Genomic DNA, 133,874 nt, shown 5'->3' on the forward strand with positions numbered 1-133,874 from the left:
GTGCAGTGCTGTTCGGGAAGGGTAGGGGGTCTTGCTGGGGGTTGCATTTCAGGGTTTAGGGCAGGGCAGTGGTGTTCTGGCAGTGTAGGGGGTCATGCAGGGGGGTGGTGTTTCAGGGTTTAGGGACGAGCAGTGGTGTTGGGGCATTGTAGGGCGTCGTGCTTGGGGTGGTGTATCAGGGTTAAGGGCAGTGCAGTGGTGTTCGGGCAGTGTAGGGGGTCAAGCGGGGGTGGTGTTTCAGGGTTTAGGGTAGTGCAGTGGTGTTCGGTCAGTGTAGGGGGTCAAGCGGGGGTGGTGTTTCAGGGTTTAGGGTAGTGCAGTGGTGTTCTGGCAGTGAAGGGGGTCGTTGCGGGGGTGGTGTTTCAGGGTTTAGGGCAGTGCAGTGGTGTTTGGGCAGTGTAGGGGGTCTTGCTGGGGGCTGTGTTTCAGGGTTTAGGGCAGGTCAGTGGTTTTCAGGAAGTTTAGGGGTTTGTGCAGACGGGTGGTATTTCAGGGTTTAGGACAGTGCAGTGGTCTTCGGGTTTTGTAGGGAGTCGTGCTTAGGGTGGTGCTTTAGGGTTTAGGGCAGTGCAGTGGTGTTCGGGCAGTGTAGGGGGACATGCGGGGTGGTGTTTCAGGGTTTAGGGCAGTGCAGTGGTGTTCGAGCAGTGTAGGGGGTGGTGTAGGTGGTGGTTTTTCAGGGTTTAGGGCAGAGCAGTGGTATTCAAGCAGTGTAGGGGTTCGTGCGTGGGGTGGTGTTTCAGGGTTTAGGGCAGCCCAGTGGTGTTTGGGCAGTGTAGGGGGTCATGCAGGGGGTGGTGTTTCAGGGTTTAGGGCAGTGCAGTGGTGTTCGGGCAGTGTTGGGGGTCTTGCTGCGGGTGGTGTTTCAGGGCTTATGACAGTGGTGTTCGGGCAGTTTTGGGGGTTGTACAGGGGTGGAGTTTCAGGGTTTAGGGCAGTGCAGTGGTGTTCGTGCAATGTAGGGGGTCGTGTAGGGGGTGGTGTTTCAGGGTTTAGGGCAGTGCAGTGGTATTCGAGCAGTGTAGGGGGGTCATGTTGGGGCTGGTGTTTCAGGGATTATGGTAGACCAATGGTGTTTGGGCAGTGTAGAGTGTTGTGTAGGGGGAGGTGTTTCAGGGTTTAGGGCAGTGCAGTGGTGTTCGGACAGTGTAGGGGTTAGTGTTGGGGGTGATGTTTCAAAGTTTAGGGCGGTGCAGTGGTGTTCGGGCAATGTAGGGGTAGTGCGGGGGTGGTGTTTTAGGGTTTAGGGCAGTACAGTGGTGTTCGGGCAGTGTAGGGGTCGTGCGGGTGGTGTTTCAGGGTTTAGGGCAGTGCAGGGGTGTTCAGGCAATGTAGGGGGTAGTGCGGGGAGTGGTGTTTCAGGGTTTAGGGCAGTACAGTGGTGTTTGGGCAGTGTAGGGGTCGTGTGGGTGGTATTTCAGGGTTTAGGGCAGTACAGTGGTGTTCAGGCAGTGTTGGGGATCGTGCGGGGTGGTGTTTCAGGGTTTAGGGCAGTGCAGTGGTGTTCGGGCAGTGTAGGGGGTCATGCTGGGGCTGGTGTTTCAGGGTTTAGGGCAGTGGTGTTTGGGCAGTGTAGGGGGTCGTGCAGGGGGAGGTGTTTCAAGGTTTAGGGCAGTGCAGTGGAGTTCGGGCTGTGTAGGGGGTCGTGCAGAGGGTGGTGTTTCAAGGTTGAGGGCAGTGCAGTGGTGTTCGGGCAGTGTATGGGGTCATGCAGGGGGTGGTGTTTCAGGGATTAGGGCAGTGCCTTGGTGTTCGGGCAGTGTAGGGGGTCATGCAGGGGCTAGTGTTTCAGGGTTTAGAGTAGAACAGTGGTGTTTGTGCACTGTAGGGGGTCGTCCAGGGAGTGGTGTTTCAGGGTTTAATGCAGTGCAGTGGTGTTCGGGCAGTGTTGGGGGTCTTGCTGGGGGTGGTGTTTCAGGATTTAGGGTAGTGGTGATCGGGCAGTATAGGGGGTCTTGCTTCTGGTGGTGTTTCAGGGTTTAGGGCAGGGCAGTTGTGTTCGGGCAGTGTAGGGGGTCTTGCTTCAGGTTGTGTTTTAGGGTTTAGGGCAGTGCAGTGGTGCTTGGGCATTGTAGGGAGTAGTGCTTGGGGTGATGTATCAGGGTTTAGGGCAGTGCAGTGGTGTTCAGGCTTTGTAAGAGGTCGTGCGAGGAGTGGTGTTTCAGGGTTTAGGGAAGTGCAGTGGTGTTCGGGCAGTGTAGGGGTAGTGCTGGGGGTGGTGTTTCAGGGTTTAGGGCAGAGCAGTGATGTTTGGGCAGTGTAGGGGTTCGTGCTGGGGCTGGTGTTTCAGGGTTTAGGGCAGTGCAGTGGTGTTCGGGCAGTGTTGGGGGTCTTCCTGGGGGTGGTGTTTCAGGGTTTAGGGCAGTGGTGTTTGGGCAGTGTAGGGGGTCTTGCTTCGGGTGGTGTTTCAGGGTTTAGGGCAGTGCAATGGTGTTCGGGAAGGGTAGGGGGTCTTGCTGGGGGTTGCATTTCTGGGTTTAGGGCAGGGCAGTGGTGTTCGGGCAGTGTAGGGGGTCATGCATGGGGGTGGTGTTTCAGGGTTTAGGGACGAGCAGTGGTGTTGGGGCATTGTAGGGCATCGTGCTTGGGGTGGTGTATCAGGGTTAAGGGCAGTGCAGTGGTGTTCGGGCAGTGTAGGGGGTCAAGCGGGGGTGGTGTTTCAGGGTTTAGGGTAGTGCAGTGGTGTTTGGGCAGTGTAGGGGGTCGTTGCGGGGGGTGGTGTTTCAGGGTTTAGGGCAGTGCAGTGGTGTTTGGGCAGTGTAGGGGGTGTTGCTGGGGGCTGTGTTTCAGGGTTTAGGGCAGGTCAGTGGTTTTCAGGAAGTTTAGGGGTTTGTGCAGACGTGTGGTATTTCAGGGTTTAAGACAGTGCAGTGGTCTTCGGGTTTTGTAGGGAGTCGTGCTTGGGGTGGTGCTTTAGAGTTTAGGGCAGTGCAGTGGTGTTCGGGCAGTGTAGGGGGACATGCGGGGGTGGTGTTTCAGGGTTTAGGGCAGTGCAGTGGTGTTCGAGCAGTGTAGGGGGTGGTGTAGGTGGTGATTTTTCAGGGTTTAGGGCAGTGCAGTGGTATTCAAGCAGTGTAGGGGGTCGTGCGTGGGGTGGTGTTTCAGGGTTTAGGGCAGCCCAGTGGTGTTTGGGCAGTGTAGGGGGTCATGCAGGGGGTGGTGTTTCAGGGTTTAGGGCAGTGCAGTGGTGTTCGGGCAGTGTTGGGGGTCTTGCTGCGGGTGGTGTTTCAGGGCTTATGGCAGTGGTGTTCGGGCAGTTTTAGGGGTTGTACAGGGGGTGGAGTTTCAGGGTTTAGGGCAGTGCAGTGGTGTTCGTGCAGTGTAGGGGGTCGTGTAGGGGGTGGTGTTTCAGGGGTAAGGGCAGTGCAGTGGTGTTCGGGCATTGTAGGGGGTCATGCAGGGTCTGGTGTTTCAGGGTTTAGGGAAATGCAGTGGTGTTCGGGCAGTGTAGGGGGTCATGCTGGGACTGGTGTTTCCGGGACTAGGGCAGAGCAGTGGTGTTCGGGCAGTGTAGGGGGTCGTGCTGGGGCTGGTGTTTCAGGGTTTAGGGCAGAGCAGTGCTGTTCGGGCAGTGTAGGTGGGTCATGTTGGGGCTGGTGTTTCAGGGATTATGGTAGACCAATGGTGTTTGGGCAGTGTAGAGTGTCGTGTAGGGGGAGGTGTTTCAGGGTTTAGGGCAGTGCAGTTTGTTCGGACAGTGTAGGGGTTAGTGTTGGGGGTGATGTTTCAAAGTTTAGGGCGGTGCAGTGGTGTTTGGGCAATGTAGGGGGTAGTGCGGGGGTGGTGTTTTAGGGTTTAGGGCAGTACAGTGGTGTTCGGGCAGTGTAGGGGTCGTGCGGGTGGTGTTTCAGGGTTTAGGGCAGTGCAGTGGTGTTCGGGCATTGTAGGGGGTCATGCAGGGTCTGGTGTTTCAGGATTTAGGGCAGTGCAGTGGTGTTCGGGCAGTGTAGGGGGTCATGCTGGGACTGGTGTTTCCGGGTTTAGGGCAGAGCAGTGGTGTTCGGGCAGTGTAGCGGGTCGTGCTGGGGGAGGTGTTTCAGGGTTTAGGGCAGTGCAGTGGTGTTCGGACAGTGTAGGGGTTAGTGCTAGGGGTGGTGTTTCAAAGTTTAGGGCAGTGCAGTGGTGTTCGGGCAATGTAGGGGGCAGTGTGGGGAGTGGTGTTTCAGGGTTTAGGACAGTACAGTGGTGTTCAGGCAGTGTTGGGGATCGTGCGTGGGTGGTGTTTCAAAGTTTAGGGAAGTGCAGGGGTGTTCGGGCAATGTAGGGGGTAGTGCGGGGAGTGGTGTTTCAGGGTTTAGGGCAGTACAGTGGTGTTTGGGCAGTGTAGGGGTCGTGCGGGTGGTATTTCAGGGTTTAGGGCAGTACAGTGGTGTTCAGGCAGTGTTGGGGATCGTGCGGGGTGGTGCTTCAGGGTTTAGGGCAGTGCAGTGGTGTTCGGGCAGTGTAGGGGGTCGTGCTGGGGCTGGTGTTTCAGGGTTTAGGGCAGTGGTGTTTGGGCAGTGTAGGGGGTCGTGCAGGGGGAGGTGTTTCAAGGTTTAGGGCAGTGCAGTGGAGTTCCGGCTGTGTAGAGGGTCGTGCAGAGGGTGGTGTTTCAAGGTTGAGGGCAGTGCAGTGGTGTTCGGGCAGTGTATGGGGTCATGCAGGGGGTGGTGTTTCAGGGATTAGGGCAGTGCCTTGGTGTTCGGGCAGTGTAGGGGGTCATGCAGGGGCTAGTGTTTCAGGGTTTAGAGTAGAACAGTGGTGTTTGTGCACTGTAGGGGGTCGTCCAGGGAGTGGTGTTTCCGGGTTTAATGCAGTGCAGTTGTGTTCGGGCAGTGTAGGGGGTCTTGCTTCGGGTTGTTTTTTAGGGTTTACGGCAGTGCAGTGGTGCTTGGGCATTGTAGGGAGTAGTGCTTGGGGTGATGTTTCAGGGTTTAGGGAAGTGCAGTGGTGTTCGGGCAGTGTAGGGGTAGTGCTGGGGGTGGTGTTTCAGGATTTAGGGCAGTGCAGTGATGTTTGGGCAGTGTAGGGTGTCATGCTGGGGCTGGTGTTTCAGGGTTTAGGGCAGAGCAGTGGTGTTCTGGCAGTGTAGAGGTTCGTGCTGGGGCTGGTGTTTCAGGGTTTAGGGCAGTGCAGTGGTGTTCGGGCAGTGTTGGGGGTCTTCCTGGGGGTGGTGTTTCAGGGTTTAGGGCAGTGGTGTTCGGGCAGTGTAGGGGGTCTTGCTTCGGGTGGTGTTTCAGGGTTTAGGGCAGTGCAATGGTGTTCGGGAATTGTAGGGGGTCTTGCTGGGGATAGTGCTTATGGGTTAAGGGCAGTGGTGTTCGGGCAGTGTAGGGGGTCTTCCTGGGGGTGGTGTTTCAGGGTTTAGGGCAGTGGTGTTCGGGCAGTGTAGGGGGTCTTGCTGAGGGTGGTGTTTCAGGGTTTAGGGCAGTGCAGTGGTGTTCGGGAAGGGTAGGGGGTCTTGCTGGGGGTTGCATTTCAGGGTTTAGGGCAGGGCAGTGGTGTTCGGGCAGTGTAGGGGGTCATGCAGGGGGGTGGTGTTTCAGGGTTTAGGGGCGAGCAGTGGTGTTGGGGCATTGTAGGGCGTCGTGCTTGGGGTGGTGTATCAGGGTTAAGGGCAGTGCAGTGGTGTTCGGGCAGTGTAGGGGGTCAAGCGGGGGTGGTGTTTCAGGGTTTAGGGTAGTGCAGTGGTGTTCGGGCAGTGTAGGGGGTCGTTGCGGGGGTGGTGTTTCAGGGTTTAGGGCAGTGCAGTGGTGTTTTGGCAGTGTAGGGGGTCTTGCTGGGGGCTGTGTTTCAGGGTTTAGGGCAGGTCAGTGGTTTTCAGGAAGTTTAGGGGTTTGTGCAGACGGGTGGTATTTCAGGGTTTAGGACAGTGCAGTGGTCTTCGGGTTTTGTATGGAGACGTGCTTGGGGTGGTGCTTTAGGGTTTAGGGCAGGGCAGTGGTGTTCGGGCAGTGTAGGGGGACATGCGGGGGTGGTGTTTCAGGGTTTAGGGCAGTGCAGTGGCGTTCGAGCAGTGTAGGGGGTGGTGTAGGTGGTGGTTTTTCAGGGTTTAGGGCAGTGCAGTGGTATTCAAGCAGTGTAGGGGGTCGTGCATGGGGTGGTGTTTCAGGGTTTAGGGCAGCCCAGTGGTGTTTGGGCAGTGTAGGGGGTCATGCAGGGGGTGGTGTTTCAGGGTTTAGGGCAGTGCAGTGGTGTTCGGGCAGTGTTTTGGGTCTTGCTGCGGGTGGTGTTTCAGGGCTTAGGGCAGTGGTGTTCGGGCAGTTTTTGGGGTTGTACAGGGGGTGGAGTTTCAGGGTTTAGGGCAGTGCAGTGGTGTTCGTGCAATGTAGGGGGTCGTGTAGGGGGTGGTGTTTCAGGGTTTAGGGCAGTGCAGTGGTATTCGAGCAGTGTAGGGGGGTCATGTTGGGGCTGGTGTTTCAGGGATTATGGTAGACCAATGGTGTTTGGGCAGTGTAGAGTGTTGTGTAGGGGGAGGTGTTTCAGGGTTTAGGGCAGTGCAGTGGTGTTCGGACAGTGTAGGGGTTAGTGTTGGGGGTGATGTTTCAAAGTTTAGGGCGGTGCAGTGGTGTTCGGGCAATGTAGGGGTAGTGCGGGGGTGGTGTTTTAGGGTTTAGGGCAGTACAGTGGTGTTCGGGCAGTGTAGGGGTCGTGCGGGTGGTGTTTCAGGGTTTAGGGCAGTGCAGGGGTGTTCAGGCAATGTAGGGGGTAGTGCGGGGAGTGGTGTTTCAGGGTTTAGGGCAGTACAGTGGTGTTTGGGCAGTGTAGGGGTCGTGTGGGTGGTATTTCAGGGTTTAGGGCAGTACAGTGGTGTTCAGGCAGTGTTGGGGATCGTGCGGGGTGGTGTTTCAGGGTTTAGGGCAGTGCAGTGGTGTTCGGGCAGTGTAGGGGGTCATGCTGGGGCTGGTGTTTCAGGGTTTAGGGCAGTGGTGTTTGGGCAGTGTAGGGGGTCGTGCAGGGGGAGGTGTTTCAAGGTTTAGGGCAGTGCAGTGGAGTTCGGGCTGTGTAGGGGGTCGTGCAGAGGGTGGTGTTTCAAGGTTGAGGGCAGTGCAGTGGTGTTCGGGCAGTGTATGGGGTCATGCAGGGGGTGGTGTTTCAGGGATTAGGGCAGTGCCTTGGTGTTCGGGCAGTGTAGGGGGTCATGCAGGGGCTAGTGTTTCAGGGTTTAGAGTAGAACAGTGGTGTTTGTGCACTGTAGGGGGTCGTCCAGGGAGTGGTGTTTCAGGGTTTAATGCAGTGCAGTGGTGTTCGGGCAGTGTTGGGGGTCTTGCTGGGGGTGGTGTTTCAGGATTTAGGGTAGTGGTGATCGGGCAGTATAGGGGGTCTTGCTTCTGGTGGTGTTTCAGGGTTTAGGGCAGGGCAGTTGTGTTCGGGCAGTGTAGGGGGTCTTGCTTCAGGTTGTGTTTTAGGGTTTAGGGCAGTGCAGTGGTGCTTGGGCATTGTAGGGAGTAGTGCTTGGGGTGATGTATCAGGGTTTAGGGCAGTGCAGTGGTGTTCAGGCTTTGTAAGAGGTCGTGCGAGGAGTGGTGTTTCAGGGTTTAGGGAAGTGCAGTGGTGTTCGGGCAGTGTAGGGGTAGTGCTGGGGGTGGTGTTTCAGGGTTTAGGGCAGAGCAGTGATGTTTGGGCAGTGTAGGGGTTCGTGCTGGGGCTGGTGTTTCAGGGTTTAGGGCAGTGCAGTGGTGTTCGGGCAGTGTTGGGGGTCTTCCTGGGGGTGGTGTTTCAGGGTTTAGGGCAGTGGTGTTTGGGCAGTGTAGGGGGTCTTGCTTCGGGTGGTGTTTCAGGGTTTAGGGCAGTGCAATGGTGTTCGGGAAGGGTAGGGGGTCTTGCTGGGGGTTGCATTTCTGGGTTTAGGGCAGGGCAGTGGTGTTCGGGCAGTGTAGGGGGTCATGCATGGGGGTGGTGTTTCAGGGTTTAGGGACGAGCAGTGGTGTTGGGGCATTGTAGGGCATCGTGCTTGGGGTGGTGTATCAGGGTTAAGGGCAGTGCAGTGGTGTTCGGGCAGTGTAGGGGGTCAAGCGGGGGTGGTGTTTCAGGGTTTAGGGTAGTGCAGTGGTGTTTGGGCAGTGTAGGGGGTCGTTGCGGGGGGTGGTGTTTCAGGGTTTAGGGCAGTGCAGTGGTGTTTGGGCAGTGTAGGGGGTGTTGCTGGGGGCTGTGTTTCAGGGTTTAGGGCAGGTCAGTGGTTTTCAGGAAGTTTAGGGGTTTGTGCAGACGTGTGGTATTTCAGGGTTTAAGACAGTGCAGTGGTCTTCGGGTTTTGTAGGGAGTCGTGCTTGGGGTGGTGCTTTAGAGTTTAGGGCAGTGCAGTGGTGTTCGGGCAGTGTAGGGGGACATGCGGGGGTGGTGTTTCAGGGTTTAGGGCAGTGCAGTGGTGTTCGAGCAGTGTAGGGGGTGGTGTAGGTGGTGATTTTTCAGGGTTTAGGGCAGTGCAGTGGTATTCAAGCAGTGTAGGGGGTCGTGCGTGGGGTGGTGTTTCAGGGTTTAGGGCAGCCCAGTGGTGTTTGGGCAGTGTAGGGGGTCATGCAGGGGGTGGTGTTTCAGGGTTTAGGGCAGTGCAGTGGTGTTCGGGCAGTGTTGGGGGTCTTGCTGCGGGTGGTGTTTCAGGGCTTATGGCAGTGGTGTTCGGGCAGTTTTAGGGGTTGTACAGGGGGTGGAGTTTCAGGGTTTAGGGCAGTGCAGTGGTGTTCGTGCAGTGTAGGGGGTCGTGTAGGGGGTGGTGTTTCAGGGGTAAGGGCAGTGCAGTGGTGTTCGGGCATTGTAGGGGGTCATGCAGGGTCTGGTGTTTCAGGGTTTAGGGAAATGCAGTGGTGTTCGGGCAGTGTAGGGGGTCATGCTGGGACTGGTGTTTCCGGGACTAGGGCAGAGCAGTGGTGTTCGGGCAGTGTAGGGGGTCGTGCTGGGGCTGGTGTTTCAGGGTTTAGGGCAGAGCAGTGCTGTTCGGGCAGTGTAGGTGGGTCATGTTGGGGCTGGTGTTTCAGGGATTATGGTAGACCAATGGTGTTTGGGCAGTGTAGAGTGTCGTGTAGGGGGAGGTGTTTCAGGGTTTAGGGCAGTGCAGTTTGTTCGGACAGTGTAGGGGTTAGTGTTGGGGGTGATGTTTCAAAGTTTAGGGCGGTGCAGTGGTGTTTGGGCAATGTAGGGGGTAGTGCGGGGGTGGTGTTTTAGGGTTTAGGGCAGTACAGTGGTGTTCGGGCAGTGTAGGGGTCGTGCGGGTGGTGTTTCAGGGTTTAGGGCAGTGCAGTGGTGTTCGGGCATTGTAGGGGGTCATGCAGGGTCTGGTATTTCAGGATTTAGGGCAGTGCAGTGGTGTTCGGGCAGTGTAGGGGGTCATGCTGGGACTGGTGTTTCCGGGTTTAGGGCAGAGCAGTGGTGTTCGGGCAGTGTAGCGGGTCGTGCTGGGGGAGGTGTTTCAGGGTTTAGGGCAGTGCAGTGGTGTTCGGACAGTGTAGGGGTTAGTGCTAGGGGTGGTGTTTCAAAGTTTAGGGCAGTGCAGTGGTGTTCGGGCAATGTAGGGGGCAGTGTGGGGAGTGGTGTTTCAGGGTTTAGGACAGTACAGTGGTGTTCAGGCAGTGTTGGGGATCGTGCGTGGGTGGTGTTTCAAAGTTTAGGGAAGTGCAGGGGTGTTCGGGCAATGTAGGGGGTAGTGCGGGGAGTGGTGTTTCAGGGTTTAGGGCAGTACAGTGGTGTTTGGGCAGTGTAGGGGTCGTGCGGGTGGTATTTCAGGGTTTAGGGCAGTACAGTGGTGTTCAGGCAGTGTTGGGGATCGTGCGGGGTGGTGCTTCAGGGTTTAGGGCAGTGCAGTGGTGTTCGGGCAGTGTAGGGGGTCGTGCTGGGGCTGGTGTTTCAGGGTTTAGGGCAGTGGTGTTTGGGCAGTGTAGGGGGTCGTGCAGGGGGAGGTGTTTCAAGGTTTAGGGCAGTGCAGTGGAGTTCCGGCTGTGTAGAGGGTCGTGCAGAGGGTGGTGTTTCAAGGTTGAGGGCAGTGCAGTGGTGTTCGGGCAGTGTATGGGGTCATGCAGGGGGTGGTGTTTCAGGGATTAGGGCAGTGCCTTGGTGTTCGGGCAGTGTAGGGGGTCATGCAGGGGCTAGTGTTTCAGGGTTTAGAGTAGAACAGTGGTGTTTGTGCACTGTAGGGGGTCGTCCAGGGAGTGGTGTTTCCGGGTTTAATGCAGTGCAGTTGTGTTCGGGCAGTGTAGGGGGTCTTGCTTCGGGTTGTTTTTTAGGGTTTACGGCAGTGCAGTGGTGCTTGGGCATTGTAGGGAGTAGTGCTTGGGGTGATGTTTCAGGGTTTAGGGAAGTGCAGTGGTGTTCGGGCAGTGTAGGGGTAGTGCTGGGGGTGGTGTTTCAGGATTTAGGGCAGTGCAGTGATGTTTGGGCAGTGTAGGGGGTCATGCTGGGGCTGGTGTTTCAGGGTTTAGGGCAGAGCAGTGGTGTTCTGGCAGTGTAGAGGTTCGTGCTGGGGCTGGTGTTTCAGGGTTTAGGGCAGTGCAGTGGTGTTCGGGCAGTGTTGGGGGTCTTCCTGGGGGTGGTGTTTCAGGGTTTAGGGCAGTGGTGTTCGGGCAGTGTAGGGGGTCTTGCTTCGGGTGGTGTTTCAGGGTTTAGGGCAGTGCAATGGTGTTCGGGAATTGTAGGGGGTCTTGCTGGGGATAGTGCTTATGGGTTAAGGGCAGTGGTGTTCGGGCAGTGTAGGGGGTCTTCCTGGGGGTGGTGTTTCAGGGTTTAGGGCAGTGGTGTTCGGGCAGTGTAGGGGGTCTTGCTGAGGGTGGTGTTTCAGGGTTTAGGGCAGTGCAGTGGTGTTCGGGAAGGGTAGGGGGTCTTGCTGGGGGTTGCATTTCAGGGTTTAGGGCAGGGCAGTGGTGTTCGGGCAGTGTAGGGGGTCATGCAGGGGGGTGGTGTTTCAGGGTTTAGGGGCGAGCAGTGGTGTTGGGGCATTGTAGGGCGTCGTGCTTGGGGTGGTGTATCAGGGTTAAGGGCAGTGCAGTGGTGTTCGGGCAGTGTAGGGGGTCAAGCGGGGGTGGTGTTTCAGGGTTTAGGGTAGTGCAGTGGTGTTCGGGCAGTGTAGGGGGTCGTTGCGGGGGTGGTGTTTCAGGGTTTAGGGCAGTGCAGTGGTGTTTTGGCAGTGTAGGGGGTCTTGCTGGGGGCTGTGTTTCAGGGTTTAGGGCAGGTCAGTGGTTTTCAGGAAGTTTAGGGGTTTGTGCAGACGGGTGGTATTTCAGGGTTTAGGACAGTGCAGTGGTCTTCGGGTTTTGTATGGAGACGTGCTTGGGGTGGTGCTTTAGGGTTTAGGGCAGGGCAGTGGTGTTCGGGCAGTGTAGGGGGACATGCGGGGGTGGTGTTTCAGGGTTTAGGGCAGTGCAGTGGCGTTCGAGCAGTGTAGGGGGTGGTGTAGGTGGTGGTTTTTCAGGGTTTAGGGCAGTGCAGTGGTATTCAAGCAGTGTAGGGGGTCGTGCATGGGGTGGTGTTTCAGGGTTTAGGGCAGCCCAGTGGTGTTTGGGCAGTGTAGGGGGTCATGCAGGGGGTGGTGTTTCAGGGTTTAGGGCAGTGCAGTGGTGTTCGGGCAGTGTTTTGGGTCTTGCTGCGGGTGGTGTTTCAGGGCTTAGGGCAGTGGTGTTCGGGCAGTTTTTGGGGTTGTACAGGGGGTGGAGTTTCAGGGTTTAGGGCAGTGCAGTGGTGTTCGTGCAGTGTAGGGGGTCGTGTAGGGGGTGGTGTTTCAAGGTTTAGGGCAGTGCAGTGGTGTTCAGGCATTGTAGGGGGTTATGCAGGGTCTTGTGTTTCAGGGTTTAGAGAAGTGCAGTGGTGTTCAGGCAGTGTAGGGGGTCATGCTGGGACTGGTGATTCCGGGATTAGGGCAGAGCAGTGGTGTTCGGGCAGTGTAGGGGGTCGTGCTGGGGCTGGTGTTTCAGGGTTTAGGGCAGAGCAGTGCTGTTCGGGCAGTGTAGGGGGGTCATGTTGGGGCTGGTTTTGAAGGGATTATGGTAGACCAATGGTGTTTGGGCAGTGTAGAGTGTCGTGTAGGGGGAGGTGTTTCAGGGTTTAGGGCAGTGCAGTGGTGTTCGGACAGTGTAGGGGTTAGTGTTGGGGGTGATGTTTCAAAGTTTAGGGCGGTGCAGTGGTGTTCGGGCAATGTAGGGGGTAGTGCGGGGGTGGTGTTTTAGGGTTTAGGGCAGTACAGTGGTGTTCGGGCAGTGTAGGGGTCGTGCGGGTGGTGTTTCAGGGTTTAGGGCAGTACAGTGGTGTTCAGGCAGTGTTGGGGATCGTGCAGGGGTTGTGTTTCAGGGTTTAGGGCAGTGCAGTGGTGTTCGGGCAGTGTAGGGGGTCGTGCTGGGACTAGTGTTTCAGGGTTTAGGGCAGTGGTGTTCGGGCAGTGTAAGGGGTCGTGCAGGGGGAGGTGTTTCAATGTTTAGGGCCGTGCAGTGGAGTTCGGGCTGTGTAGGGTGTCGTGCAGAGGGTGGTGTTTCAAGGTTGAGGGCAGTGCAGTGGTGTTCGGGCAGTGTATGGGGTCGTGCAGGGTGTGGTGTTTCAGGGATTAGGGCAGTGCCTTGGTGTTCGGGCAGTGTAGGGGGTCAAGCGGGGGTGGTGTTTCAGGGTTTAGGGCAGTGCAGTGGTGTTTGGGCAGTGTAGGGGGTCTTGATGGGGGCTGTGTTTCAGGGTTTAGGGCAGGTCAGTGGTTTTCAGGAAGTTTAGGGGTTTGTGCAGACGGGTGGTATTTCAGGGTTTAGGACAGTGCAGTGGTCTTCGGGTTTTGTAGGGAGTCGTGCTTGGGGTGGTGCTTTAGGGTTTAGGGCAGTGCAGTGGTGTTCGAGCAGTGTAGGGGGTGGTGTAGGTGGTGGTTTTTCAGGGTTTAGGGCAGTGCAGTGGTATTCAAGCAGTGTAGGGTGTCGTGCATGGGGTGGTGTTTCAGGGTTTAGGGCAGCCCAGTGGTGTTTGGGCAGTGTAGGGGGTAATGCAGGGGTGGTATTTCAGGGTTTAGGGCAGTGCAGTGGTGTTCGGGCAATGTTGTGGGTCTTGCTGCGGGTGGTGTTTCAGGGCTTAGGGCAGTGGTGTTCGGGCAGTTTTGGGGGTTGTACAGGAGGTGGAGTTTCAGGGTTTAGGGCAGTGCAGTGGTGTTCGTGCAGTGTAGGGGGTCGTGTAGGGGGTGGTGTTTCAGGGTTTAGGGCAGTGCAGTGGTGTTCAGGCATTGTAGGGGGTCATGCAGGGTCTGGTGTTTCAGGGTTTAGGGAAGTGCAGTGGTGTTCGGGCAGTGTAGTGGGTCATGCTGTGACTGGTGTTTCCGGGATTAGCGCAGAGCAGTGGTGTTCGGGCAGTGTAGGGGGTCGTGCTGGGGCTGGTGTTTCAGGGTTTAGGGCAGACAAGTGCTGTTCGGGCAGTGTAGGGGGTCATGTTGGGGCTGGTGTTGAAGGGATTATGGTAGACCAATGGTGTTTGGGCAGTGAAGAGTGTCGTGTAGGGGGAGGTGTTTCAGGGTTTAGGGCAGTGCAGTGGTGTTCGGACAGTGTAGGGGTTAGTGTTGGGGGTGATGTTTCAAAGTTTAGGGCGGTGCAGTGGTGTTCGGGCAATGTAGGGGGTAGTGCGGGGGTGGTGTTTCAGGGTTTAGGGCAGTGCAGTGATGTTTGGGCAGTGTAGGGGGTCGTGCTGGGGCTCAGGGTTCAGGGTTTAGGGCAGAGCAGTGGTGTTCGGGCCGTGTAGGGGTTCGTGCTGGGGCTGGTGTTTCAGGGTTTAGGGCAGTGCAGTGGTGTTCGGGCAGTGTTGGGGGTCTTCCTGGGGGTGGTGTTTCAGGGTTTAGGGCAGTGGTGTTCGGGCAGTGTAGGGGGTCTTGCTTCGGGTGGTGTTTCAGGGTTTAGGGCAGTGCAATGGTGTTCGGGAATTGTAGGGGGTCTTGCTGGGGATAGTGTTTATGGGTTAAGGGCAGTGGTGTTCGGGCAGTGTAGGGGGTCTTGCTGAGGGTGGTGTTTCAGGGTTTAGGGCAGTGCAGTGGTGTTCGGGAAGGGTAGGGGGTCTTGCTGGGGGTTGCATTTCAGGGTTTAGGGCAGGGCAGTGGTGTTCGGGCAGTGTAGGGGGTCATGCAGGGGGGTGGTGTTTCAGGGTTTAAGGATGAGCAGTGGTGTTGGGGCATTGTAGGGCGTCGTGCTTGGGGTGGTGTATCAGGGTTAAGGGCAGTGCAGTGGTGTTCGGGCAGTGTAGGGGGTCAAGCGGGGGTGGTGTTTCAGGGTTTAGGGTAGTGCAGTGGTGTTCGGGCAGTGTAGGGGGTCGTTGCAGGGGTGGTGTTTCAGGGTTTAGGGCAGTGCAGTGGTGTTTTGGCAGTGTAGGGGGTCTTGCTGGGGGCTCTGTTTCAGGGTTTAGGGCAGGTCAGTGGTTTTCAGGAAGTTTAGGGGTTTGTGCAGACGGGTGGTATTTCAGGGTTTCGGACAGTGCAGTGGTCTTCGGGTTTTGTATGGAGTCGTGCTTGGGGTGGTGCTTTAGGGTTTAGGGCAGTGCAGTGGTGTTCGGGCAGTGTAGGGGGACATGCGGGGGTGGTGTTTCAGGGTTTAGGGCAGTGCAGTGGTGTTCGAGCAGTGTAGGGGGTGGTGTAGGTTGTGGTTTTTCAGGGTTTAGGGCAGTGCAGTGGTATTCAAGCAGTGTAGGGGGTCGTGCATGGGGTGGTGTTTCAGGGTTTAGGGCAGCCCAGTGGTGTTTGGGCAGTGTAGGGGGTCATGCAGGGGGTGGTGTTTCAGGGTTTAGGGCAGTGCAGTGGTGTTCGGGCAGTGTTGTGGGTCTTGCTGCGGGTGGTGTTTCAGGGCTTAGGGCAGTGGTGTTCGGGCAGTTTTGGGGGTTGTACAGGGGGTGGAGTTTCAGGGTTTAGGGCAGTGCAGTGGTGTTCAGGCATTGTAGGGGGTCATGCAGGGTCTGGTGTTTCAGGGTTTAGAGAAGTGCAGTGGTGTTCGGGCAGTGTAGGGAGTCATGCTGGGACTGGTGTTTCCGGGATTAGGGCAGAGCAGTGGTGTTCGGGCAGTGTAGGGGGTCGTGCTGGGGCTGGTGTTTCAGGGTTTAGGGCAGAGCAGTGCTGTTCGGGCAGTGTAGGGGGGTCATGTTGGGGCTGGTTTTGAAGGGATTATGGTAGACCAATGGTGTTTGGGCAGTGTAGAGTGTCGTGTAGGGGGAGGTGTTTCAGGGTTTAGGGCAGTGCAGTGGTGTTCGGACGGTGTAGGGGTTAGTGTTGGGGGTGATGTTTCAAAGTTTAGGGCGGTGCAGTGGTGTTCGGGCAATGTAGCGGTAGTGCGGGGGTGGTGTTTTAGGGTTTAGGGCAGTACAGTGGTGTTCGGGCAGTGTAGGGGTCGTGCGGGTGGTGTTTCAGGGTTTAGGGCAGTACAGTGGTGTTCAGGCAGTGTTGGGGATCGTGCAGGGGTTGTGTTTCAGGGTTTAGGGCAGTGCAGTGCAGTGGTGTTCGGGCAGTGTAGGGGGTCGTGCTGGGGGTGGTGTTTCAAGGTTTAGGGCAGTGCAGTGGTGTTCAGGCATTGTAGGGGGTCATGCAGGGTCTGGTGTTTCAGGGTTTAGAGAAGTGCAGTGGTGTTCGGGCAGTGTAGGGGGTCATGCTGGGACTGGTGTTTCCGGGATTAGGGCAGAGCAGTGGTGTTCGGGCAGTGTAGGGGGTCGTGCTGGGGCTGGTGTTTCAGGGTTTAGGGCAGAGCAGTGCTGTTCGGGCAGTGTAGGGGGGTCATGTTGGGGCTGGTTTTGAAGGGATTATGGTAGACCAATGGTGTTTGGGCAGTGTAGAGTGTCGTGTAGGGGGAGGTGTTTCAGGGTTTTGGGCAGTGCAGTGGTGTTCGGACAGTGTAGGGGTTAGTGTTGGGGGTGATGTTTCAAAGTTTAGGGCGGTGCAGTGGTGTTCGGGCAATGTAGGGGTAGTGCGGGGGTGGTGTTTTAGGGTTTAGGGCAGTACAGTGGTGTTCGGGCAGTGTAGGGGTCGTGCGGGTGGTGTTTCAGGGTTTAGGGCAGTACAGTGGTGTTCAGGCAGTGTTGGGGATCGTGCAGGGGTTGTGTTTCAGGGTTTAGGGCAGTGCAGTGCAGTGGTGTTCGGGCAGTGTAGGGGGTCGTGCTGGGGCTAGTGTTTCAGGGTTTAGGGCAGTGGTGTTCGGGCAGTGTAAGGGGTCGTGTAGGGGGAGGTGTTTCAATGTTTAGGGCCGTGCAGTGGAGTTCGGGCTGTGTAGGGTGTCGTGCAGAAGGTGGTGTTTCAAGGTTGAGGGCAGTGCAGTGGTGTTCGGGCAGTGTATGGGGTCATGCAGGGTGTGGTGTTTCAGGGATTAGGGCAGTGCCTTGGTGTTCGGGCAGTGTAGGGGGTCAAGCGGGGGTGGTGTTTCAGGGTTTAGAGTAGTGCAGTGGTGTTCGGGCAGTGTAGGGGGTCGTTGCGGGGGGTGGTGTTTCAGGGTTTAGGGCAGTGCAGTGGTGTTTGGGCAGTGTAGGGGGTCTTGCTGGGGGCTGTGTTTCAGGGTTTAGGGCAGGTCAGTGGTTTTCAGGAAGTTTAGGGGTTTGTGCAGACGGGTGGTATTTCAGGGTTTAGGACAGTGCAGTGGTCTTCGGGTTTTGTAGGGAGTCGTGCTTGGGGTGGTGCTTTAGGGTTTAGGGCAGTGCAGTGGTGTTCGAGCAGTGTAGGGGGTGGTGTAGGTGGTGGTTTTTCAGGGTTTAGGGCAGTGCAGTGGTATTCAAGCAGTGTAGGGGATCGTGCATGGGGTGGTATTTCAGGGTTTAGGGCAGCCCAGTGGTGTTTGGGCAGTGTAGGGGGTCATGCAGGGGTGGTGTTTCAGGGTTTAGGGCAGTGCAGTGGTGTTCAGGCAGTGTTGTGGGTCTTGCTGCGGGTGGTGTTTCAGGGATTAGGGCAGTGGTGTTCGGGCAGTTTTGGGGGTTGTACAGGAGGTGGAGTTTCAGGGTTTAGGGCAGTGCAGTGGTGTTCAGGCATTGTAGGGGGTCATGCAGGGTCTGGTGTTTCAGGGTTTAGGGAAGTGCAGTGGTGTTCGGGCAGTGTAGGGGGTCATGCTGGGACTGGTGTTTCCGGGATTAGCGCAGAGCAGTGGTGTTCGGGCAGTGTAGGGGGTCGTGCTGGGGCTGGTGATTCAGGGTTTAGGGCAGAGCAGTGCTGTTCAGGCAGTGTAGGGGGGTCATGTTGGGGCTGGTGTTGAAGGGATTATGGTAGACCAATGGTGTTTGGGCAGTGTAGAGTGTCGTGTAGGGGGAGGTGTTTCAGGGTTTAGGGCAGTGCAGTGGTGTTCGGACAGTGTAGGGGTTAGTGTTGGGGGTGATGTTTCAAAGTTTAGGGCGGTGCAGTGGTGTTCGGGCAATGTAGGGGGTAGTACGGGGGTGGTGTTTCAGGGTTTAGGGCAGTGCAGTGGTGTTCGGGCAGTGTTGTGGGTCTTGCTGCGGGTGGTGTTTCAGGGCTTAGGGCAGTGGTGTTCGGGCAGTTTTGGGGGTTGTACAGGGGGTGGAGTTTCAGGGTTTAGGGCAGTGCAGTGGTGTTCGTGCAGTGTAGGGGGTCGTGTAGGGGTGGTGTTTCAGGGTTTAGGGCAGTGCAGTGGTGTTCAGGCATTGTAGGGGGTCATGCCGGGTCTGGTGTTTCAGGGTTTAGAGAAGTGCAGTGGTGTTCGGGCAGTGTAGGGGGGTCATGTTGGGGCTGGTTTTGAAGGGATTATGGTAGACCAATGGTGTTTGGGCAGTGTAGAGTGTCGTGTAGGGGGAGGTGTTTCAGGGTTTAGGGCAGTGCAGTGGTGTTCGGACAGTGTAGGGGTTAGTGTTGGGGGTGATGTTTCAAAGTTTAGGGCGGTGCAGTGGTGTTCGGGCAATGTAGGGGGTAGTGCGGGGGTGGTGTTTTAGGGTTTAGGGCAGTACAGTGGTGTTCGGGCAGTGTAGGGGTCGTGCGGGTGGTGTTTCAGGGTTTAGGGCAGTACAGTGGTGTTCAGGCAGTGTTGGGGATCGTGCGGGGGTTGTGTTTCAGGGTTTAGGGCAGTGCAGTGGTGTTCGGGCAGTGTAGGGGGTCGTGCTGGGGCTAGTGTTTCAGGGTTTAGGGCAGTGGTGTTCGGGCAGTGTAAGGGGTCGTGCAGGGGGAGGTGTTTCAATGTTTAGGGCAGTGCAGTGGAGTTCGGGCTGTGTAGGGTGTCGTGCAGAGGATGGTGTTTCAAGGTTGAGGGCAGTGCAGTGGTGTTCGGGCAGTGTATGGGGTCATGCAGGGGGTGGTGTTTCAGGGATTAGGGCAGTGCCTTGGTGTTCGGGCAGTGTAGGGGGTCATGCAGGGGCTAGTGTTTCAGGGTTTAGAGTAGAACAGTGGTGTTTGTGCACTGTAGGGGGTTGTCCAGGGAGTGGTGTTTCAGGGTTTAATGCAGTGCAGTGGTGTTCGGGCAGTGTTGGGGGTCTTGCTGGGGGTGGTGTTTCAGGATTTAGGGGAGTGGTGTTCAGGCAGTATAGGGGGTCTTGCTTCGGGTGGTGTTTCAGGGTTTAGGGCAGGGCAGCTGTGTTCGGGCAGTGTAGGGGGTCTTGCTTCGGGTTGTGTTTTAGGGTTTAGGGCAGTACAGTGGTGCTTGGGCATTGTAGGGAGTAGTGCTTGGGGTGATGTATCAGGGTTTAGGGCAGTGCAGTGGTGTTCAGGCTTTGTAAGAGGTCGTGCGAGGAGTGGTGTTTCAGGGTTTAGGGAAGTGCAGTGGTGTTCGGGCAGTGTAGGGGGAGTGCTGGGGGTGGTGTTTCAGGGTTTAGGGCAGTGCAGTGATGTTTGGGCAGTGTAGGGGGTCGTGCTGGGGCTGGTGTTTCAGGGTTTAGGGCAGAGCAGTGGTGTTCGGGCAGTGTAGGGATTCGTGCTGGGGCTGGTGTTTCAGGGTTTAGGGCAGTGCAGTGGTGTTCGGGCAGTGTTGGGGGTCTTCCTGGGGGTGGTGTTTCAGGGTTTAGGGCAGTGGTGTTCGGGCAGTGTAGGGGGTCTTGCTTCGGGTTGTGTTTCAGGGTTTAGGGCAGTGCAGTGGTGTTCGGGCAGTGTAGGGGGTCGTGCTGGGGCTAGTGTTTCAGGGTTTAGGGCAGTGGTGTTCGGGCAGTGTAAGGGGTCGTGCAGGGGGAGGTGTTTCAATGTTTAGGGCAGTGCAGTGGAGTTCGGGCTGTGTAGGGTGTCGTGCAGAGGGTGGTGTTTCAAGGTTGAGGGCAGTGCAGTAGTGTTCGGGCAGTGTATGGGGTCATGCAGGGGGTGGTGTTTCAGGGATTAGGGCAGTGCCTTGGTGTTCGGGCAGTGTAGGGGGTCATGCAGGGGCTAGTGTTTCAGGGTTTAGAGTAGAACAGTGGTGTTTGTGCACTGTAGGGGGTTGTCCAGGGAGTGGTGTTTCAGGGTTTAATGCAGTGCAGTGGTGTTCGGGCAGTGTTGGGGGTCTTGCTGGGGGTGGTGTTTCAGGATTTAGGGGAGTGGTGTTCAGGCAGTATAGGGGGTCTTGCTTCGGGTGGTGTTTCAGGGTTTAGGGCAGGGCAGCTGTGTTCGGGCAGTGTAGGGGGTCTTGCTTCGGGTTGTGTTTTAGGGTTTAGGGCAGTGCAGTGGTGCTTGGGCATTGTAGGGAGTAGTGCTTGGGGTGATGTATCAGGGTTTAGGGCAGTGCAGTGTTGTTCAGGCTTTGTAAGAGGTCGTGCGAGGAGTGGTGTTTCAGGGTTTAGGGAAGTGCAGTGGTGTTCGGGCAGTGTAGGGGGAGTGCTGGGGGTGGTGTTTCAGGGTTTAGGGCAGTGCAGTGATGTTTGGGCAGTGTAGGGGGTCGTGCTGGGGCTGGTGTTTCAGGGTTTAGGGCAGAGCAGTGGTGTTCGGGCAGTGTAGGGATTCGTGCTGGGGCTGGTGTTTCAGGGTTTAGGGCAGTGCAGTGGTGTTTGGGCAGTGTTGGGGGTCTTCCTGGGGGTGGTGTTTCAGGGTTTAGGGCAGTGGTGTTCGGGCAGTGTAGGGGGTCTTGCTTCGGGTGGTGTTTCAGGGTTTAGGGCAGTGCAATGGTGTTCGGGAATTGTAGGGGGTCTTGCTGGGGATAGTGTTTATGGGTTAAGGGCAGTGGTGTTCGGGCAGTGTAGGGGGTCTTGCTGAGGGTGGTGTTTCAGGGTTTAGGGCAGTGCAGTGCTGTTCGGGAAGGGTAGGGGGTCTTGCTGGGGGTTGCATTTCAGGGATTAGGGCAGGGCAGTGGTGTTCGGGCAGTGTAGGGGGTCATGCAGGGGGGTGGTGTTTCAGGGTTTAGGGACGAGCAGTGGTGTTGGGGCATTGTAGGGCGTCGTGCTTGGGGTGGTGTATCAGGGTTAAGGGCAGTGCAGTGGTGTTCGGGCAGTGTAGGGGGTCAAGCGGGGGTGGTGTTTCAGGGTTTAGGGTAGTGCAGTGGTGTTCGGGCAGTGTAGGGGGTCGTTGCGGGGGGTGGTGTTTCAGGGTTTAGGGCAGTGCAGTGGTGTTTGGGCAGTGTAGGGGGTCTTGCTGGGGGCTGTGTTTCAGGGTTTAGGGCAGGTCAGTGGTTTTCAGGAAGTTTAGGGGTTTGTGCAGACGGGTGGTATTTCAGGGTTTAGGACAGTGCAGTGGTCTTCGGGTTTTGTATGGAGTCGTGCTTGGGGTGGTGCTTTAGGGTTTAGGGCAGTGCAGTGGTGTTCGGGCAGTGTAGGGGGACATGCGGGGGTGGTGTTTCAGGGTTTAGGGCAGTGCAGTGGTGTTCGGACAGTGTAGGGGTTAGTGTTGGGGGTGATGTTTCAAAGTTTAGGGCGGTGCAGTGGTGTTCGGGCAATGTAGGGGTAGTGCAGGGGTGGTGTTTTAGGGTTTAGGGCAGTACAGTGGTGTTCGGGCAGTGTAGGGGTCGTGCGGGTGGTGTTTCAGGGTTTAGGGCAGTACAGTGGTGTTCAGGCAGTGTTGGGGATCGTGCAGGGGTTGTGTTTCAGGGTTTAGGGCAGTGCAGTGCAGTGGTGTTCGGGCAGTGTAGGGGGTCGTGCTGGGGGTGGTGTTTCAAGGTTTAGGGCAGTGCAGTGGTGTTCAGGCATTGTAGGGGGTCATGCAGGGTCTGGTGTTTCAGGGTTTAGAGAAGTGCAGTGGTGTTCGGGCAGTGTAGGGGGTCATGCTGGGACTGGTGTTTCCGGGATTAGGGCAGAGCAGTGGTGTTCGGGCAGTGTAGGGGGTCGTGCTGGGGCTGGTGTTTCAGGGTTTAGGGCAGAGCAGTGCTGTTCGGGCAGTGTAGGGGGGTCATGTTGGGGCTGGTTTTGAAGGGATTATGGTAGACCAATGGTGTTTGGGCAGTGTAGAGTGTCGTGTAGGGGGAGGTGTTTCAGGGTTTAGGGCAGTGCAGTGGTGTTCGGACAGTGTAGGGGTTAGTGTTGGGGGTGATGTTTCAAAGTTTAGGGCGGTGCAGTGGTGTTCGGGCAATGTAGGGGTAGTGCGGGGGTGGTGTTTTAGGGTTTAGGGCAGTACAGTGGTGTTCGGGCAGTGTAGGGGTCGTGCGGGTGGTGTTTCAGGGTTTAGGGCAGTACAGTGGTGTTCAGGCAGTGTTGGGGATCGTGCAGGGGTTGTGTTTCAGGGTTTAGGGCAGTGCAGTGCAGTGGTGTTCGGGCAGTGTAGGGGGTCGTGCTGGGGCTAGTGTTTCAGGGTTTAGGGCAGTGGTGTTCGGGCAGTGTAAGGGGTCGTGTAGGGGGAGGTGTTTCAATGTTTAGGGCCATGATGTGGAGTTCGGGCTGTGTAGGGTGTCGTGCAGAAGGTGGTGTTTCAAGGTTGAGGGCAGTGCAGTGGTGTTCGGGCAGTGTATGGGGTCATGCAGGGTGTGGTGTTTCAGGGATTAGGGCAGTGCCTTGGTGTTCGGGCAGTGTAGGGGGTCAAGCGGGGGTGGTGTTTCAGGGTTTAGGGTAGTGCAGTGGTGTTCGGGCAGTGTAGGGGGTCGTTGCGGGGGGTGGTGTTTCAGGGTTTAGGGCAGTGCAGTGGTGTTTGAGCAGTGTAGGGGGTCTTGCTGGGGGCTGTGTTTCAGGGTTTAGGGCAGGTCAGTTGTTTTCAGGAAGTTTAGGGGTTTGTGCAGACGGGTGGTATTTCAGGGTTTAGGACAGTGCAGTGGTCTTCGGGTTTTGTAGGGAGTCGTGCTTGGGGTGGTGCTTTAGGGTTTAGGGCAGTGCAGTGGTGTTCGAGCAGTGTAGGGGGTGGTGTAGGTGGTGGTTTTTCAGGGTTTAGGCCAGTGCAGTGGTATTTAAGCAGTGTAGGGGGTCGTGCATTGGGTGGTGTTTCAGGGTTTAGGGCAGCCCAGTGGTGTTTGGGCAGTGTAGGGGGTCATGCAGGGGTGGTGTTTCAGGGTTTAGGGCAGTGCAGTGGTGTTCAGGCAGTGTTGTGGGTCTTGCTGCGGGTGGTGTTTCAGGGCTTAGGGCAGTGGTGTTCGGGCAGTTTTGGGGGTTGTACAGGGGGTGGAGTTTCAGGGTTTAGGGCAGTGCAGTGGTGTTCGTGCAGTGTAGGGGGTCGTGTAGGGGTGGTGTTTCAGGGTTTAGGGCAGTGCAGTGGTGTTCAGGCATTGTAGGGGGTCATGCAGGGTCTGGTGTTTCAGGGTTTAGAGAAGTGCAGTGGTGTTTGGGCAGTGTAGAGTGTCATGTAGGGGGAGGTGTTTCAGGGTTTAGGGCAGTGCAGTGGTGTTCGGACAGTGTAGGGGTTAGTGTTGGGGGTGATGTTTCAAAGTTTAGGGCGGTGCAGTGGTGTTCGGGCAATGTAGGGGGTAGTGCGGGGGTGGTGTTTTAGGGTTTAGGGCAGTACAGTGGTGTTCGGGCAGTGTAGGGGTCGTGCGGGTGGTGTTTCAGGGTTTAGGGCAGTACAGTGGTGTTCAGGCAGTGTTGGGGATCGTGCGGGGGTTGTGTTTCAGGGTTTAGGGCAGTGCAGTGGTGTTCGGGCAGTGTAGGGGGTCGTGCTGGGGCTAGTGTTTCAGGGTTTAGGGCAGTGGTGTTCGGGCAGTGTAAGGGGTCGTGCAGGGGGAGGTGTTTCAATGTTTAGGGCAGTGCAGTGGAGTTCGGGCTGTGTAGGGTGTCGTGCAGAGGGTGGTGTTTCAAGGTTGAGGGCAGTGCAGTGGTGTTCGGGCAGTGTATGGGGTCATGCAGGGGGTGGTGTTTCAGGGATTAGGGCAGTGCCTTGGTGTTCGGGCAGTGTAGGGGGTCATGCAGGGGCTAGTGTTTCAGGGTTTAGAGTAGAACAGTGGTGTTTGTGCACTGTAGGGGGTTGTCCAGGGAGTGGTGTTTCAGGGTTTAATGCAGTGCAGTGGTGTTCGGGCAGTGTTGGGGGTCTTGCTGGGGGTGGTGTTTCAGGATTTAGGGGAGTGGTGTTCAGGCAGTATAGGGGGTCTTGCTTCGGGTGGTGTTTCAGGGTTTAGGGCAGGGCAGCTGTGTTCGGGCAGTGTAGGGGGTCTTGCTTCGGGTTGTGTTTTAGGGTTTAGGGCAGTGCAGTGGTGCTTGGGCATTGTAGGGAGTAGTGCTTGGGATGATGTATCAGGGTTTAGGGCAGTGCAGTGGTGTTCAGGCTTTGTAAGAGGTCGTGCGAGGAGTGGTGTTTCAGGGTTTAGGGAAGTGCAGTGGTGTTCGGGCAGTGTAGGGGGAGTGCTGGGGGTGGTGTTTCAGGGTTTAGGGCAGTGCAGTGATGTTTGGGCAGTGTAGGGGGTCGTGCTGGGGCTGGTGTTTCAGGGTTTAGGGCAGAGCAGTGGTGTTCGGGCAGTGTAGGGATTCGTGCTGGGGCTGGTGTTTCAGGGTTTAGGGCAGTGCAGTGGTGTTCGGGCAGTGTTGGGGGTCTTCCTGGGGGTGGTGTTTCAGGGTTTAGGGCAGTGGTGTTCGGGCAGTGTAGGGGGTCTTGCTTCGGGTTGTGTTTCAGGGTTTAGGGCAGTGCAGTGGTGTTCGGGCAGTGTAGGGGGTCGTGCTGGGGCTAGTGTTTCAGGGTTTAGGGCAGTGGTGTTCGGGCAGTGTAAGGGGTCGTGCAGGGGGAGGTGTTTCAATGTTTAGGGCAGTGCAGTGGAGTTCGGGCTGTGTAGGGTGTCGTGCAGAGGGTGGTGTTTCAAGGTTGAGGGCAGTGCAGTGGTGTTCGGGCAGTGTATGGGGTCATGCAGGGGGTGGTGTTTCAGGGATTAGGGCAGTGCCTTGGTGTTCGGGCAGTGTAGGGGGTCATGCAGGGGCTAGTGTTTCAGGGTTTAGAGTAGAACAGTGGTGTTTGTGCACTGTAGGGGGTTGTCCAGGGAGTGGTGTTTCAGGGTTTAATGCAGTGCAGTGGTGTTCGGGCAGTGTTGGGGGTCTTGCTGGGGGTGGTGTTTCAGGATTTAGGGGAGTGGTGTTCAGGCAGTATAGGGGGTCTTGCTTCGGGTGGTGTTTCAGGGTTTAGGGCAGGGCAGCTGTGTTCGGGCAGTGTAGGGGGTCTTGCTTCGGGTTGTGTTTTAGGGTTTAGGGCAGTGCAGTGGTGCTTGGGCATTGTAGGGAGTAGTGCTTGGGGTGATGTATCAGGGTTTAGGGCAGTGCAGTGGTGTTCAGGCTTTGTAAGAGGTCGTGCGAGGAGTGGTGTTTCAGGGTTTAGGGAAGTGCAGTGGTGTTCGGGCAGTGTAGGGGGAGTGCTGGGGGTGGTGTTTCAGGGTTTAGGGCAGTGCAGTGATGTTTGGGCAGTGTAGGGGGTCGTGCTGGGGCTGGTGTTTCAGGGTTTAGGGCAGAGCAGTGGTGTTCGGGCAGTGTAGGGATTCGTGCTGGGGCTGGTGTTTCAGGGTTTAGGGCAGTGCAGTGGTGTTCGGGCAGTGTTGGGGGTCTTCCTGGGGGTGGTGTTTCAGGGTTTAGGGCAGTGGTGTTCGGGCAGTGTAGGGGGTCTTGCTTCGGGTGGTGTTTCAGGGTTTAGGGCAGTGCAATGGTGTTCGGGAATTGTAGGGGGTCTTGCTGGGGATAGTGTTTATGGGTTAAGGGCAGTGGTGTTCGGGCAGTGTAGGGGGTCTTGCTGAGGGTGGTGTTTCAGGGTTTAGGGCAGTGCAGTGCTGTTCGGGAAGGGTAGGGGGTCTTGCTGGGGGTTGCATTTCAGGGTTTAGGGCAGGGCAGTGGTGTTCGGGCAGTGTAGGGGGTCATGCAGGGGGGTGGTGTTTCAGGGTTTAGGGACGAGCAGTGGTGTTGGGGCATTGTAGGGCGTCGTGCTTGGGGTGGTGTATCAGGGTTAAGGGCAGTGCAGTGGTGTTCGGGCAGTGTAGGGGGTCAAGCGGGGGTGGTGTTTCAGGGTTTAGGGTAGTGCAGTGGTGTTCGGGCAGTGTAGGGGGTCGTTGCGGGGGGTGGTGTTTCAGGGTTTAGGGCAGTGCAGTGGTGTTTGGGCAGTGTAGGGGGTCTTGCTGGGGGCTGTGTTTCAGGGTTTAGGGCAGGTCAGTGGTTTTCAGGAAGTTTAGGGGTTTGTGCAGACGGGTGGTATTTCAGGGTTTAGGACAGTGCAGTGGTCTTCGGGTTTTGTAAGGAGTCGTGCTTGGGGTGGTGCTTTAGGGTTTAGGGCAGTGCAGTGGTGTTCGGGCAGTGTAGGGGGACATGCGGGGGTGGTGTTGCAGGGTTTAGGGCAGTGCAGTGGTGTTCAAGCAGTGTAGGGGTGGTGTAGGTGGTGGTTTTTCAGTGTTGGGGGTCTTGCTGGGAGTGGTGTTTCATGATTTAGAGCAGTGGTGTTCGGGCAGTGTAGGGGGTCTTGCTTCGGGTGGTGTTTCAGGGTTTAGGGCAGTGCAGTGGTGTTCGGGCAGTGTAGGGGGTTGAGGTTCCGTGGAAACTGAACCCATGTTTCTGAGCTAATGGTACCGTGACGATCCTGGCATTAGCGAATTGCAAATAATGAGTCTAATATAAAGCAAGCGTTTTCGCAACGCTGCACTGAAGGATTCGTCATGTATTACTGATTCTTGTGCTCGAACCTACGGGTTCCATTTCGTGCCTGACGTCCATTTTGTATCATTGCCCTCACATAGTCAGTGAATGAGCGATGTCGGAACAATGACCCTGATTAGGTAACCTCGAGGGCACGCAGTCCCTAGTGCGCGTTCTGCCGACTTCTGCATGACTTTGCAAAAGCTGACCCTGTCGCCTGAGGCGGACCCTGCCGTACTGGTTTTCTGTCCTGTCCTGCCTGAGCCAAGCTACTGACCCTGACACAATAGACCACGCTTCTTTTATTAGCCTACGAATATGTCTTATCTGACTCTTCTATTTTCTACATCTGTTCCTGCTTTTCCCTTTAGCCTTTTATGATGAGGAGGTGACCAATTTTATTATGGGGCGGTCCGGCCTTTCAATAGAGGGATATCAGAAACATGTGATTGAAGGCCAGCCACCTGGAGATGGGAATGTGATATTGTGTGATCTTATTGTTTGGAATACAGAAACGGGAATAATTGTAAACTTGCAGGAATGTTTGCCCGAAGCAGAATATTCAGTATTTAAGGAGCGACCTGCTTTGTACAAATCGAGCAGTCTCCTTAGAATCTATCTTGCATGATACTTCTGTGACTTCTGTTCCTGACTGCAGTCATTAAAGACGATCTTTTGACGCCAGAGGAAGAACCCCGTGTCTCTGTTTGTTAAGTACGCCAAAACAGGTGAACCCAGAAGGTTTCAGGTGTTTTCCCCTGGCACGGCTGGGTCTTAGAAATTGCCCAGTCCTTCAGTTGGCGCCCTAGCGTGTATCGAGATCGAGCGGTTCCGGTCCTAGCCTGAAGATTGTGAGGAGCTTTGTGTGAAATTTCCGAGGGAGGTGTACCCCACTTCATCGATCCATGTATGTCGCATAAGTGGTCCGAAGGTCTTTTTCCGCGAAGGTTCCCACTTCCAGACGGCTGCAAAGGACTGGCGCCCTGACTGTCGACCTGTTTTGGAGCCTGCCGTAGTCCTTAGTACGGCGAGACAATAGACGGGTCTTCCTGGTAACGTCATTGATCTTTCAGTTAAGTATACGTGGGTCGCTCCCAGTCCTTAGGTTTAACTCGAGTTCTTTGGTCCTTAGTTTTGGTTTGCATGGTTCCATTGCATTTGGTTTAGTTTGGTCCTTAGGATTATTTGGTAGCTGCAGTCCCCAAAAACCGAGGGTCTCGTATATTTACAAGTGTATCGATAGAGATAGCCCCTTGAAGTTTGAAACTCGGTTAGTGAGCGAAAATGCCTAACCGTAGTCTTGGTTACTTGTCTTGTCTTGGATGTTGCAACAAGGATTCCCGATTGGAGGACTCTTGTCCGATACCTCTGGTTGGAACTCCGACTTATGAGCTCTATTCGAAGCATGGTGTGGGCCCTATCACGTATAACGAGGTATGGGTCCGCTATACGAGGAAAGATGGTGTTCTCAGATGGCCATTACATGGTAGTTTTGAAACTGCAATTTTGGATAATTTGGAGGCGAAGTTATTTAAGAAGAAAGCCTGGCCGGCGATGTTTGACTCCTTTCGTCTATGGCGCAAAGAAGCCAAGCAGAAAGAAATCAAACAGGCTAAAAAGGATAAGCGAGAAAAAGGTGTCTCGATTATGCAAGCTGCTAGGCAGTTTAAGGAAGATGAAGAAGAGAAAGCGACCGAGATTTTCACTAGACAACATAGCATGGCAATTGATAAGTGCTACCCTGTTTTGCCATCATGTCCCGATAAGCCGAAAGAGGACCCCGAAAAGGATCCTCTGATGTCTTATTTACTGAAGTCACCACCTCCTTATGTACACAGCGCTACAGCCCTTTTTGTTCCCCCTGCTGTACAACCGGCTGCTGGTCAGCCCGTGGTAGTTCCTCTCCCACCTCCGGTTCCTCAGCAAGGTTATGTTCCTCCAGAACCCCCTCTTCCTGGGTTGCCTTTTTCGTCTTTAACTGCTACACCTCACCTTACTACGCCTGTCACTACTGTTTCTGTTACCCCTTTTGCTCCTTCGCTTTCGCTGAATGCTGTTTCTCCCGCCCTTGTGTCTACTTCACCTTCCGCTCGTCGGCGAATAACCGACACGTCCCTAGTTTTCTGTCTCCTCTTTTTGGGTCGCTAATTGCGCCCGTCGTTTCTGACTCCATGCAGAGACGTAGCCAGCTCCCTGAGTCTAGGGAACGAGCATTATTAGATTCGATGGCTCATAGATGGATTTTGAAACCCGATAGGTATAGTTGTCGTATAGTTTACGATACATTTTCCCAGTGAAATGAACCGACTCAGAGATATGTGTTTGAGGAGATGTGTAAGTTGTTGCGAGACGAATGGGACAACGACGAATTAGACTCAGCCCCTGCTGAAATGCTCGAACTCCAGAGTCAATTTGCGAAAGGTATGATTGTGGGCTCTGATGCTAGACATGCGTTGGAACGGCTTCTTGCCTATAAGTCTGTATTACCGTCTAGAGTTTTGTTTGCGAATGATTCCTCAGCAAAGAAGACGTTAGGACAGTATCCTATGAGAGAGGTTCCGCCAGTATGGCGTGATGCAGTACAGGCTGATGCAGGTAGAGGTATTGCGGCCGCTCCGGCACATTTTCAGAGAGTTTGGATACATGTCCCATGGAAAAGGTCTGAAGTACTAGCATTAAAACAGACTTTGCCAGACCCACGTAAGAATCCCGCTGGTTACTATAAAGAATTGTCCCAGACAGTAGACACCTGTATTATGAACATTGCAGATATTGAGATGTTGTTTGGCAATGTAGTGCCACAACCGGTATGGGCGAAAATCCGCCATGAGGATCATCCGAACGAGTTAGGTGGTATCTGGACTGCTATTTTAGCAGCGGATGCTCTCCAAGTAGGAGGTGCAAAACCTGAACCCCTAGTAGCGGAGTTACCAGGTAGGATAGTTAATCTAATGAAGACGCTGATGCCAGCGTTGAGAGTAAACTGGGATAAATTGTCGGCCTGTAAGCAGAAGAAGGATGAAAGTGTGTCCGACTTTTTCACGCGATTTGAGGAGACTTTTGTGGACCACAGCGGCCAAGATATGAGTTCAGAGGGAGGCCAGAGACTATTTGTTGATAAGTTCGTGTTTAACTTGCTGCCTGACTTGTGCAACAAGTTGAAAGACTCAGAAAGTGCTTGGGCTGTCTCTTCAACGGCTCAGATTCTAGCCAATATTACGAGAATAGAGATAAGGAAGAAAAAGAACGTGTAGAGAGGAAAACGAAGGACCTGAAGACTAAGGTGTTGTTGCAGCAGGTGTATCCGCCTCGCTCGAATCAGAACGATTCACAGCAACGTACGCAATTTCAGCAACAGATACCGTTTCCGAGAGTACAACTGAGACCGGAGTACCTCGTTTCTAGGCCATTGTTAGGATTGAATCAATGTGCATACTGCAAGGAAGAGGGTCATTATAAGAACGAGTGCCCTGCTCTGCGACAGCGTATGAATGGTGTGCCAGTTCAGACAGGTCGCGGTTTCCAACAAATCTCTAGAGGTAGAGGACGTGGTGTCACGCCTTCCCAGAATGAGCGTTCTCTTCCATCACGAAGTTCTCTTAATTGTTTTGACCAATCGAAGGTGCAATCTGATAGATCTCCGCAGTACCATGTAGATGACTACTATGTCGAGGGCGAGAGTACTGCGTATAATGACTGCTAGGATAGCCATGGACAAAGAGAGGGAGTAGTGTCAGTTCCAGTTGATCAGAGTGGGTCTTACGTTTCAGTAGCTTTATCAAGTGTGGTTGAGCCTTTTCTGTTGGATACTGGTGCGGCAAAAAGTTCAATCAAACATTCTAAACTCCCTGGCGCACCCTTGTCTGGCTAAACTAATGTCTCAGTGGGATTCTCTGGCGCCCCTGTTCGTAATCCAGTCTCTAGTCCTTTGTCCCTTTCAATTGGACCATGTAAGTTAGAAGCACCATTGATTTTGACTACTGGTTGTGGTGAGAACTTGCTGGGTTTGAACCTGTTGAAACGATTGTATGCGACATTGCATTGTTCCCCATCGGGAGTACAACTTACATTGGGCAGGAAAGTGATCTCTCCTATGTATGTGGCGACAGATAGGCTTCCACAAGAATTGCGTTCGCTCCCCGAATCTCTTTGGGATACGGGCCCTAATGATGTGGGTCTTCTGGAAATTCCCCCATATGTTGTTCAGCTCAGACCGAATGTCAGGTTACCACGAATTCCGCAGTATCGAATTTCGAGCGATGGTGAACGAGCACTCTTAGCGATTATCCACGATTTGATCCAAAAGGGTGTGATCGAAGAAACACGAGGTAACGTGTGTAATAGTCCTGTTTTGCCGATTTTGAACCGTACCGATTCTTCCCAACCTCCTGTGTATTGTTTCGTAATTGACCTTAAAGAAGTAAACAAGATTGTGGTTCCGCAGGTTCCTGTGGTTCCCGATATCACAGCTTTATTGACATTGATTCCTGCTTCAGCTACCTGGTTTTCGGTGATTGACTTGAAGAATGCCTTCTTTAGCATCCCAATAGCAGAAGAGAGTAGGGAAATTTTTGGTTTCTCCTTGGGTGGTCGTAGCTTCAGATTCAAGCGCGCACCTCAAGGTTATTGTGAAAGTCCTTCGATATATAGTCAGGCTCTGAAAAGCCAGCTTGATACCTTTGCATTGCCTGTCGGGGCTGCTTTGATCCAGTACGTAGATGATCTTTTAGTGGCTGCTGATGACAAGAAAACTTGCAAAGCAGCTACGATATCTTTGCTACAGCATTTGTCCAATTTACATCACAAGGTGTCACCTTCTAAGCTGCAATATTGTCGCCAAGAGGTAACCTATTTAGGTCATCTCTTGTCAAAGGAGGGAAGAAGGTTGACCCCAGAACGAATTAGAGCAATTGCTCAAATGACTGTGCCTTTTTGGGTATCACATCATACTGCAGACAATGGATCCCAAATTTTTCGTTGTTAGCAAAGCCTTTGTTAGCTCTCACGTGCAAAGATGTTTAGAATCCTCTGCCATGGTCTGATGACTGCCAGAAGAATTTTTCTGAGCTACGCGATGCGTTGTGTTCAGCTCCTGTGTTGGGTACCCCCGACTACAGTAAACCATTTACACTATACGTTCATGAACGAGAGGGTTGCGCGTTGAGCGTGTTGACACAACAATTTGGTGATAAACAGCGTCCGTGTGCGTATTTTTCTTCGACCTTAGATCCAGTAGCAAGAGCATTGCCGATTTGCCTTAGAGCGACAGCGGCAGCTGCTGTGTCTATTCGACAGTCTGCTGGTCTGGTCATGAATAATATGTTAGTGGTAATGGTTCCACATGCAGTAGGTACTTTATTGAACAGAACAAAAACTCAACATCTCACGAGTGCTAGGTTGTCAGGCTATGAGCTGACACTCTTGGCAAGTCATATTCAGATTAAGAGATGTAATGTGTTGAACCCAGCCACATTGTTGCCGACTACTGTAGAATCGAGCGATTCAGAACCACATGATTGTTGTTTGCGAACTGAAGAAGAAACGAAGGGTCGGATCGATTTGAAAGATACCCCGTTGTCAGATCCGGATGGTACTTTGTATGTGGATGGTTCGTGCTTTAAGTTGTCGAACGGTGATGTGACTGCCGCGTATGCTGTGACGACATTGAGTACGGTTGTTGAGACTGCGAGAGTAAGTCAGATTCTGCACAAGCTGCAGAGTTAATTGCGCTGACAAGAGCGTGCGTTTTGGCCGAGGGAAAAAGAGTGAACGTCTTTACCGATAGCCAGTATGCGTTTGGTGTTGCACATAGTTTTGGACGATTATGGAGAGAGAGAGGATTTTTGACGTCCCACGGGACAAAAATACAGCATGGACAATTGGTGAATGAGCTTCTGGAATCACTTACTTTGCCAAAGCAAGTTGCGATTGTGAAGTGTAGTGCTCATCGGAAGGTCACGGATGATGTTGGTCGTGGTAATGCATTTGCAGATGAGATTGCGAAAAAGACGGCAAAGAACATGACGAGTCGAATGTATGTTGCAAGTTCTGCAAGATGGGTTACGGATGCTGGAATGTGTGAAGACACGATTGAGAGTGTGAAGTCAATTCAGAATGAGGCTACTGAGAGTGAGAAGAATGTGTGGAAAGACAGTACGGGTAAATTGGATTCGACTGGTTGTTGGATCGATCTGTCAGAACATCAAAGATGGATGTTACCTGATGCGTATGTGCTTGCAGTAGTTACAATGGCACATGGAATGGCACACATTAGTGCGAAAGGAATTTGCAAGTTGTTGGCCCCGGTATGGAAGAATGATGGAATTTCTAAGTGTGCGGAGAGGGTGGTTAAGAATTGCATGGTGTGCCTGATGCATAATCCTGGCAAGGGAACTCCAACTCCAGATGGTCATTTTGCTCCCCCAACTTGTCCCTCTGAGGTTATCCAATTAGACTTCATTCATATGGAAAGGTGTAACAACCTTAAGTATGTCCTTGTTGTAGTTTGTGCATTTTCACGATGGATTGAAGCCTACCCCTTGAAGATTAATACAGCCCTGTCCACAGCCAAAGTCCTTCTCAAAGAGTTTTTCCCTAGGTTTGGCATGCCACGGATTGTATGGTCGGATAACGGAAGTGAGTTTGTGGGAAAGGTCATGAAGAGCGTGTGTGTGGGTTTGGGGATTAGACAGAAGTTCCATAGTGCAAATCACCCACAGTCCGCAGGTCTTGTTGAGGGTTATAACGGGACTCTGAAATTGAAGTTAGCCAAGATCCAAACGACCACTGGGTTGTCATGGCCAGATGCATTGCCTCTGGCTCTTCTATCCACTAGGGCGACTGTTCACTCTCGAATAGGGCTTAGCCCGTATGAAATTGTGTTTGGTCGTCCTGCGAACATTTGGGGAGTCCCTAGACCTAAAGAATTCACCCAGCTCGAATATACCATGTTGATCGATTACCTTTATGACTTGACTGCTAAACTAAGTGCCATTCATCAACAGGTTTTTGAGGCTCTGCCAAAGCCAACAGAGGGACCAGGACACAAGTTACAGCCTGGCGATTTCGTGGTCGTAAAGAACTTTGGGAAATCAAGAAGCTTGGAGCCAAGATATATCGGACCGTTCCAGGTCCTGTTGTCAACACAAACTGCTGTTCGATTGGCTGGAAGAAAGCATTGGGTACACGCTGCCCATACAAACGTGTACCGCTTCCTTTACCGTATGACAAATGGATTAGACAGGGAATTGGCAATTCTGAGACAGAGTGTGTTCCTAGGCTTGTCCCGTTCAGCGATGCACAATTTAAAGGTCTTGAGTCTGCTAACCTGAAGAACACTGCTGCTTCACCTGGAACTGTGCCTTTGCCCCTGGATTCGAACATTACTCCGTTCAAACATTTACCTGAACAATTGAACACTGTTTCGCCATCTGGTCCCTTGTTCGAAGAACAGACACAACCTTGAAGACATCGTTACTCTTTATGCTCCCATTCCAAGGACTAATAAAGTGAATACCCTTTCGTGTTTTTCCTTTGCCCCCTCTGCCCTGACAACTCATCTTTGGACAATTGTATTCTCCTCAGCCAGGAAGTTTGCTGTGTGCGTTTTTTTTTATATATTTAGAACCGGCCATCCGGGTTCGCCGTAGGGCCGTGACGTGTGCCTAGTTTTGATTTGCAGGTTACCAGACGCTAGGTCGGTTCCCTCGGTTGGTCTTTGGGAACTCCCAAGGCTAATGGACGCATTTCCGAACAGGTACAAACCAACCGCCACGGACGGCTTGAGTAGAGGATGGAGCTTCCTGCGCTGCGAGGTGTTAATACTATGATTGAGCGTAAAGTGAAATTGCATGAAATATTGCATAACAAATGTTTCCTGATCCAGTGTGCCCTAATGTTTTTGATTGTCTTGATAACTCTGATGGGTGGAATTGTCTTTGGTGCCCAGTTAATTTTTGTACCTACTATGTCTACGGTGCCTCCTCACGTTTCCTTTCCTGTTACGACTGCTTCTTCGCACTCTTTTCACCTTTTACCTGAACACGAACAAGCGAGACATTCTGAGTTCGTGAACAACTCATTTATTCAACTCCTGCACCAACACCAACTAGTGATGAATATGACTAATTGCTGGGTATGTGGTTTAATGCCGCATACCGTCGATAAAGGTATCCCGTATCTAGTTCTGCCTTTTAGCTATAATGGGTCATCGTGGGCATTCCAGACTATGTTCCTCTTTGCGCTTGAGACCTATCCCCCGCGACCACCACGCTCCACAAGATATAGCTCTAGCAATAAAGCCTTGGTAAGAGGAGTTGCCGATATGAGTAGAGATATCGATGCATATTCTTCCATTCCTAAGAACGAGTTGCGAGCTTATGTGGGTTGGAATGCGACTGGGTATAGCATTAGTCTGGGTGAGAAACAGCGCAAGAGCTTGTCTCCGATTTGGGTCGTACCACACTTAGGTTGTTTTTGTTTGCAAGGCAATGGTCAGAATACGAGAGCTCAGCTAGGGAAGAGTGACTGTACTGAAACGTACGTTTTTCCATCACAGTCTTCTCCTGCGTTTTTGGCTGCCAAGGGTACATACTTTGTCTGTTATGACTGAGCATACACATGGTTGCCCCCAGATTTTTCGGGAACATGTTATGTTGCTAACTTACTGCCGCCTACATTTACGGCTGCCTCTGATTATCACAAGGCCAGAATTGTGAGGGGTGTTGTTAGTCAGGAAGACACTGCGGGTCAGGAAGTGGGAGACTTCCTCAAGGGTTTTCTGCCTTTTTGGGGACCTATGGTTAATAGTAGGAACCTGAGACAACTGACTCGTGTAGTTGAATCCACTGTTAATGTAACGGCTGGTGCCCTTGGTAACTTGACGGCTGAGCTTCAAGCGGATCGCCTTATGACGTTGCAGAACCGTATGGTTCTTGATGTGGTACTTGCAGATCGAGGTGGAGTGTGTAAAGTGATCCGATCGAGTTGCTGTGTTTTTCTTCCGGATAATGCTCAGACAGTTTATGAGGCCATTTCCAAGTTGCATAAGATCTCTGATTCTATACATATGGATGAAGGGGAGTGGTCGCTAACTGGATGGTTTTGGAACCTATTATCTGTGTGGGGATGGAGGGTTCTGATGATCATTGGGGCTGCCTTAGCTCTCCTGTTTTCGTGCTGTCTCTGTGTCCAGTGTGGTCCTGCCTTATGTGGTCCTTGCGCCACAACGTGTGTAAGAAGGCCACCTGTTACTAGAGAGGTATTGATGGAAAGGATGATGCTTCAGCAACATCTCAGTGATTTGATGAAAATAGGTATCGACTCGGATATCGATTAGTGCTTGCCTATGTAAGGGCAAAAGGAGGGTCTGAGGTTCCGTGGAAACTGAACCCATGTTTCTGAGCTAATGGTACCGTGACGATCCTGGCATTAGCGAATTGAAAATAATGAGTCTAATATAAAGCAAGCGTTTTCGCAACGCTGCACTGAAGGATTCGTCATGTATTACTGATTCTTGTGCTCGAACCTACGGGTTCCATTTCGTGCCTGACGTCCATTTTGTATCATTGCCCTCACATAGTCAGTGAATGAGCGATGTCCGAACAATGACCCTGATTAGGTAACCTCGAGGGCACGTAGTCCCTAGTGCGCGTTCTGCCGACTTCTGCATGACTTGGCGAAAGCTGACCCTGTCGCCTGAGGCGGACCTTGCCGTACTGGTTTTCTGTCCTGTCCTGCCTAAGCCAAGCTACTGACCCGGACACAATAGACCACGCTTCTTTTATTAGCCTACGAATATGTCTTATCTGACTCTTCTATTTTCTACATCTGTTCCTGCTTTTCCCTTTAGCCTTTTATGATGAGGAGGTGACCAATTATATTATGGGGCGGTCCGGCCTTTCAATAGAGGGATGTCAGAAACATGTGATTGAAGGCCAGCCACCTGGAGATGGGAATGTGATATTGTGTGATCTTATTGTTTGGAATACAGAAACGGGAATAATTGTAAACTTGCAGGAATGTTTGCCCGAAGCAGAATATTCAGTATTTAAGGAGCGACCTGCTTTGTACAAATCGAGCAGTCTCCTTAGAATCTATCTTGCATGATACTTCTGTGACTTCTGTTCCTGACTGCAGTCATTAAAGACAATCTTTTGACGCCAGAGGAAGAACCCCGTGTCTCTGTTTGTTAAGTACGCCAAAACAGGTGAACCCAGAAGGTTTCAGGTGTTGTCCCCTGGCACCGCTGGGTCTTAGAAATTGCCCAGTCCTTCAGGGTCTTGCTTCGGGTTGTGTTTTAGGGTTTAGAGCAGTGCAGTGGTGCTTGGGCATTGTAGGGAGTAGTGCTTGGGGTGATGTATCAGGGTTTAGAGCAGTGCAGCGGTGTTCAGGCAGTGTAGGAGGTTGTGCGAGGAGTGGTGTTTCAGGGTTTAGGGAAGTGCTGTGGTGGTCGGGCAGCGTAGGGGGTAGTGCTGGGGTGGTGTTTCAGGGTTTAGGGCAGTGCAGTGGTGTTTGGGCAGTGTAGGGGGTGGTGCGGGGGTGGAGTTTCAGGGTTTAAGGCAGTGCAGTGGTGTTCGAGCAGTGTAGGGGGTCGTGCGTGGGGTGGTGTTTCAGGGTTTAGGGCAGTGCAGTGGTGTTCAGGCAGTGTAGGGGGTCATGCAGGGGGTGGTGTTTCAGGGTTTAGGGAAGTGCAGTGGCATTTGGGCAGTGTAGGGTGTCGTGTTGGGACTGGTGTTTCCGGGTTTAGGGCAGAGCAGTCGTGTTCGGGCAGTGTTGGTGGTCTTGCTGCGGGTGGTGTTTCAGGGCTTAGGGTAGTGGTGTTCAGGCAGTGTAGTGGGTCGTACAGGGGGTGGTGTTTCAGGGTTTAGGGCAGTGCAGTGGTATTCGGCAGTGTAGGGGGTCGTGCGGGTGTGGTGTTTCAGGGTTTAGGGCAGTGCAGTGGTGTTCAGGCAGCGTTGGGGATCGTGCAGGTGGTGGTGTTTCAGGGTTTAGGGCAGTGCAGTGGTGTTCGGGCAGTGTAGGGGTTAGTGCTGGGGGTGGTGTGTCAGGGTTTAGGGCAGTGCAGTGGTGTTCGGGCAATGTAGGGGGTCATGCAGGGGGGTGTATCAGGGTTTAGAGCAGTGCAATGGTGTTCGAGCAGTGTAGGGGGCCGTGCAGGGGGTTATGTTTCAGGGTTTATGGCAGAGCAGTGGTGTTCGGACAGTGTAGGGGGTCGTGCTGGGGCTGGTGTTTCAGGGTTTAGGGCAGTGCAGTGATGTTTGGGTAGTGTAGGGGGTCGTGCTGGGGCTGGTGTTTCAGGGTTTAGGGCAGAGCAGTGGTGTTCGGGCAGTGTAGGGGTTCGTGCTGGGGCTGGTGTTTCAGGGTTTAGGGCAGTGCAGTGGTGTTCGGGCAGTGTTGGGGGTCTTCCTGGGGGTGGTGTTTCAGGGTTTAGGGCAGTGGTGTTCGGGCAATGTAGGGGGTCTTGCTTCGGGTGGTGTTTCAGGGTTTAGGGCAGTGCAATGGTGTTCGGGAATTGTAGGGGGTCTTGCTGGGGATAGTGTTTATGGGTTAAGGGCAGTGGTGTTCGGGCAGTGTAGGGGGTCTTGCTGAGGGTGGTGTTTCAGGGTTTAGGGCAGTGCAGTGGTGTTCGGGAAGGGTAGGGGGTCTTGCTGGGGGTTGCATTTCAGGGTTTAGGGCAGGGCAGTGGTGTTCGGGCAGTGTAGGGGGTCATGCAGGGGGGTGGTGTTTCAGGGTTTAGGGACGAGCAGTGGTGTTGGGGCATTGTAGGGCGTCGTGCTTGGGGTGGTGTATCAGGGTTAAGGGCAGTGCAGTGGTGTTCGGGCAGTATAGGGGGTCAAGCGGGGGTGGTGTTTCAGGGTTTAGGGTAGTGCAGTGGTGTTCGGGCAGTGTAGGGGGTCGTCGCGGGGTTGGTGTTTCAGGGTTTAGGGCAGTGCAGTGGTGTTTTGGCAGTGTAGGGGGTCTTGCTGGGGGCTGTGTTTCAGGGTTTAGGGCAGGTCAGTGGTTTTCAGGAAGTTTAGGGGTTTGTGCAGACGGGTGGTATTTCAGGGTTTAGGACAGTGCAGTGGTCTTCGGGTTTTGTATGGAGTCGTGCTTGGGGTGGTGCTTTAGGGTTTAGGGCAGTGCAGTGGTGTTCGGGCAGTGTAGGGGGACATGTGGGGGTGGTGTTTCAGGGTTTAGGGCAGTGCAGTGGTGTTCGAGCAGTGTAGGGGGTGGTGTAGGTGGTGGTTTTTCAGGGTTTAGGGCAGTGCAGTGGTATTCAAGCAGTGTAGGGGGTCGTGCATGGGGTGGTGTTTCAGGGTTTAGGGCAGCCCAGTGGTGTTTGGGCAGTGTAGGGGGTCATGCAGGGGGTGGTGTTTCAGGGTTTAGGGCAGTGCAGTGGTGTTCGGGCAGTGTTGTGGGTCTTGCTGCGGGTGGTGTTTCAGGGCTTAGGGCAGTGGTGTTCGGGCAGTTTTGGGGGTTGTACAGGGGGTGGAGTTTCAGGGTTTAGGGCAGTGCAGTGGTGTTCGTGCAGTGTAGGGGGTCGTGTAGGGGGTGGTGTTTCAAGGTTTAGGGCAGTGCAGTGGTGTTCAGGCATTGTAGGGGGTCATGCAGGGTCTGGTGTTTCAGGGTTTAGAGAAGTGCAGTGGTGTTCGGGCAGTGTAGGGGGTCATGCTGGGACTGGTGTTTCCGGGATTAGGGCAGAGCAGTGGTGTTCGGGCAGTGTAGGGGGTTGTGCTGGGGCTGGTGTTTCAGGGTTTAGGGCAGAGCAGTGCTGTTCGGGCAGTGTAGGGGGGTCATGTTGGGGCTGGTTTTGAAGGGATTATGATAGACCAATGGTGTTTGGGCAGTGTAGAGTGTCGTGTAGGGGGAGGTGTTTCAGGGTTTAGGGCAGTGCAGTGGTGTTCGGACAGTGTAGGGGTAAGTGTTGGGGGTGATGTTTCAAAGTTTAGGGTGGTGCAGTGGTGTTCGGGCAATGTAGGGGGTAGTGCGGGGGTGGTGTTTTAGGGTTTAGGGCAGTACAGTGGTGTTCGGGCAGTGTAGGGGTCGTGCGGGTGGTGTTTCAGGGTTTAGGGCAGTACAGTGGTGTTCAGGCAGTGTTGGGGATCATGCAGGGGTTGTGTTTCAGGGTTTAGGGCAGTGCAGTGGTGTTCGGGCAGTGTAGGGGGTCGTGCTGGGACTAGTGTTTCAGGGTTTAGGGCAGTGGTGTTCGGGCAGTGTAAGGGGTCGTGCAGGGGGAGGTGTTTCAATGTTTAGGGCCGTGCAGTGGAGTTCGGGCTGTGTAGGGTGTCGTGCAGAGGGTGGTGTTTCAAGGTTGAGGGCAGTGCAGTGGTGTTCGGGCAGTGTATGGGGTCATGCAGGGTGTGGTGTTTCAGGGATTAGGGCAGTGCCTTGGTGTTCGGGCAGTGTAGGGGGTCAAGCGGGGGTGGTGTTTCAGGGTTTAGGGTAGTGCAGTGGTGTTCGGGCAGTGTAGGGGGTCGTTGCGGGGGGTGGTGTTTCAGGGTTTAGGGCAGTGCAGTGGTGTTTGGGCAGTGTAGGGGTCTTGCTGGGGGCTGTGTTTCAGGGTTTAGGGCAGGTCAGTGGTTTTCAGGAAGTTTAGGGGTTTGTGCAGATGGGTGGTATTTCAGGGTTTAGGACAGTGCAGTGGTCTTCGGGTTTTGTAGGGAGTCGTGCTTGGGGTGGTGCTTTAGGGTTTAGGGCAGTGCAGTGGTGTTCGAGCAGTGTAGGGGGTGGTGTAGGTGGTGGTTTTTCAGGGTTTAGGGCAGTGCAGTGGTATTCAAGCAGTGTAGGGGGTCGTGCATGGGGTGGTGTTTCAGGGTTTAGGGCAGCCCAGTGGTGTTTGAGCAGTGTAGGGGGTCATGCAGGGGTGGTGTTTCAGGGTTTAGGGCAGTGCAGTGGTGTTCGGGCAGTGTTGTGGGTCGTGCTGCGGGTGGTGTTTCAGGGCTTAGGGCAGTGGTGTTCGGGCAGTTTTGGGGGTTGTACAGGAGGTGGAGTTTCAGGGTTTAGGGCAGTGCAGTGGTGTTCGTGCAGTGTAGGGGGTCGTGTAGGGGGTGGTGTTTCAGGGTTTAGGGCAGTGCAGTGGTGTTCAGGCATTGTAGGGGGTCATGCAGGGTCTGGTGTTTCAGGGTTTAGGGAAGTGCAGTGGTGTTCGGGCAGTGTAGGGGGTCTTGCTGGGACTGGTGTTTCCGGGATTAGCGCAGAGCAGTGGTGTTCGGGCAGTGTAGGGGGTCGTGCTGGGGCTGGTGTTTCAGGGTTTAGGGCAGACAAGTGCTGTTCGGGCAGTGTAGGGGGGTCATGTTGGGGCTGGTGTTGAAGGGATTATGGTAGACCAATGGTGTTTGGGAAGTGAAGAGTGTTGTGTAGGGGGAGGTGTTTCAGGGTTTAGGGCAGTGCAGTGGTGTTCGGACAATGTAGGGGTTAGTGTTGGGGGTGATGTTTCAAAGTTTAGGGCGGTGCAGTGGTGTTCGGGCAATGTAGGGGGTAGTGCGGGGGTGGTGTTTCAGGGTTTAGGGCAGTGCAGTGATGTTTGGGCAGTGTAGGGGGTCGTGCTGGGGCTGGTGTTTCAGGGTTTAGGGCAGAGCAGTGGTGTTCGGGCAGTGTAGGGGTTCGTGCTGGGGCTGGTGTTTCAGGGTTTAGGGCAGTGCAGTGGTGTTCGGGCAGTGTTGGGGGTCTTCCTGGGGGTGGTGTTTCAGGGTTTAGGGCAGTGGTGTTCGGGCAGTGTAGGGGGTCTTGCTTCGGGTGGTGTTTCAGGGTTTAGGGCAGTGCAATGGTGTTCGGGAATTGTAGGGGGTCTTGCTGGGGATAGTGTTTATGGGTTAAGGGCAGTGGTGTTCGGGCAGTGTAGGGGGTCTTGCTGAGGGTGGTGTTTCAGGGTTTAGGGCAGTGCAGTGGTGTTCGGGAAGGGTAGGGGGTCTTGCTGGGGGTTGCATTTCAGGGTTTAGGGCAGGGCAGTGGTGTTCGGGCAGTGTAGGGGGTCATGCAGGGGGGTGGTGTTTCAGGGTTTAGGGACGAGCAGTGGTGTTGGGGCATTGTAGGGCGTCGTGCTTGGGGTGGTGTATCAGGGTTAAGGGCAGTGCAGTGGTGTTCGGGCAGTGTAGGGGGTCAAGCGGGGGTGGTGTTTCGGGGTTTAGGGTAGTGCAGTGGTGTTTGGGCAGTGTAGGGGGTCGTTGCGGGGGTGGTGTTTTAGGGTTTAGGGCAGTGCAGTGGTTTTCAGGAAGTTTAGGGGTTTGTGCAGACGGGTGGTATTTCAGGGTTTAGGACAGTGCAGTGGTCTTCAGGTTTTGTATGGAGTCGTGCTTGGGGTGGTGCTTTAGGGTTTAGGGCAGTGCAGTGGTGTTCGGGCAGTGTAGGGGGACATGCGGGGGTGGTGTTTCAGGGTTTAGGGCAGTGCAGTGGTGTTCGAGCAGTGTAGGGGGTGGTGTAGGTGGTGGTTTTTCAGGGTTTAGGGCAGTGCAGTGGTATTCAAGCAGTGTAGGGGGTCGTGCATGGGGTGGTGTTTCAGGGTTTAGGGCAGCCCAGTGGTGTTTGGGCAGTGTAGGGGGTCATGCAGGGGGTGGTGTTTCAGGGTTTAGGGCAGTGCAGTGGTGTTCAGGCAGTGTTGTGGGTCTTGCTGCGGGTGGTGTTTCAGGGCTTAGGGCAGTGGTGTTCGGGCAGTTTTGGGGGTTGTACAGGGGGTGGAGTTTCAGGGTTTAGGGCAGTGCAGTGGTGTTCGTGCAGTGTAGGGGGTCGTGTAGGGGGTGGTGTTTCAAGGTTTAGGGCAGTGCAGTGGTGTTCAGGCATTGTAGGGGGTCATGCAGGGTCTGGTGTTTCAGGGTTTAGAGAAGTGCAGTGGTGTTCGGGCAGTGTAGGGGGTCATGCTGGGACTGGTGTTTCCGGGATTAGGGCAGAGCAGTGGTGTTCGGGCAGTGTAGGGGGTCGTGCTGGGGCTGGTGTTTCAGGGTTTAGGGCAGAGCAGTGCTGTTCGGGCAGTGTAGGGGGGTCATGTTGGGGCTGGTTTTGAAGGGATTATGGTAGACCAATGGTGTTTGGGCAGTGTAGAGTGTCGTGTAGTGGGAGGTGTTTCAGGGTTTAGGGCAGTGCAGTGGTGTTCAGACAGTGTAGGGGTTAGTGTTGGGGGTGATGTTTCAAAGTTTAGGGCGGTGCAGTGGTGTTCAGGCAATGTAGGGGGTAGTGCGGGGGTGGTGTTTTAGGGTTTAGGGCAGTACAGTGGTGTTCGGGCAGTGTAGGGGTCATGCGGGTGGTGTTTCAGGGTTTAGGGCAGTACAGTGGTGTTCAGGCAGTGTTGGGGATCGTGCAGGGGTTGTGTTTCAGGGTTTAGGGCAGTGCAGTGCAGTGCAGTGGTGTTCGGGCAGTGTAGGGGGTCGGCCTGGGGCTAGTGTTTCAGGGTTTAGGGCAGTGGTGTTCGGGCAGTGTAAGGGGTCGTGCAGGGGGAGGTGTTTCAATGTTTAGGGCCGTGCAGTGGAGTTCGGGCTGTGTAGGGTGTCGTGCAGAGGGTGGTGTTTCAAGGTTGAGGGCAGTGCAGTGGTGTTCGGGCAGTGTATGGGGTCATGCAGGGTGTGGTGTTTCAGGGATTAGGGCAGTGCCTTGGTGTTCGGGCAGTGTAGGGGGTCAAGCGGGGGTGGTGTTTCAGGGTTTAGGGTAGTACAGTGGTGTTCGGGCAGTGTAGGGGGTTGTTGCGGGGGGTGGTGTTTCAGGGTTTAGGGCAGTGCAGTGGTGTTTGGGCAGTGTAGGGGGTCTTGCTGGGGGCTGTGTTTCAGGGTTTAGGGCAGGTCAGTGGTTTTCAGGAAGTTTAGGGGTTTGTGCAGACGGGTGGTATTTCAGGGTTTAGGACAGTGCAGTGGTCTTCGGGTTTTGTAGGGAGTCGTGCTTGGGGTGGTGCTTTAGGGTTTAGGGCAGTGCAGTGGTGTTCGAGCAGTGTAGGGGGTGGTGTAGGTGGTGGTTTTTCAGGGTTTAGGGCAGTGCAGTGGTATTCAAGCAGTGTAGGGGGTCGTGCATGGGGTGGTGTTTCAGGGTTTAGGGCAGCCCAGTGGTGTTTGGGCAGTGTAGGGGGTCATGCAGGGGTGGTGTTTCAGGGTTTAGGGCAGTGCAGTGGTGTTCGGGCAGTGTTGTGGGTCTTGCTGCGGGTGGTGTTTCAGGGCTTAGGGCAGTGGTGTTCGGGCAGTTTTGGGGGTTGTACAGGAGGTGGAGTTTCAGGGTTTAGGGCAGTGCAGTGGTGTTCGTGCAGTGTAGGGGGTCGTGTAGGGGGTGGTGTTTCAGGGTTTAGGGCAGTGCAGTGGTGTTCAGGCATTGTAGGGGGTCATGCAGGGTCTGGTGTTTCAGGGTTTAGGGAAGTGCAGTGGTGTTCGGGCAGTGTAGGGGGTCACGCTGGGACTGGTGTTTCCGGGATTAGCGCAGAGCAGTGGTGTTCGGGCAGTGTAGGGGGTCGTGCTGGGGCTGGTGTTTCAGGGTTTAGGGCAGAGCAGTGCTGTTCGGGCAGTGTAGGGGGGTCATGTTGGGGCTGGTGTTGAAGGGATTATGGTAGACCAATGGTGTTTGGGCAGTGTAGAGTGTCGTGTAGGGGGAGGTGTTTCAGGGTTTAGGGCAGTGCAGTGGTGTTCGGACAGTGTAGGGGTTAGTGTTGGGGGTGATGTTTCAAAGTTTAGGGCGGTGCAGTGGTGTTCGGGCAATGTAGGGGGTAGTGCGGGGGTGGTGTTTCAGGGTTTAGGGCAGTGCAGTGGTGTTCGGGCAGTGTTGTGGGTCTTGCTGCGGGTGGTGTTTCAGGGCTTAGGGCAGTGGTGTTCGGGCAGTTTTGGGGGTTGTACAGGGGGTGGAGTTTCAGGGTTTAGGGCAGTGCAGTGGTGTTCGTGCAGTGTAGGGGGTCGTGTAGGGGGTGGTGTTTCAGGGTTTAGGGCAGTGCAGTGGTGTTCAGGCATTGTAGGGGGTCATGCAGGGTCTGGTGTTTCAGGGTTTAGAGAAGTGCAGTGGTGTTCGGGCAGTGTAGGGGGGTCATGTTGGGGCTGGTTTTGAAGGGATTATGGTAGACCAATGGTGTTTGGGCAGTGTAGAGTGTCGTGTAGGGGGAGGTGTTTCAGGGTTAAGGCAGTGCAGTGGTGTTCGGACAGTGTAGGGGTTAGTGTTGGGGGTGATTTTTCAAAGTTTAGGGCGGTGCAGTGGTGTTCGGGCAATGTAGGGGGTAGTGCGGGGGTGGTGTTTTAGGGTTTAGGGCAGTACAGTGGTGTTCGGGCAGTGTAGGGGTCGTGCGTGTGGTGTTTCAGTGTTTAGGGCAGTACAGTGGTGTTCAGGCAGTGTTGGGGATCGTGCGGGGGTTGTGTTTCAGGGTTTAGGGCAGTGCAGTGGTGTTCGGGCAGTGTAGGGGTCGTGCTGGGGCTAGTGTTTCAGGGTTTAGGGCAGTGGTGTTCGGGCAGTGTAAGGGGTCGTGCAGGGGGAGGTGTTTCAATGTTTAGGGCAGTGCAGTGGAGTTCGGGCTGTGTAGGGTGTCGTGCAGAGGGTGGTGTTTCAAGGTTGAGGGCAGTGCAGTGGTGTTCGGGCAGTGTATGGGGTCATGCAGGGGGTGGTGTTTCAGGGATTAGGGCAGTGCCTTGGTGTTCGGGCAGTGTAGGGGGTCATGCAGGGGCTAGTGTTTCAGGGTTTAGAGTAGAACAGTGGTGTTTGTGCACTGTAGGGGGTTGTCCAGGGAGTGGTGTTTCAGGGTTTAATGCAGTGCAGTGGTGTTCGGGCAGTGTTGGGGGTCTTGCTGGGGGTGGTGTTTCAGGATTTAGGGGAGTGGTGTTCAGGCAGTATAGGGGGTCTTGCTTCGGGTGGTGTTTCAGGGTTTAGGGCAGGGCAGCTGTGTTCTGGCAGTGTAGGGGGTCTTGCTTCGGGTTGTGTTTTAGGGTTTAGGGCAGTGCAGTGGTGCTTGGGCATTGTAGGGAGTAGTGCTTGGGGTGATGCATCAGGGTTTAGGGCAGTGCAGTGGTGTTCAGGCTTTGTAAGAGGTCGTGCGAGGAGTGGTGTTTCAGGGTTTAGGGAAGTGCAGTGGTGTTCGGGCAGTGTAGGGGGAGTGCTGGGGGTGGTGTTTCAGGGTTTAGGGCAGTGCAGTGATGTTTGGGCAGTGTAGGGGGTCGTGCTGGGGCTGGTGTTTCAGGGTTTAGGGCAGAGCAGTGGTGTTCGGGCAGTGTAGGGGTTCGTGCTGGAGCTGGTGTTTCAGGGTTTAGGGCAGTGCAGTGGTGTTCGGGCAGTGTTGGGGGTCTTCCTGGGGGTGGTGTTTCAGGGTTTAGGGCAGTGGTGTTCGGGCAGTGTAGGGGGTCTTGCTTCGGGTGGTGTTTCAGGGTTTAGGGCAGTGCAATGGTGTTCGGGAATTGTAGGGGGTCTTGCTGGGGATAGTGTTTATGGGTTAAGGGCAGTGGTGTTCGGGCAGTGTAGAGCGTCTTGCTGAGGGTGGTGTTTCAGGGTTTAGGGCAGTGCAGTGCTGTTCGGGAAGGGTAGGGGGTCTTGCTGGGGGTTGCATTTCAGGGTTTAGGGCAGGGCAGTGGTGTTCGGGCAGTGTAGGGGGTCATGCAGGGGGGTGGTGTTTCAGGGTTTAGGGACGAGCAGTGGTGTTGGGGCATTGTAGGGCGTCGTGCTTGGGGTGGTGTATCAGGGTTAAGGGCAGTGCAGTGGTGTTCGGGCAGTGTAGGGAGTCAAGCGGGGGTGGTGTTTCAGGGTTTAGGGTAGTGCAGTGGTGTTCGGGCAGTGTAGGGGGTCTTGCTGGGGGCTGTGTTTCAGGGTTTAGGGCAGGTCAGTGGTTTTCAGGAAGTTTAGGGGTTTGTGCAGACGGGTGGTATTTCAGGGTTTAGGACAGTGCAGTGGTCTTCGGGTTTTGTATGGAGTCGTGCTTGGGGTGGTGCTTTAGGGTTTAGGGCAGTGCAGTGGTGTTCGGGCAGTGTAGGGGGAAATGCGGGGGTGGTGTTTCAGGGTTTAGGGCAGTGCAGTGGTGTTCAAGCAGTGTAGGGGGTGGTGTAGGTGGTGGTTTTTCAGTGTTGGGGGTCTTGCTGGGAGTGGTGTTTCATGATTTAGAGCAGTGGTGTTCGGGCAGTGTAGGGGGTCTTGCTTCGGGTGGTGTTTCAGGGTTTAGGGCAGTGCAGTGGTGTTCGGGCAGTTAGGGGGTTGAGGTTCCGTGGAAACTGAACCCATGTATCTGAGCTAATGGTACCGTGACGATCCTGGCATTAGCGAATTGCAAATAATGAGTCTAATATAAAGCAAGCGTTTTCGCAACGCTGCACTGAAGGATTCGTCATGTATTACTGATTCTTGTGCTCGAACCTACGGGTTCCATTTCGTGCCTGACGTCCATTTTGTATCATTGCCCTCACATAGTCAGTGAATGAGCGATGTCGGAACAATGACCCTGATTAGGTAACCTCGAGGGCACGCAGTCCCTAGTGCGCGTTCTGCCGACTTCTGCATGACTTTGCGAAAGCTGACCCTGTCGCCTGAGGCGGACCCTGCCGTACTGGTTTTCTGTCCTGTCCTGCCTGAGCCAAGCTACTGACCCTGACACAATAGACCACGCTTCTTTTATTAGCCTACGAATATGTCTTATCTGACTCTTCTATTTTCTACATCTGTTCCTGCTTTTCCCTTTAGCCTTTTATGATGAGGAGGTGACCAATTTTATTATGGGGCGGTCCGGCCTTTCAATAGAGGGATGTCAGAAACATGTGATTGAAGGCCAGCCACCTGGAGATGGGAATGTGATATTGTGTGATCTTATTGTTTGGAATACAGAAACGGGAATAATTGTAAACTTGCAGGAATGTTTGCCCGAAGCAGAATATTCAGTATTTAAGGAGCGACCTGCTTTGTACAAATCGAGCAGTCTCCTTAGAATCTATCTTGCATGATACTTCTGTGACTTCTGTTCCTGACTGCAGTCATTAAAGACGATCTTTTGACGCCAGAGGAAGAACCCCGTGTCTCTGTTTGTTAAGTACGCCAAAACAGGTGAACCCAGAAGGTTTCAGGTGTTTTCCCCTGGCACCGCTGGGTCTTAGAAATTGCCCAGTCCTTCAGTTGGCGCCCTAGCGTGTATCGAGATCGAGCGGTTCCGGTCCTAGCCTGAAGATTGTGAGGAGCTTCGTGTGAAATTTCCGAGGGAGGTGCACCCCACTTCATCGATCCATGTATGTCGCATAAGTGGTCCGAAGGTCTTTTTCCGCGAAGGTTCCCACTTCCAGACGGCTGCAAAGGACTGGCGCCCTGACTGTCGACCTGTTTTGGAGCCTGCCGTAGTCCTTAGGACGGCGAGACAATAGACGGGTCTTCCTGGTAACGTCATTGATCTTTCAGTTAAGTATACGTGGGTCGCTCCCAGTCCTTAGGATTAACTCGAGTTCTTTGGTCCTTAGTTTTGGTTTGCATGGTTCCATTGCATTTGGTTTAGTTTGGTCCTTAGGATTATTTGGTAGCTGCAGTTCCCAAAAACCGAGGGTCTCGTACATTTACAAGTGTATCGATAGAGATAGCCCCTTGAAGTTTGAAACTCGGTTAGTGAGCGAAAATGCCTAACCGTAGTCTTGGTTTCTTGTCTTGTCTTGGATGTTGCAACAAGGATTCCCGATTGGAGGACTCTTGTCCGATACCTCTGGTTGGAACTCCGACTTATGAGCTCTATTCGAAGCATGGTGTGGGCCCTATCACGTATAACGAGGTATGGGTCCGCTATACGAGGAAAGATGGTGTTCTCAGATGGCCATTACATGGTAGTTTTGAAACTGCAATTTTGGATAATTTGGAGGCGAAGTTATTTAAGAAGAAAGCCTGGCCGGCGATGTTTGACTCCTTTCGTCTATGGCGCAAAGAAGCCAAGCAGAAAGAAATCAAACAGGCTAAAAAGGATAAGCGAGAAAAAGGTGTCTCGATTATGCAAGCTGCTAGGCAGTTTAAGGAAGATGAAGAAGAGAAAGCGACCGAGATTTTCACTAGACAACATAGCATGGCAATTGATAAGTGCTACCCTGTTTTGCCATCATGTCCCGATAAGCCGAAAGAGGACCCCGAAAAGGATCTTCTGATGTCTTATTTACTGAAGTCACCACCTCCTTATGTACACAGCGCTACAGCCCTTTTTGTTCCCCCTGCTGTACAACCGGCCGCTGGTCAGCCCGTGGTAGTTCCTCCCCCACCTCCTGTTCCTCAGCAAGGTTATGTTCCTCCGGAACCCCCTCTTCCTGGGTTGCCTTTTTCGTCTTTAACTGCTACACCTCACCTTACTACGCCTGTCACTACTGTTTCTGTTACCCCTTTTGCTCCTTCGCTTTCGCTGAATGCTGTTTCTCCCGCCCTTGTGTCTACTTCACCTTCCGCTCGTCGGCGAATAACCGACACGTCCCTAGTTTTCTGTCTCCTCTTTTTGGGTCGCTAATTGCGCCCGTCGTTTCTGACTCCATGCAGAGACGTAGCCAGCTCCCTGAGTCTAGGGAACGAGCATTATTAGATTCGATGGCTCATAGATGGATTTTGAAACCCGATAGGTATAGTTGTCGTATAGTTTACGATACATTTTCCCAGTGGAATGAACCGACTCAGAGATATGTGTTTGAGGAGATGTGTAAGTTGTTGCGAGACGAATGGGACAACGACGAATTAGACTTAGCCCCTGCTGAAATGCTCGAACTCCAGAGTCAATTTGCGAAAGGTATGATTGTGGGCTCTGATGCTAGACATGCGTTGGAACGGCTTCTTGCCTATAAGTCTGTATTACCGTCTAGAGTTTTGTTTGCGAATGATTCCTCGGCAAAGAAGACGTTAGGACAGTATCCTATGAGAGAGGTTCCGCCAGTATGGCGTGATGCAGTACAGGCTGATGCAGGTAGAGGTATTGCGGCCGCTCCGGCACATTTTCAGAGAGTTTGGATACATGTCCCATGGAAAAGGTCTGAAGTACTAGCATTAAAACAGACTTTGCCAGACCCACGTAAGAATCCCGCTGGTTACTATAAAGAATTGTCCCAGACAGTAGACACCTGTATTATGAACATTGCAGATATTGAGATGTTGTTTGGCAATGTAGTGCCACAACCGGTATGGGCGAAAATCCGCCATGAGGATCATCCGAACGAGTTAGGTGGTATCTGGACTGCTATTTTAGCGGCGGATGCTCTCCAAGTAGGAGGTGCAAAACCTGAACCCCTAGTAGCGGATTACCAGGTAGGATAGTTAATCTAATGAAGACGCTGATGCCAGCGTTGAGAGTAAACTGGGATAAATTGTCGGCCTGTAAGCAGAAGAAGGATGAAAGTGTGTCCGACTTTTTCACGCGATTTGAGGAGACTTTTGTGGACCACAGCGGCCAAGATATGAGTTCAGAGGGAGGCCAGAGACTATTTGTTGATAAGTTCGTGTTTAACTTGCTGCCTGACTTGTGCAACAAGTTGAAAGACTCAGAAAGTGCTTGGGCTGTCTCTTCAACGGCTCAGATTCTAGCCACAGCCCAATATAACGAGAATAGAGATAAGGAAGAAAAAGAACGTGTAGAGAGGAAAACGAAGGACCTGAAGACTAAGGTGTTGTTGCAGCAGGTGTATCCGCCTCGCTCGAATCAGAACGATTCACAGCAACGTACGCAATTTCAGCAACAGATACCGTTTCCGAGAGTACAACTGAGACCGGAGTACCTCGTTTCTAGGCCATTGTTAGGATTGAATCAATGTGCATACTGCAAGGAAGAGGGTCATTATAAGAACGTGGTGCCCTGCTCTGCGACAGCGTATGAATGGTGTGCCAGTTCAGACAGGTCGGGGTTTCCAACAAATCTCTAGAGGTAGAGAACGTGGTGTCACGCCGTCCCAGAATGAGCGTTCTCTTCCATCACAAAGTTCTCTTAATTGTTTTGACCAATCGAAGGTGCAATCTGATAGATCTCCGCAGTACCATGTAGATGACTACTATGTCGAGGGCGAGAGTACTGCGTATAATGACTGCTAGGATAGCCATGGACTAAGAGAGGGAGTAGTGTCAGTTCCAGTTGATCAGAGTGGGCCTTACGTTTCAGTAGCTTTATCAAGTGTGGTTGAGCCTTTTCTGTTGGATACTGGTGCGGCAAAAAGTTCAATCAAACATTCTAAACTCCCTGGCGCACCCTTGTCTGGCTAAACTAATGTCTCAGTGGGATTCTCTGGCGCCCCTGTTCGTAATCCAGTCTCTAGTCCTTTGTCCCTTTCAATTGGACCATGTAAGTTAGAAGCACCATTGATTTTGACTACTGGTTGTGGTGAGAACTTGCTGGGTTTGAACCTGTTGAAACGATTGTATGCGACATTGCATTGTTCCCCATCGGGAGTACAACTTACATTGGGTAGGAAAGTGATCTCTCCTATGTATGTGGCGATAACAGATAGGCTTCCACAAGAATTGCGTTCGCTCCCCGAATCTCTTTGGGCTACGGGCCCTAATGATGTGGGTCTTCTGGAAATTCCCCCATATGTTGTTCAGCTCAGACCGAATGTCAGGTTACCACGAATTCCGCAGTATCGAATTTCGAGCGATGGTGAACGAGCACTCTTAGCGATTATCCACGATTTGATCCAAAAGGGTGTGATCGAAGAAACACGAGGTAACGTGTGTAATAGTCCTGTTTTGCCGATTTTGAACCGTACCGATTCTTCCCAACCTCCTGTGTATTGTTCCGTAATTGACCTTAAAGAAGTAAACAAGATTGTGGTTCCGCAGGTTCCTGTGGTTCCCGATATCACAGCTTTATTGACATTGATTCCTGCTTCAGCTACCTGGTTTTCGGTGATTGACTTGAAGAATGCCTTCTTTAGCATCCCGATAGCAGAAGAGAGTAGGGAAATTTTTGATTTCTCCTTGGGTGGTCGTAGCTTCAGATTCAAGCGCGCACCTCAAGGTTATTGTGAAAGTCCTTCGATATATAGTCAGGCTCTGAAAAGCCAGCTTGATACCTTCGTATTGCCTGTCGGGGCTGCTTTGATCCAGTACGTAGATGATCTTTTAGTGGCTGCTGATGACAAGACAACTTGCAAAGCAGCTACGATATCTTTGCTACAGCATTTGTCCAATTTACATCACAAGGTGTCACCTTCTAAGCTGCAATATTGTCGCCAAGAGGTAACCTATTTAGGTCATCTCTTGTCAAAGGAGGGAAGAAGGTTGACCCCAGAACGAATTAAAGCAATTGCTCAAATGACTGTGCCTTTTTGGGTATCACATCATACTGCAGACAATGGATCCCAAATTTTTCGTTGTTAGCAAAGCCTTTGTTAGCTCTCACGTGCAAAGATGTTTAGAATCCTCTGCCATGGTCTGATGACTGCCAGAAGAATTTTTCTGAGCTACGCGATGCGTTGTGTTCAGCTCCTGTGTTGGGTACCCCCGACTACAGTAAACCATTTACACTATACGTTCATGAACGAGAGGGTTGCGCGTTGAGCGTGTTGACACAACAATTTGGTGATAAACAGCGTCCGTGTGCGTATTTTTCTTCGACCTTAGATCCAGTAGCAAGAGCATTGCCGATTTGCCTTAGAGCGACAGCGGCAGCTGCTGTGTCTATTCGACAGTCTGCTGGTCTGGTCATGAATAATATGTTAGTGGTAATGGTTCCACATGCAGTAGATACTTTATTGAACAGAACAAAAACTCAACATCTCATGAGTGCTAGGTTGTCAGGCTATGAGCTGACACTCTTGGCAAGTCATATTCAGATTAAGAGATGTAATGTGTTGAACCCAGCCACATTGTTGCCGACTACTGTAGAATCGAGCGATTCAGAACCACATGATTGTTGTTTGCGAACTGAAGAAGAAACGAAGGGTCGGATCGATTTGAAAGATACCCCGTTGTCAGATCCGGATGGTACTGAGTATGTGGATGGTTCGTGCTTTAAGTTGTCGAACGGTGATGTGACTGCCGCGTATGCTGTGACGACATTGAGTACGGTTGTTGAGACTGCGAGAGTAAGTCAGATTCTGCACAAGCTGCAGAGTTAATTGCGCTGACAAGAGCGTGCGTTTTGGCCGAGGGAAAGAGAGTGAATGTCTTTACCGATAGCCAGTATGCGTTTGGTGTTGCACATAGTTTTGGACGATTATGGAGAGAGAGAGGATTTTTGACGTCCCACGGGACAAAAATACAGCATGGACAATTGGTGAATGAGCTTCTGGAATCACTTACTTTGCCAAAGCAAGTTGCGATTGTGAAGTGTAGTGCTCATCGGAAGGTCACGGATGATGTTGGTCGTGGTAATGCATTTGCAGATGAGATTGCGAAAAAGACGGCAAAGAACATGACGAGTCGAATGTATGTTGCAAGTTCTGCAAGATGGGTTACGGATGCTGGAATGTGTGAAGACACGATTGAGAGTGTGAAGTCAATTCAGAATGAGGCTACTGAGAGTGAGAAGAATGTGTGGAAAGACAGTACGGGTAAATTGGATTCGACTGGTTGTTGGATCGATCTGTCAGAACATCAAAGATGGATGTTACCTGATGCGTATGTGCTTGCAGTAGTTACAATGGCACATGGAATGGCACACATTAGTGCGAAAGGAATTTGCAAGTTGTTGGCCCCGGTATGGAAGAATGATGGAATTTCTAAGTGTGCGGAGAGGGTGGTTAAGAATTGCATGATGCATAATCCTGGCAAGGGAACTCCAACTCCAGATGGTCATTTTGCTCCCCCAACTTGTCCCTTTGAGGTTATCCAATTAGACTTCATACATATGGAAAGGAGTAACAACCTTAAGTATGTCCTTGTTGTAGTTTGTGCATTTTCACGATGGATTGAAGCCTACCCCTTGAAGGATAATACAGCCCTGTCCACAGCCAAAGTCCTTCTCAAAGAGTTTTTCCCTAGGTTTGGCATGCCACGGATTGTATGGTCGGATAACGGAAGTGAGTTTGTGGGAAAGGTCATGAAGAGCGTGTGTGTGGGTTTGGGGATTAGACAGAAGTTCCATAGTGCAAATCACCCACAGTCCGCAGGTCTTGTTGAGGGTTATAACGGGACTCTGAAATTGAAGTTAGCCAAGATCCAAACGACCACTGGGTTGTCATGGCCAGATGAATTGCCTCTGGCTCTTCTATCCACTAGGGCGACTGTTCACTCTCGAATAGGGCTTAGCCCGTATGAAATTGTGTTTGGTCGTCCTGCGAACATTTGGGGAGTCCCTAGACCTAAAGAATTCACCCAGCTCGAATATACCATGTTGATCGATTACCTTTATGACTTGACTGCTAAACTAAGTGCCATTCATCAACAGGTTTTTGAGGCTCTGCCAAAGCCAACAGAGGGACCAGGACACAAGTTACAGCCTGGCGATTTCGTGGTCGTAAAGAACTTTGGGAAATCAAGAAGCTTGGAGCCAAGATATATCGGACCGTTCCAGGTCCTGTTGTCAACACAAACTGCTGTTTGATTGGCTGGAAGAAAGCATTGGGTACACACTGCCCATACGAAACGTGTTCCGCTTCCTTTACCGTATGACAAATGGATTAGACAGGGAATTGGCAATTCTGAGACAGAGTGTGTTCCTAGGCTTGTCCCGTTCAGCGATGCACAATTTAAAGGTCTTGAGTCTGCTAACCTGAAGAACACTGCTGCTTCACCTGGAACTGTGCCTTTGCCCCTGGATTCGAACATTACTCCGTTCAAACATTCACCTGAACAATTGAACACTGTTTCGCCATCTGGTCCCTTGTTCGAAGAACAGACACAACCTTGAAGACATCGTTACTCTTTATGCTCCCATTCCAAGGACTAATAAAGTGAATACCCTTTCGTGTTTTTCCTTTGCCCCCTCTGCCCTGACAACTCATCTTTGGACAATTGTATTCTCCTCAGCCAGGAAGTTTGCTGTGTGCGTTGTTTTTAAAAAATTTTTTTTTATATATTTAGAACCGGCCATCCGGGTTCGCCGTAGGGCCGTGACGTGTGCCTAGTTTTGATATGCAGGTTACCAGACGCTAGGTCGGTTCCCCCGGTTGGTCTTTGGGAACTCCCAAGGCTAACGGACGCATTTCCGAACAGGTACAAACCAACCGCCACGGACGGCTTGAGTAGAGGATGGAGCTTCCTGCGCTGCGAGGTGTTAATACTATGATTGAGCGTAAAGTGAAATTGCATGAAATATTGCACAACAAATGTTTCCTGATCCAGTGTGCCCTAATGTTTTTGATTGTCTTGATAACTCTGATGGGTGGAATTGTCTTTGGTGCCCAGTTAATTTTTGTACCTACTATGTCTACGGTGCCTCCTCACGTTTCCTTTCCTGTTACGACTGCTTCTTCGCACTCTTTTCACCTTTCACCTGAACACAAACAAGCGAGACGTTCTGAGTTCGTGAACAACTCATTTATTCAACTCCTGCATCAACACCAACTAGTGATGAATATGACTAATTGCTGGGTATGTGGTTTAATGCCGCATACCGTCGATAAAGGTATCCCGTATCTAGTTCTGCCTTTTAGCTATAATGGGTCATCGTGGGCATTCCAGACTATGTTCCTCTTTGCGCTTGAGACCTATCCCCCGCGACCACCACGCTCCACAAGATATAGCTCTAGCAATAAAGCCTTGGTAAGAGGAGTTGCCGATATGAGTAGAGATATCGATGCATATTCTTCCATTCCTAAGAACGAGTTGCGAGCTTATGTGGGTTGGAATGCGACTGGGTATAGCATTAGTCTGGGTGAGAAACAGCGCAAGAGCTTGTCTTCGATTTGGGTCGTACCACACTTAGGTTGTTTTTGTTTGCAAGGCAATGGTCAGAATACGAGAGCTCAGCTAGGGAAGAGTGACTGTACTGAAACGTACGTTTTTCCATCACAGTCTTCTCATGCGTTTTTGGCTGCCAAGGGTACATACTTTGTCTGTTATGACTGAGCATACACATGGTTGCCCCCAGATTTTTCGGGAACATGTTATGTTGCTAACTTACTGCCGCCTACATTTACGGCTGCCTCTGATTATCACAAGGCCAGAATTGTGAGGGGTGTTGTTAGTCAGGAAGACACTGCGGGTCAGGAAGTGGGAGACTTCCTCAAGGGTTTTCTGCCTTTTTGGGGACCTATGGTTAATAGTAGGAACCTGAGACAACTGACTCGTGTAGTTGAATCCACTGTTAATGTAACGGCTGGTGCCCTTGGTAACTTGACGGCTGAGCTTCAAGCGGATCGCCTTATGACGTTGCAGAACCGTATGGTTCTTGATGTGGTACTTGCAGATCGAGGTGGAGTGTGTAAAGTGATCCGATCGAGTTGCTGTGTTTTTATTCCAGATAATGCTCCGACAGTTTATGAGGCCATTTCCAAGTTGCATAAGATCTCTGATTCTATACATATGGATGAAGGGGAGTGGTCGCTAACTGGATGGTTTTGGAACCTATTATCTGTGTGGGGATGGAGGGTTCTGATGATCATTGGGGCTGCCTTAGCTCTCCTGTTTTTGTGCTGTCTCTGTGTCCAGTGTGGTCCTGCCTTATGTGGTCCTTGCGCCACAACGTGTGTAAGAAGGCCACCTGTTACTAGAGAGGTATTGATGGAAAGGATGATGCTTCAGCAACATCTCAGTGATTTGATGAAAATAGGTATCGACTCGGATATCGATTAGTGCTTGCCTATGTAAGGGCAAAAGGAGGGTCTGAGGTTCCGTGGAAACTGAACCCATGTTTCTGAGCTAATGGTACCGTGACGATCCTGGCATTAGCGAATTGAAAATAATGAGTCTAATATAAAGCAAGCGTTTTCGCAACGCTTCACTGAAGGATTCGTCATGTATTACTGATTCTTGTGCTCAAACCTACGGGTTCCATTTCGTGCCTGACGTCCATTTTGTATCATTGCCCTCACATAGTCAGTGAATGAGCGATGTCCGAACAATGACCCTGATTAGGTAACCTCGAGGGCACGTAGTCCCTAGTGCGCGTTCTGCCGACTTCTGCATGACTTGGCGAAAGCTGACCCTGTCGCCTGAGGCGGACCTTGCCGTACTGGTTTTCTGTCCTGTCCTGCCTAAGCCAAGCTACTGACCCGGACACAATAGACCACGCTTCTTTTATTAGCCTACAAATATGTCTTATCTGACTCTTCTATTTTCTACATCTGTTCCTGCTTTTCCCTTTAGCCTTTTATGATGAGGAGGTGACCAATTTTATTATGGGGCGGTCCGGCCTTTCAATAGAGGGATGTCAGAAACATGTGATTGAAGGCCAGCCACCTGGAGATGGGAATGTGATATTGTGTGATCTTATTGTTTGGAATACAGAAACGGGAATAATTGTAAACTTGGAGGAATGTTTGCCCGAAGCAGAATATTCAGTATTTAAGGAGCGACCTGCTTTATACAAATCGAGCAGTCTCCTTAGAATCTATCTTGCATGATACTTCTGTGACTTCTGTTCCTGACTGCAGTCATTAAAGACAATCTTTTGACGCCAGAGGAAGAACCCCGTGTCTCTGTTTGTTAAGTACGCCAAAACAGGTGAACCCAGAAGGTTTCAGGTGTTGTCCCCTGGCACCGCTGGGTCTTAGAAATTGCCCAGTCCTTCAGGGTCTTGCTTCGGGTTGTGTTTTAGGGTTTAGAGCAGTGCAGTGGTGCTTGGGCATTGTAGGGAGTAGTGCTTGGGGTGATGTATCAGGGTTTAGAGCAGTGCAGCGGTGTTCAGGCAGTGTAGGAGGTTGTGCGAGGAGTGGTGTTTCAGGGTTTAGGGAAGTGCTGTGGTGTTCGGGCAGCGTAGGGGGTGGTGCGGGGGTGGAGTTTCAGGGTTTAAGGCAGTGCAGTGGTGTTCGAGCAGTGTAGGGGGTCATGCGTGGGGTGGTGTTTCAGGGTTTAGGGCAGTGCAGTGGTGTTCAGGCAGTGTAGGGGGTCATGCAGGGGGTGGTGTTTCAGGGTTTAGGGAAGTGCAGTGGCATTTGGGCAGTGTAGGGTGTCGTGCTGGGACTGGTGTTTCCGGGTTTAGGGCAGAGCAGTGGTGTTCGGGCAGTGTTGGTGGTCTTGCTGCGGGTGGTGTTTCAGGGCTTAGGGTAGTGGTGTTCAGGCAGTGTAGTGGGTCGTACAGGGGGTGGTGTTTCAGGGTTTAGGGCAGTGCAGTGGTATTCGGGCAGTGTAGGGGGTCGTGCAGGGGCTGGTGTTTCAGGGTTTAGGGCAGTGCAGTGGTGTTCGGAAAGTGTAGGGGGTCATGCTCGGGCTGTTGTTTCAGGGTTTAGGGCAGAGCAGTGGTGTTCGTGCTGGGGCTGGTGTTTCAGGGTTTAGAGCAGAACAGTGGTGTTCGGGCAGTGTAGGGGGTCTTGCTGGGGGTGGTGATTCAGGATTTAGGGCAGTGGTGTTCGGGCAGTGTAGGGGGTCTTGCTTCGGGTGGTGTTTCAGGGTTTAGGGCAGTGCAGTGGTGTTCGGGCAGTGTAGGGGGTTGTGTTGGGGCTGGTGTTTCAGGGATAAGGGTAGACCAGTGGTGTTCGGGTAGTGTAAGGGGTCATGCAGGGGATGGTGTTTCAGGGTTTAGGGCAGTAGAGTGGTGTTTGGGCAGTGCTAGGGGTCCTGCTGCGGATGGTGTTTCAGGGCTTAGGGCAATGGTGTTCGGGCAGTTGAGGGGGTAGTGCAGGGGGTGGTGTTTCAGGGTTTAGGGCAGTGCAGTGGTGTTCGGGCAGTGTAGGGGGTCTTGCTGGGGGTGGTGTTTCAGGGTTTAGGGCATAGCATTAGTGTTCGGGCAATGTAGGGGGTCTTGCTGGGGGTGGTGTTTCAGGGTTTAGGGCAGTGCAGTGGTATTCGGGCAGTGTATAGTTAGTGCTGGGGGTGGTGTTTCAGGGTTTAAGGCAGTGCAGTGGAGTTCGGGCAATGTAGTGGGTCATGCGGGGGGTGGTGTTTCAGGGTTTTGGGCAGTGCAGTGGTGTTCGGGCAGTGTAGGGGTTCGTGCGGGGTGGTGTTTCAGGGTTTAGGGCAGTGCAGTGGTGTTCGGGCAGTGTAGGGGGTCATGCAGGTGGTTGTGTTTCAGGGTTTATGGCAGAGCAGTGGTGTTCGGACAGTGTAAGGGGTAAGTGATGGGGCTGGTGTTTCAGGGTTTAGGGCAGTGCAGTGGTGTTCAGTCAGTGTAGGGGGTCTTGCTGAGGGTGGTGTTTCACGGATTAGGGCAGTGCAGTGGTGTTCGGGAAGTGTAGGGGGTCTTTCTGGGGGTTGCATTTCAGGGTTTAGGGCAGGGCAGTGGTGTTTGGGCAGTGTAGGGGGTCGTGCAGGGGGGTGTTTCAGGGTTTAGGGAAGAGCAGTGGTGTTGGGGCATTGTGCCTGGGGTGGTGTATCAGGGTTAAGGGCAGTGCAGCGATGTTCGGGCAGTGTAGGGGGTCATGTGGGGGGTTGTGTTTCAGGGTTTAGGGCAGTGCAGTGGTGTTTGGGCAGTGTAGGGGGCAGTGCTGTGAGGGTGGTGTTTCAGGGTTTAGGGCAGTGCAGTGGTGTTCGAGCAGTGTAGGGGGTGGTGCGGGTGGTGGTGTTTCAGGGTTTAGGGCAGTATAGTGGTATTCGAGCAGTGTAGGGGGTCATGCGTGGGGTGGTGTTTCAGGGTTTAGGGCAGCGCAGTGGTGTCTGGGCAGTGTAGGGGGTCATGCAGGGGGTGGTGTTTCAGGGTTTGGGGCAGTGCAGTGGTGTTCGGGCAGTGTTGGGGTCTTGCTGCGGGTGGTGTTTCAGGGCTTAGGGCAGTGGTGTTCGGGCAGTTTTGGGGTCGTACAGGGGGTGGAGTTTCAGGGTATAGGGCAGTGCAGTGGTGTTCGAGCAGTGTAGGGGGTCGTTGCGGGAGGTGTTGTTTCAGGGTTTAAGGCAGTGCAGTGGTGTTCGAGCAGTGTAGGGGGTCTTGCTGGGGGCTGTGTTTCAGGGTTTAGGGCAGGTCAGTGGTTTTCAGGCAGTTTAGGGGTTCGTGCAGGGGGGTGGTATTTCAGGGTTTAGGACAGTGCAGTGGTGTTCGGGCATTGTAGAGAGTCGTGCTTGGGGTGGTGCTTTAGGGTTTAGGGCAGTGCAGATGTGTTAGGGCAGTGTAGGAGTTTATGCTGGGACTGGTGTTTCCGGGTATAGGGCATAGCAGTGGTGTTCTGGCAGTGTAGGGGGTCATACTGGGGCTGGTGTTTCAGGGTTTAGGGCAGAGCAGTGCTGTTCGGGAAGTGTAGGGGGTTGTGTTGGGGCTGGTGTTTCAGGGATAAGGGCAGACCAGTGGTGTTCGGGCAGTGTAGGGGGTCGTGCAGGGGGTGGTGTTTCAGGGTTTAGGGCAGCGCAGTGGTATTCGAGCAGTGTTGGGGGTCTTGCTGTGGGTGGTGTTTAAGGGCTTAGGGCAGTGGTGTTCGGGGAGTATAGGGGGTCATGCAGGGGGTGGTGTTTCAGGGTTTAGGGCAGTACAGTGGTGTTCGGGCAGTGTTGGGGGTCCTGCTGCCGGTGGTGTTTCAGGGCTTAGGGCAATGGTGTTCGGGCAGTGTAGGGGGTAGTGCAGGGGGTGGTGTTTCAGGGTTTAGGGCAGTGTAGTGGTGTTCGGGCAGTGTAGGTGGTCTTGTTGGGGGTGGTGTTTCAGGGTTTAGGGCAGAGCATTAGTGTTCAGGCAATGTAGGGGCTCTTGCTGGGGGTGGTGTTTCAGGGTTTAGGGCAGTGCAGTGGTATTCGGACAGTGCAGGGGTTAGTGCTGGGGGTGGTGTTTCAGGGATTAGGGCAGTGCAGTGGAGTTCGGGCAATGTAGGGGGTCATGCGCGGAGGTGGTGTTTCAGGGTTTAGGGCAGTGCAGTGGTGTTCGGGCACCATAGGGGTTCATGCGGGGGTGGTGTTTCAGGGTTTAGGGCAGTACAGTGGTGTTCAGGCAGTGTTGGGGGTCGTGCGGAGGGTGGTATTTCAGGGTTTAGGGCAGTGCAGTGCTGTTTGGGCAGTGTAGGGGGTCACTCGGGGTGGTGTTTCATGGTTTAGGGCATTGCAGTGGTGTTCGGACAGTGTAGGGGGTCGTGCAGGGGTGGTGTTCTAGGGTTTAGGGCAGTGCAGTGGTGTTCGGGCAGTGTAGGGGTCGTGCTGGGGCTGGTGTTTCAGGATTTAGGGCAGCGCAGTGGTGTTAAGGCAGTGTAAGGGTTTGTGCTGGGGCTGGTCTTTCAGGGTATATTGCAGTGCAGTGGTGTTCGGGCAGTGTAGGGGGTTTTGCTGGGGGTGGTGTTTCAGGGTTTAGGGCATTGCATTAGTGTTCGGGCAATGTAGGGGGTCTTGCTGGGGGTGGTGTTTCAGGGTTTAGGGCAGTGCAGTGGTATTCGGGCAGTGTATAGGTTAGTGCTGGGGGTGGTGTTTCAGGGTTTAAGGCAGTGCAGTGGAGTTCGGGCAATGTAGGGGGTCGTGCGGGGGTGGTGTTTCAGGGTTTAGGGCAGTGCAGTGGTGTTCGGGCAGTGAAGGGGTTCGTGCGGGGGTGGTGTTTCAGGGTTTAGGGCAGTGCAGTGGTGTTTGGGCAGTGTAGGGGGTCATGCAGGTGGTTATGTTTCAGGGTTTATGGCAGAGCAGTGGTGTTCGGACAGTGTAGGGGGTAAGTGCTGGGGCTGGTGTTTCAGGGTTTAGGGCAGTGCAGTGGTGTTCGGGAAGTGTAGGGGGTCTTGCTGGGGGTTGCATTTCAGGGTTTAGGGCAGGGCAGTGGTGTTCGGGCAGTGTAGGGGGTCGTGCAGGGGGGGTGTTTCAGGGTTTAGGGCAGTGCAGCGGTGTTCGGGCAGTGTAGGGGGTCATGTGGGGGGTTGTGTTTCAGGGTTTAGGGCAGTGCAGTGGTGTTCGAGCAGTGTAGGGGGTGGTGCGGTTGGTGGTGTTTCAGGGTTTAGGGCAGTGTAGTGGTATTCGAGCAGTGTAGGGGGTCATGCGTGGGGTGGTGTTTCAGGGTTTAGGGCAGCGCAGTGGTGTTTGGGAAGTGTAGGGGGTTATGCGGGGACTGGTGTTTGCGGGTTTAGGGCATAGCAGTGGTGTTCGGGCAGTGTAGGGGGTCATACTGGGGCTGGTGTTTCAGGGTTTAGGGCAGAGCAGTGCTGTTCGGGAAGTGTAGGGAGTCATGCTTGGGGTGGTGCTTTAGGGTTTAGGGCAGTGCAGTGGTGTTTGGGCAGTGTAGGGGGTTATGCTGGGACTGGTGTTTCCGGGTTTAGGGCATAGCAGTGGTGTTCGGGCAGTGTAGGGGGTCATACTGGGGCTGGTGTTTCAGGGTTTAGGGCAGAGCAGTGCTGTTCGGGAAGTGTAGGGGGTTGTGTTGGGGCTGGTGTTTCAGGGATAAGGGCAGACCAGTGGTGTTCGGGCAGTGTAGGGGGTCGTGCAGGGGGTGGTGTTTCAGGGTTTAGGGCAGCGCAGTGGTGTTCGGGCAGTGTTGGGGGTCTTGCTGCGGGTGGTGTTTCAGGGCTTAGGGCAGTGATGTTCGGGGAGTATAGGGGGTCATGCAGGGGATGGTGTTTCAGGGTTTAGGGCAGTACAGTGGTGTTCGGGCAGTGTTGGGGGTCCTGCTGCCAGTGGTGTTTCAGGGCTTAGGGCAATGGTGTTCGGGCAGTGTAGGGGGTAGTGCAGGGGGTGGTGTTTCAGGGTTTAGGGCAGTGCAGTGGTGTTCGGGCAGTGTAGGTGGTCTTGTTGGGGGTGGTGTTTCAGGGTTTAGGGCAGAGCATTAGTGTTCGGGCAATGTAGGGGCTCTTGCTGGGGGTGGTGTTTCAGGGTTTAGGGCAGTGCAGTGGTATTCGGACAGTGTAGGGGTTAGTGCTGGGGGTGGTGTTTCAGGGATTAGGGCAGTGCAGTGGAGTTTGGGCAAAGTAGGGGGTCGTGCGGGGGGTGGTGTTTCAGGGTTTAGGGCAGTGCAGTGGTGTTCGGGCACCGTAGGGGTTCGTGCGGGGGTGGTGTTTCAGGGTTTAGGGCAGTGCAGTGCTGTTTGGGCAGTGTAGGGGGTCACTCGGGGTGGTGTTTCAGGGTTTAGGGCAGTGCAGTGGTGTTCAGACAGTGTAGGGGGTCGTGTGGGGGTGGTGTTCTAGGGTTTAGGGCAGTGCAGTGGTGTTTGGGCAGTGTTGGGGGTCGTGCTGGGGCTGGTGTTTCAGGATTTAGGGCAGCGCAGTGGTGTTCGGGCAGTGTAGGGGTTCGTGCTGGGGCTGGTCTTTCAGGGTATAGGGCAGTGCAGTGGTGTTCAGGCAGTGTAGGGGGACATGCAGGGGGTGGTGTTTCAGGGTTTAGGGCAGTGCAGTGGTGTTCGGACAGTGTAGGGGTTAGTACTTGGGGTGGTGTTTCAAAGTTTAGGGCAGTGCAGTGGTGTTCGGGCACTGTAGGGGGTAGTGCAGGGGTGGTGTTTCAGGGTTTAGGGCAGTACAGTGGTGTTCGGGCAGTGTAGGGGGTCGTGCAGGTGTGGTGTTTCAGGGTTTAGGGCAGTGCAGTGGTGTTCAGGCAGTGTTGGGGATCGTGCGGGTGGTGGTGTTTCAGGGTTTAGGGCAGTGCAGTGGTGTTCGGGCAGTGTAGGGGTTAGTGCTGGGGGTGGTGTGTCAGGGTTTAGGGCAGTGCAGTGGTGTTCGGGCAATGTAGGGGGTCGTGCAGGGGGTGGTGTGTCAGGGTTTAGGGCAGTGCAGTGGTGTTCGGGCAATGTAGGGGGTCGTGCTGGGGCTGGTGTTTCAGGGTTTAGGGCAGTGGTGTTCGTGCAGTGTAGGGGGTCATGAAGGGGGAGGTTTTTCAGGGTTAAGGGCAGTGCAGTGGTTTTCGGGCAGTTCAGGGGGTCGTGCTGAGGGTGGTGTTTCAGGGTTTAGGGCAGTGGTGTTCAGGCAGTGTAGGGAGCCTTGCTTGGGGTGGTGATTCAGGGTTTAGGGCAATGCAGTGGGGTTTGGGAAGTGTAGGGGGTCTTGCTGGGGGTAGTGTTTATGGGTTAAGGGCGTAGGTGTTCGGGCAGTGTAGGGGGTCTTGCTGAGAGTGGTGTTTCAGGGTTTAGGGCAGTGCAGTGGTGTTCGGGAAGTGTAGGGGTGGTGCTGAGGGTTGCGTTTCAGGGTTTAGGGCAGGGCAGTGGTGTTTGGGCAGTGTAGAGGGTCGTGCAAGGGGGTGGTGTTTCAGGGTTTAGGGAAGAGCAGTGGTGTTGGGGCATTGTAGGGAGTCGTGCTTGGGGTGGTGTATCAGGTATAAGGGCAGTGCAGTGGTGTTCGGGCAGTGTAGGGGGTCATTGGGGGGTGGTGTTTCAGGGTTTAGGGCAGTGCAGTGCTATTCGAGCAGTGTAGGGGTCGAGCGTGGGGTGGTGTTTCTGGGTTTAGGGCAGTGCAGTGGTGTTTGGGCAGTGTAGGGGGTCATGCAGGGGGTGGTGTTTCAGGGTTTAGGGCAGTGCAGTGGTGTTCAGGCAGTGTTGGGGGTCTTGCTGCGGTGGTGTTTCAGATCTTAGGGCAGTGGTGTTCGGGCAGTGTTGGGGGTCGTACAGGGGGTGGAGTTTCAGGGTTTAGGGCAGTCCAGTGATGTTCGGGCAGTGTAGGGGGTCTTGCAGGGGCTGGTGTTTCAGGGTTTAGGGCAGTGCAGTGGTGTTCGGGCAGTGTAGGGGGTCATGCTGGAACTGGTGTTTCCGGGTTTAGGGCAGAGCAGTGGTGTTCGGGCAGTGTAGGGGGTCGTGCTGGGGCTGGTGTTTCAGGGTTTAGGGCAGAGCAGTGCTATTCGGGCAGTGTAGGGGGTTGTGTTGGGGCTGGTGTTTCAGGGATTATGGCAGACCAGTGGTGTTCGGGCAGTGTAGAGTGTCGTGCAGGGGGTGGTGTTTCAGGGTTTGGGCAGTACAGTGGTGTTCGGGCAGTGTAGGGGGTCATGCGGGGGTGGTGTTTCAGGGTATAGGGCAGTGCAGTGGTGTTCAGGCACTGTTGGGGATCTTGCGGGTGGTGGTGTTTCAGGGTTTAGGGCAGTGCAGTGGTGTTCGGGCAGTGTAGGGTTTCGTGCTGGGGTTGGTCTTTCAGGGTTCAGGGAAGTGCAGTGGAGTTTGGGCATTGTAGGGGGTCGTCCAGGGGGTGGTGTTTCAGGGTTTAGGGCAGAGCAGTGGTTTTTGGGGAGTGTAGGGGGTCGTGCTGGGGCTGGTGTTTCAGGGTTTAGGGCAGTGCAGTGGAGTTTGGGCAGTGTAGGGGATCATACAGTTGGTGGTGTTTCAGGGTTTAGGGCAGTGCAGTGGTGTTCGGGCAGTGTTGGGGGTCTTGCTGGGGGCGGTGTTTCAGGGTTTATGGCAGTGGTGTTCGGACAGTGTGGGGGTCGTGCAGGGGCTGGTGTTTCAGGGTTTAGGGCAGTGCAGTGGTGTTCAGAAAGTGTAGGGGGTCGTGCTGGGGCTGGTGTTTCAGGGTTTAGGGCAGAGCAGTGTTGTTCAGGCAGTGTAGGGGGTCATGCTGGGGCTGGTGTTTCAGGGTTTATGGCAGTGGTGTTCGGACAGTGTGGGGGTCGTGCAGGGGCTGGTGTTTCAGGGTTTAGGGCAGTGCAGTGGTGTTCAGGAAGTGTAGGCGGTCTTGCTGGGGGTTGTGTTTCTGGGTTTAGGGCAGTGGTGTTCGGAGAGTGTAGGGTTTAAGTGCTGGGGCTGGTGTTTCAGGGTTTAGGGCAGTGCAGTGGTGTTCAGGCAGTGTAGGGGGTCCTGCTGAGGGTGGTGTTTCACAGTTTAGGGCAGTGGTGTTCAGGCAGTGTAAGGGGCTTGCTGGGGGTGGTGATTCAGGGTTTAGGGCAGTGTAGTGGTGTTTGGGCAGTGTAGGGGGTCATGCAGGGGGTGGTGTTTCAGGGTTTAGGGCAGTGCAGTGGTGTTCAGGCAGTGTTGGGGGTCATTGGGGGGTGGTGTTTCAGGGTTTAGGGCAGTGCAGTGCTATTCGAGCAGTGTAGGGGTCGAGCGTGGGGTGGTGTTTCTGGGTTTAGGGCAGTGCAGTGGTGTTTGGGCAGTGTAGGGGGTCATGCAGGGGGTGGTGTTTCAGGGTTTAGGGCAGTGCAGTGGTGTTCAGGCAGTGTTGGGGGTCTTGCTGCGGTGGTGTTTCAGATCTTAGGGCAGTGGTGTTCGGGCAGTGTTGGGGGTCGTACAGGGGGTGGAGTTTCAGGGTTTAGGGCAGTCCAGTGATGTTCGGGCAGTGTAGGGGGTCTTGCAGGGGCTGGTGTTTCAGGGTTTAGGGCAGTGCAGTGGTGTTCGGGCAGTGTAGGGGGTCATGCTGGAACTGGTGTTTCCGGGTTTAGGGCAGAGCAGTGGTGTTCGGGCGGTGTAGGGGGTCGTGCTGGGGCTGGTGTTTCAGGGTTTAGGGCAGAGCAGTGCTATTCGGGCAGTGTAGGGGGTTGTGTTGGGGCTGGTGTTTCAGGGATTATGGCAGACCAGTGGTGTTCGGGCAGTGTAGAGTGTCGTGCAGGGGGTGGTGTTTCAGGGTTTGGGCAGTACAGTGGTGTTCGGGCAGTGTAGGGGGTCATGCGGGGGTGGTGTTTCAGGGTATAGGGCAGTGCAGTGGTGTTCAGGCACTGTTGGGGATCTTGCGGGTGGTGGTGTTTCAGGGTTTAGGGCAGTGCAGTGGTGTACGGGCAGTGTAGGGTTTCGTGCTGGGGTTGGTCTTTCAGGGTTCAGGGAAGTGCAGTGGAGTTCGGGCATTGTAGGGGGTCGTCCAGGGGGTGGTGTTTCAGGGTTTAGGGCAGAGCAGTGGTTTTTGGGGAGTGTAGGGGGTCGTGCTGGGGCTGGTGTTTCAGGGTTTAGGGCAGTGCAGTGGAGTTTGGGCAGTGTAGGGGATCATACAGTTGGTGGTGTTTCAGGGTTTAGGGCAGTGCAGTGGTGTTCGGGCAGTGTTGGGGGTCTTGCTGGGGGCGGTGTTTCAGGGTTTATGGCAGTGGTGTTCGGACAGTGTGGGGGTCGTGCAGGGGCTGGTGTTTCAGGGTTTAGGGCAGTGCAGTGGTGTTCAGAAAGTGTAGGGGGTCGTGCTGGGGCTGGTGTTTCAGGGTTTAGGGCAGAGCAGTGGTGTTCAGGCAGTGTAGGGGGTCATGCTGGGGCTGGTGTTTCAGGGTTTAGAGCAGATCAGTGGTGTTTGGGCAGTGTAGGGGGTCGTGCAGGGAATGGTGTTTCAGGGTATAGGGCAGTGCAGTGGTGTTCGGGCAGTGTTGGGGTCTTGCTGGGGGTGGTGTTTCAGGGTTTAGGGCAGTGGTGTTCAGGCTGTGTAGGGAGTCTTGCTGGGGGTGGTGATTCAGGGTTTAGGGCAGTGCAGTGGTGTTCAGGAAGTGTAGGCGGTCTTGCTGGGGGTTGTGTTTCTGGGTTTAGGGCAGTGGTGTTCGGAGAGTGTAGGGTTTAAGTGCTGGGGCTGGTGTTTCAGGGTTTAGGGCAGTGCAGTGGTGTTCAGGCAGTGTAGGGGGTCCTGCTGAGGGTGGTGTTTCACAGTTTAGGGCAGTGGTGTTCAGGCAGTGTAAGGGGCTTGCTGGGGGTGGTGATTCAGGGTTTAGGGCAGTGTAGTGGTGTTTGGGAAGTCTAGGGGGTCTTGCTGGGGATAGTGTTTATGGGTTAAGGGCAGTGGATTTCGGGCAGTGTTGGGGGTCCTGCTGCCAGTGGTGTTTCAGGGCTTAGGGCAATGGTGTTCGGGCAGTGTAGGGGGTAGTGCAGGGGGTGGTGTTTCAGGGTTTAGGGCAGTGCAGTGGTGTTCAGGCAGTGTAGGTGGTCTTGTTGGGGGTGGTGTTTCAGGGTTTAGGGCAGAGCATTAGTGTTCGGGCAATGTAGGGGCTCTTGCTGGGGGTGGTGTTTTAGGGTTTAGGGCAGTGCAGTGGTATTCGGACAGTATAGGGGTTAGTGCTGGGGGTGGTGTTTCAGGGATTAAGGCAGTGCAGTGGAGTTCGGGCAAAGTAGGGGGTCGTGCGAGGGGTGGTATTTCAGGGTTTAGGGCAGTGCAGTGCTGTTTGGGCAGTGTAGTGGGTCACTCGGGGTGGTGTTTCAGGGTTTAGGGCAGTGCAGTGGTGTTCGGACAGTGTAGGGGGTCGTGCGGGGTGGTGTTCTAGGGTTCAGGGCAGTGCAGTGGTGTTCGGGCAGTGTAGGGCGTCGTACTGGGGCTGGTGTTTCAGGATTTAGGGCAGCGCAGTGGTGTTCGGGCAGTGTAGGGGTTCGTGCTGGGGCTGGTCTTTCAGGGTATAGGGCAGTGCAGTGGTGTTCGGGCAGTGTAGGGGGTCGTGCAGGGGGTGGTGTTTCAGGGTTTAGGGCAGTGCAGTGGTGTTCGGACAGTGTAGGGGTTAGTGCTTGGGGTGGTGTTTCAAAGTTTAGGGCAGTGCAGTGGTGTTCGGGCACTGTAGGGGGTAGTGCGGCGGTGGTGTTTCAGGGTTTAGGGCAGTACAGTGGTGTTCGGGCAGTGTAGGGGGTCGTGCGGGTGTGGTGTTTCAGGGTTTAGGGCAGTGCAGTGGTGTTCAGGCAGCGTTGGGGATCGTGCAGGTGGTGGTGTTTCAGGGTTTAGGGCAGTGCAGTGGTGTTCGGGCAGTGTAGGGGTTAGTGCTGGGGGTGGTGTGTCAGGGTTTAGGGCAGTGCAGTGGTGTTCGGGCAATGTAGGGGGTCATGCAGGGGGGTGTATCAGGGTTTAGGGCAGTGCAATGGTGTTCGAGCAGTGTAGGGGGTCGTGCAGGGGGTTATGTTTCAGGGTTTATGGCAGAGCAGTGGTGTTCGGACAGTGTAGGGGGTCGTGCTGGGGCTGGTGTTTCAGGGTTTAGGGCAGTGGTTTTCGTGCAGTGTAGGGGGTCATGAAGGGGAAGGTGTTTCAGGGTTAAGGGCAGTGCATTGGTTTTCGGGCAGTGCAGGGGGTCGTGCTGAGGGTGGTGTTTCAGGGTTTAGGGCAGTGGTGTTCAGGCAGTGTAGGGAGCCTTGCTGGGGGTGGTGATTCAGGGTTTAGGGCAGTGCAGTGGGGTTTAAGTGTAGGGGGTCTTGCTGGGGGTAGTAATTATGGGTTAAGGGCGTAGGTGTTCGGGCAGTGTAGGGGGTCTTGCTGAGAGTGGTGTTTCAGGGTTTAGGGCAGTGCAGTGGTGTTCGGGAAGTGTAGGGGGTCTTGCTGAGGGTTGCGTTTCACGGTTTAGGGCAGGGCAGTGGTGTTCGGGCAGTGTAGAGGGTCGTGCAGGGGGTGGTGTTTCAGGGTTTAGGGAAGAGCAGTGGTGTTGGGGCATTGTAGGGAGTCGTGCTTGGGGTGGTGTATCAGGGTTAAGGGCAGTGCAGTGGTGTTCGGGCAGTGTAGGGGGTCATTGGGGGGTGGTGTTTCAGGGTTTAGGGCAGTGCAGTGCTATTCGAGCAGTGTAGGGGGTCGAGCGTGGGGTGGTGTTTCAGGGTTTAGGGCAGTGCAGTGGTGTTTGGGCAGTGTAGGGGGTCATGCAGGGGTTGGTGTTTCAGGGTTTAGGGCAGTGCAGTGGTGTTCAGGCAGTGTTGGGGGTCTTGCTGCGGTGGTGTTTCAGGGCTTAGGGCAGTGGTGTTCGGGCAGTGTTGGGGGTCGTACAGGGGGTGGAGTTTCAGGGTTTAGGGCAGTCCAGTGGTGTTCGGGCAGTGTAGGGGGTCATGCAGGGGCTGGTGTTTCAGGGTTTAGGGCAGTGCAGTGGTGTTCGGGCAATGTAGGGGGTAGTGCGGGGGTGGTGTTTCAGGGTTTAGGGCAGTACAGTGGTGTTCGGGCAGTGTAGGGGGTCGTGCGGGGTGGTGTTTAAGGGTTTAGGGCAGTGCAGTGGTGTTCAGGCACTGTTGGGGATCGTGCGGGTGGTGGTGTTTCAGGGTTTAGGGCAGTGCAGTGGTGTTCGTGCAGTGTAGGGGTTCGTGCTGGGGCTGGTCCTTCAGGGTTCAGGGAAGTGCAGTGGAGTTCGGGCATTGTAGGGGGTCGTCCAGGGGGTGGTGTTTCAGGGTTTAGGGAAGAGCAGTGGTTTTTAGGGAGTGAAGGGGGTCGTGCTGGGGCTGGTGTTTCAGGGTTTAGGGCAGTGCAGTGGAGTTCGGGCAGTGTAGGGGATCATACAGTTGGTAGTGTTTCAGGGTTTAGGGCAGTGCAGTGGTATTCGGGCAGTGTTGGGGGTCGTGCTGGGGCTGGTGCTTCAGGGTTTGGGGCAGAGCAGTGGTGTTCGGGCAGTGTAGGGGTTCATGCTGGGGCTGGTGTTACAGGGTTTAGAGCAGAACAGTGGTGTTTGGGCAGTGTAGGGGGTCGTGCAGGGAATGGTGTTTCAGGGTATAGGGCAGTGCAGTGGTGTTCGGGCAGTGTTGGGGTCTTGCTGGGGGTGGTGTTTCAGGGTTTAGGGCAGTGGTGTTCGGGCAGTGTAAGGGGTCTTGCTGGGGGTGGTGATTCAGGGTTTAGGGCAGTGCAGTGGTGTTCAGGAAGTGTAGGCGGTCTTGCTGGGGGTTGTGTTTCTGGGTTTGGGGCAGTGGTGTTCGGACAGTGTAGGGGGTAAGTGCTGGGGCTGGTGTTTCAGGGTTTAGGGCAGTGCAGTGGTGTTCAGGCAGTGTAGGGGGTCCTGCTGAGGGTGGTGTTTCACAGTTTAGGGCAGTGGTGTTCAGGCAGTGTAAGGGGCCTTGCTGCGGGTGGTGAGTCAGGGTTTAGGGTAGGCAGTGGTGTTCGGGCAATGTAGGGGGTCGTGCGGGCGGGCGTATCAGGGTTTAGGGCAGTGCAATGATGTTTGGGCAGTGTAGGGGGTCGTGCAGGGGGTTGTGTTTCAGGGTTTATGGCAGAGCAATGGTGTTCGGACAGTGTAGGGGGTCGTGCTGGGGCTGGTGTTTCAGTGTTTAGGGCTGTGGTGTTCCGGCAGTGTAGAGGGTCATGAAGTGGTAGGTGTTTCAGGGTGTAGGGCAGTGCAGTGGTTTTCGGGCAGTGCAGGGGCTCGTGATGAGGGTGGTGTTTCACGGTTTAGGGCAGTGGTGTTCGGGCAGTGTAGGGAGCCTTGCTGGGGGTGGTGATTCAGGGTTTAGGGCAGTGCAGTGGTGTTTGGGAAGTGTAGGGGGTCTTGCTGGGGGTAGTGTTTATGGGTTAAGGGCAGAGCTGTTCGGGCAGTGTAGGGGGTCTTGCTGAGGGTGGTGTTTCAGGGTTTAGGGCAGTGCAGTGGTGTTCGGGAAGTGTAGGGGGTCTTGCTGGGGGTTGCATTTCAGGGTTTAGGGCAGGGCAGTGGTGTTCGGACAGTGTAGAGTGTCGTGCAGGGGGGTGGTTTTTCAGGGTTTGGGGAAGAGCAGTGGTGTTGGGGCATTGTAGGGAGTCATGCTTGGGGTGGTCTATCAGGGTTAAGGGCAGTGCAGTGGTGTTCGGGCAGTGTAGGGGGTCATGCGGGGGGTGGTGTTTCGAGGTTTAGGGCAGTGCAGTGGTATTCGAGCAGTGTAGGGGGTCGAGTGTGGGGTGGTGTTTCAGGGTTTAGGGCAGCGCAGTGGTGTTTGGGCAGTGTAGGGGGTCATGCAGTTGGTAGTGTTTCAGGGTTTAGGGCAGTGCAGTGGTGTTTGGGCAGTGTTGGAGGTCTTGCTGCAGGTGGTGTTTCAGGGCTTAGGGCAGTGGTGTTTGGGCAGTGTTGGGGGTCGTACAGGGGGTGGAGTTTCAGGGTTTAGGCCAGTGCAGTGGTGTTCGGAAAGTGTAGGGGGTCATCCAGGGGGTGGTGTTTCAGGGTTTAGGGCAGTGCAGTGGTGTTCGGGCATTGTAGGGTGTCGTACAGGGGCTGATGTTACAGGGTTTAGGGCAGTGCAGTGGTGTTCGGGCAGTTTAGGGGAACATGCTGGGGGTGGTGTTTCAGGGTTTAGGGCAGTGGTGTTCGGGCAGTGTGGGGGGTCATGCTGGGACTGGTGTTTCTGGGTTTAGGGCAGAGCAGTCGTGTTCGGGCAGTGTAGGGGGTCGTGCTGGGGCTGGTGTTTCAGGGTTTAGGGCAGAGCAGTGCTACTCGGGCCGTGTAGGGGGTTGTGTTAGGGCTGGTGTTTCAGGGATTATGGCAGACCAGTGGTGTTCGGGCAGTGTAGAGTGTCGTGCAGGGGGTTGTGTTTCAAGGTTTAAGGCAGTGCAGTGGTGTTCGGGCAATGTAGGGGTAGTGCGGGGGTGGTGTTTCAGGGTTTAGGGCAGTACAGTGGTGTTCGGACAGTGTAGGGGGCCGTGCGGGGGTGGTGTTTCAGGGTTTAGGGCAGTGCAGTGGAGTTCGGGCAGTGTAGTGGATCATACAGTTGGTGGTGTTTCAGGGTTTAGGGCAGTGCAGTGGTGTTCGGGCAGTGTAGAGGGTCGTGCTGGGGCTGGTGTTTCAGGGTTTGGGGCAGAGCAGTGGTGTTCGGGCAGTGTAGGCGTTAGTGCTGGGGCTGGTGTTTCAGGGTTTAGGGCAGAGCAGTGGTGTTCGGGCAGTGGAGGGGGTCGTGCTGGGGCTGGTGTTTCAGGGTTTAGGGCAGAACAGTGCTATTCGGGCAGTGTAGGGGGTTGTGTTGGGGCTGGTGTTTTAGGGATTATGGCAGACCAGTGGTGTTCGGGCAGTGTAGAGTATCGCACAGGGGGAGGTGTTTCAGGGTTTAGGGCAGTGCATTGGTGTTCGGACAGTGTAGGGGTTAGTGCTGGGGGTGGTGTTTCAAAGTTTAGGGCAGTGCAGTGGTGTTCGGGCAATGTAGGGGGTAGTGCGGGGTGGTGTTTCAGGGTTTAGGGGAGTACAGTGGTGTTCGGACAGTGTAGGGGGTCGTGCGGGGGTGGTGTTTCAGGGTTTAGGGCAGTGCAGTGGTGTTCAGGCAGTGTTGGGGATCGTGCGGGGGGTGGTGTTTCAGGGTTTAGGGCAGTGCAGTGGTGTTCGGGCAGTGTAGGGGGTCTTGCTTCAGGTTGTGTTTTAGGGTTTAGGGCAGTGCGGTGGTGATTGGGCATTGTAGGGAGTCGTGCTTGGGGCGGTGTATCAGGATTTAGGGCAGTGCAGTGGTGTTCTGGCAGTGTAGGGGGTCGTGCGAGGGGTGGTGTTTTAGGGTTTAGGACAGTGCAGTGGTGTTCAGGCAGAATAGGGGGTGGTGCGGTGGTGGGGTTTCAGGGTTTAGGGCAGTGCAGTGGTGTTCGAACAATGTAGGGGATCATGCGTGGGGTGGTGCTTCAGGGTTTAGGGCAGTGCAGTTGTGTTTGGGCAGTGTAGGGGGTCGTGCATGGGGTGGTGTTTCAGGGTTTAGGGCAGTGTAGTGGTGTTCGGGCACTGTAGGGGGTCGTGCAGGGGGTGGTGTTTCAGGGTTTAGGGAAGTGCACTGGTGTTCTTGCAGTGTAGGGGGTCGTGCAGGGGGTGGTGTTTCAGGGTTTAGGGCAGTGCAGTGGAGTTCGGGCAGTGTAGTGGATCATACAGTTGGTGGTGTTTCAGGGTTTAGGGCAGTGCAGTGGTGTTCGGGCAGTGTAGAGGGTCGTGCTGGGGCTGGTGTTTCAGGGTTTGGGGCAGAGCAGTGGTGTTCGGGCAGTGTAGGCGTTAGTGCTGGGGCTGGTGTTTCAGGGTTTAGGGCAGAGCAGTGGTGTTCGGGAAGTGGAGGGGGTCGTGCTGGGGCTGGTGTTTCAGGGTTTAGGGCAGAGCAGTGCTATTCGGGCAGTGTAGGGGGTTGTGTTGGGGCTGGTGTTTTAGGGATTATGGCAGACCAGTGGTGTTCGGGCAGTGTAGAGTATCGCACAGGGGGTGGTGTTTCAGGGTTTAGGGCAGTGCATTGGTGTTCGGACAGTGTAGGGGTTAGTGCTGGGGGTGGTGTTTCAAAGTTTAGGGCAGTGCAGTGGTGTTCGGGCAATGTAGGGGGTAGTGCGGGGGTGGTGTTTCAGGGTTTAGGGGAGTACAGTGGTGTTCGGGCAGTGTAGGGGGTCGTGCGGGGGTGGTGTTTCAGGGTTTAGGGCAGTGCAGTGGTGTTCAGGCAGTGTTGGGGATCGTGCGGGGGGTGGTGTTTCAGGGTTTAGGGCAGTGCAGTGGTGTTCGGGCAGTGTAGGGGGTCTTGCTTCAGGTTGTGTTTTAGGGTTTAGGGCAGTGCGGTGGTGATTGGGCATTGTAGGGAGTCGTGCTTGGGGCGGTGTATCAGGATTTAGGGCAGTGCAGTGGTGTTCTGGCAGTGTAGGGGGTCGTGCGAGGGGTGGTGTTTTAGGGTTTAGGACAGTGCAGTGGTGTTCAGGCAGAATAGGGGGTGGTGCGGTGGTGGGGTTTCAGGGTTTAGGGCAGTGCAGTGGTGTTCGAACAATGTAGGGGATCATGCGTGGGGTGGTGCTTCAGGGTTTAGGGCAGTGCAGTTGTGTTTGGGCAGTGTAGGGGGTCGTGCATGGGGTGGTGTTTCAGGGTTTAGGGCAGTGTAGTGGTGTTCGGGCACTGTAGGGGGTCGTGCAGGGGGTGGTGTTTCAGGGTTTAGGGAAGTGCACTGGTGTTCTTGCAGTGTAGGGGGTCGTGCAGGGGGTGGTGTTTCAGGGTTTAGGGCAGTGCAGTAGTGTTCGGGCAGTGTAGAGGGTTGTGCAGGGGCTGGTGTTTCAGGGTTTAGGGCAGTACAGTGGTGTTCGGGCAGTGTAGAGGGTCATGCTGGGATTGGTGCTTCTGGTTTTAGGGCAGAGCATTGGTGCTCGGGAAGTGTAGGCGTTCGTGCTGGGGCTGGTGTTTCAGGGTTTAGAGCAGAACAGTGGTGTTCAGGCAGTGTAGGGCGTTGTGCAGGGAGTGGTGTTTCAGGGTTTAGGGCAGTACAGTGGTGTTCGGGCAGTGTAGGGGGTCATTCAGGGGGTGGTGTTTCAGGGTTTAGGGCAGTGCAGTGGTGTTCGGGCAGTGTTGGGTGTCTTGCTGCGGGTGGTGTTTCAGGGCTTAGGGTAGTGGTGTTCGGGCAGTGTAGGGGGTCGTGCAGGGGGTGGTGTTTCAGGGTTTAGGGCAGTGCAGTGGTGTTCGGGCAGTGCAGGGGGTCGTGCAGTGGCTGGTGTTTCAGGATATAGGGCAGTGCAGTGGTGTTCAGGCCGTGTTGGGGGTCTTGCTGTGGGTGGTGTTTCAGGGTTTACGGCAGTGGTGTTCGGGCAGTGTTGGGGTTCGTGCTGGGAGTGGTGTTTCAGGGTTTAGAGCAGAACAGTGGTGTTCGGGCAGAGTAGGGGGTCATGCGGGGAGTCGTGTTTCAGGGTTTAGAGCAGTGCAGTGGTGTTCGGGCAGTGTTGGGGGTCTTGCTGGGGGCGGTGTTTCAGGGATTAGGGCAGTGGTGTTCGGACAGTGTAGGGGGTCTTGCTGGGGGTGGTCATTCAGGGTTTAGAGCAGTGCAGTAGTGTTCGGAAAGTGTCGTGGGTCGTGCTGGGGCTGGTATTTCAGGGTTTAGAGCAGAACAGTGGTGTTCGGGCAGTGTAGGGGGTCGTGCAGGGAGTGGTCTTTCAGGGTTTAGGGCAGTGCAGTGGTGTTCGGGCAGTGTTGAGGGTCTTGCTGGGGGTGGTGTTTCAGGATTTAGGGCAGTGATGTTCGGGCAGTGTAGGGGTCTTGCTTCGGATGGTGTTTCAGGGTTTAGGGCAGTGCAGTGGTGTTCGGGCAGTGTAGGGGGTCATGCTGTGGCTGGTGTTTCAGGGTTTAGGGCAGAACAGTGGTGTTCGGGGAGTGTAGGGGGTTGTGTTGGGGCTGGTGTTTCAGGGATAAGGGCAGAACAGTGGTGTTCGGGTAGTGTAGGGGGTCATGCTGGGGTGGTGTTTCAGGGTTTAAGGCAGTGCAGTGGAGTTCGGGCAATGTAGGGGGTCGTGCGGGGGGATGTGTTTGAGGGTTTATGGCAGTGCAGTGGTGTTCGGGCAGTGTAGGGGTTTGTCCGGGGGTGGTGTTTCAGGGTTTAGGGCAATGCAGTGGTGTTCGGACAGTGTAGGGGGTAAGTGCTGGGGTTGGTGTTTCAGGGTTTAGGGCAGTGCAGTGGTGTTCTGGCAGTGTAGGGGGTCCTGCTGAGGGTGGTGTTTCACGGTTTAGGGCAGTGGTGTTCGGGCAGTGTAAGGGGCCTTGCTGGGGGTGGTGATTCAGGGTTTAGGGCAGTGCAGTGGTGTTTGGGAAGTGTAGGGGGTCTTGCTGGGGATAGTGTTTATGGGTTAAGGGCAGTGGTGTTCGGGCAGGTGAGCAGTCTATATATCGACTTTTTAATATCGAGGGACAGAAATATCGAGTCAAAAATATCGATTGTACAAAATATCGAAATAGATAATATCGATGTGAAAAATATCTTTTTTTTTTTTACTTATATGTCGATGTAAGTAATATCGTTAGTAATAATATCGACATGTGAAAATATCGTCATTGTATGTTTAGTAAATATTTTGAAGTTGTTTGTATAAATAGTTAAAATGTATATAATATGAGAAATATTTATATTGTTTTAGGGGCGGGATGTTGGGTTATAGGGGATAAGGGTGGGGAGTGTTTTAAAAAAGTTAATTTATTTTTTTAATATATTGTAAAATTGAATTCAAATTTTTTTTTAAAAATGTGAAATGTATATTTAATTTTAGGAGCGGGATGTTGGTTTATAGGGGATAAGGGTGGGAAGTGTTTTAAAATTTTTTATATATTGTTTAATTTAAAAAAAAAATAATTTAGAAATTGTAAATTAAATTTAGAATTTTAAAAATGATTTTAGGAGCGGGATGTTGGTTTATAGGGGATAAGGGTGGGAAGTGTTTTACAAATCTTTATATATTTGTTAATATAAAAAAAAATTATTTAGAAATTGTAAATTAAATTAAGAATTGTAAAAAAAAATTTAGGAGCGGGATGTTGGTTCATAGGGGATAAGGGTGGGAAGTGTTTTAAAAATGTTTATATATTGTTTAATTTTTAAAAAAATTTATTTAGAAATTGTAAATTAAATTTCGAATTTTACAAATATTATTAGGAGCGGGATGTTGGTTTATAGGGGATAAGGGTGGGAAGTGTTTTACAAATGTTTATATAATGTTTAATTTTTTTTAAAAATTATTTAGAAATTGTAAATTAAATTTCTAATTTTACAAATATTATTAGGAGCGGGATGTTGGTTTATAGGGGATAAGGGTGGGAAGTGTTTTAAAAATGTTTATATATTTGTTAATTTTTAATAAAAATTATTTTGAAATTGTAAATTAAATTTAGAATTTTACAAATAATTTTAGGAGCGGAATGTTGGGTTATAGGGGATAAGGTTGGGAAGTTAATTTAAAATGTTTATATATTTTTAAATTTGAAAAAATAATGATTTAGAAAATTTAAATATAATTTAGAATTTTACTAATCCCATAATTAAATATAGATTTCAGTCAGAATAGTAAATTAATTAAGTTCAGTGTCCAGCACTTATCTTAATTAAATATAGACTGGAGTGGGAATAGTAAATTAATTCAGTTCAGTGTCCAGCACATACTGTAATTAAATATAGGTTGGAGTGAGAATAGTAAATTTATTAAGTTCAGTGTCCAGCACTTATCTTCATTTAATATAGACTGGAGTGGGAATAGTAAATTATTGTAGTTCAGTGTCCAGCACTTATCTTAATTTAATATAGACTGGAGTGGGAATAGTAAATTATTTTAGTTCAGTGTCCAGCACCTACGCTAATTTAATATAGGTTGGAGTGAGAATAGTAAATTAATTAAGTTCAGTGTCCAGCAGTTATCTTAATTAAATATAGACTGGAGTGGGAATAGTAAATTAATTAAGTTCAGTGTCCAGCACCTACTCTAATTTAATATAGGTTGGAGTGAGAATAGTAAATTAATTATGTTCAGTGTCCAGCACTTATCTTAATTAAATATAGACTGGAGTGGGAATAGTTAATTAATTAAGTTCAGTGTCCAGCACCTACTCTAATGTAATATAGACTGGAGTGGGAATAGTAAATTAATTACGTTCAGTGTCCAGCACCTACTCTAATTTAATATAGGTTGGAGTGAGAATAGTAAATTAATTATGTTCAGTGTCCAGCACTTATCTTAATTAAATATAGACTGGAGTGGGAATAGTAAATTAATTAAGTTCTGTGTCCAGCACATACTGCCAACTCAGTGAATGGTGGTGTACCAGAAACTCACCTCAGAACCCAGAACCCAGTCTCCGGCTAGTATTAGTGTCCCATTCGTTATCCGAGATTAGGCTCAGAGATCCCAATGAAAAGACAACCCAGAACAAGCGACTCAGTATACTCTCAGGAATGGTGGGAATCGGAAATACCTGTTCGTATATTATTCTCACATCAGTCCACAACAAGAATCAACAGAGACACGGTGAAAATAAAAAGAGTTTATTTTTATAGACCACGTGTCCTAAGATGCAGTAGTTTGGCTAATACAAGCAGACAAATGATTAAAATCAAAACCATCAGCATCGTTACAATACCATAGAATATAAAAGGGGTGATCATATTATAATGACAGTGGATAATACCACCTTCCCTTTACTAAGAAGCTAATATTATTATTATGCTAATAGAAGGTCTCTTAGGCTTCAATAGGGGACCCCATACCTCAAAGATCAGCTTAGTGAAATCACATCACAGGAGCATCAGGAGTCTTCTCGCAGGAAGGCTCGTCTTCGGTCTGAATAATAATCATGATGTCTGTGTTATTAAAAGCACCAACTTTCAGGTATTTACAGCTGCCTGTGTGTTATGTCTAAATAGTGGGTCGATCAATCTAGAGTAGAAAACATGCATTGTCTAACAAACCAGACTGTTTTGTCACGCCATGTACAGACCAAGGTCGCTGCGCAGAGCTCGGGATGGTAACAACAGATTGCTTCCGTGTGAGGCAAAGCTCGAGTCAGCAGTTTGTTTAAGCAATAACATGTAAACGCAGTGCGCAAAAGCGGCAAGATGGCTTTCTAACATCTAACGCGGTTATGCTAACTTAACAATGTATGTACGTATTAAGGGAGTCCTCACTACATGCCCCCTTGATCTAAGCACTATACAGTAGGCAAGAAAAAAGAGAATGCAAAGTTCAGTTTCGACAGAGCAGAACAACACTGGTGTTCGGGCAGTGTTGGGGTCTTGCTGGGGGTGGTGTTTCAGGGTTTAGGGCAGTGGTGTTCGGGCAGTGTAGGGGGTCTTGCTGGGGGTGGTGATTCAGGGTTTAGGGCAGTGCAGTGGTGTTCAGGAAGTGTAGGGGTCTTGATGGGGGTTGTGTTTCTGGGTTAAGGGCAGTGGTGTTCGTGCAGTGTAGGGGGTCTTGCTTCAGGTTGTGTTTCAGGGTTTAGGGCAGTGCAGTGGTGATTGGGCATTGTAGGGAGTCATGCTTGGGGTGGTGTATCAGGATTTAGGGCAGTGCAGTAGTGTTCGAGCAGTGTAGGGGGTCATGCGTGGGGTGGTGTTTCAGGGTGTAGGGCAGTGCAGTGGTATTTGGGCAGTGTAGGGGCTCGTGCAGGTGTTGGTGTTTCAGGGTTTAGGGCAGTGTAGTGGTGTTCGGGCAGTGTAGGGTGTTGTGCAGGGGGTGGTGTTTCAGAGTTTAGGGCAGTGCAGTAGTGTTCGGGCAGTGTAAAGGGTCGTGCAGGGGCTGGTGTTTCAGGGTTTAGGGCAGTACAGTGGTGTTTGGGCAGTGTAGGGGGTCATGCTGGGACTGGTGCTTCTGGTTTTAGGGCAGAGCAGTGGTGCTCGGGCAGTGTAGGGGTTCGTGCAGGGAGTGGTGTTTCAGGGTTTAGAGCAGAACAGTGGTGTTCGGGCAGTGTAGGTGGTCATTCAGGGGGTAGTGTTTCAGGGTTTAGGGCAGTCCAGTGGTGTTCGGGAAATTTAGGGGGTCGTGCAGGGGCTGGTGTTTCAGGGTTTAGGGCAGAACAGTGGTGTTCGGGCAGTGTATGGGGTCTTGCAGCGGTGGTGTTTCAGGGTTTAGGGCAGTGGAGTGGTTTTCAGGCAGTGTAGTGGGTCGTGCAGGGGGGTGGTGTTTCAGGGTTTAGGACAGTGCAGTGGTGTTCGGGCATTGTAGGGAGTCGTGCTTGGGGTGGTGTTTTAGGGTTTAGGGCAGTGCAGTGGTTTTCGGGCCGTGTAGGGGGTTATGCTGGGACTGGTGTTTCCGGGTTTAGGGCAGAGCAGTGGTGTTCAGGCAGTGTAGGGGGTCATACTGGGCCTGGTGTTTCAGGGTTTAGGGCAGAGCAGTGCTGTTCGGGAAGAGTAGGGGGTTGTGTTGGGGCTGGGGTTTCAGGGATAAGGGTAGAACAGTGGTGTTCGGGCAGTGTAGGGGGTCATGCAGGGGGTGGTGTTTCAGGGTTTAGGGCAGCGCAGTGGTGTTCAGGCAGCGTTGGGGGTCCTGCTGCGGGTGGTGTTTCAGGGCTTAGGGCAATGGTGTTCGGGCTGTGTAGGGGGTAGTGCAGGGGGTGGTGTATCAGGGTTTAGGGCAGTGCAGTGGTGTTCGGGCAGTGTAGGGGGTCTTGTTGGGGTTGGTGTTTCAGGGTTTAGGGCAGAGCATTAGTGTTCGTGCAATGTAGGGGCTCTTGCTGGGGGTGGTGTTTCAGGGTTTAGGGCAGTGCAGTGGAGTTCGGGCAATGTAGGGGCTCGTGCGGGGGGTGGTGTCTCAGGGTTTAGGGCAGTGCAGTGGTGTTCGGGCAGTGTAGGGGGTCGTGCGGGGGTGGTGTTTTAGGGTTTTGGGCAGTGCAGTGGTATTCGGGCAGTGTAGGGGGTCGTGCTGGGGCTGGTGTTTCAGGATTTAGGGCAGCGCAGTGGTGTTCGGGCAGTGTAGGGGTTCGTGCTGGGGCTGGTCTTTCAGGGTATAGGGCAGTGCAGTGGTGTTCGGGCAGTGTAGGGGGTCGTGCAGGGGGTGGTGTTTTAGGGTTTAGGGCAAAGCAGTGGTTTTCAGGCAGTGTAGGGGTTCGTGCTGGGGCTGGTGTTTCAGGGTTTAGGGCAGTGCAGTGGTATTCGGGCAGTGTAGGGGTTAGTGCTGGGGGTGGTGTGTCAGGGTTTAGGGCAGTGCAGTGGTGTTCGGGCAGGTAGGGGGTCGTGCAGGGGTGGTGTATCAGGGTTTAGGGCAGTGCAATGGCGTGCAGGCAGTGTAGGGGGTAGTGCAGGGGGTTGTGTTTCAGGGTTTATGGCAGAGCAGTGGTGTTTGGACAGTGTAGGGGGTCATGCTGGGGCTGGTGTTTCAGGGTTTAGGGCAGTGGTGTTCGGGCAGTGTAGGGGGTCATGAAGGGGGAGGTGTTTCAGGGTTTAGGGCTGTGCAGTGGTTTTCGGGCAGTGCAGGGGGTCGTGCTGAGGGTGGTGTTTCAGGATTTAGGGCAGTGGTGTTGGGGCAGTGTAGGGAGCCTTGCTGGGGGTGGTGATTCAGGGTTTAGGGCAGTGCAGTGGTGTTTGGGAAGTGTAGGGGGTCTTGCTGGGGTAGTGTTTATGGGTTAAGGGCAGAGGTGTTCGGGCAGTGTAGGGGGTGTTGCTGAGGGTGGTGTTTCAGGGTTTAGGGCAGTGCAGTGGTGTTCGGGAAGTGTAGGGGGTCTTGCTGGGGGTTGCGTTTCAGGGTTTAGGGCAGGGCAGTGGTGTTTGGGCAGTGTAGGGGGTCGTGCAGGGGGTGGTGTTTAAGGGTTTAAGGAAGAGCAGTGGTGTTGGGGCATTGTAGGGAGTCGTGCTTGGGGTGGTGTATCAGGGTTAAGGGCAGTGCAGTGGTGTTCGGGCAGTGTAGGGGGTCATGCGGGTGGTGTTTCAGGGTTTAGGATAGTGCAGTGCTGTTCGGGCAGTGTAGGAGGTCACTCGGGTGGTGTTTCAGGGTTTAGGGCAGTGCAGTGGTGTTCGGACAGTGTAGGGGTTAGTGCTGGGGGTGGTGTTTCAGGGTTTAGGGTAGAGCAGTGCTATTCGGGCAGTGTAGGGGGTTGTGATGGGGCTGGTGTTTCAGGGATTATGGCAGACCAGTGGTGTTTAGGCAGTGTAGAGTGCCGTGCAGGGAGTGGTGTTTCAGGGTTTAAGGCAGTGCAGTGATGTTCGGACAGTGTAGGGGTTAGTGCTGGGGGTGGTGTTTCAAAGTTTAGGGCAGTGCAGTGGTGTTCGGGCAATGTAGGGGGAGTGCGGGGGTGGTGTTTCAGGGTTTAGGGCAGTGCAGTGGAGTTCGGGCAGTGTAGTGGATCATACAGTTGGTGGTGTTTCAGGGTTTAGGGCAGTGCAGTGGTGTTCGGGCAGTGTAGGGGTTCGTGCTGGGTCTTGTCTTTCAGGGTTCAAGGAAGTGCAGTGGAGTTCGGGCATTGTAGGGGGTCGTGAAGGGGGTGGTGTTTCAGGGTTTAGGGCAGAGCAGTGGTTTTTGGGCAGTGTAGGGGGTCGTGCTGGATCTGGTGTTTCAGGATTTAGGGCAGTGCAGTGGAGTTTGGGCAGTGTAGGAATCATACAGTTGGTGGTGTTTCAGGGTTTAGGGCAGTGCAGTGGTGTTCGGGCAGTGTAGGGGGTTGTGCTGGGGCTGGTGTTTCAGGGTTTGGGGCAGAGCAGTGGTGTTCGGGCAGTGTAGGGGTTCATGCTGTGGCTGGTGTTTCAGGGTTTAGAGCAGAACAGTGGTGTTTGGGCAGTGTAGGGGGTAGTGCAGGGAGTGGTGTTTCAGGGTTTAGGGCAGTGCAGTGGTGTTCGGGCAGTGTTGGGGTCTTGCTGGGGGTGGTGTTTCAGGGTTTAGGGCAGTGGTGTTCGGGCAGTGTAGGGGGTCTTGCTGGGGGTGGTGATTCAGGGTTTAGGGCAGTGCAGTGGTGTTCAGGAAGTGTAGGGGGTCTTGATGGGGGTTGTGTTTCTGGGTTAAGGGCAGTGGTGTTCGTGCAGTGTAGGGGGTCTTGCTTCAGGTTTTGTTTCAGGGTTTAGGGCAGTGCAGTGGTGTTCAGGCAGTGTAGGGGGTCTTGCTTCAGGTTGTGTTTCAGGGTTTAGGGCAGTGCAGTGGTGATTGGGCATTGTAGGGAGTCGTGCTTGGGGTGGTGTATCAGGATTTAGGGCAGTGCAGTAGTGTTCGAGCAGTGTAGGGGGTCATGCATGGGGTGGTGTTTCAGGGTGTAGGGCAGTGCAGTGGTATTTGGGCAGTGTAGGGGGTCGTGCAGGTGTTGGTGTTTTAGGGTTTAGGGCAGTGTAGTGGTGTTCAGGCAGTGTAGGGGGTTGTGCAGGGGGTGGTGTTTCAGGGTTTAGGGCAGTGCAGTAGTGTTCGGGCAGTGTAGAGGGTCGTGCAGGGGCTGGTGTTTCAGGGTTTAGGGCAGTGCAGTGGTGTTCGGGCAGTGTAGGGGTTCGTGCTGGGTCTGGTCTTTCAGGGTTCAAGGAAGTGCAGTGGAGTTCGGGCATTGTAGGGGGTCGTGAAGGGGGTGGTGTTTCAGGGTTTAGGGCAGAGCAGTGGTTTTTGGGCAGTGTAGGGGGTCGTGCTGGATCTGGTGTTTCAGGATTTAGGGCAGTGCAGTGGAGTTTGGGCAGTGTAGGGATCATACAGTTGGTGGTGTTTCAGGGTTTAGGGCAGTGCAGTGGTGTTCGGGCAGTGTAGGGGGTTGTGCTGGGGCTGGTGTTTCAGGGTTTGGGGCAGAGCAGTGGTGTTCGGGCAGTGTAGGGGTTCATGCTGTGGCTGGTGTTTCAGGGTTTAGAGCAGAACAGTGGTGTTTGGGCAGTGTAGGGGGTCGTGCAGGGAGTGGTGTTTCAGGGTTTAGGGCAGTGCAGTGGTGTTCGGGCAGTGTTGGGGTCTTGCTGGGGGTGGTGTTTCAGGGTTTAGGGCAGTGGTGTTCGGGCAGTGTAGGGGGTCTTGCTGGGGGTGGTGATTCAGGGTTTAGGGCAGTGCAGTGGTGTTCAGGAAGTGTAGGGGGTCTTGATGGGGGTTGTGTTTCTGGGTTAAGGGCAGTGGTGTTCGTGCAGTGTAGGGGGTCTTGCTTCAGGTTTTGTTTCAGGGTTTAGGGCAGTGCAGTGGTGTTCAGGCAGTGTAGGGGGTCTTGCTTCAGGTTGTGTTTCAGGGTTTAGGGCAGTGCAGTCGTGATTGGGCATTGTAGGGAGTCGTGCTTGGGGTGGTGTATCAGGATTTAGGGCAGTGCAGTAGTGTTCGAGCAGTGTAGGGGGTCATGCGTGGGGTGGTGTTTCAGGGTGTAGAGCAGTGCAGTGGCAACTGAGACATGGCTAACAGCAGACAGTAACCCTGATATTGCTGTCGCTCTTCCCCTGGGCTACTCACTCTTCAGGGAAGACAGAGCCAAGGGCCGTGGCGGAGGTGTTGCAATCATTCTCAAAGACACCTTCTCTTGCCACACCTTTAGTCTTGAGTCCCTAAAAAAGACTGAAGGATTAGGTTTCTCCATTAAACTTAACGACCACACTTCATTCTCAGGCGGACTCATTTATCGCCCACCCGGCAACACTTCTGAATTCCTCGACTCACTGCATGACTCGCTAGGACAACTTTTACTCAGATACCCTTTCTTCACCCTCCTTGGAGATTTTAACCTCCATTTAGAATCAACTACAGACATTCATACCATCAATTTCGTACACACCCTCGATATATTCGATCTTAAACAACTTGTTACCTCACCCACCCACTCCATAGGTCATACCCTCGATGGAGTCTGCACAAACTTCTCTCTCTTGACCACACTATCGCCCTTGCCCCTGATCTGGTCTGATCACCTCTTGATCCCATTCCACATCCTTAACGAAAACCTTTCCAACCGCAACAAATCTGCTTCCCTGCCCGCCAATCACATCAATTGGAAAAAGGTCCAGGATAACATTACTCTCAATCCGTTAATACAAATTCAAGCACCTACCCTCTCAGGTAATATTGATACCGATGCCGATCTTTTTCACAACTGGATCACCCAAGAAATAAATTCCAGAATCCCGCCCCCACGTCCCCGCACCTCCCGGGGCAAAACTAAACCCAACGCCCCCTGGTTTACACCAGAACTCGCTAATGCTCATCTGCTTTGTAAAAAAGCAGAAAGAAAATGGCGGAAGGCCTACGAGGTTACTTATCGTTCCTCCTATATCGCAACTAGGAAAAAATACCTTTCGGAAATTAAACTGGCAAAGAAAAACTACTACACCAACGCCATAAAAAACGCAGGCCAAAAACAAAAGACGCTGTTTGCGATAGTCAAATCATTTACTCAACCCAAGGCTCTGTTGCCTGAAATCCCACCCTCTCAGAAACTCTGCGATCAAATTTCTGACTTCTTCGAGGAAAAAATTGCCTCGATCCAAATCAACTTTCCCCCCCCTGCCACTCTCCCAATCCCCCCCCCACTGGTCTCCCAAAACTGTACGCTAAGCCGCTTCTCCCTTGTCACGCTTGAGCAGTCGAAAAAAGCCATCCTGGCCTGTAAATCGGGCTCCCCGTCCGATCCTTGTCCTCCCAAGATACTTCACCAACTAATCAACGAGGTTAACCCGACCATCAACAACCTAATCAACTCCTCGCTTAGCTCAGGCACCGTTCCTAGCCGCTGGAAAAAAGGAATCGTCAAACCCCTTATGAAGAAGGCGAATAAACCCCCGACGGATCTCACCAACCTCCGCCCAATCTCGTTACTCCCGGCCTTGGGAAAAATCACGGAACATCTAGTCCACAATGAACTGAAACACTATCTAGATGAAAACAACCTTCTCCATCCTCAACAATCTGGATTCCGCCCCAAGCACTCGACAGAAACCGCCCTCATTGAACTGTCTGACACTATAAAAACCCTGCATGATCAGAGAAAAAACTCCATCCTCATCCTTCTCGATCTAACGGCGGCGTTTGACACTGTCTCCCACACTATCCTTATCAGCAGACTCAGGGACATCGGCATCTCTGACTCTGCCCTTTCCTGGATCTCCTCTTTCCTCTCCGACCGTTCCCAAGCCGTTTCTTTGGGCCCATTTCACTCCAAAGACAAACCTGTCTCCTCAGGTGTCCCGCAGGGCTCCATCCTGAGCCCTCTCCTTTTCAACGTTTACCTCATTCCCCTCCTTAATCTAATAGAATCTTTCGGCATACCTGTTACCTCCTATGCCGATGACACACAGCTCATTGTGCCATTAGACAAACTATCCACCAAAGCTGAACTCAACCTAAAACACTGCCTGACTGAAGTATTTCGTTGGATGGACAATAACCACCTGAAATGCAATTCGAGCAAAACGGAAATCCTTCCGATCGGTACTAACATCTCCTTTTGTCCATCACTTTGGTGGCCTGACAATTCTGTTGCCCCCCCCCAGACAGTTTCGTCAGCCAGGAACCTCGGCGTTACCTTTGACTCCGACCTCTCCTTCGATCAGCATGCCAGAACCGTCGCAGGCAAATGCTTTGGAATGATCAGATCCATGAGAAAGTTTTTTGACTTTCTTCCCATCGATGCCAGAAAGACGGTGACAGTAGCACTCATTATCTCGCGACTGGACTACTGCAACGGCTTGCTCGCAGGAGCTAAAAAGAAAACCATCCAAAAACTGCAGAGCGTACTACACACAGCCGCCCGTCTTGTCCTGGGCCTTCCCCGCAGATCCTCTATTTCTGCAGCACTTCGCTCACTTCACTGGCTCCCCCTTCACAAAAGGATTCTCTTCAAGATCCTGATTATAGCCTTCCGTGCCTACAACAAAACTGGCCCTAAATACCTCACCAAACGCTTCCCCCACTACCTGCCCAGCCGTCACCTTCGCTCAACCAACGACAACCTCATTCTTCTCCCCAAATACAATCTGAAAACGAAGGGCGAGAAGACCCTCAGCTTCCTTGCAACCAAAGCCTGGAACAAACTACCCAAATCCCTCAGACAACAAACCCAGGAAAAACCGTTTCGAAAACTGCTAAAGACCTGGATCTTTAATCTCCCGGACGATCACTCCAAAGCTTCCATCTAATCCTCTTGCACTGGCTCACTTAGGTTCCCTAGCGCCAAGATGCTCCCTCCGGAGCGAACGTCGCGCTCTATAAATACCCCACAAATATACAAATATATTTGGGCAGTGTAGGGGGTCGTGCAGGTGTTGGTGTTTTAGGGTTTAGGGCAGTTTAGTGGTGTTCGGGCAGTGTAGGGGGTTGTGCAGGGGGTGGTGTTTCAGGGTTTGGGGCAGTGCAGTAGTGTTCGGGCAGTGTAGAGGGTCGTGCAGGGGCTGGTGTTTCAGGGTTTAGGGCAGTACAGTGGTGTTTGGGCAGTGTAGGGGGTCATGCTGGGACTGGTGCTTCTGGTTTTAGGGCAGAGCAGTGGTGCTCGGGCAGTGTAGGGGTTCGTGCAGGGAGTGGTGTTTCAGGATTTAGAGCAGAACAGTGGTGTTCGGGCAGTGTAGGTGGTCATTCAGGGGGTAGTGTTTCAGGGTTTAGGGCAGTCCAGTGGTGTTCGGGAAATTTAGGTGGTCGTGCAGGGGCTGGTGTTTCAGGGTTTAGGGCAGAACAGTGGTGTTCGGGCAGTGTAGGGGGTCTTGCAGCGGGTGGTGTTTCAGGGTTTAGGGCAGTGGAGTGGTGTTTAGGCAGTGTAGGGGGTCGTGCTGGGGGCTGTGTTTCAGGGTTTAGGGCAGGTCTGTGGTTTTCAGGCAGTGTAGTGGTCGTGCAGGGGGGTGGTGTTTCAGGGTTTAGGATAGTGCAGTGGTGTTCGGGCATTGTAGGGAGTCGTGCTTGGGGTGGTGTTTTAGGGTTTAGGGCAGTGCAGTGGTGTTCGGGCAGTGTAGGGGGTTATGCTGGGACTGGTGTTTCCGAGTTTAGGGCAGAGCAGTGGTGTTCAGGCAGTGTAGGGGGTCATACTGGGCCTGGTGTTTCAGGGTTTAGGGCAGAGCAGTGCTGTTCGGGAAGTGTAGGGGGTTGTGTTGGGGCTGGGGTTTCAGGGATAAGGGTAGACCAGTGGTGTTCGGGCAGTGTAGGGGGTCATGCAGGGGGTGGTGTTTCAGGGTTTAGGGCAGCGCAGTGGTGTTCAGGCAGTGTTGGGGGTCCTGCTGCGGGTGGTGTTTCAGGGCTTAGGGCAATGGTGTTCGGGCAGTGTAGGGGGTAGTGCAGGGGGTGGTGATTCAGGGTTTAGGGCAGTGCAGTGGTGTTCGGGCAGTGTAGGGGGTCTTGTTGGGGGTGGTGTTTCAGGGTTTAGGGCAGAGCATTAGTGTTCGTGCAATGTAGGGGCTCTTGCTAGGGGTGGTGTTTCAGGGTTTAGGGCAGTGCAGTGGAGTTCGGGCAATGTAGGGGGTCGTGCGTGGGGTGGTGTTTCAGGGTTTAGGGCAGTGCAGTGGTGTTCGGGCAGTGTAGGGGTTCATGCAGGGGTGGTGTTTCAGGGTTTAGGGCAGTGCAGTGGTGTTCAGGCAGTGTTGGGGGATGTGCAGAGGGTGGTGTTTCAGGGTTTAGGGCAGTGCAGTGCTGTTCGGGCAGTGTAGGGGGTCACTCGGGGTGGTGTTTCAGGGTTTAGGGCAGTGCAGTGGTGTTCGGACAGTGTAGGGGGTCGTGCGGGGGTGGTGTTTTAGGGTTTAGGGCAGTGCAGTGGTGTTCGGGCGGTGTAGGGGGTCATGCTGGGGCTGGTGTTTCAGGATTTAGGGCAGCGCAGTGGTGTTTGGGCAGTGTAGGGGTTCGTGCTGGGGCTGGTCTTTCAGGGTATAGGGCAGTGCAGTGGTGTTGGGGCAGTGTAGGGGGTCGTGCAGGGGGTGGTGTTTTAGGGTTTAGGGCAAAGCAGTGGTTTTCAGGCAGTGTAGGGGTTCGTGCTGGGGCTGGTGTTTCAGGGTTTAGGGCAGTGCAGTGGTATTCGGGCAGTGTAGGGGTTAGTGCTGGGTGTGGTGTGTCAGGGTTTAGGGCAGTGCAGTGGTGTTCGGGCAGGTAGGGGGTCGTGCGGGGGTGGTGTATCAGGGTTTAGGGCAGTGCAATGGTGTTCGGGCAGTGTAGAGGGTCGTGCAGGGGGTTGTGTTTCAGGGTTTATGGCAGAGCAGTGGTGTTCGGACAGTGTAGGGGGTCATGCTGGGGCTGGTGTTTCAGGGTTTAGGGCAGTGGTGTTCGGGCAGTGTAGGGGGTCATGAAGGGGGAAGTGTTTCAGGGTTTAGGGCTGTGCAGTGGTTTTCGGGCAGTGCAGGGGGTCGTGCTGAGGGTGGTGTTTCAGGATTTAGGGCAGTGGTGTTGGGGCAGTGTAGGGAGCCTTGCTTGGGGTGGTGATTCAGGGTTTAGGGCAGTGCAGTGGTGTTTGGGAAGTGTAGGGGGTCTTGCTGGGGTAGTGTTTATGGGTTAAGGGCAGAGGTGTTTGGGCAGTGTAGGGGGTGTTGCTGAGGGTGGTGTTTCAGGGTTTAGGCCAGTGCAGTGGTGTTCGGGAAGTGTAGGGGGTCTTGCTGGGGGTTGCGTTTCAGGGTTTAGGGCAGGGCAGTGGTGTTCGGGCAGTGTAGGGGGTCGTGCAGGGGGTGGTGTTTAAGGGTTTAGGGAAGAGCAGTGGTGTTGGGGCATTGTAGGGAGTCGTGCTTGGGGTGGTGTATCAGGGTTAAGGGCAGCGCAGTGGTGTTCGGGCAGTGTAGGGGGTCATGCGGGGTAGTGTTTCAGGGTTTAGGATAGTGCAGTGCTGTTCGGGCAGTGTAGGGGGTCACTCGGGGTGGTGTTTCAGGGTTTAGGGCAGTGCAGTGGTGTTCGGACAGTGTAGGGGTTAGTGCTGGGGGTGGTGTTTCAGGGTTTAGGGTAGAGCAGTGCTATTCGGGCAGTGTAGGGGGTTGTGTTGGGGCTGGTGTTTCAGGGAGTATGGCAGACCAGTGGTGTTTAGGCAGTGTAGAGTGCCGTGCAGGGAGTGGTGTTTCAGGGTTTAAGGCAGTGCAGTGATGTTCGGACAGTGTAGGGGTTAGTGCTGGGGGTGGTGTTTCAAAGTTTTGGGCAGTGCAGTGGTGTTCGGGCAATGTAGGGGGAGTGCGGGGGGTGGTGTTTCAGGGTTTAGGGCAGTGCAGTGGAGTTCGGGCAGTGTAGTGGATCATACAGCTGGTGGTGTTTCAGGGTTTAGGGCAGTGCAGTGGTGTTCGGGCAGTGTAGGGGTTCGTGCTGGGTCTGGTCTTTCAGGGTTCAAGGAAGTGCAGTGGAGTTCGGGCATTGTAGGGGGTCCTGAAGGGGGTGGTGTTTCAGGGTTTAGGGCAGAGCAGTGGTTTTTGGGCAGTGTAGGGGGTCGTGCTGGATCTGGTGTTTCAGGATTTAGGGCAGTGCAGTGGAGTTTGGGCAGTGTAGGGATCATACAGTTGGTTGGTTTTCAGGGTTTAGGGCAGTGCAGTGGTGTTCGGGCAGTGTAGGGGGTTGTGCTGGGGCTGGTGTTTCAGGGTTTGGGGCAGAGCAGTGGTGTTCGGGCAGTGTAGGGGTTCATGCTGTGGCTGGTGTTTCAGGGTTTAGAGCAGAACAGTGGTGTTTGGGCAGTGTAGGGGGTCGTGCAGGGAGTGGTGTTTCAGGGTTTAGGGCAGTGCAGTGGTGTTCGGGCAGTGTTGGCGTCTTGCTGGGGGTGGTGTTTCAGGGTTTAGGGCAGTGGTGTTCGGGCAGTGTAGGGGGTCTTGCTGGGGGTGGTGATTCAGGGTTTAGGGCAGTGCAGTGGTGTTCAGGAAGTGTAGGGGGTCTTGATGGGGGTTGTGTTTCTGGGTTAAGGGCAGTGGTGTTCGTGCAGTGTAGGGGGTCTTGCTTCAGGTTTTGTTTCAGGGTTTAGGGCAGTGCAGTGGTGTTCAGGCAGTGTAGGGGGTCTTGCTTCAGGTTGTGTTTCAGGGTTTAGGGCAGTGCAGTCGTGATTGGGCATTGTAGGGAGTCGTGCTTGGGGTGGTGTATCAGGATTTAGGGCAGTGCAGTAGTGTTCGAGCAGTGTAGGGGGTCATGCGTGGGGTGGTGTTTCAGGGTGTAGAGCAGTGCAGTGGTATTTGGGCAGTGTAGGGGGTCGTGCAGGTGTTGGTGTTTTAGGGTTTAGGGCAGTTTAGTGGTGTTCGGGCAGTGTAGGGGGTTGTGCAGGGGGTGGTGTTTCAGGGTTTGGGGCAGTGCAGTAGTGTTCGGGCAGTGTAGAGGGTCGTGCAGTGGCTGGTGTTTCAGGGTTTAGGGCAGTACAGTGGTGTTTGGGCAGTGTAGGGGGTCATGCTGGGACTGGTGCTTCTGGTTTTAGGGCAGAGCAGTGGTGCTCGGGCAGTGTAGGGGTTCGTGCAGGGAGTGGTGTTTCAGGGTTTAGAGCAGAACAGTGGTGTTCGGGCAGTGTAGGTGGTCATTCAGGGGGTAGTGTTTCAGGGTTTAGGGCAGTCCAGTGGTGTTCGGGAAATTTAGGTGGTCGTGCAGGGGCTGGTGTTTCAGGGTTTAGGGCAGAACAGTGGTGTTCGGGCAGTGTAGGGGGTCTTGCAGCGGGTGGTGTTTCAGGGTTTAGGGCAGTGGAGTGGTGTTTAGGCAGTGTAGGGGGTCTTGCTGGGGGCTGTGTTTCAGGGTTTAGGGCAGGTCAGTGGTTTTCAGGCAGTGTAGTGGTCGTGCAGGGGGGTGGTGTTTCAGGGTTTAGGATAGTGCAGTGGTGTTCGGGCATTGTAGGGAGTCGTGCTTGGGGTGGTGTTTTAGGGTTTAGGGCAGTGCAGTGGTGTTCGGGCAGTGTAGGGGGTTATGCTGGGACTGGTGTTTCCGAGTTTAGGGCAGAGCAGTGGTGTTCAGGCAGTGTAGGGGGTCATACTGGGCCTGGTGTTTCAGGGTTTAGGGCAGAGCAGTGCTGTTCGGGAAGTGTAGGGGGTTGTGTTGGGGCTGGGGTTTCAGGGATAAGGGTAGACCAGTGGTGTTCGGGCAGTGTAGGGGGTCATGCAGGGGGTGGTGTTTCAGGGTTTAGGGCAGCGCAGTGGTGTTCAGGCAGCGTTGGGGGTCCTGCTGCCAGTGGTGTTTCAGGGCTTAGGGCAATGGTGTTCGGGCAGTGTAGGGGGTAGTGCAGGGGGTGGTGATTCAGGGTTTAGGGCAGTGCAGTGGTGTTCGGGCAGTGTAGGGGGTCTTGTTGGGGGTGGTGTTTCAGGGTTTAGGGCAGAGCATTAGTGTTCGTGCAATGTAGGGGCTCTTGCTAGGGGTGGTGTTTCAGGGTTTAGGGCAGTGCAGTGGAGTTCGGGCAATGTAGGGGGTCGTGCGTGGGGTGGTGTTTCAGGGTTTAGGGCAGTGCAGTGGTGTTCGGGCAGTGTAGGGGTTCATGCAGGGGTGGTGTTTCAGGGTTTAGGGCAGTGCAGTGGTGTTCAGGCAGTGTTGGGGGATGGGCAGAGGGTGGTGTTTCAGGGTTTAGGGCAGTGCAGTGCTGTTCGGGCAGTGTAGGGGGTCACTCGGGGTGGTGTTTCAGGGTTTAGGGCAGTGCAGTGGTGTTCGGACAGTGTAGGGGGTCGTGCGGGGGTGGTGTTTTAGGGTTTAGGGCAGTGCAGTGGTGTTCGGGCGGTGTAGGGGGTCATGCTGGGGCTGGTGTTTCAGGATTTAGGGCAGCGCAGTGGTGTTTGGGCAGTGTAGGGGTTCGTGCTGGGGCTGGTCTTTCAGGGTATAGGGCAGTGCAGTGGTGTTCGGGCAGTGTAGGGGGTCGTGCAGGGGGTGGTGTTTTAGGGTTTAGGGCAAAGCAGTGGTTTTCAGGCAGTGTAGGGGTTCGTGCTGGGGCTGGTGTTTCAGGGTTTAGGGCAGTGCAGTGGTATTCGGGCAGTGAAGGGGTTAGTGCTGGGGGTGGTGTGTCAGGGTTTAGGGCAGTGCAGTGGTGTTCGGGCAGGTAGGGGGTCGTGCGGGGGTGGTGTATCAGGGTTTAGGGCAGTGCAATGGTGTTCGGGCAGTGTAGAGGGTCGTGCAGGGGGTTGTGTTTCAGGGTTTATGGCAGAGCAGTGGTGTTCGGACAGTGTAGGGGGTCATGCTGGGGCTGGTGTTTCAGGGTTTAGGGCAGTGGTGTTCGGGCAGTGTAGGGGGTCATGAAGGGGGAAGTGTTTCAGGGTTTAGGGCTGTGCAGTGGTTTTCGGGCAGTGCAGGGGGTCGTGCTGAGGGTGGTGTTTCAGGATTTAGGGCAGTGGTGTTGGGGCAGTGTAGGGAGCCTTGCTTGGGGTGGTGATTCAGGGTTTAGGGCAGTGCAGTGGTGTTTGGGAAGTGTAGGGGGTCTTGCTGGGGTAGTGTTTATGGGTTAAGGGCAGAGGTGTTCGGGCAGTGTAGGGGGTGTTGCTGAGGGTGGTGTTTCAGGGTTTAGGCCAGTGCAGTGGTGTTCGGGAAGTGTAGGGGGTCTTGCTGGGGGTTGCGTTTCAGGGTTTAGGGCAGGGCAGTGGTGTTCGGGCAGTGTAGGGGGTCGTGCAGGGGGTGGTGTTTAAGGGTTTAGGGAAGAGCAGTGGTGTTGGGGCATTGTAGGGAGTCGTGCTTGGGGTGGTGTATCAGGGTTAAGGGCAGTGCAGTGGTGTTCGGGCAGTGTAGGGGGTCATGCGGGGTGGTGTTTCAGGGTTTAGGATAGTGCAGTGCTGTTCGGGCAGTGTAGGGGGTCATACAGTTGGTGGTGTTTCAGGGTTTAGGGCAGTGCAGTGGTGTTTGGACAGTGTAGGGGTTAGTGCTGGGGGTGGTGTTTCAGGGTTTAGGGTAGAGCAGTGCTATTCGGGCAGTGTAGGGGGTTGTGTTGGGGCTGGTGTTTCAGGGAGTATGGCAGACCAGTGGTGTTTAGGCAGTGTAGAGTGCCGTGCAGGGAGTGGTGTTTCAGGGTTTAAGGCAGTGCAGTGATGTTCGGACAGTGTAGGGGTTAGTGCTGGGGGTGGTGTTTCAAAGTTTTGGGCAGTGCAGTGGTGTTCGGGCAATGTAGGGGGAGTGCGGGGGGTGGTGTTTCAGGGTTTAGGGCAGTGCAGTGGAGTTCGGGCAGTGTAGTGGATCATACAGTTGGTGGTGTTTCAGGGTTTAGGGCAGTGCAGTGGTGTTCGGGCAGTGTAGGGGTTCGTGCTGGGTCTGGTCTTTCAGGGTTCAAGGAAGTGCAGTGGAGTTCGGGCATTGTAGGGGGTCGTGAAGGGGGTGGTGTTTCAGGGTTTAGGGCAGAGCAGTGGTTTTTGGGCAGTGTAGGGGGTCGTGCTGGATCTGGTGTTTCAGGATTTAGGGCAGTTGATGTGGAGTTTGGGCAGTGTAGGGATCATACAGTTGGTGGTGTTTCAGGGTTTAGGGCAGTGCAGTGGTGTTCGGGCAGTGTAGGGGGTTGTGCTGGGGCTGGTGTTTCAGGGTTTGGGGCAGAGCAGTGGTGTTCGGGCAGTGTAGGGGTTCATGCTGTGGCTGGTGTTTCAGGGTTTAGAGCAGAACAGTGGTGTTTGGGCAGTGTAGGGGGTCGTGCAGGGAGTGGTGTTTCAGGGTTTAGGGCAGTGCAGTGGTGTTCGGGCAGTGTTGGGGTCTTGCTGGGGGTGGTGTTTCAGGGTTTAGGGCAGTGGTGTTCGGGCAGTGTAGGGGGTCTTGCTGGGGGTGGTGATTTAGGGTTTAGGGCAGTGCAGTGGTGTTCAGGAAGTGTAGGGGGTCTTGATGGGGGTTGTGTTTCTGGGTTAAGGGCAGTGGTGTTCGTGCAGTGTAGGGGGTCTTGCTTCAGGTTTTGTTTCAGGGTTTAGGGCAGTGCAGTGGTGTTCAGGCAGTGTAGGGGGTCTTGCTTCAGGTTGTGTTTCAGGGTTTAGGGCAGTGCAGTGGTGATTGGGCATTGTAGGGAGTCGTGCTTGGGGTGGTGTATCAGGATTTAGGGCAGTGCAGTAGTGTTCGAGCAGTGTAGGGGGTCATGCGTGGGGTGGTGTTTCAGGATGTAGGGCAGTGCAGTGGTATTTGGGCAGTGTAGGGGGCCGTGCAGATGTTAGTGTTTTAGGGTTTAGGGCAGTGTAGTGGTGTTCGGGCAGTGTAGGGGGTTGTGCAGGGGGTGGTGTTTCAGGGTTTAGGGCAGTGCAGTAGTGTTCGGGCAGTGTAGAGGGTCATGCAGGGGCTGTTGTTTCAGGGTTTAGGGCAGTGCAGTGGTGTTCGGGCAGTGTAGGGGTTCGTGCTGGGTCTGGTCTTTCAGGGTTCAAGGAAGTGCAGTGGAGTTCGGGCATTGTAGGGGGTCGTGAAGGGGGTGGTGTTTCAGGGTTTAGGGCAGAGCAGTGGTTTTTGGGCAGTGTAGGGGTCGTGCTGGATCTGGTGTTTCAGGATTTAGGGCAGTGCAGTGGAGTTTGGGCAGTGTAGGGATCATACAGTTGGTGGTGTTTCAGGGTTTAGGGCAGTGCAGTGGTTTTTGGGCAGTGTAGGGGGTCGTGCTGGATCTGGTGTTTCAGGATTTAGGGCAGTGCAGTGGAGTTTGGGCAGTGTAGGGATCATACAGTTGGTGGTGTTTCAGGGTTTAGGGCAGTGCAGTGGTGTTCGGGCAGTGTAGGGGGTTGTGCTGGGGCTGGTGTTTCAGGGTTTGGGGCAGAGCAGTGGTGTTCGGGCAGTGTAGGGGTTCATGCTGTGGCTGGTGTTTCAGGGTTTAGAGCAGAACAGTGGTGTTTGGGAAGTGTAGGGGTTCGTGCAGGGAGTGGTGTTTCAGGGTTTAGGGCAGTGCAGTGGTGTTCGGGCAGTGTTGGGGTCTTGCTGGGGGTGGTGTTTCAGGGTTTAGGGCAGTGGTGTTCGGGCAGTGTAGGGGGTCTTGCTGGGGGTGGTGATTCAGGGTTTAGGGCAGTGCAGTGGTGTTCAGGAAGTGTAGGGGGTCTTGATGGGGGTTGCGTTTCTGGGTTAAGGGCAGTGGTGTTCGTGCAGTGTAGGGGGTCTTGCTTCAGGTTTTGTTTCAGGGTTTAGGGCAGTGCAGTGGTGTTCAGGCAGTGTAGGGGGTCTTGCTTCAGGTTGTGTTTCAGGATTTAGGGCAGTGCAGTGGTGATTGGGCATTGTAGGGAGTCGTGCTTGGGGTGGTGTATCAGGATTTAGGGCAGTGCAGTAGTGTTCGAGCAGTGTAGGGGGTCATGCGTGGGGTGGTGTTTCAGGGTGTAGGGCAGTGCAGTGGTATTTGGGCAGTGTAGGGGGTCGTGCAGGTGTTGGTGTTTTAGTTTTTAGGGCAGTTTAGTGGTGTTCGGGCAGTGTAGGGGGTTGTGCAGGGGGTGGTGTTTCAGGGTTTAGGGCAGTGCAGTAGTGTTCGGGCAGTGTAGAGGGTCGTGCAGGGGCTGGTGTTTCAGGGTTTAGGGCAGTACAGTGGTGTTTGGGCAGTGTAGGGGGTCATGCTGGGACTGGTGCTTCTGGTTTTAGGGCAGAGCAGTGGTGCTCGGGCAGTGTAGGGGTTCGTGCAGGGAGTGGTGTTTCAGGGTTTAGAGCAGAACAGTGGTGTTCGGGCAGTGTAGGTGGTCATTCAGGGGGTAGTGTTTCAGGGTTTAGGGCAGTCCAGTGGTGTTCGGGAAATTTAGGGGGTCGTGCAGGGGCTGGTGTTTCAGGGTTTAGGGCAGAACAGTGGTGTTCGGGCAGTGTAGGGGGTCTTGCAGCGGGTGGTGTTTCAGGGTTTAGGGCAGTGGAGTGGTGTTTGGGCAGTGTAGGGGGTCTTGCTGGGGGCTGTGTTTCAGGGTTTAGGGCAGGTCAGTGGTTTTCAGGCAGTGTAGTGGGTCGTGCAGGGGGGTGGTGATTCAGGGTTTAGGACAGTGCAGTGGTGTTCGGGCATTGTAGGGAGTCATGCTTGGGGTGGTGTTTTAGGGTTTAGGGCAGTGCAGTGGTGTTTGGGCAGTGTAGGGGGTTATGCTGCGACTGGTGTTTCCGGGTTTAGGGCAGAGCAGTGGTGTTCAGGCAGTGTAGGGGGTCATACTGGGCCTGGTGTTTCAGGGTTTAGGGCAGAGCAGTGCTGTTCGGGAAGTGTAGGGGGTTGTGTTGGGGCTGGGGTTTCAGGGATAAGGGTAGACCAGTGGTGGTCGGGCAGTGTAGGGGGTCATGCAGGGGGTGGTGTTTCAGGGTTTAGGGCAGCACAGTGGTGTTCAGGCAGCGTTGGGGGTCCTGCTGCGGGTGGTGTTTCAGGGCTTAGGGCAATGGTGTTCGGGCAGTGTAGGGGGTAGTGCAGGGGGTGGTGTATCAGGGTTTAGGGCAGTGCAGTGGTGTTCGGGCAGTGTTGGGGGTCTTGGTGGGGTTGGTGTTTCAGGGTTTAGGGCAGAGCATTAGTGTTCGTGCAATGTAGGGGCTCTTGCTGGGGGTGGTGTTTCAGGGTTTAGGGCAGTGCAGTGGAGTTCGGGCAATGTAGGGGGTAGTGCGTGGGGTGGTGTTTCAGGGTTTAGGGCAGTGCAGTGGTGTTCGGGCAGTGTAGGGGTTCATGCAGGGGTGGTGTTTCAGGGTTTAGGGCAGTGCAGTGGTGTTGAGGCAGTGTTGGGGGATGTGCGGAGGGTGGTGTTTCAGGGTTTAGGGCAGTGCAGTGGTGTTCGGACAGTGTAGTGGGTTATGCGGGGGTGGTGTTTTAGGGTTTAGGGCAGTGCAGTGGTGTTCGGGCAGTGTAGGGGGTCGTGCTGGGGCTGGTGTTTCAGGATTTAGGGCAGCGCAGTGGTGTTCGGGCAGTGTAGGGGTTCGTGCTGGGGCTGGTCTTTCAGGGTATAGGGCAGTGCAGTGGTGTTCGGGCAGTGTAGGGGGTCGTGCAGGGGGTGGTGTTTTAGGTTCTAGGGCAAAGCAGTGGTTTTCAGGCAGTGTAGGGGTTCGTGCTGGGGCTGGTGTTTCAGGGTTTAGGGCAGTGCAGTGGTATTCGGGCAGTGTAGCGGTTTGTGCTGGGGGTGGTGTGTCAGGGTTTAGGGCAGTGCAGTGGTGTTCGGGCAGGTAGGGGGTCGTGCGGGGGTGGTGTATCAGGGTTTAGGGCAGTGCAATGGTGTTCGGGCAGTGTAGGGGGTCGTGCAGGGGGTTGTGTTTCAGGGTTTATGGCAGAGCAGTGGTGTTCGGACAGTGTAGGGGGTCATGCTGGGGTTGGTGTTTCAGGGTTTAGGGAAGTGGTGTTCGGGCAGTGTAGGGGGTCATGAAGGGGGAGGTGTTTCAGGGTTTAGGGCTGTGCAGTAGTTTTCGGGCAGTGCAGGGGGTCATGCTGAGGATGGTGTTTCAGGATTTAGGGCAGTGGTGTTGGGGCAGTGTAGGGAGCCTTGCTGGGGGTGGTGATTCAGGGTTTAGGGCAGTGCAGTGGTGTTTGGGAAGTGTAGGGGGTCTTGCTGGGGTAGTGTTTATGGGTTAAGGGCAGAGGTGTTCGGGCAGTGTAGGGGGTGTTGCTGAGGGTGGTGTTTCAGGGTTTAGGGCATTGCAGTGGTGTTCGGGAAGTGTAGGGGGTCTTGCTGGGGGTTGCGTTTCAGGGTTTAGGGCAGGGCAGTGGTGTTCGGGCAGTGTAGGGGGTCGTGCAGGGGGTGGTGTTTAAGGGTTTAGGGAAGAGCAGTGGTGTTGGGGCATTGTAGGGAGTCGTGCTTGGGGTGGTGTATCAGGGTTAAGGGCAGTGCAGTGGTGTTCGGGCAGTGTAGGGGGTCATGCGGGGTGGTGTTTCAGGGTTTAGGGTAGTGCAGTGCTGTTCGGGCAGTGTAGGGGGTCACTCGGGTGGTGTTTCAGGGTTTAGGGCAGTGCAGTGGTGTTCGGACAGTGTAGGGGTTAGTGCTGGGGGTGGTGTTTCAGGGTTTAGGGTAGAGCAGTGCTATTCGGGCAGTGTAGGGGGTTGTGTTGGGGCTGTTGTTTCAGGGATTATGGCAGACCAGTGGTGTTTAGGCAGTGTAGAGTGCCGTGCAGGGAGTGGTGTTTCAGGGTTTAAGGCAGTGCAGTGATGTTCGGACAGTGTAGGGGTTAGTGCTGGGGGTGGTGTTTCAAAGTTTAGGGCAGTGCAGTGGTGTTCGGGCAATGTAGGGGGAGTGCGGGGGGTGGTGTTTCAGGGTTTAGGACAGTGCAGTGGAGTTCGGGCAGTGTAGTGGATCATACAGTTGGTGGTGTTTCAGGGTTTAGGGCAGTGCAGTGGTGTTCGGGCAGTGCAGGGGTTCGTGCAGGGTCTAGTCTTTCAGGGTTCAAGGAAGTGCGGTGGAGTTCGGGCATTGTAGGGGGTCGTGAAGGGGGTGGTGTTTCAGGGTTTAGGGCAGAGCAGTGGTTTATGGGCAGTGTAGGGGGTCGTGCTGGATCTGGTGTTTCAGGATTTAGGGCAGTGCAGTGGAGTTTGGGCAGTGTAGGGATCATACAGTTGGTGGTGTTTCAGGGTTTAGGGCAGTGCAGTGGTGTTCGGGCAGTGTAGGGGTTCATGCTGTGGCTGGTGTTTCAGGGTTTAGAGCAGAACAGTGGTGTTTGGGCAGTGTAGGGGGTCGTGCAGGGAGTGGTGTTTCAGGGTTTAGAGCAGTGCAGTGGTGTTCGGACAGTGTTGGGGTCTTGCTGGGGGTGGTGTTTCAGGGTTTAGGGCAGTGGTGTTCGGGCAGTGTAGGGGGTCTTGCTGGGGGTGGTGATTCAGGGTTTAGGGCAGTGCAGTGGTGTTAAGGAAGTGTAGGGGGTCTTGCTGAGGGTGGTGTTTCTGGGTTAAGGGCAGTGGTGTTCGTGCAGTGTAGGGGGTCTTACTTCAGGTTGTGTTTTAGGGTTTAGGGCAGTGCAGTGGTGTTCGGGCAGTGTAGGGGGTCTTGCTTCAGGTTGTGTTTTAGGGTTTAGGGCAGTGCAGTGGTGATTGGGCATTGTAGGGAGTCGTGCTTGGGGCGGTGTATCAGGATTTAGGGCAGTGCAGTGGTGTTCGGGCAGTGTAGGGGGTCGTGCGAGGGGTGGTGTTTCAGGGTTTAGGACAGTGCAGTGGTGTTCAGGCAGAATAGGGGGTGGTGCGGTGGTGGTGTTTCAGGGTTTAGGGCAGTGCAGTGGTGTTCGAACAGTGTAGGGGATCATGCGTGGGGTGGTATTTCATGGTTTAGGGCAGTGCAGTTGTGTTTGGGCAGTGTAGGGAGTCGTGCATGGGGTGGTGTTTCAGGGTTTAGGGCAGTGTAGTGGTGTTCGGGCACTGTAGGGGATCGTGCAGGGGTTGGTGTTTCAGGGTTTAGGGAAGTGCAGTGGTTTTCTTGCAGTGTAGGGAGTCGTGCAGGGGGTGGTGTTTCAGGGCTTAGGGCAGTGCAGTAGTGTTCGGGCAGTGTAGAGGGTCGTGCAGGGGCTGGTGTTTCAGGGTTTAGGGCAGTACAGTGGTGTTCGGGCAGTGTAGGGGGTCATGCTGGGATTGGTGCTTCTGGTTTTAGGGCAGAGCATTGGTGCTCGGGAAGTGTAGGCGCTCGTGCTGGGGCTGGTGTTTCAGGGTTTAGAGCAGAACAGTGGTGTTCGGGAAGTGTAGGGGGTTGTGCTGGGGCTGGTGTTTCAGGGTTTGGGGCAGAGCAGTTGTGTTCGGGCAGTGTAGGGGTTCATGCTGTGGCTGGTGTTTCAGGGTTTAGAGCAGAACAGTGGTGTTTGGGCAGTGTAGGGGGTCGTGCAGGGAGTGGTGTTTCAGGGTTTAGGGCAGTGCAGTGGTGTTCGGGCAGTGTTGGGGTCTTGCTGGGGGTGGTGTTTCAGGGTTTAGGGCAGTGGTGTTCGGGCAGTGTAGGGGGTCTTGCTGGGGGTGGTGATTCAAGGTTTAGGGCAGTGCAGTGGTGTTCAGGAAGTGTAGGGGGTCTTGATGGGGGTTGTGTTTCTGGGTTAAGGGCAGTGGTGTTCGTGCAGTGTAGGGGGTCTTTCTTCAGGTTTTGTTTCAGGGTTTAGGGCAGTGCAGTGGTGTTCAGGCAGTGTAGGGTGTCTTGCTTCAGGTTGTGTTTCAGGGTTTAGGGCAGTGCAGTGGTGATTGGGCATTGTAGGGAGTCGTGCTTGGGGTGGTGTATCAGGATTTAGGGCAGTGCAGTAGTGTTCGAGCAGTGTAGGGGGTCATGCGTGGGGTGGTGTTTCAGGGTGTAGGGCAGTGCAGTGGTATTTGGGCAGTGTAGGGGGTCGTGCAGGTGTTGGTGTTTTAGGGTTTAGGGCAGTTTAGTGGTGTTCGAGCAGTGTAGGGGGTTGTGCAGGGGGTGGTGTTTCAGGGTTTAGGGCAGTGCAGTAGTGTTCGGGCAGTGGAGAGGGTCGTGCAGGGGCGGGTGTTTCAGGGTTTAGGGCAGTACAGTGGTGTTTGGGCAGTGTAGGGGGTCATGCTGGGACTGGTGCTTCTGGTTTTAGGGCAGAGCAGTGGTGCTCGGGCAGTGTAGGGGTTCGTGCAGGGAGTGGTGTTTCAGGGTTTAGAGCAGAACAGTGGTGTTCGGGCAGTGTAGGTGGTCATTCAGGGGGTAGTAATTCAGGGTTTAGGGCAGCCCAGTGGTGTTCGGGAAATTTAGGGGGTCGTGCAGGGGCTGGTGTTTCAGGGTTTAGGGCAGAACAGTGGTGTTCGGGCAGTGTAGGGGGTCTTGCAGCGGGTGGTGTTTCAGGGTTTAGGGCAGTGGAGTGGTGTTTGGGCAGTGTAGGGGGTCTTGCTGGGGGCTGTGTTTCAGGGTTTAAGGCAGGTCAGTGGTTTTCAGGCAGTGTAGTGGGTCGTGCAGGGGGGTGGTGTTTCAGGGTTTAGGACAGTGCAGTGGTGTTCGGGCATTGTAGGGAGTCGTGCTTGGGGTGGTGTTTTAGGGTTTAGGGCAGTGCAGTGGTGTTCGGGCAGTGTAGGGGGTTATGCTGGGACTGGTGTTTACGGGTTTAGGGCAGAGCAGTGGTGTTCAGGCAGTGTAGGGGGTCATACTGGGCCTGGTGTTTCAGGGTTTAGGGCAGAGCAGTGCTGTTCGGGAAGTGTAGGGGGTTGTGTTGGGGCTGGGGTTTCAGGGATAAGGGTAGACCAGTGGTGTTCGGGCAGTGTAGGGGGTCATGCAGGGGGTGGTGTTTCAGGGTTTAGGGCAGCGCAGTGGTGTTCAGGCAGCGTTGGGGGTCCTGCTGCGGGTGGTGTTTCAGGGCTTAGGGCAATGGTGTTCGGGCAGTGTAGGGGGTAGTGCAGGGGGTGGTGTATCAGGGTTTAGGGCAGTGCAGTGGTGTTCGGGCAGTGTAGGGGGTCTTGTTGGGGTTGGTGTTTCAGGGTTTAGGGCAGAGCATTAGTGTTCGTGCAATGTAGGGGCTCTTGCTGGGGGTGCTGTTTCAGGGTTTAGGGCAGTGCAGTGGAGTTCGGGCAATGTAGGGGGTCGTGCGTGGGGTGGTGTTTCAGGGTTTAGGGCAGTGCAGTGGTGTTCGGGCAGTGTAGGGGTTCATGCAGGGGTGGTGTTTCAGGGTTTAGGGCAGTGCAGTGGTGTTCAGGCAGTGTTGGGGGATGTGCGGAGGGTGGTGTTTCAGGGTTTAGGGCAGTGCAGTGGTGTTCGGACAGTGTAGGGGGTCGTGCGGGGGTGGTTTTTTAGGGTTTATGGCAGTGCAGTGGTGTTCGGGCAGTGTAGGGGGTCGTGCTGGGGCTGGTGTTTCAGGATTTAGGGCAGCGCAGTGGTGTTCGGGCAGTGTAGGGGTTCGTGCTGGGGCTGGTCTTTCAGGGTATAGGGCAGTGCAGTGGTGTTCGGGCAGTGTAGAGGGTCGTGCAGGGGGTGGTGTTTTAGGGTTTAGGGCAAAGCAGTGGTGTTCAGGCAGTGTTGGGGGTCCTGCTGCGGGTGGTGTTTCAGGGCTTAGGGCAATGGTGTTCGGGCAGTGTAGGGGGTAGTGCAGGGGGTGGTGTATCAGGGTTTAGGGCAGTGCAGTGGTGTTCGGGCAGTGTAGGGGGTCTTGTTGGGGTTGGTGTTTCAGGGTTTAGGGCAGCGCAGTGGTGTTCGGGCAGTGTAGGGGTTCGTGCTGGGGCTGGTCTATCAGGGTATAGGGCAGTGCAGTGGTGTTCGGGCAGTATAGGGGGTCATGCAGGGGGTGGTGTTTCAGGGTTTAGGGCAGCGCAGTGGTGTTCAGGCAGCGTTGGGGGTCCTGCTGCGGGTGGTGTTTCAGGGCTTAGGGCAATGGTGTTTGGGCAGTGTAGGGGGTAGTGCAGGGGGTGGTGTATCAGGGTTTAGGGCACTGCAGTGGTGTTCGGGCAGTGTAGGGGGTCTTGTTGGGGTTGGTGTTTCAGGGTTTAGGGCAGAGCATTAGTGTTCGTGCATTGTAGGGGCTCTTGCTGGGGGTGGTGTTTCAGGGTTTAGGGCAGTGCAGTTCGGGCAATGTAGGGGGTCGTGCGTGGGGTGGTGTTTCAGGGTTTAGGGCAGTGCAGTGGTGTTCGGGCAGTGTAGGGGTTCATGCAGGGGTGGTGTTTCAGGGTTTAGGGCAGTGCAGTGGTGTTCAGGCAGTGTTGGGGGATGTGCGGAGGGTGGTGTTTCAGGGTTTAGGGCAGTGCAGTGCTGTTCGGGCAGTGTAGGGGGTCACTTGGGGTGGTGTTTCATGGTTTAGGGCAGTGCAGTGGTGTTCGGACAGTGTAGGGGGTCTTGCGGGGGTGGTGTTTTAGGGTTTATGGCAGTGCAGTGGTGTTCGGGCAGTGTAGGGGGTCGTGCTGGGGCTGGTTTTTCAGGATTTAGGGCAGGGCAATGGTGTTCGGGCAGTGTAGGGGTTCGTGCTGGGGCTGGTCTTTCAGGGTATAGGGCAGTGCAGTGGTGTTCGGGCAGTGGAGGGGGTCGTGCAGGGGGTGGTGTTTTAGGGTTTAGGGCAAAGCAGTGGTTTTCAGGCAGTGTAGGGGTTCGTGCTGGGGCTGGTGTTTCAGGGTTTAGGGCAGTGCAGTGGTATTCGGGCAGTGTAGGGGTTAGTGCTGGGGGTGGTGTGTCAGGGTTTAGGGCAGTGCAGTGGTGTTCGGGCAGGTAGGGGGTCGTGCGGGGGTGGTGTATCAGGGTTTAGGGCAGTGCAATGGTGTTCGGGCAGTGTAGGGGGTCGTGCAGGGGGTTGTGTTTCAGGGTTTATGGCAGAGCAGTGGTGTTCGGACAGTGTAGGGGGTCATGCTGGGGCTGGTGTTTCAGGGTTTAGGGCAGTGGTGTTCGGGCAGTGGAGAGGGTCGTGCAGGGGCGGGTGTTTCAGGGTTTGTGCAGTACAGTGGTGTTTGGGCAGTGTAGGGGGTCATGCTGGGACTGGTGCTTCTGGTTTTAGGGCAGAGCAGTGGTGCTCGGGCAGTGTAGGGGTTCGTGCAGGGAGTGGTGTTTCAGGGTTTAGAGCAGAACAGTGGTGTTCGGGCAGTGTAGGTGGTCATTCAGGGGGTAGTGTTTCAGGGTTTAGGGCAGTCCAGTGGTGTTCGGGAAATTTAGGGGGTCGTGCAGGGGCTGGTGTTTCAGAGTTTAGGGCAGAACAGTGGTGTTCGGGCAGTGTAGGTGGTCTTGCAGCGGGTGGTGTTTCAGGGTTTAGGGCAGTGGAGTGGTGTTTGGGCAGTGTAGGGGGTCTTGCTGGGGGCTGTGTTTCAAGGTTTAGGGCAGGTCAGTGGTTTTCAGGCAGTGTAGTGGGTCGTGCAGGGGGGTGGTGTTTCAGGGTTTAGGACAGTGTAGTGGTGTTCGGGCATTGTAGGGAGTCGTGCTTGGGGTGGTGTTTTAGGGTTTAGGGCAGTGCAGTGGTGTTCGGGCAGTGTAGGGGGTTATGCTGGGACTGGTGTTTCCGGGTTTAGGGCAGAGCAGTGGTGTTCAGGCAGTGTAGGGGGTCATACTGGGCCTGGTGTTTCAGGGTTTAGGGCAGAGCAGTGCTGTTCGGGAAGTGTAGGGGGTTGTGTTGGGGCTGGGGTTTCAGGGATAAGGGTAGACCAGTGGTGTTCGGGCAGTGTAGGGGGTCATGCAGGGGGTGGTGTTTCAGGGTTTAGGGCAGCGCAGTGGTGTTCAGGCAGCGTTGGGGGTCCTGCTGCGGGTGGTGTTTCAGGGCTTAGGGCAATGGTGTTCGGGCAGTGTAGGGGGTAGTGCAGGGGGTGGTGTATCAGGGTTTAGGGCACTGCAGTGGTGTTCGGGCAGTGTAGGGGGTCTTGTTGGGGTTGGTGTTTCAGGGTTTAGGGCAGAGCATTAGTGTTCGTGCATTGTAGGGGCTCTTGCTGGGGGTGGTGTTTCAGGGTTTAGGGCAGTGCAGTTCGGGCAATGTAGGGGGTCGTGCGTGGGGTGGTGTTTCAGGGTTTAGGGCAGTGCAGTGGTGTTCGGGCAGTGTAGGGGTTCATGCAGGGGTGGTGTTTCAGGGTTTAGGGCAGTGCAGTGGTGTTCAGGCAGTGTTGGGGGATGTGCGGAGGGTGGTGTTTCAGGGTTTAGGGCAGTGCAGTGCTGTTCGGGCAGTGTAGGGGGTCACTTGGGGTGGTGTTTCAGGGTTTAGGGCAGTGCAGTGGTGTTCGGACAGTGTAGGGGGTCGTGCGGGGGTGGTGTTTTAGGGTTTATGGCAGTGCAGTGGTGTTCGGGCAGTGCAGGGGGTCGTGCTGGGGCTGGTTTTTCAGGATTTAGGGCAGCGCAGTGGTGTTCGGGCAGTGTAGGGGTTCGTGCTGGGGCTGGTCTTTCAGGGTATAGGGCAGTGCAGTGGTGTTCGGGCAGTGTAGGGGGTCGTGCAGGGGGTGGTGTTTTAGGGTTTAGGGCAAAGCAGTGGTTTTCAGGCAGTGTAGGGGTTCGTGCTGGGGCTGGTGTTTCAGGGTTTAGGGCAGTGCAGTGGTATTCGGGCAGTGTAGGGGTTACTGCTGGGGGTGGTGTGTCAGGGTTTAGGGCAGTGCAGTGGTGTTCGGGCAGGTAGGGGGTCGTGCGGGGGTGGTGTATCAGGGTTTAGGGCAGTGCAATGGTGTTCGGGCAGTGTAGGGGGTCGTGCAGGGGGTTGTGTTTCAGGGTTTATGGTAGAGCAGTGGTGTTCGGACAGTGTAGGGGGTCATGCTGGGGCTGGTGTTTCAGGGTTTAGGGCAGTGGTGTTCGGGCAGTGTAGGGGGTCATGAAGGGGGAGGTGTTTCAGGGTTTAGGGCTGTGCAGTGGTTTTCGGGCAGTGCAGGGGGTCGTGCTGAGGGTGGTGTTTCAGGATTTAGGGCAGTGGTGTTGGGGCAGTGTAGGGAGCCTTGCTGGGGGTGGTGATTCAGGGTTTAGGGCAGTGCAGTGGTGTTTGGGAAGTGTAGGGGGTCTTGCTGGGGTAGTGTTTATGTGTTAAGGGCAGAGGTGTTCGGGCAGTGTAGGGGGTGTTGCTGAGGGTGGTGTTTCAGGGTTTAGGGCAGTTTCAGTGGTGTTTGGGAAGTGTAGGGGGTCTTGCTGGGGGTTGCGTTTCAGGGTTTAGGGCAGGGCAGTGGTGTTCGGGCAGTGTAGGGGGTCGTGCAGGGGGTGGTGTTTAAGGGTTTAGGGAAGAGCAGTGGTGTTGGGGCATTGTAGGGAGTCATGCTTGGGGTGGTGTATCAGGGTTAAGGGCAGTGCAGTGGTGTTCGGGCAGTGTAGGGGGTCATGCGGGGGTGGTGTTTCAGGGTTTAGGGTAGTGCAGTGCTGTTCGGGCAGTGTAGGGGGTCACTCGGGGTGGTGTTTCAGGGTTTAGGGCAGTGCAGTGGTGTTCGGACAGTGTAGGGGTTAGTGCTGGGGGTGGTGTTTCAGGGTTTAGGGTAGAGCAGTGCTATTCGGGCAGTGTAGGGGGTTGTGTTGGGGCTGGTGTTTCAGGGATTATGGCAGACCAGTGGTGTTTAGGCAGTGTAGAGTGCCGTGCAGGGAGTGGTGTTTCAGGGTTTAAGGCAGTGCAGTGATGTTCGGACAGTGTAGGGGTTAGTGCTGGGGGTGGTGTTTCAAAGTTTAGGGCAGTGCAGTGGTGTTTGGGCAATGTAGGGGGAGTGCGGGGGGTGGTGTTTCAGGGTTTAGGACAGTGCAGTGGAGTTCGGGCAGTGTAGTGGATCATACAGTTGGTGGTGTTTCAGGGTTTAGGGCAGTGCAGTGGTGTTCGGGCAGTGTAGGGGTTCGTGCTGGGTCTGGTCTTTCAGGGTTCAAGGAAGTGCAGTGGAGTTCGGGCATTGTAGGGGGTCATGAAGGGGGTGGTGTTTCAGGGTTTAGGGCAGAGCAGTGGTTTATGGGCAGTGTAGGGGGTCGTGCTGGATCTGGTGTTTCAGGATTTAGGGCAGTGCAGTGGAGTTTGGGCAGTGTAGGGATCATACAGTTGGTGGTGTTTCAGGGTTTGGGGCAGAGCAGTGGTGCTCGGGCAGTGTAGGGGTTCATGCTGTGGCTGGTGTTTCAGGGTTTAGAGCAGAACAGTGGTGTTTGGGCAGTGTAGGGGGTCATGCAGGGAGTGGTGTTTCAGGGTTTAGGGCAGTGCAGTGGTGTTCGGGCAGTGCTGGGGTCTTGCTGGGGGTGGTGTTTCAGGGTTTAGGGCAGTGGTGTTCGGGCAGTGTAGGGGGTCTTGCTGGGGGTGGTGATTCAGGGTTTAGGGCAGTGCAGTGGTGTTAAGGAAGTGTAGGGGGTCTTGCTGAGGGTGGCGTTTCTGGGTTAAGGGCAGTGGTGTTCGTGCAGTGTAGGGGGTCTTACTTCGGGTGGGTTATCAGGGTTTAGGACAGTGTAGTTGTGTTTGGGCAGTGTAGGGGGTCTTGCTTCAGGTTGTGTTTTAGGGTTTAGGGCAGTGCAGTGGTGATCGGGCATTGTAGGGAGTCGTGCTTGGGGCGGTGTATCAGGATTTAGGGCAGTGCAGTGGTGTTCGGGCAGTGTAGGGGGTCGTGCGAGGGGTGGTGTTTCAGGGTTTAGGACAGTGCAGTGGTGTTCAGGCAGAATAGGGGGTGGTGCGGTGGTGGTGTTTCAGGGTTTAGGGCAGTGCAGTGGTGTTCGAACAGTGTAGGGGATCATGCGTAGGGTGGTGTTTCAGGGTTTAGGGCAGTGCAGTGGTGTTTGGGCAGTGTAGGGGGTCGTGCATGGGGTGGTGTTTCAGGGTTTAGGGCAGTGTAGTGGTGTTCGGGCACTGTAGGGGGTCGTGCAGGGGTTGGTGTTTCAGGGTTTAGGGAAGTGCAGTGGTGTTCTTGCAGTGTAGGGAGTCGTGCAGGGGGTGGTGTTTCAGGGCTTAGGGCAGTGCAGTAGTGTTCGGGCAGTGTAGAGGGTCGTGCAGGGGCTGGTGTTTCAGGGTTTAGGGCAGTACAGTGGTGTTCAGGCAGTGTAGGGGGTCATGCTGGGATTGGTGCTTCTGGTTTTAGGGCAGAGCATTGGTGCTCGGGAAGTGTAGGCGCTCGTGCTGGGGCTGGTGTTTCAGGGTTTAGAGCAGAACAGTGGTGTTCGGGCAGTGTAGGGGGTTGTGCTGGGGCTGGTGTTTCAGGGTTTGGGGCAGAGCAGTGGTGTTCGGGCAGTGTAGGGGTTCATGCTGTGGCTGGTGTTTCAGGGTTTAGAGCAGAACAGTGGTGTTTGGGCAGTGTAGGGGTCGTGCAGGGAGTGGTGTTTCAGGGTTTAGGGCAGTGCAGTGGTGTTCGGGCAGTGTTGGGGTCTTGCTGGGGGTGGTGTTTCAGGGTTTAGGGCAGTGGTGTTCGGGCAGTGTAGGGGGTCTTGATGGGGGTTGTGTTTCTGGGTTAAGGGCAGTGGTGTTCGTGCAGTGTAGGGGGTCTTTCTTCAGGTTTTGTTTCAGGGTTTAGGGCAGTGCAGTGGTGTTCAAGCAGTGTAGGGTGTCTTGCTTCAGGTTGTGTTTCAGGGTTTAGGGCAGTGCAGTGGTGATTGGGCATTGTAGGGAGTCGTGCTTGGGGTGGTGTATCAGGATTTAGGGCAGTGCAGTAGTGTTCGAGCAGTGTAGGGGGTCATGCGTGGGGTGGTGTTTCAGGGTGTAGGGCAGTGCAGTGGTATTTGGGCAGTGTAGGGGGTCGTGCAGGTGTTGGTGTTTTAGGGTTTAGGGCAGTTTAGTGGTGTTCGAGCAGTGTAGGGGGTTGTGCAGGGGGTGGTGTTTCAGGCTTTAGGGCAGTGCAGTAGTGTTCGGGCAGTGGAGAGGGTCGTGCAGGGGCGGGTGTTTCAGGGTTTAGGGCAGTACAGTGGTGTTTGGGCAGTGTAGGGGGTCATGCTGGGACTGGTGCTTCTGGTTTTAGGGCAGAGCAGTGGTTCTCGGGCAGTGTAGGGGTTCGTGCAGGGAGTGGTGTTTCAGGGTTTAGAGCAGAACAGTGGTGTTCGGGCAGTGTAGGTGGTCATTCAGGGGGTAGTGTTTCAGGGTTAAGGGCAGTCCAGTGGTGTTCGGGAAATTTAGGGGGTCGTGCAGGGGCTGGTGTTTTAGGGTTTAGGGCAGAACAGTGGTGTTCGGGCAGTGTAGGGGGTCTTGCAGCGGGTGGTGTTTCAGGGTTTAGGGCAGTGGAGTGGTGTTTGGGCAGTGTAGGGGGTCTTGCTGGGGGCTGTGTTTCAGGGTTTAGGGCAGGTCAGTGGTTTTCAGGCAGTGTAGTGGGTCGTGCAGGGGGGTGGTGTTTCAGGGTTTAGGACAGTGCAGTGGTGTTCGGGCATTGTAGGGAGTCGTGCTTGGGGTGGTGTTTTAGGGTTTAGGGCAGTGCAGTGGTGTTCGGGCAGTGTAGGGGGTTATGCTGGGACTGGTGTTTCCGGGTTTAGGGCAGAGCAGTGGTGTTCAGGCAGTGTAGGGGGTCATACTGGGCCTGGTGTTTCAGGGTTTAGGGCAGAGCAGTGCTGTTCGGGAAGTGTAGGGGGTTGTGTTGGGGCTGGGGTTTCAGGGATAAGGGTAGACCAGTGGTGTTCGGGCAGTGTAGGGGGTCATGCAGGGGGTGGTGTTTCAGGGTTTAGGGCAGCGCAGTGGTGTTCAGGCAGCGTTGGGGGTCCTGCTGCGGGTGGTGTTTCAGGGCTTAGGGCAATGGTGTTTGGGCAGTGTAGGGGGTAGTGCAGGGGGTGGTGTATCAGGGTTTAGGGCAGTGCAGTGGTGTTCGGGCAGTGTAGGGGGTCTTGTTGGGGTTGGTGTTTCAGGGTTTAGGGCAGAGCATTAGTGTTCGTGCAATGTAGGGGCTCTTGCTGGGGGTGCTGTTTCAGGGTTTAGGGCAGTGCAGTGGTGTTCGGGCAGTGTAGGGGTTCATGCAGGGGTGGTGTTTCAGGGTTTAGGGCAGTGCAGTGGTGTTCAGGCAGTGTTGGGGGATGTGCGGAGGGTGGTGTTTCAGGGTTTAGGGCAGTGCAGTGGTGTTCGGACAGTGTAGGGGGTCGTGCGGGGGTGGTTTTTTAGGGTTTATGGCAGTGCAGTGGTGTTCGGGCAGTGTAGGGGGTTGTGCTGGGGCTGGTGTTTCAGGATTTAGGGCAGCGCAGTGGTGTTCGGGCAGTGTAGGGGTTCGTGCTGGGGCTGGTCTTTCAGGGTATAGGGCAGTGCAGTGGTGTTCGGGCAGTGTAGGGGGTCGTGCAGGGGGTGGTGTTTTAGGGATTAGGGCAAAGCAGTGGTGTTCAGGCAGTGTTGGGGGTCCTGCTGCGGGTGGTGTTTCAGGGCTTAGGGCAATGGTGTTCGGGCAGTGTAGGGGGTAGTGCAGGGGGTGGTGTATCAGGGTTTAGGGCAGTGCAGTGGTGTTCGGGCAGTGTAGGGGGTCTTGTTGGGGTTGGTGTTTCAGGGTTTAGGGCAGCGCAGTGATTTTCGGGCAGTGTAGGGGTTCGTGCTGGGGCTGGTCTATCAGGGTATAGGGCAGTGCAGTGGTGTTCGGGCAGTATAGGGGGTCATGCAGGGGGTGGTGTTTCAGGGTTTAGGGCAGCACAGTGGTGTTCAGGCAGCGTTGGGGGTCCTGCTGCGGTTGGTGTTTCAGGGCTTAGGGCAATGGTGTTTGGGCAGTGTAGGGGGTAGTGCAGGGGGTGGTGTATCAGGGTTTAGGGCACTGCAGTGGTGTTCGGGCAGTGTAGGGGGTCTTGTTGGGGTTGGTGTTTCAGGGTTTAGGGCAGAGCATTAGTGTTCGTGCATTGTAGGGGCTCTTGCTGGGGGTGGTGTTTCAGGGTTTAGGGCAGTGCAGTTCGGGCAATGTAGGGGGTCGTGCGTGGGGTGGTGTTTCAGGGTTTAGGGCAGTGCAGTGGTGTTCGGGCAGTGTAGGGGTTCATGCAGGGGTGGTGTTTCAGGGTTTAGGGCAGTGCAGTCGTGTTCAGGCAGTGTTGGGGGATGTGCGGAGGGTGGTGTTTCAGGGTTTAGGGCAGTGCAGTGGTGTTCGGACAGTGTAGGGGGTCGTGCGGGGGTGGTTTTTTAGGGTTTATGGCAGTGCAGTGGTGTTCGGGCAGTGTAGGGGGTCATGCTGGGGCTGGTGTTTCAGGATTTAGGGCAGCGCAGTGGTGTTCGGGCAGTGTAGGGGTTCGTGCTGGGGCTGGTCTTTCAGGGTATAGGGCAGTGCAGTGGTGTTCGGGCAGTGTAGGGGGTCGTGCAGGGGGTGGTGTTTTAGGGTTTAGGGCAAAGCAGTGGTGTTCAGGCAGTGTTGGGGGTCCTGCTGCGGGTGGTGTTTCAGGGCTTAGGGCAATGGTGTTCGGGCAGTGTAGGGGGTAGTGCAGGGGGTGGTGTATCAGGGTTTAGGGCAGTGCAGTGGTGTTCGGGCAGTGTAGGGGGTCTTGTTGGGGTTGGTGTTTCAGGGTTTAGGGCAGCGCAGTGGTGTTCGGGCAGTGTAGGGGTTCGTGCTGGGGCTGGTCTATCAGTGTATAGGGCAGTGCAGTGGTGTTCGGGCAGTATAGGGGGTCATGCAGGGGGTGGTGTTTCAGGGTTTAGGGCAGCGCAGTGGTGTTCAGGCAGCGTTGGGGGTCCTGCTGCGGGTGGTGTTTCAGGGCTTAGGGCAATGGTGTTTGGGCAGTGTAGGGGGTAGTGCAGGGGGTGGTGTATCAGGGTTTAGGGCACTGCAGTGGTGTTCGGGCAGTGTAGGGGGTTTTGTTGGGGTTGGTGTTTCAGGGTTTAGGGCAGAGCATTAGTGTTCGTGCATTGTAGGGGCTCTTGCTGGGGGTGGTGTTTCAGGGTTTAGGGCAGTGCAGTTCGGGCAATGTAGGGGGTCGTGCGTGGGGTGGTGTTTCAGGGTTTAGGGCAGTGCAGTGGTGTTCGGGCAGTGTAGGGGTTCATGCAGGGGTGGTGTTTCAGGGTTTAGGGCAGTGCAGTGGTGTTCAGGCAGTGTTGGGGGATGTGCGGAGGGTGGTGTTTCAGGGTTTAGGGTAGTGCAGTGCTGTTCGGGCAGTGTAAGGGGTCACTTGGGGTGGTGTTTCAGGGTTTAGGGCAGTGCAGTGGTGTTCGGACAGTGTAGGGGGTCGTGCGGGGGTGGTGTTTTAGGGTTTATGGCAGTGCAGTGGTGTTCGGGCAGTGTAGGGGGTCGTGCTGGGGCTGGTTTTTCAGGATTTAGGGCAGCGCAGTGGTGTTCGGGCAGTGTAGGGGTTCGTGCTGGGGCTGGTCTTTCAGGGTATAGGGCAGTGCAGTGGTGTTCGGGCAGTGGAGGGGGTCGTGCAGGGGGTGGTGTTTTAGGGTTTAGGGCAAAGCAGTGGTTTTCAGGCAGTGTAGGGGTTCGTGCTGGCGCTGGTGTTTCAGGGTTTAGGGCAGTGCAGTGGTATTCGGGCAGTGTAGGGGTTAGTGCTGGGGGTGGTGTGTCAGGGTTTAGGGCAGTGCAGTGGTGTTCGGGCAGGTAGGGGGTCGTGCGGGGGTGGTGTATCAGGGTTTAGGGCAGTGCAATGGTGTTCGGGCAGTGTAGGGGGTCGTGCAGGGGGTTGTGTTTCAGGGTTTATGGCAGAGCAGTGGTGTTCGGACAGTGTAGGGGGTCATGCTGGGGCTGGTGTTTCAGGGTTTAGGGCAGTGGTGTTCGGGCAGTGGAGAGGGTCGTGCAGGGGCGGGTGTTTCAGGGTTTAGGGCAGTACAGTGGTGTTTGGGCAGTGTAGGGGGTCATGCTGGGACTGGTGCTTCTGGTTTTAGGGCAGAGCAGTGGTGCTCGGGCAGTGTAGGGGTTCGTGCAGGGAGTGGTGTTTCAGGGTTTAGAGCAGAACAGTGGTGTTCGGGCAGTGTAGGTGGTCATTCAGGGGGTAGTGTTTCAGGGTTTAGGGCAGTCCAGTGGTGTTCGGGAAATTTAGGGGGCCGTGCAGGGGCTGGTGTTTCAGAGTTTAGGGCAGAACAGTGGTGTTCGGGCAGTGTAGGTGGTCTTGCAGCGGGTGGTGTTTCAGGGTTTAGGGCAGTGGAGTGGTGTTTGGGCAGTGTAGGGGGTCTTGCTGGGGGCTGTGTTTCAAGGTTTAGGGCAGGTCAGTGGTTTTCAGGCAGTGTAGTGGGTCGTGCAGGGGGGTGGTGTTTCAGGGTTTAGGACAGTGCAGTGGTGTTCGGGCATTGTAGGGAGTCGTGCTTGGGGTGGTGTTTTAGGGTTTAGGGCAGTGCAGTGGTGTTCGGGCAGTGTAGGGGGTTATGCTGGGACTGGTGTTTCCGGGTTTAGGGCAGAGCAGTGGTGTTCAGGCAGTGTAGGGGGTCATACTGGGCCTGGTGTTTCAGGGTTTAGGGCAGAGCAGTGCTGTTCGGGAAGTGTAGGGGGTTGTGTTGGGGCTTGGGTTTCAGGGATAAGGGTAGACCAGTGGTGTTCGGGCAGTGTAGGGGGTCATGCAGGGGGTGGTGTTTCAGGGTTTAGGGCAGCGCAGTGGTGTTCAGGCAGCGTTGGGGGTCCTGCTGCGGGTGGTGTTTCAGGGCTTAGGGCAATGGTGTTCGGGCAGTGTAGGGGGTAGTGCAGGGGGTGGTGTATCAGGGTTTAGGGCAGTGCAGTGGTGTTCAGGCAGTGTAGGGGGTCTTGTTGGGGTTGGTGTTTCAGGGTTTAGGGCAGAGCATTAGTGTTCGTGCAATGTAGGGGCTCTTGCTGTGGGTGCAGTTTCAGGGTTTAGGGCAGTGCAGTGGAGTTCGGGCAATGTAGGGGGTCGTGCGTGGGGTGGTGTTTCAGGGTTTAGGGCAGTGCCGTGGTGTTCAGGCAGTGTAGGGGTTCATGCAGGGGTGGTGTTTCAGGGTTTAGGGCAGTGCAGTGGTGTTCAGGCAGTGTTGGGGGATGTGCGGAGGGTGGTGTTTCAGGGTTTAGGGCAGTGCAGTGGTGTTCGGACAGTGTAGGGGGTCGTGCGGGGGTGGTGTTTTAGGGTTTATGGCAGTGCAGTGGTGTTCGGGCAGTGTAGGGGGTCGTGCTGGGGCTGGTGTTTCAGGATTTAGGGCAGCGCAGTGGTGTTCGGGCAGTGTAGGGGTTCGTGCTGGGGCTGGTCTTTCAGGGTATAGGGCAGTGCAGTGGTGTTCGGGCAGTGTAGGGGGTCGTGCAGGGGGTGGTGTTTTAGGGTTTAGGGCAAAGCAGTGGTGTTCAGGCAGCGTTGGGGGTCCTGCTGCGGGTGGTGTTTCAGGGCTTAGGGCAATGGTGTTCGGGCAGTGTAGGGGGTAGTGCAGGGGGTGGTGTATCAGGGTTTAGGGCAGTGCAGTGGTGTTCGGGCAGTGTAGGGGGTCTTGTTGGGGTTGGTGTTTCAGGGTTTAGGGCAGCGCAGTGGTGTTCAGGCAGTGTAGGGGTTCGTGCTGGGGCTGGTCTATCAGGGTATAGGGCAGTGCAGTTGTGTTCGGGCAGTATAGGGGGTCATGCAGGGGGTGGTGTTTCAGGGTTTAGGGCAGCGCAGTGGTGTTCAGGCAGCGTTGGGGGTCCTGCTGCGGGTGGTGTTTCAGGGCTTAGGGCAATGGTGTTCGGGCAGTGTAGGGGGTAGTGCAGGGGGTGGTGTATCAGGTTTTAGGGCACTGCAGTGGTGTTCGGGCAGTGTAGGGGGTCTTGTTGGGGTTGGTGTTTCAGGGTTTAGGGCAGAGCATTAGTGTTCGTGCATTGTAGGGGCTCTTGCTGGGGGTGGTGTTTCAGGGTTTAGGGCAGTGCAGTGGTGTTCGGGCAGTGTAGGGGTTCATGCAGGGGTGGTGTTTCAGGGTTTAGGGCAGTGCAGTGGTGTTCAGGCAGTGTTGGGGGATGTGCGGAGGGTGGTGTTTCAGGGTTTAGGGCAGTGCAGTGCTGTTCGGGCAGTGTAGGGGGTCACTTGGGGTGGTGTTTCAGGGTTTAGGGCAGTGCAGTGGTGTTCGGACAGTGTAGGGGGTCGTGCGGGGGTGGTGTTTTAGGGTTTATGGCAGTGCAGTGGTGTTCGGGCAGTGCAGGGGGTCGTGCTGGGGCTGGTTTTTCAGGATTTAGGGCAGCGCAGTGGTGTTCGGGCAGTGTAGGGGTTCGTGCTGGGGCTGGTCTTTCAGGGTATAGGGCAGTGCAGTGGTGTTCGGGCAGTGTAGGGGGTCGTGCAGGGAGTGGTGTTTTAGGGTTTAGGGCAAAGCAGTGGTTTTCAGGCAGTGTAGGGGTTCGTGCTGGGGCTGGTGTTTCAGGGTTTAGGGCAGTGCAGTGGTATTCGGGCAGTGTAGGGGTTAGTGCTGGGGGTGGTGTGTCAGGGTTTAGGGCAGTGCAGTGGTGTTCGGGCAGGTAGGGGGTCGTGCGGGGGTGGTGTATCAGGGTTTAGGGCAGTGCAATGGTGTTCGGGCAGTGTAGGGGGTCGTGCAGGGGGTTGTGTTTCAGGGTTTATGGCAGAGCAGTGGTGTTCGGACAGTGTAGGGGGTCATGCTGGGGCTGGTGTTTCAGGGTTTAGGGCAGTGGTGTTCGGGCAGTGTAGGGGGTCATGAAGGGGGAGGTGTTTCAGGGTTTAGGGCTGTGCAGTGGTTTTCGGGCAGTGCAGGGGGTCGTGCTGAGGGTGGTGTTTCAGGATTTAGGGCAGTGGTGTTGGGGCAGTGTAGGGAGCCTTGCTGGGGGTGGTGATTCAGGGTTTAGGGCAGTGCAGTGGTGTTTGGGAAGTGTAGGGGGTCTTGCTGGGGTAGTGTTTATGGGTTAAGGGCAGAGGTGTTCGGGCAGTGTAGGGGGTGTTGCTGAGGGTGGTGTTTCAGGGTTTAGGGCAGTTTCAGTGGTGTTTGGGAAGTGTAGGGGGTCTTGCTGGGGGTTGCGTTTCAGGGTTTAGGGCAGGGCAGTGGTGTTCGGGCAGTGTAGGGGGTCGTGCAGGGGGTGGTGTTTAAGGGTTTAGGGAAGAGCAGTGGTGTTGGGGCATTGTAGGGAGTCATGCTTGGGGTGGTGTATCAGGGTTAAGGGCAGTGCAGTGGTGTTCGGGCAGTGTAGGGGGTCATGCGGGGGTGGTGTTTCAGGGTTTAGGGTAGTGCAGTGCTGTTCGGGCAGTGTAGGGGGTCACTCGGGGTGGTGTTTCAGGGTTTAGGGCAGTGCAGTGGTGTTCGGACAGTGTAGGGGTTAGTGCTGGGGGTGGTGTTTCAGGGTTTAGGGTAGAGTAGTGCTATTCGGGCAGTGTAGGGGGTTGTGTTGGGGCTGGTGTTTCAGGGATTATGGCAGACCAGTGGTGTTTAGGCAGTGTAGAGTGCCGTGCAGGGAGTGGTGTTTCAGGGTTTAAGGCAGTGCAGTGATGTTCGGACAGTGTAGGTGTTAGTACAGGGGGTGGTGTTTCAAAGTTTAGGGCAGTGCAGTGGTGTTTGGGCAATGTAGGGGGAGTGCGGGGGGTGGTGTTTCAGGGTTTAGGACAGTGCAGTGGAGTTCGGGCAGTGTAGTGGATCATACAGTTGGTGGTGTTTCAGGGTTTAGGGCAGTGCAGTGGTGTTCGGGCAGTGTAGGGGTTCGTGCTGGGTCTGGTCTTTCAGGGTTCAAGGAAGTGCAGTGGAGTTCGGGCATTGTAGGGGGTCATGAAGGGGGTGGTGTTTCAGGGTTTAGGGCAGAGCAGTGGTTTATGGGCAGTGTAGGGGGTCGTGCTGGATCTGGTGTTTCAGGATTGAGGGCAGTGCAGTGGAGTTTGGGCAGTGTAGGGATCATACAGTTGGTGGTGTTTCAGGGTTTGGGGCAGAGCAGTGGTGCTCGGGCAGTGTAGGGGTTCATGCTGTGGCTGGTGTTTCAGGGTTTAGAGCAGAACAGTGGTGTTTGGGCAGTGTAGGGGGTCATGCAGGGAGTGGTGTTTCAGGGTTTATGGCAGTGCAGTGGTGTTCGGGCAGTGCTGGGGTCTTGCTGGGGGTGGTGTTTCAGGGTTTAGGGCAGTGGTGTTCGGGCAGTGTAGGGGGTCTTGCTGGGGGTGGTGATTCAGGGTTTAGGGCAGTGCAGTGGTGTTAAGGAAGTGTAGGGGGTCTTGCTGAGGGTGGCGTTTCTGGGTTAAGGGCAGTGGTGTTCGTGCAGTGTAGGGGGTCTTACTTCGGGTGGGTTTTCAGGGTTTAGGGCAGTGTAGTGGTGTTCGGGCAGTGTAGGGGGTCTTGCTTCAGGTTGTGTTTTAGGGTTTAGGGCAGTGCAGTGGTGATCGGGCATTGTAGGGAGTCGTGCTAGGGGCGGTGTATCAGGATTTAGGGCAGTGCAGTGGTGTTCGGGCAGTGTAGGGGGTCGTGCGAGGGGTGGTGTTTCAGGGTTTAGGACAGTGCAGTGGTGTTCAGGCAGAATAGGGGGTGGTGCGGTGGTGGTGTTTCAGGGTTTAGGGCAGTGCAGTGGTGTTCGAACAGTGTAGGGGGTCGTGCATGGGGTGGTGTTTCAGGGTTTAGGGCAGTGCAGTGGTGTTTGGGCAGTGTAGGGGGTCGTGCATGGGGTGGTGTTTCAGGGTTTAGGGCAGTGTAGTGGTGTTCGGGCACTGTAGGGGGTCGTGCAGGGGTTGGTGTTTCAGGGTTTAGGGAAGTGCAGTGGTGTTCTTGCAGTGTAGGGAGTCGTGCAGGGGGTGGTGTTTCAGGGCTTAGGGCAGTGCAGTAGTGTTCGGGCAGTGTAGAGGGTCGTGCAGGGGCTGGTGTTTCAGGGTTTAGGGCAGTACAGTGGTGTTCGGGCAGTGTAGGGGGTCATGCTGGGATTGGTGCTTCTGGTTTTAGGGCAGAGCATTGGTGCTCGGGAAGTGTAGGCGTTCGTGCTGGGGCTGGTGTTTCAGGGTTTAGAGCAGAACAGTGGTGTTCAGGCAGTGTAGGACGTTGTGCAGGGAGTGGTGTATCAGGGTTTAGGGCAGTACAGTGGTGTTCGGGCAGTGTAGGGGGTCATTCAGGGGCTGGTGTTTCAGGGTTTAGGGCAGTGCAGTGGTGTTTAGGCAGTGTAGAGTGCCGTGCAGGGAGTGGTGTTTCAGGGTTTAGGGCAGCGCAGTGGTGTTCAGGCAGCGTTGGGGGTCCTGCTGCGGGTGGTGTTTCAGGGCTTAGGGCAATGGTGTTCGGGCAGTGTAGGGGGTAGTGCAGGGGGTGGTGTATCAGGGTTTAGGGCACTGCAGTGGTGTTCGGGCAGTGTAGGGGGTCTTGTTGGGGTTGGTGTTTCAGGGTTTAGGGCAGAGCATTAGTGTTCGTGCATTGTAGGGGCTCTTGCTGGGGGTGGTGTTTCAGGGTTTAGGGCAGTGCAGTTCGGGCAATGTAGGGGGTCGTGCGTGGGGTGGTGTTTCAGGGTTTAGGGCAGTGCAGTGGTGTTCAGGCAGTGTTGGGGGATGTGCGGAGGGTGGTGTTTCAGGGTTTAGGGCAGTGCACTGCTGTTCGGGCAGTGTAGGGGGTCACTTGGGGTGGTGTTTCAGGGTTTAGGGCAGTGCAGTGGTGTTCGGACAGTGTAGGGGGTCGTGCGGGGGTGGTGTTTTAGGGTTTATGGCAGTGCAGTGGTGTTCGGGCAGTGCAGGGGGTCGTGCTGGGGCTGGTTTTTCAGGATTTAGGGCAGCGCAGTGGTGTTCGGGCAGTGTAGGGGTTCGTGCTGGGGCTGGTCTTTCAGGGTATAGGGCAGTGCAGTGGTGTTCGGGCAGTGTAGGGGGTCGTGCAGGGAGTGGTGTTTTAGGGTTTAGGGCAAAGCAGTGGTTTTCAGGCAGTGTAGGGGTTCGTGCTGGGGCTGGTGTTTCAGGGTTTAGGGCAGTGCAGTGGTATTCGGGCAGTGTAGGGGTTAGTGCTGGGGGTGGTGTGTCAGGGTTTAGGGCAGTGCAGTGGTGTTCGGGCAGGTAGGGGGTCGTGCGGGGGTGGTGTATCAGGGTTTAGGGCAGTGCAATGGTGTTCGGGCAGTGTAGGGGGTCGTGCAGGGGGTTGTGTTTCAGGGTTTATGGCAGAGCAGTGGTGTTCGGACAGTGTAGGGGGTCATGCTGGGGCTGGTGTTTCAGGGTTTAGGGCAGTGGTGTTCGGGCAGTGTAGGGGGTCATGAAGGGGGAGGTGTTTCAGGGTTTAGGGCTGTGCAGTGGTTTTCGGGCAGTGCAGGGGGTCGTGCTGAGGGTGGTGTTTCAGGATTTAGGGCAGTGGTGTTGGGGCAGTGTAGGGAGCCTTGCTGGGGGTGGTGATTCAGGGTTTAGGGCAGTGCAGTGGTGTTTGGGAAGTGTAGGGGGTCTTGCTGGGGTAGTGTTTATGGGTTAAGGGCAGAGGTATTCGGGCAGTGTAGGGGGTGTTGCTGAGGGTGGTGTTTCAGGGTTTAGGGCAGTTTCAGTGGTGTATGGGAAGTGTAGGGGGTCTTGCTGGGGGTTGCGTTTCAGGGTTTAGGGCAGGGCAGTGGTGTTCGGGCAGTGTAGGGGGTCGTGCAGGGGGTGGTGTTTAAGGGTTTAGGGAAGAGCAGTGGTGTTGGGGCATTGTAGGGAGTCATGCTTGGGGTGGTGTATCAGGGTTAAGGGCAGTGCAGTGGTGTTCGGGCAGTGTAGGGGGTCATGCGGGGGTGGTGTTTCAGGGTTTAGGGTAGTGCAGTGCTGTTCGGGCAGTGTAGGGGGTCACTCGGGGTGGTGTTTCAGGGTTTAGGGCAGTGCAGTGGTGTTCGGACAGTGTAGGGGTTAGTGCTGGGGGTGGTGTTTCAGGGTTTAGGGTAGAGCAGTGCTATTCGGGCAGTGTAGGGGGTTGTGTTGGGGCTGGTGTTTCAGGGATTATGGCAGACCAGTGGTGTTTAGGCAGTGTAGAGTGCCGTGCAGGGAGTGGTGTTTCAGGGTTTAAGGCAGTGCAGTGATGTTCGGACAGTGTAGGGGTTAGTGCTGGGGGTGGTGTTTCAAAGTTTAGGGCAGTGCAGTGGTGTTTGGGCAATGTAGGGGGAGTGCGGGGGGTGGTGTTTCAGGGTTTAGGACAGTGCAGTGGAGTTCGGGCAGTGTAGTGGATCATACAGTTGGTGGTGTTTCAGGGTTTAGGGCAGTGCAGTGGTGTTCGGGCAGTGTAGGGGTTCGTGCTGGGTCTGGTCTTTCAGGGTTCAAGGAAGTGCAGTGGAGTTCGGGCATTGTAGGGGGTCATGAAGGGGGTGGTGTTTCAGGGTTTAGGGCAGAGCAGTGGTTTATGGGCAGTGTAGGGGGTCGTGCTGGATCTGGTGTTTCAGGATTTAGGGCAGTGCAGTGGAGTTTGGGCAGTGTAGGGATCATACAGTTGGTGGTGTTTCAGGGTTTGGGGCAGAGCAGTGGTGCTCGGGCAGTGTAGGGGTTCATGCTGTGGCTGGTGTTTCAGGGTTTAGAGCAGAACAGTGGTGTTTGGGCAGTGTAGGGGGTCATGCAGGGAGTGGTGTTTCAGGGTTTATGGCAGTGCAGTGGTGTTCGGGCAGTGCTGGGGTCTTGCTGGGGGTGGTGTTTCAGGGTTTAGGGCAGTGGTGTTCGGGCAGTGTAGGGGGTCTTGCTGGGGGTGGTGATTCAGGGATTAGGGCAGTGCAGTGGTGTTAAGGAAGTGTAGGGGGTCTTGCTGAGGGTGGCGTTTCTGGGTTAAGGGCAGTGGTGTTCGTGCAGTGTAGGGGGTCTTACTTCGGGTGGGTTTTCAGGGTTTAGGGCAGTGTAGTGGTGTTCGGGCAGTGTAGGGGGTCTTGCTTCAGGTTGTGTTTTAGGGTTTAGGGCAGTGCAGTGGTGATCGGGCATTGTAGGGAGTCGTGCTAAGGGCGGTGTATCAGGATTTAGGGCAGTGCAGTGGTGTTCGGGCAGTGTAGGGGGTCGTGCGAGGGGTGGTGTTTCAGGGTTTAGGACAGTGCAGTGGTGTTCAGGCAGAATAGGGGGTGGTGCGTTGGTGGTGTTTCAGGGTTTAGGGCAGTGCAGTGGTGTTCGAACAGTGTAGGGGATCATGCGTGGGGTGGTGTTTCAGGGTTTAGGGCAGTGCAGTGGTGTTTGGGCAGTGTAGGGGGTCGTGCATGGGGTGGTGTTTCAGGGTTTAGGGCAGTGTAGTGGTGTTCGGGCACTGTAGGGGGTCGTGCAGGGGTTGGTGTTTCAGGGTTTAGGGCAGCGCAGTGGTGTTCAGGCAGCGTTGGGGGTCCTGCTGCGGGTGGTGTTTCAGGGCTTAGGGCAATGGTGTTCGGGCAGTGTAGGGGGTAGTGCAGGGGGTGGTGTATCAGGGTTTAGGGCACTGCAGTGGTGTTCGGGCAGTGTAGGGGGTCTTGTTGGGGTTGGTGTTTCAGGGTTTAGGGCAGAGCATTAGTGTTCGTGCATTGTAGGGGCTCTTGCTGGGGGTGGTGTTTCAGGGTTTAGGGCAGTGCAGTTCGGGCAATGTAGGGGGTCGTGCGTGGGGTGGTGTTTCAGGGTTTAGGGCAGTGCAGTGGTGTTCGGGCAGTGTAGGGGTTCATGCAGGGGTGGTGTTTCAGGGTTTAGGGCAGTGCAGTGGTGTTCAGGCAGTGTTGGGGGATGTGCGGAGGGTGGTGTTTCAGGGTTTAGGGCAGTGCAGTGCTGTTCGGGCAGTGTAGGGGGTCACTTGGGGTGGTGTTTCAGGGTTTAGGGCAGTGCAGTGGTGTTCGGACAGTGTAGGGGGTCGTGCGGGGGTGGTGTTTTAGGGTTTATGGCAGTGCAGTGGTGTTCGGGCAGTGCAGGGGGTCGTGCTGGGGCTGGTTTTTCAGGATTTAGGGTAGCGCAGTGGTGTTCGGGCAGTGTAGGGGTTCGTGCTGGGGCTGGTCTTTCAGGGTATAGGGCAGTGCAGTGGTGTTCGGGCAGTGTAGGGGGTCGTGCAGGGAGTGGTGTTTTAGGGTTTAGGGCAAAGCAGTGGTTTTCAGGCAGTGTAGGGGTTCGTGCTGGGGCTGGTGTTTCAGGGTTTAGGGCAGTGCAGTGGTATTCGGGCAGTGTAGGGGTTAGTGCTGGGGGTGGTGTGTCAGGGTTTAGGGCAGTGCAGTGGTGTTCGGGCAGGTAGGGGGTCGTGCGGGGGTGGTGTATCAGGGTTTAGGGCAGTGCAATGGTGTTCGGGCAGTGTAGGGGGTCGTGCAGGGGGTTGTGTTTCAGGGTTTATGGCAGAGCAGTGGTGTTCGGACAGTGTAGGGGGTCATGCTGGGGCTGGTGTTTCAGGGTTTAGGGCAGTGGTGTTCGGGCAGTGTAGGGGGTCATGAAGGGGGAGGTGTTTCAGGGTTTAGGGCTGTGCAGTGGTTTTCGGGCAGTGCAGGGGGTCGTGCTGAGGGTGGTGTTTCAGGATTTAGGGCAGTGGTGTTGGGGCAGTGTAGGGAGCCTTGCTGGGGGTGGTGATTCAGGGTTTAGGGCAGTGCAGTGGTGTTTGGGAAGTGTAGGGGGTCTTGCTGGGGTAGTGTTTATGGGTTAAGGGCAGAGGTATTCGGGCAGTGTAGGGGGTGTTGCTGAGGGTGGTGTTTCAGGGTTTAGGGCAGTTTCAGTGGTGTTTGGGAAGTGTAGGGGGTCTTGCTGGGGGTTGCGTCTCAGGGTTTAGGGCAGGGCAGTGGTGTTCGGGCAGTGTAGGGGGTCGTGCAGGGGGTGGTGTTTAAGGGTTTAGGGAAGAGCAGTGGTGTTGGGGCATTGTAGGGAGTCATGCTTGGGGTGGTGTATCAGGGTTAAGGGCAGTGCAGTGGTGTTCGGGCAGTGTAGGGGGTCATGCGGGGGTGGTGTTTCAGGGTTTAGGGTAGTGCAGTGCTGTTCGGGCAGTGTAGGGGGTCACTCGGGGTGGTGTTTCAGGGTTTAGGGCAGGGCAGTGGTGTTCGGACAGTGTAGGGGTTAGTGCTGGGGGTGGTGTTTCAGGGTTTAGGGTAGAGCAGTGCTATTCGGGCAGTGTAGGGGGTTGTGATGGGGCTGGTGTTTCAGGGATTATGGCAGACCAGTGGTGTTTAGGCAGTGTAGAGTGCCGTGCAGGGAGTGGTGTTTCAGGGTTTAAGGCAGTGCAGTGATGTTCGGACAGTGTAGGGGTTAGTGCTGGGGGTGGTGTTTCAAAGTTTAGGGCAGTGCAGTGGTGTTTGGGCAATGTAGGGGGAGTGCGGGGGGTGGTGTTTCAGGGTTTAGGACAGTGCAGTGGAGTTCGGGCAGTGTAGTGGATCATACAGTTGGTGGTGTTTCAGGGTTTAGGGCAGTGCAGTGGTGTTCGGGCAGTGTAGGGGTTCGTGCTGGGTCTGGTCTTTCAGGGTTCAAGGAAGTGCAGTGGAGTTCGGGCATTGTAGGGGGTCATGAAGGGGGTGGTGTTTCAGGGTTTAGGGCAGAGCAGTGGTTTATGGGCAGTGTAGGGGGTCGTGCTGGATATGGTGTTTCAGGATTTAGGGCAGTGCAGTGGAGTTTGGGCAGTGTAGGGATCATACAGTTGGTGGTGTTTCAGGGTTTGGGGCAGAGCAGTGGTGCTCGGGCAGTGTAGGGGTTCATGCTGTGGCTGGTGTTTCAGGGTTTAGAGCAGAACAGTGGTGTTTGGGCAGTGTAGGGGGTCATGCAGGGAGTGGTGTTTCAGGGTTTATGGCAGTGCAGTGGTGTTCGGGCAGTGCTGGGGTCTTGCTGGGGGTGGTGTTTCAGGGTTTAGGGCAGTGGTGTTCGGGCAGTGTAGGGGGTCTTGCTGGGGGTGGTGATTCAGGGTTTAGGGCAGTGCAGTGGTGTTAAGGAAGTGTAGGGGGTCTTGCTGAGGGTGGCGTTTCTGGGTTAAGGGCAGTGGTGTTCGTGCAGTGTAGGGGGTCTTACTTCGGGTGGGTTTTCAGGGTTTAGGGCAGTGTAGTGGTGTTCGGGCAGTGTAGGGGGTCTTGCTTCAGGTTGTGTTTTAGGGTTTAGGGCAGTGCAGTGGTGATCGGGCATTGTAGGGAGTCGTGCTAGGGGCGGTGTATCAGGATTTAGGGCAGTGCAGTGGTGTTCGGGCAGTGTAGGGGGTCGTGCGAGGGGTGGTGTTTCAGGGTTTAGGACAGTGCAGTGGTGTTCAGGCAGAATAGGGGGTGGTGCGGTGGTGGTGTTTCAGGGTTTAGGGCAGTGCAGTGGTGTTCGAACAGTGTAGGGGATCATGCGTGGGGTGGTGTTTCAGGGTTTAGGGCAGTGCAGTGGTGTTTGGGCAGTGTAGGGGGTCGTGCATGGGGTGGTGTTTCAGGGTTTAGGGCAGTGTAGTGGTGTTCGGGCACTGTAGGGGGTCGTGCAGGGGTTGGTGTTTCAGGGTTTAGGGAAGTGCAGTGGTGTTCTTGCAGTGTAGGGAGTCGTGCAGGGGGTGGTGTTTCAGGGCTTAGGGCAGTGCAGTAGTGTTCGGGCAGTGTAGAGGGTCGTGCAGGGGCTGGTGTTTCAGGGTTTAGGGCAGTACAGTGGTGTTCGGGCAGTGTAGGGGTTCATGCTGGGATTGGTGCTTCTGGTTTTAGGGCAGAGCATTGGTGCTCGGGAAGTGTAGGCGTTCGTGCTGGGGCTGGTGTTTCAGGGTTTAGAGCAGAACAGTGGTGTTCAGGCAGTGTAGGACGTTGTGCAGGGAGTGGTGTATCAGGGTTTAGGGCAGTACAGTGGTGTTCGGGCAGTGTAGGGGTCATTCAGGGGGTGGTGTTTCAGGGTTTAGGGCAGTGCAGTGGTGTTCGGGCAGTGTTGGGTGTCTTGCTGCGGGTGGTGTTTCAGGGCTTAGGGTAGTGGTGTTCGAACAGTGTAGGGGGTCGTGCAGGGGGTGGTGTTTCAGGGTTTAGGGCAGTGCAGTGGTGTTCGGGCAGTGTAGGGGGTCGTGCAGTGGCTGGTGTTTCAGGATATAGGGCAGTGCAGTGGTGTTCAGGCCGTGTTGGGGGTCTTGCTGTGGGTGGTGTTTCAGGGTTTACGGCAGTGGTGTTCGGGCAGTGTTTGGGTTCGTGCTGGGAGTGGTGTTTCAGGGTTTAAAGCAGAACAGTGGTGTTCGGGCAGAGTAGGGGGTCATGCGGGGAGTCGTGTTTCAGGGTTTAGGGCAGTGCAGTGGTGTTCGGGCAGTGTTGGGGGTCTTGCTGGGGGCGGTGTTTCAGGGTTTAGGGCAGTGGTGTTCGGACAGTGTAGGGGGTCTTGCTGGGGATGGTCATTCAGGGTTTAGAGCAGTGCAGTGGTATTCGGAAAGTGTAGTGGGTCGTGCTGGGGCTGGTATATCAGGGTTTAGAGCAGAACAGTGGTGTTCGGGCAGTGTAGGGGGTTGTGCAGGGAGTGGTGTTTCAGGGTTTAGGGCAGTGCAGTGGTGTTCGGGCAGTGTTGAGGGTCTTGCTGGGGTGGTGTTTCAGGATTTAGGGCAGTGGTGTTCGGGCAGTGTAGGGGGTCTTGCTTCGGATGGTGTTTCAGGGTTTAGGGCAGTGCAGTGGTGTTCGGGCAGTGTAGGGGGTCATGCTGGGGCTGGTGTTTCAGGGTTTAGGGCAGAACAGTGGTGTTCGGGCAGTGCAGGGGGTTGTGTTGGGGCTGGTGTTTCAGGGATAGGGGCAGACCAGTGGTGTTCGGGTAGTGTAGGGGGTCATGCTGGGGGTGGTCTTTCAGGGTTTGGCGCAGTGCAGTGGTATTCGGGCAGTGTATAGGTTAGTGCTGGGGTGGTGTTTCAGGGTTTAAGGCAGTGCAGTGGAGATCGAGCAATGTAGGGGGTCGTGCGGGGGGTGGTGTTTGAGGGTTTAGGGCAGTGCAGTGGTGTTCGGGCAGTGTAGGGGTTTGTCCGGGGGTGGTGTTTCAGGGTTTAGGGCAATGCAGTGGTGTTCGGACAGTGTACGGGGTCCTGCTGAGGGTGGTGTTTCACGGTTTAGGGCAGTGGTGTTCGTGCAGTGTAAGGGGCCTTGCTGTGGGTGGTGATTCAGGGTTTAGGGCAGTGCAGTGGTGTTTGGGAAGTGTAGGGGGTCTTGCTGGGGATAGTGTTTATGGGTTAAGGGCAGTGGTGTTCGGGCAGTGTAGGGGGTCTTGCTGAGGGTGGTGTTTCAGGGTTTAGGGCAGTGCAGTGGTGTTCGGGAAGTGTAGGGGGTCTTGCTGGGGGTTGCATTTCAGGGTATAGGGCTGGGCAGTGGTGTTTGGGCAGTGTAGGGGGTCGTGCAGGGGGGTGGTGTTTCAGGGTTTAGGGAAGAGCAGTGGTGTTGGGGTATTGTAGGGAGTCGTCCTTGGGGTGGTGTTTCAGGGTTAAGAGCAGTGCAGTGGTGTTCGGGCAGTGTAGGGGGTCATGCGGGGGTGGTGTTTCAGGGTTTAGGGCAGTGCAGTGGTGTTTGGGCAGTGTAGGGGGCAGTGCTGTGGGGGTGGTGTTTCAGGGTTTAGGGCAGTGCAGTGGTGTTCAAGCAGTGTAGGGGGTGGTGCGGGTGGTGGTGTTTCAGGGTTTAGGGCAGTGCAGTGGTATTCGAGCAGTGTAGGGGGTCGTGCGTTGGGTGGTGTTTCAGGGTTCAGGGCAGCGCAGTGGTGTTTGGGCAGTGTAGGGGGTCGTGCAGGGGGTGGTATTTCAGGGTTTGGGGCAGTGCAGTGGTGTTCGGGCAGTGTTGGGGGTCTAGCTGCGGGTGGTGTTTCAGGGCTTAGGGCAAAGCAGTGGTTTTCAGGCTGTGTAGGGGGTCGTGCTGGGGCTGGTGTTTCAGGGTTTAGGGCAGTGGTATTCGGGCAGTGAAGGGGTTAGTGCTGGGGGTGGTGTGTCAGGGTTTAGGGCAGGCAGTGGTGTTTGGGCAATGTAGGGGGTCGTGCGGGGGGGCATATCAGGGTTTAGGGCAGTGCAATGGTGTTTGGGCAGTGTAGGGGGTCGTGCAGGGGGTTGTGTTTCAGGGTTTATGGCAGAGCAGTGGTGTTCGGACAGTGTAGGGGGTCGTGCTGGGGCTGGTGTTTCAGTGTTTAGGGCAGTGGTGTTCGGGCAGTGTAGAGGGTCATGAAGTGGGAGGTGTTTCAGGGTGTAGGGCAGTGCAGTGGTTTTCAGGCAGTGCAGGGGGTCGTGATGAGGGTGGTGTTTCACGGTTTAGGGCAGTGGTGTTCGGGCAGTGTAGGGAGCCTTGCTGGGGGTGGTGATTCACGGTTTAGGGCAGTGCAGTGGTGTTTGGGAAGTGTAGGGGGTCTTGCTGGGGTAGTGTTTATGGGTTAAGGGCAGAGGTGTTCGGGCAGTGTAGGGGGTGTTGCTGAGGGTGGTGTTTCAGGGTTTAGGGCAGTGCAGTGGTGTTCGGGAAGTGTAGGGGGTCTTGCTGGGGGTTGCGTTTCAGGGTTTAGGGCAGGGCAGTGGTGTTCGGGCAGTGTAGAGGGTCGTGCAGGGGGATGGTGTTTCAGGGTTTAGGGAAGAGCAGTGATGTTGGGGCTTTGTAGGAAGTCATGCTTGGGGTGGTCTATCAGGGTTAAGGGCAGTGCAGTGGTGTTCGGGCAGTGTAGGGGGTCATGCGGGGGGTGGTGTTTCAGGGTTTAGGGCAGTGCAGTGGTATTCGAGCAGTGTAGGGGGTTGAGTGTGGGGTGGTGTTTCAGGGTTTAGGGCAGCGCAGTGGTGTTTGGGCAGTGTAGGGGGTCATGCAGTTGGTAGTGTTCAGGGTTTAGGGCAGTGCAGTGGTGTTTGGGCAGTGTTGGGGGTCTTGCTGCAGGTGGTGTTTCAGGGCTTAGGGCAGTGGTGTTTGGGCAGTGTTGGGGGTCGTACAGGGGGTGGAGTTTCAGGGTTTAGGGCAGTGCAGTGGTGTTCGGAAAGTGTAGGGGGTCGTCCAGGGGGTGGTGTTTCAGGGTTTAGGGCAGTGCAGTGGTGTTCGGGCAGTGTAGGGGGTCGTACAGGGGCTGGTGTTTCAGGGTTTAGGGCAGTGCAGTGGTGTTCTAGCAGTTTAGGGGAACATGCTGGGGGTGGTGTTTCAGGGTTTAGGGCAGTGGTGTTCGGGCAGTGTAGGGGGTCATGCTGGGACTGGTGTTTCTGGGTTTAGGGCAGAGCAGTCGTGTTCGGGCAGTGTAGGGGGTCGTGCTGGGGCTGGTGTTTCAGGGTTTAGGGCAGAGCAGTGCTATTCGGGCCGTGTAGGGGGTTGTGTTAGGGCTGGTGTTTCAGGGATTATGGCAGACCAGTGGTGTTCGGGCAGTGTAGAGTGTCGTGCAGGGGGTTGTGTTTCAAGGTTTAAGGCAGTGCAGTGGTGTTCGGACAGTGTAAGGGTTAGTGCTGGGGGTGGTGTTTCAAAGTTTAGGACAGTGCAGTGTTCGGGCAATGTACGGGTAGTGCTGGGGTGGTGTTTCAGGGTTTAGGGCAGTACAGTGGTGTTCGGACAGTGTAGGGGGTCGTGTGGGGGTGGTGTTTCAGGGTTTAGGGCAGTGCAGTGGAGTTCGGGCAGTGTAGTGGATCATACAGTTGGTGGTGTTTCAGGGTTTAGGGCAGTGCAGTGGTGTTCAGGCAGTGTAGAGGGTCGTGCTGGGGCTGGTGTTTCAGGGTTTGGGGCAGAGCAGTGGTGTTCGGGCAGTGTAGGCATTAGTGCTGGGGCTGGTGTTTCAGGGTTTAGGGCAGAGCAGTGGTGTTCGGGCAGTGTAGAGTATCGTGCAGGGGGTGGTGTTTCAGGGTTTAGGGCAGTGCAGTGGTGTTCGGACAGTGTAGGGGTTAGTGCTGGGGGTGGTGGTTCAAAGTTTAGGACAGTGCAGTGGTGTTCGGGCAATGTAGGGGGTAGTGCGGGGGTGGTGTTTCAGGGTTTAGGGAAGTACAGTGGTGTTCGGGCAGTGTAGGGGGTCGTGCGGGGGTGGTGTTTCAGGGTTTAGGGCAGTGCAGTGGTGTTCAGGCAGTGTTGGGGATCGTGCGGGGGGTGGTGTTTCAGGGTTTAGGGCAGTGCAGTGGTGTTCGGGCAGTGTAGGGGTTCGTTCTGGGGCTGGTCTTTCAGGGTTCAGGGAAGTGCAGTAGAGTTCGGGCATTGTAGGGGGTCGTGCAGGGGGTCGTGTTTCAGGGTTTAGGGCAGGGCAGTGGTTGTTGGGCAGTGTAGGGGGTTGTGCTGGGGCTGGTGTTTCAGGGTTTAGGGCAGTGCAGTGGAGTTCGGGCAGTGTAAGGGATCATACAGTTGGTGGTGTTTCAGGGTTTAGGGCAGTGCAGTGGTGTTCGGGCAGTGTAGGGGGTCGTGCTGGGGCTGGTGTTTCAGGGCTTGGGGCAGAGCAGTGGTGTTCGGGCAGTGTAGGGGTTCATGCTGGGGCTGGTGTTTCAGGGTTTAGAGCAGAACAGTGGTTTTTGGGCAGTGTAGAGGGTCATGCAGGGAGTGGTGTTTCAGGGTTTAGGGCAGTGCAGTGGTGTTCGGGCAGTGTTGGGGTCTTGCTGGGGGTGGTGTTTCAGGGTTTAGGGCAGTGGTGTTCGGGCAGTGTAGGGGGTCTTGCTGGGGTGGTGATTCAGGGTTTAGGGCAGTGCAGTGGTGTTCAGGAAATGTAGGGGGTCTTGATGGGGGTTGTGTTTCTGGGTTAAGGGCAGTGGTGTTCGTGCAGTGTAGGGGGTCTTGCTTCAGGTTTTGTTTCAGGGTTTAGGGCAGTGCAGTGGTGTTCAGGCAGTGTAGGGGGTCTTGCTTCAGGTTGTGTTTCAGGGTTTCGGGCAGTGCAGTGGTGATTGGGCATTGTAGGGAGTCGTTCTTGGGGTGGTGTATCAGGATTTAGGGCAGTGCAGTAGTGTTCGAGCAGTGTAGGGGGTCATGCGTGGGGTGGTGTTTCAGGGTGTAGGGCAGTGCAGTGGTATTTGGGCAGTGTAGGGGGTCGTGCTCGTGTTGGTGTTTCAGGGTTTAGGGCAGTGTAGTGGTGTTCGGGCAGTGTAGGGGGTCGTGCAGGGGATGGTGTTTCAGGGTTTAGGGCAGTGCAGTGGTGTTTGGTCAGTGTAGGGGGTCGTGCAGGGGTGGTGTTTCAGGGTTTAGGGCAGTGCAGTAGTGTTCGGGCAGTGTAGAGGGTCGTGCAGGGGCTGGTGTTTCAGGGTTTAGGGCAGTACAGTGGTGTTTGGGCAGTGTAGGGGGTCATGCTGGGACTGGTGCTTCTTGTTTTAGGGCAGAGCAGTGGTGCTCGGGCAGTGTAGGGGTTCGAGCAGGGAGTGGTGTTTCAGGGTTTAGAGCAGAACAGTGGTGTTCGGGCAGTGTTTTTGGTCATTCAGGGGGTGGTGTTTCAGGGTTTAGGGCAGTCCAGTGGTGTTCGGGAAATTTAGGGGGTCGTGCATGGGCTGGTGTTTCAGGGTTTAGGGCAGAACAGTGGTGTTTGGGCAGCGTAGGGGGTCTTGCAGCGGGTGGTGTTTCAGGGTTTAGGGCAGTGGAGTGGTGTTTGGGCAGTGTAGGGGGTCTTGCTGGGGGCTGTGTTTCAGGGTTTAGGGCAGGTCAGTGGTTTTCAGGCAGTGTAGTGGGTCGTGCAGGGGGGTGGTGTTTCAGGGTTTAGGACAGTGCAGTGGTGTTCGGGCATTGTAGGGAGTCGTGCTTGGGGTGGTGTTTTAGGGTTAAGGGCAGTGCAGTGGTGTTCGGCAGTGTAGGGGGTTATGCTGGGACTGGTGTTTCCAGGTTTAGGGCAGAGCAGTGGTGTTCGGGCAGTGTAGGGGGTCATACTGGGGCTGGTGTTTCAGGGTTTAGGGCAGAGCAGTGCTGTTCGGGAAGTGTAGGGGGTTGTGTTGGGGCTGGGGTTTCAGGGATAAGGGCAGACCAGTGGTGTTCGGGCAGTGTAGGGGGTCATGCAGGTGGTGGTGTTTCAGGGTTTAGGGCAGCGCAGTGGTGTTCAGGCAGCGTTGGGGGTCCTGCTGCGGGTGGTGTTTCAGGGCTTATGGCAATGGTGTTCGGGCAGTGTAGGGGGTAGTGCAGGGGGTGGTGTATCAGGGTTTAGGGCAGTGCAGTGGTGTTCGGGCAGTGTAGGGGGTCTTGTTGGGGTTGGTGTTTCACGGTTTAGGGCAGAGCATTAGTGTTCGTGCAATGTAGGGGCTCTTGCTGGGGGTGGTGTTTCAGGGTTTAGGGCAGTGCAGTGGAGTTCGGACAATGTAGGGGGTCGTGCGGGGGGTGGTGCTTCAGGGTTTAGGGCAGTGCAGTGGTGTTCGGGCAGTGTAGAGGTTCATGCAGGGGTGGTGTTTCAGGGTTTAGGGCAGTGCAGTGGTGTTCAGGCAGTGTTGGGGGACATGCGGAGGGTGGTGTTTCAGGGTTTAGGGCAGTGCAGTGCTGTTCGGGCAGTGTAGGGGGTCACTCGGGGTGGTGTTTCAGGGTTTAGGGCAGTGCAGTGGTGTTCGGACAGTGTGGGGGGTCGTGCGGGGGTGGTGTTTTAGGGTTTAGGGCAGTGCAGCGGTGTTCGGGCAGTGTAGGGGGTCGTGCTGGGGCTGGTGTTTCAGGAGTTAGGGCAGCGCAGTGGTGTTCGGGCAGTGTAGGGGTTCGTGCTGGGGCTGGTCTTTCAGGGTATAGGGCAGTGCAGTGGTGTTCGGGCAGTGTAGGGGGTCGTGCAGGGGGTGGTGTTTCAGGGTTTAAGGCAAAGCAGTGGTTTTCAGGCAGTGCAGGGGTTCGTGCTGGGACTGGTGTTTCAGGGTTTAGGGCAGTGCAGTGGTATTCGGGCAGTGTAGGGGTTAGTGCTGGGGGTGGTGTGTCAGGGTATATGGCAGTGCAGTGGTGTTCAGGCAGGTAGGGGGTTGTGCGGGGGTGGTGTATCAGGGTTTAGGGCAGTGCAATGGTGTTCGGGCAGTGTAGGGGGTCGTGCAGTGGGTTGTGTTTCAGGGTTTATGGCAGAGCAATGGTGTTCGGACAGTGTAGGGGGTCATGCTGGGGCTGGTGTTTCAGGGTTTAGGGCAGTGGTGTTCCTGCAGTGTAGGGGGTCATGAAGGGGGAGGTGTTTCAGGGTTTAGGGCTGTGCAGTGGTTTTCGGGCAGTGCAGGGGGTCGTGCTGAGGGTGGTGTTTCAGGATTTAGGGCAGTGGTGTTGGGGCAGTGTAGGGAGCCTTGCTGGGGGTGGTGATTCAGGGTTTAGGGCAGTGCAGTGGTGTTTGGGAAGTGTAGGGGGTCTTGCTGGGGTAGTGTTTATGGGTTAAGGGCAGAGGTGTTTGGGCAGTGTAGGGGGTGTTGCTGAGGGTGGTGTTTCAGGGTATAGGGCAGTGCAGTGGTGTTCGGGAAGTGTAGGGGATCTTGCTGGGGGTTGCGTTTCAGGGTTTAGGGCAGGGCAGTTGTGTTCGGGCAGTGTAGGGGGTCGTGCAGGGGGTGGTGTTTAAGGGTTTAGGGAAGAGCAGTGGTGTTGGGGCATTGTAGGGAGTGGTGCTTGGGGTGGTGTATCAGGGTTTAGGGTAGAGCACTGCTATTCGGGCAGTGTAGGGGGTTGTGTTGGGGCTGGTGTTTCAGGGATTATGGCAGACCAGTGGTAGTTAGGCAGTGTAGAGTGCCGTGCAGGGAGTGGTGTTTCAGGGTTTAAGGCAGTGCAGTGATGTTCGGACAGTGTAGGGGTTAGTGCTGGGGGTGGTGTTTCAAAGTTTAGGGCAGTGCAGTGGTGTTTGGGCAATGTAGGGGGAGTGCGGGGGTGGTGTTTCAGGGTTTAGGGCAGTGCTTTGGAGTTCGGGCAGTGTAGTGGATCATACAGTTGGTGGTGTTTCAGGGTTTAGGGCAGTGCAGTGGTGTTCGGGCAGTGTAGGCGGTCGTGCTGGGGCTGGTGTTTCAGGGTTTGGGGCAGAGCAGTGGTGTTCGGGCAGTGTAGGGGTTCATGCTGTGGCTGGTGTTTCAGGGTTTAGAGCAGAACAGTGGTGTTTGGGCAGTGTAGGGGGTCATGCAGGGAGTGGTGTTTCAGGGTTTAGGGCAGGGCAGTGGTGTTCGGGCAGTGTTGGGGTCTTGCTGGGGATGGTGTTTCAGGGTTTACGGCAGTGGTGTTCGGGCAGTGTAGGGGGTCTTGCTGGGGGTGGTGATTCAGGGTTTAGGGCGGTGCAGTGGTGTTCAGGAAGTGTAGGGGGTCTTGCTGGGGGTGGTGTTTCTGGGTTAAGGGCAGTGGTGTTCGTGCAGTGTAGGGGGTCTTACTTCGGGTGGTGTTTCAGGGTTTAGGGCAGTGCAGTGGTGTTCGGGCAGTGTAGGGGGTCTTGCTTCAGGTTGTGTTTCAGGGTTTAGGGCAGTGCAGTGGTGATTGGGCATTGTAGGGAGTCGTGCTTGGGGTGGTGTATCAGGATTTAGGGCAGTGCAGTGGTGTTCGGGCAGTGTAGGGGGTTGTGCGAGGGGTGGTGTTTCAGGGTTTAGGACAGTGCAGTGGTGTTCAGGCAGAGTAGGGGGTGGTGCGGGGGTGGTGTTTCAGGGTTAAGGGCAGTGTAGTGGTGTTCGAGCAGTGTAGGGGGTCATGCGTGGGATGGTGTTTCAGGGTTTAGGGCAGTGCAGTGGTGTTTGGGCAGTGTAGGGGGTCGTGCAGGGGTGGTGTTTCAGTGTTTAGGGCAGTGTAGTGGTGTTCGGGCAGTGTAGGGGGTCGTGCAGGGGGTGGTGTTTCAGGGTTTAGGGCAGTGCAGTGGTGTTCGGGCAGTGTAGGGGGTCGTGCAGGGGGTGGTGTTTCAGGGTTTAGGGCAGTGCAGTAGTGTTGGGGCAGTGTAGAGGGTCGTGCAGGGGCTGGTGTTTCAGGGTTTAGGGCAGTACAGTGGTGTTCCGGCAGTGTAGGGGGTCATGCTGGGATTGGTGCTTCTGGTTTTAGGGCAGAGCAGTGGTGTTCGGGCAGTGTAGGGCGTTGTGCAGGGAGTGGTGTTTCAGGGTTTAGGGCAGTACAGTGGTGTTCGGGCAGTGTAGGGGGTCATTCAGGGGGTGGTGTTTAAGGGTTTAGGGCAGTGCAGTGGTGTTCGAGCAGTGTTGGGTGTCTTGCTGCGGGTGGTGTTTCAGGGCTTAGGGTAGTGGTGTTCGGGCAGTGTAGGGGGTCGTGAAGGGGGTGGTGTTTCAGAGTTTAGGGCAGTGCAGTGGTGTTCGGGCAGTGTAGGGGGTCATGCAGGGAGTCGTGTTTCAGGGTTTAGGGCAGTGCAGTGGTGTTCGGGCAGTGTTGGGGGTCTTGCTGGGGGCGGTGTTTCAGGGTTAAGGGCAGTGGTGTTCGGACAGTGTAGGGGGTCTTGCTGGGGGTGGTGATTCAGGGTTTAGGGCAGTGCAGTGGTGTTCGGAAAGTCTAGGGGGTCGTGCTGGGGCTGGTGTTTCAGGGTTTAGGGCAGAGCAGTGGTGTTTGGGCAGTGTAGGGGTTCGTGCTGGGGCTGGTGTTTCAGGGTTTAGAGCAGAACAGCGGTGTTAAGGCAGTGTAGGGGGTCGTGCAGGGAGTGGTGTTTCAGGGTTTAGGGCAGTGCAGTGGTGTTCAGGCAGTGTTGGGGGTCTTGCTGGGGGTGGTGTTTCAGGATTTAGGGCAGTGGTGTTCGGGCAGTGTAGGGGGTCTTGCTTCAGGTTTTTTTTCAGGGTTTAGGGCAGTGAAGTGGTGTTCGGGCAGTGTAGGGGGTCATGCTGAAGCTGATGTTTCAGGGTTTAGGGCAGAACAGTGGTGTTCGGGCAGTGTAGGGGGTTGTGTTGGGGCTGGTGTTTCAGGGATAAGGGCAGACCAGTGGTGTTCGGGTAGTGTAGGGGGTCATGCAGGGGATGGTGTTTCAGGGTTTAGGGCAGTAGAGTGGTGTTTGGGCAGTGCTGGGTGTCCTGCTGCGGGTGGTGTTTCAGGGCTTAGGGCAGTGGTGATCGGGCAGTGTAGGGGGTAGTGCAGGGGGTGGTGTTTCAGGGTTTAGGGCATAGCATTAGTGTTCGGGCAATGTAGGGGGTCTTGCTACGGGTGGTCTTTCAGGGTTTAGGGCAGTGCAGTGGTATTCGGGCAGTGGATAGGTTAGTGCTGGGGGTGGTGTTTCAGGGTTTAAGGCAGTGCAGTGGAGTTCGGGCAATGTAGGGGGTCGTGCGGGGGGTGGTGTTTCAGGGTTTAGGGCAGTGCAGTGGTGTTTGGGCAGTGTAGGGGTTCGTCCGGGGGTGGTGTTTCAGGGTTTAGGGCAATGCAGTGGTGTTCGGGCAGTGTTGGGGTTCGTGCGGGGGGTGGTGTTTCAGGGTTTAGGGCAGTGCAGTGCTGTTCGGGCAGTGTAGGGTGTCATGCAAGGGTTTGTGTTTCAAGGTTTATGGCAGAGCAGTGGTGTTCGGACAGTGTTGGTGGAAAGTGCTGGGGCTGGTGTTTCAGGGTTTAGGGCACTGCAGTGGTGTTCGGGCAGTGTAGGGGGTCCTGCTGAGGGTGGTGTTTCATGGTTTAGGGCAGTGGTGTTCGGGCAGTGTAAGGGGCCTTGCTGGGGGTGGTGATTCAGGGTTTAGGGCAGTGCAGTGGTGTTTGGGAAGTGTAGGGTGTCTTGCTGGTGATAGTGTTTATGGGTTAAGGGCAGTGGTGTTCAGGCAGTGTAGGGGGTCTTGCTGAGGGTGGTGTTTCATGGTTTAGGCAGTGCAGTGGTGTGCGGGAAGTGTAGGGGGTCTTGCTGGGGGTTGCATGTCAGGGTTTAGGGCAGGGCAGTGGTGTTTGGGCAGTGTAGGGGGTTATGCAGGAGGGTGGTGTTTCAGGGTTTAGGGAAGAACAGTGGTGTTGGGGCATTGTAGGGAGTCGTGCTTGGGGTGGTGTATCAGGGTTAAGGGCAGTGCAGTGGTGTTCGGGCAGTGTAGGGGGTCATGCGGGGGGTGGTGTTTCAGGGTTTAGGGCAGTGCAGTGGTGTTTGGGCAGTGTAGGGGGCAGTGCTGTGGGGGTGGTGTTTCAAGGTTTAGGGCAGTGCAGTGGTGTTCGAGCAGTGTAGGGGGTGGTACTGGTGGTGGTGTTTACGGGGTTAGGTCAGTGCAGTGGTATTCGAGCAGTGTAGGGGGTCGTGCAGGGGGTGGTGTTTCAGGGTTTGGGGCAATGCAGTGGTGTTCGGGCAGTGTTGGGGGTCTTGCTGTGGGTGGTGTTTCAGGGCTTAGGGCAAAGCAGTAGTTTTCAGGCAGTGTAGGGGGTCGTGCTGGGGCTGGTGTTTCAGGGTTTAGGGCAGTGCAGTGGTATTCGTGCAGTGTAGGGGT

This window comes from Triturus cristatus, chromosome 1_1 (assembly GCF_964204655.1).
Source record: "Triturus cristatus chromosome 1_1, aTriCri1.1, whole genome shotgun sequence".
In the NCBI taxonomy this organism is placed as follows: domain Eukaryota; kingdom Metazoa; phylum Chordata; class Amphibia; order Caudata; family Salamandridae; genus Triturus; species Triturus cristatus.